This window comes from Hyaena hyaena, unplaced genomic scaffold (assembly GCF_003009895.1).
Source record: "Hyaena hyaena isolate Hyena2069 unplaced genomic scaffold, ASM300989v1 scaffold_519, whole genome shotgun sequence".
Taxonomy (NCBI): domain Eukaryota; kingdom Metazoa; phylum Chordata; class Mammalia; order Carnivora; family Hyaenidae; genus Hyaena; species Hyaena hyaena.
In genome coordinates, this window is record NW_024081154.1 from 1,045,028 (window position 1) to 1,189,206 (window position 144,179).

A 144,179-nucleotide genomic window follows, 5' to 3' on the forward strand; every position below is an offset into this window, starting at 1 on the left:
CAAAATGGATTGAAGACTTAAATCACAAAACTTTTTGAAGAAAACATAGGACAAAAAATCATTGACATTAGTCTTGGCAATGATTTTTTTTTTTTTTGGATATAACACCAAAAGCACAAGCAGCAAAAGCAAAAATAAACAAGTGAGAGTACATTCGCTTCTGCAAATCAAAAGAAACAATCCACAAAATGAAAAAGCAACCTATAAAATGTGAAACAATATTTGCAAACCATATATCTGATAAGGGGTAATAACTAATATATATAAGGAGCTTGTACAACTCAATAGCCAAAAAAAAAAAAAATCCAATTTAAAAATGGTCAGAGAATTTGAATAGCCATTTTTCCAAAGAAGACAGACAAATGTCCAAAAAGTACATGCAAAGTGCTCAACATCACTAATCGTCAAGGAAATGCAAATCAAAACCACAATGAGATATAACTTCACACCCGTTAGGGTGCACATTATCAAAAACTCAGAAAATAACAAGTATTGGTGAGGATGTGGAGGAAAGGAAGCCCTAGCGTGCTGTTGGTGGGGATGTAAATGGAATAGCCACTAAGGAAAACAGTATGGACATACCTCAAAAAATAAACAAGAGAGGTACCATATGATGTAGAAATCCCACTTCTGGATATTTATACAAATGAATTGAAATCAGGATTTTGAAGAGATACTTGCACCCCCACGTTCATTACAGCATTATTCACAATAGACAAGATTTGGAAACAACCTAAATGTCCATTGATGAATGAATGGGCAAAGAAAGTGTTTTATATACATACAACGGAATATTATTCAGACTTTAAAAAGAAAGAAATCCTGCCATTTATAACATGAGGGACTTGAAGGGCAATATGCTAAGTGAAAGAAGTCAGAGAAGAACAAGATCTCACTTTACCGTATGTGGAATCTAAACACTTATAGTATGTGGAATCTAAAATAGTCAAACTCACGATTCCTGGCTGGCTCAGTTGGAAGAATGTGAGACTCTTGATCTCGAGGTCGTCAGCTCAACCCCCATGTTGGGTGTAAAGATTACTTAAGTAAATAAAACTTAAAATAAAATAAAATAGGGGGTGCCTGGGTGGCTCAGTTGGTTGAGCCTTGATCTCAGCTCATGTCTTGATCTCACAGTTGTGAGTTCAAGCTCTGTGTTGGGCTTCGTGCTGGGCATGAAACCTACTTTTAAAAAAGCAAATAAATAAAAATGAAGAAAATAAAATAGCCAAACTCATAATAAAAGAGTCAAGCAGAAACAAGAATGGTGATTTTCAAGGTCAGAGGGTAGGGAAAATGAGGAGGTGACAGTCAAAGTGTACGTAGTTTCATTCTGTTCGGTAAATAAGTTCTGGAGATCTGCTATTCAGCATAGTTCCTTTAGCTAACGATACTGTATTGTATACTTACATTTTGCTGAAAGGGTAGATCTTATGTGAAGTGTTCTTAAAATCATCACCATTATCTGCATCATCATATCATAAAGGGAGAGTAAGGAAATTTGGGGAGGTAATGGAAATGTTTACAACCTTGATGGTGGTGATGGTTTCATGAGTGTTATTAATCCCAAAGTCGAGTATATTAAACATGTGCAGGGTTTTACATGTCAACCTCAATAAAATGGTTTAAAAGAAAAGGAAGATAAATAGCAACAATTTTAAAAAGTCTTTGACATGTGGTGTTCCTACATGAAAGGCATGATTTTACTTTTTTTCCTTAATCATATTTCAGTACAAGAATACAAAATAATTGAACTAAATTTAGCATTTAGTTAAACACAGAACTTTGTATACACTGGATGTCCTTGACTATTTACAAAAACTGATGTTACTTGACAAAAAATATTTTGAATGTTTCCAAAAGTAGAATTTAAAAAATATAGGTCATATTCTCTGATCATAATTTCCTCAAATGATGTTCATTCTAAAAATTGTTTAAACTCATTTTTACCATAACTACTAGAATTGTAATTCCTCACCCAAACTATAATTATACCTACCCATTTAGTTTATCCATAAAGGTCATCATTTTATTCATAAAGTAATTATGCTTAGGTTTCTAGGTTGTTGATGGTGATCTAGTGCCATTCACAGAGCTAGAAGATATGAGAAACATCAGTACTTCACTATCTCAGCTCTGGGTAATCAAGTATGCACAGCACAGGTAATATACAATAGGGAAAATATAGTCTTCTTTTTTATATTAAGTTTATTTATTTATTTTGAGAGATAGAACAAGTGTGGGAGGGGCAGAAAGAGAGGAAGAAAGAATCCCAAGCAGGTTCCATGCTGTCAGTGTGGAGCCTGGTGTGGGGCTGCATCTCACAAAAAAGGTGAGATCGTTACCTGAGCAGAAATCAAGAGTTGGAGGCTCAACCAACTAAGCCCCCGGGTCGCCCCTATCATTTCTTTTTTTAAAGTTTTTATTTAAATTCCAGTTAGTTAACATATAGTGGAATATTAGTTCAGGTATACAGCATACTGATTCAACACTTCCAAAAGACACCCAGTGCTCATCAAAGCAGCTGCACTCCTTAATCCACATCACATATTTTATCCATCTTCCCATCCACCTCCCCAAACCATCAGTTTGTTCTCTAGAGTTAAGAGTTTATTTCTTGGAAAATAGTCTCTTTAACAAATAGTAGAGGTTCGTATACCAGCATGCTAATAAAGGGGATTCTTTGGGTTTACAGATTTTTGGGGGGTCATTTCTGGGCTTTATGTGCATGGAAGAACATGATTTTGGCAGAGAAGACTGCTCCTACCCTTAGCAGTCAGTTAGCCACCAATACTCTGATCCCACAGTTTCTAGGTACCTGAGCAGTATCTCAACAGCAATCAGTCACTTCCAGGCTTAGACATCTTCCGGGCTTGGGAGACTTGTCTAGTCCACATTTTCCTGATAAGGAAGGTATCACAAATATTAAATATTCTTCTATAGTTTCATGTGTCTATTAACTCCAGCCCCATCCTCTTTTACTCTTTCCTCATAAATTTGTTTTTTCTACTTTCCTGATAAAATTCCTGATTGCCCTATGGGAATTCAAACCCAAATCACTAGCACATTTTCATTCCATTCAGGAAAATGTTCCCTTCCAACTTTACTCCAATTCCTACCCCCTCCCCAAAATGGGCTGAAGAACTCCCAAAGCAGGGAAGGAAAATAAGAAGCCATGCTAATTTTTTTCAGTATTAAACTTGCATACCCTGCTACAAAGAACAAAAGAAGTATGAATTAATATATAAAGAAAAGTATGAGTTCATGTTGTCCAACTTTTTTCCTTCAGCCTCTGAGATAGGCAAGACAAGTGTTATTATCCCATTTTACTGAAGAGAAAATTGAGGTGAAGGAAGACTAAAAGACTTCATCAGAGATGAGAACCTTGGTTTTGAGAATACTAACCCAGAATTTTAAATTCTCTATTTCTCCATTCTGACAGCCCATTGCTGGGTCACTATTTTTTTTAATTTTTTTTTTTTAATGTATTTGAGAGAGAGAGTGCAAGTGGAGAAGGAGCAGAGAGAGAGAGAGAGAGAGAGAGAGAGAGAGAATCCCAAGTGACCTCCATGATCAGCACAGAATCTGATGCAGGGCTTGATCTCACAACTGAGAGATCATGACCTGAGCCTAAAGAGTCTGAACCTTAACAAACTGAGCCACCTAGATGCCCCAAGGGTCACTATTTCAATATCAAGAAGAGCATTTTAGAATGACTGATTGAGCATGTAATTTGACCTTTTCTTTTTTCTAATAAAGATGAGAGGTATTAAGCCATCAACCTACATTCACTTACCTCATCTCTTTCGGCAACAGTGGCTTCCAACCGTGGGACAGGTAGCTCGTGGCTATAGAACCAGTTGCTTTCACCACAGAACTGACTGGTATAAATGAAGATGAAACTTTGACCTTATTAGTACCATAAACTAGCCATACATGAGAAACTGTTTCAGTATTATCCTGTTAATTTAATCAGTCACTGATTTGAATTTTAAGGTGAATAATTATCTCTGCTATTCTGCAAGATAGAATGAAGAGCTAAGGAAGTGCGAAAACAATAGACTCATGCCTATTAATTTCTTAAGTGTAGAACCTCTGACCGAGATTTCAACTCTCTCAGGTAACGTCATGCTGGATCTTCTTACAGCCCAGTCACCACTCGCACAAACACTCCTGTTTCCTTCGAATCAGCTCCTACTTCTCCTATAATACTTTGACTCCAAGCCAATCTTTTGCACAATTCAGTCTACTCCGGTGACAAAAGCTTAATGGGAAGATGTGGTAAGTCCAAAACGAGAGCAGCTGCTTTTGAAATTGGTAGTAGCACAGCTTGTGCTCAGTTCATTGCTCTAATTCTGGCACACCAGAGAGGAATGGTTTCTAATTAAAGGGAGTAGTAATAACAGACCACGAGAAACAGGAGATCCACACTGTAGCTCTAACATCACACATGTCTGTGCTTCAGCAATAAGAAACTTGAATTAGGTGATCTTCGATGTTAGTTCCACCCAAACTGTTTAAATTTCATAAAACCTAAACTAAATAATGCTATCTATTAAGGGAAAGAACCAGTTGTAAAAATTAGTATGAAAAGCTAATATTTTTTCATTGTTTAATCTGTTAGGTCTTTGTAAATGACCTAGGCCAGAAACCAATGAGATTTCCAGGTATTCCACCCCAAATCTACTTGTCACATAATGTATATTTCAATGCATGGTTTTCTCCAGCCTGTTTAGACTAATATTGTTCTCACATTCTGCCCCTTATTCATCCTTCCCCAACTGTATTTAAGGTTTCACAATGAAATGAAACTTCACCAAATCCAGGACTTGAGGACTCCTCTTCAGGAAAAAGAATATAAATTTACAAGTAAAAAATATCACAGCATTCGAGTGCCTGGGTAGCTCAGTCGGTTAAGCGTCTGACTTCAGCTTAGGTCATGATATCTCAGTTTGTGAGTTCAAGCCATCAGTGGGGCTCTGTGCTGACAGATGAGAGCCTGGAGCCTGTTTCAGATTCTGTGTTTCCGGCTCTCTCTCTCTGCCCATCCCCTGCTCGTGCTCTGTCTCTCTCTCTCTCTAAAATAAATAAACATTAAAAATAAAAATAAATTTAAAAAATATTAGGGCTGCAGGAAGGGCCTTGAAAGGAAGTTTAAGCTTCATTAGCTTTATGGTAAATCACTGTCTCCAACATTTAGAAGGGTTTAAATACAGCCCGTTAATTGCAAGAAAAGAATATTACTATGAGACACATATACACATTTACACACATACATACCCCCATGAATGCACAAATCCAGAAGATGGCACCAGATGCTTCTTTCTTTTTTTTTTTTTTTTTTTAAGTAAACTCTACTTCCAACGTGGGGCTGAAACGCAGGATCCCAAGATCAAGAGCAGCATATTCTACTGAGCCAGCCAGGCACCCCTGCATCTTTACTTTTCCCATTGAGTTTCACTCCTTGATTTTCTGGTCTCCTTCCCTTTTTTCTCCGTCCTCTTCACCTCTTCAGTGTTTTCCACTCCTCTTTATTTTGGCTGCCTAAAACCTTGGTGTGGCAGGGGAGGCGAGATTACAGGACCTCTTTTCTGGTATTTGTGTTAAAGATAGGTGAAATTTTAGGAAAGCATAGTAGTGTTCAAATATTAGACATTCAATAAATCAATGTCAAATTAATTCAATTTATAGGTCAACACAGAATCAAGATTCTTAAAGATACATTCAGGCTCCAGAAATGGGTTAAAACAAATATCATGACATTTAGGAAAGGTTAAATGTGATGCCCAGGATTTAGGTTAAAAAAATTAAATAATTAAACACAATAAAGAAGGTACAATTAATGTTAGTCACAAACTTTATTTTTCCCTCTTTTTAAAGTTTATTTATTTTGAGATAGAGCAAGAGCATGTGTACTTGCATTGAGGGGGTAGGGATGGAATAGGCTGAGAGAGGGAGAGAGAGGATCCCAAGAGAATCTCACATGGGAGGTGGTGGGGAGGGGAGGATCCTTGATCTCACAAACCATGAAATCATGACCTGAGCCAAAATCACGAGTCTGGACCCTTAACAGACGAAGGGTAAAGGCCTAGATTTTAGAGACAGGCTAGGTTGCTTCTACCACTTCCCATAATTGCCAATAAACAGATATGCATAAAGTCAAGTGCATAAGTGTTACCTCCGGAGAGACCTAGGGACACAAAGATGGAAGAGAGTTGTATCTTCACTGCAAACCCTTTACTGTCACTGAATTTTGTACCAAAATTATGTATTATCTACTAATAAGACAAGTAGAAGAATTTGTTTTTACTCTTAATAAGTTTGTTGCTCCTTTTCTGTTTACTTGTATGGTCTCTGAGATTACCTCTGCTTTCATTGTAATTTCTTTAGGGGAAGTGAGGAATTCATGAGATTTATGTGTCACATGTCAGCTGTCACATAGGAGTTCAATGTTCACTGATCTAATATTAAAATACAGATGTGCATAGGTAGCTCTGTTGGTTAAGCATCCAACTCTTGATCTCAGCTCACGACTTGTTCTCATGGTCATGAGTTCAAGCCTTGTTTTGGGATCCACACTGGGCATAAAGCCTACTTAAAAAAAAAAAAACACCAAAAAAACCTCAGAAACTAAATATCTCAACCAGACAGAGTTATACGATTATGTACCCATCCTTCCATTCATTGATTCACTGCATCACTATTGTCTATTATGTGCTATGCAATGTTCTAGGTGTTGGGCACAGCATTCACAGAGTCCTGGCCTTAATTAACTTATATTCTAACGAGAAGAGACCGATAAAAAGAAGGTAAACAAATGAAAAAGATAATTTAACCTAGTAATTAATACTCTACAGAAAATTAAACATAGTAATGGAATAAGTGATAAAGGGGTGATAACCAAGGCAATTAGGAAAGGCCTCTTTGATGGGGTGACCTCTGAGCTTAATTTGCAAGAAGTGGCCAGTCACACACTGATATGCAGAACACGATTTCCTGGCAGAGGGAAGAGAAAGAGAAAAAAGCCTGAAGAATGGATGAATTTGGTATGTTTCCGGAATATAAAGATGGCCAGTATGATCAGCGCATAGTGAGCAAAGAGGAGAGTATTATAACATGAAACTGAAAAGGAAGACAAATACCAGATCTTCTAGGAACTTATAAATCGTGGTAAGAAGTTTAGATGTCATTTTTAAAAAAATTTTAAGTATCTATTTCTGAGAGAGAGAGGGAGAAAGAGTGAGCACGAGCGAGTGGTGGAGGGGCAGAGAGAGGAGACACAAAATTGGAAGCAGCCTCCAGGCTTTCAGTGCAGAGCCTGACATGGGGCTTGAACTCATGAACTGTGAGATCATGACCTGAGCTGAAGTCAGTTGCCTAACTGACTGAGCTACCCAAGTGCCCCAGTTTAGGTGTCATTTTAATCTCATGGGAAGTCACTGGAAGTTTTTAAGCATGGGAAATGTAATCTGGTGATATGGTTTAACATATTTTAAAAATCCATTGGTGTTTTCTAGGGCTGCCACAACAAAAATACAAAGGTTAAATTGGCTTAAACAATAGAAATTTATTTCCCTGCAGTTCTGCAGATTAGAATTCAAGATCAAGGTGTCAGCAAGGTTGGTTTCCCCTGAGGGCCAGAACAGAAGGGTCTGTTCCAGGCCTCTCTCCTTGGCTTGAAAAGACCTTGCTGCCTCTTCATGTGTTCATTCCCCTGTGCACACACCCTTTCTCTCACACACCCTATCTCTCCCTCTTCTTATAAGAACATCAGTCATATTGGATTAAGGCCTCACCTTAATTGCCTCATTTTAACTTAAAGACCTTATCTCCAAATAGGATTACATAGTTAAGGGTTGAGACTTCAACATATGAATTTGAGAGGGACACAATTCAGTCCAGAATAGGGGGCAAAATGGACACAAAGGGGCACCTGAGTGGCTCAGATTAGGTGACCAGCTCTTGGTTTCGGCTCAGGTCATGATCTCGTGGTTTGTGCGTTTGAGCCCCATGTCGGGCTCAGTGCTGACAGTGTGGAGCCTGCTTGGAATTCTCTCTCTCTTCCTCTCTCTCTGCTCCACTCCCCCCCTCCCCCCGCTCTTCTCTCTCTCCAAATAAATAACCTCTAAGAAAAAGAATGGAACCAAAGAGACCATTTGGGATACTATTGCAATGTTTTAGCTAAAGATGCTAGTGGTTTGGGTTAGTGTTTTTAGCATAAGAAATAGTGAGAAATGGTTGGATGTTAGAAGTAGCACGAATAAGTTTGCTACCTCTAAGTGAGAGCTAGAAAGGACTCAGGTATTATTATGAAGTGTTTTGCCTGAGCAACTGGGTTGCCATTTGCCAAGATAGAGACGACCAGGGGAGGGACAAGTCTGCAGGGAAAACAAGACTCAAGAATTCTGTTTTGAACATGTTACATCTGAAATATCTATTAGACATTCAAATGGAGATGTTAAATAGAAAAGTACACATGTGTGTCTGAAGACCAGGGGAAAACAGATATATATTGATTCATTTGGGAATCATCAGTGTTTCAGGCATCATATTATTCCCCAAAACTTTTCTTGTTCCCTGTTTCAATTTCTGCAGAGTACAAACTTCCACACTCCTGTCTAGAAATTGAGAGTGCAGTCAGAGAGGACTGGTTCACTCAAATGCACAAGGATCTTTGTGTGAAGAGGAATCCAAAGGTGTACCTGATGCTTCTACCAATTCTCAACGGAATCCTACTTTCAGCCCCCACGTTATGAAGTATCTGGTACCTACTTGTCATGAACCTCTTTGAAGTTCCTCACAGTGAATTAAAATACTTCTCAGAGGTATCCTCTTCTCTAGCTTCTATCTACTATTAGCTACCATTCTTCCAGATTTTCTATCTTAAAAAACTTTGCAGAAATCTCATCTGCTAGATCTCTGCTTTTAGCCAAGATGGAGATACTAGAATTGCGTTTATCCTCTTGCCTAAAACAAGAAAATCAGACAAAATACATAAAAAAATAGTTTTCAGACAGTGGATAACAGGCAGTGTAGGACTGTGATCCCTGAGGGAAGGGGAAACGAAAGCCCTACTTTGAACCAGTTTACTGCATGGGGCAGTTTCCAGCCTGCAGCACAGGTAAGAGGAACCAAAACAAAGTCTGGATCTTTGACTGAGTTGAAGAGATAGATACAGAGTTCAGGGAGGCTAAAGTCCCTAGAATTTGCAAGACAGAGTCCTTCAGAGGACAGAGCTCTCTAGAGACAGGTTGAGACCTACAGGAATCTTTAGCTGAATTTTGAGCTGTGCATGCAGGAAAAGAATATAAATGGGTCCAAGGAAATGACCTATGGAAAGTAGTAGACAAAATAAATTCCTAAACCCTACACAGGGCTGGAAATAAATTATTTATGATCTCATAATCCACAGTGGAAACATCTGGCATTATACAGGGCAATGAGATAGAATTCTCAACAATTATTGCCATAATTATGGGATTAAAATCATCCAAGACTACTAATCTTAAAATCTCAAAAGTATCTGATTTCAAGTACTTACCTATACACTATTTAAAGCAATTCAACAAAATCCAGTAGCAAGCAATGTAAAATTCACAGTATCTGTCATTTGATTAAAAATTATGAAGCATGCAAAGAAACAAGAAAATATTCATAATCAGGAGAAAAATAGAAAAACTGATCAATAGAAACATATCTAGAAATAACAGATATAATGGATCTAGCAGATAAACTAATTAAAACAGACTTTATAGATACATGATATATATTCACAAAGACAAAGGAAAACATGACCATGATGAAGAGAGAAATAAAAGTATTTAAGAAAAGCCCAAAAAGAACTTCTTCAAATGAAAAGAGACCTGAAATAATAAAAATACATTGTCTAGGATTAAAAGCAGACCAGATATTGCAGAATAAGAGATCAGTGAATTTAAAGAAACAATAGAAGCTATCCAAAATGAAGCACAAAGAGAAAACAAAATGAATAAAGTATCAGTTACCTGTAGGATAATAGGAAATGGTCTATATGCATGTAATTGGAGTCTAGAAACAGGCAGGTGGCAAAAAACGTTTTGAAGAAATAATAGCCAAAACATTTTCCAAATTTGATGAAAACTAAACAGATCCAAGAAGTTCAAAGAACCACAAACAGAATAAAGAAAAACATTATAAGGCACATCAATAATACTTTATATAGAAAAAATAGTATTAAAACATACTTCTCATCAGAAACAATGAAAGTGAAAAAATATGGAGAGGTATTTTTAAAGAATTGAAAAATAATTTCAATATAGAGGTCCTTATCCATCAAAAACATCTTTCAAAACTGAGGTCATAATAAAGACTTTTTCAGAAAAATAAAAGCTAAGAGAATTTGTCACTAACACAAATAGGACTTTTTAAAAATATAAACCCATAAGAGAAAGGAGAAAACAAAAAGGAAATTAGAAAATATCTTGAACTTAATTAAAAAGAAAATGTGTAAAACTTTGTAAAATGCTGCTGAAGCAGTACTTAGAGGAGAATTTATGAAATTAATATTTTCACTACAAAATAAGAAAAGTCTCACACCAATGATTCAAGTTTCCACCTTAAGGAATAGAAAAAGAGGGCAAATCATACCCAAAGTAAGCAAAAGAAAAAAATAATAAAAGAGCAAAAGTTAATGAAATAGTAAACAAAAAGAAATAGAAAGAAGTCAATGAATCCAAATACCATTTTTTTGTAAAGAGCAATAAAATTGATAAAGAAAAAAAGAGAGAAAAAGAAAATACAAAAAATACCAATACTAGGCTTGAAAGAGAGAACATCACTACAGATCCTACAAACATTAAAGGATACTATGAGACTATTGTGAACAATTTTGTGCTAATAAATTTGACAACTTAGATGAAACAGAGAAATTCTTTACAAGGTACAAACTACCAAAATTTACTCAAGAAGAAACAGATAACCTGAAAAAATATATATCTATTTTTTTTCCTTATAGTCTTCATTGATTCCAGGTTTATTGAAATATAATTGACACATAACATTGTATAAAATTTAAGGTGTACAATGTGACGATTTGATGTATTACAAAATGGTATACCACTGTAAGTTTAGTTAATACATCTATCACTTCACATAGTTACCTTTATTTGTGTGCACGTGTGAGTTGTGTGTGTGTGTGTGTTAAGAACATTTAAGATCCATCATGAGAACCAGATTTAGATATGACACAGATATTGGAGCATCTGACAGTGACTTTAAATAACTATGATTAATATTTAAAGGTTCTGATGGAAAAGGTGGACAACATGCAATATCAGATGAGCAATGTTAACAAGAAAGAATCAAAAGGAAAATGTTAGAACAAAAAGCACAGTAACAGACATGAAGAATGTTTCAATATGCTCATCAGTGGACTTGACATAGCTGAGAAAAGAATTAGTGAACCTGAAGATAATCAATAGAAATTACCCAAACTAAAACACAAAGAGAAATAAGAGTAAAATATAACAGGAAAGAAAATCCAAGGGCTGCAAGATATCAAGCAGGCTAACATCAGCATAATTCAAACCCCAGAAAAAGAAGAGAATATGGCAGCAGAAGAAATATTCAAGCAAAGGATAATTAAGAATTTTCCAAAAATTAATGGTAGACACCAAACCAGAATCCATGAAACTGAAAGAACACTAATCAAGACTAATTAAAACATACATATACACACCACCACCACCACCACCCCACCTCTACCAGTGGTATATCATATCCAAATTGCTAAAAACAAAAGACAAAGATAGCATCTTGAAGGCAACCACAGGAGAGAGGGAGGAATGACATGAAGACATGAATTACAGCAAATTTCTTGTTAGAAACCAGACAAACCAGAAGACAATGGAGTAGCATCTTTAAAATGCTGGGGTAAAAACCTATCAACCTAGCAATCTATGCCCAGCAAGAATATCTTTCAAAAATGAAGCAGAAATAAAGACTTCTTTAGACAAAAACAAAAACAAACAAAAACCCCAGAGAATCCATTGTCATCAGACCTATTCTACAAGTAATGTTAAAGGAAGTTCTTCAAGAGGATAAATTACAATAATGGATTAAAACTTGGATGTACACAGGGGTGCCTGGGTGGCTCAGTCAGTTAAGTGCCTGACTTCAGCTCAGGTCATGATCTCATGGTCTATGAGTTCAAGCCCCACATCAGTTTCTGTGCTGTCAGCTCAGAGCCTGGAGCCTGTTTCGGATTCTGTCTCCCTCTCTCTCTGTTCCTCCTCCACTTGCACTCTGACTCTCAAAAATAAACACTAAAAATTTGTTTAAATATTTTTTCTTATTTTAATTGCTCTAAAAGATAACTGTTAAAGTAAAAACAGTGCAAATTGGTGTATATTTAGAGCATATGTAAAAGCAAAATGTATGACAACAATAGCACAATGAATGGAAGGGAGGAATTGGGAATATACAGTTGCAAGGACCTTACATTATATGTGAAGTGGTATATTACTAGAGGATTATATTAATCCTATGTAGACCATTCAGTGAAACAAGTAGGCATGGAAGAAAAAATGTGCAGAAATATGTGACCATGAATTCCACAATTGCATTTCAGTTCATGTATTTTATTTATTCTGGGATTTCTGGAAAATTCTCAACAATAATTTCCCCACCTTTCATTAGCTTTTTTTTTTTTCAATTGTGAGATTTTCATTAGGAAAAATATTTATACTACTACCTTCCATATAATTCCTTTTTTTCCACTCCATAATCCCTTCCTTGAACTGACCATACAGTTCATGAAATTACTCTGGAACTATATTGTTCTGCTCTTCAATCCAATCCAACTAACAAATGTTTGTGCATTATGTTTCCAAAATTCTTCCTTCTTTCTCTGAAGCTTTTTATGAAGCTTATTTTAAATGTTTATTTATTTATTTTTGAGAGAGAGAGAGGGAAAAGAGAGAGAGAATCCCAAGCTGGCTCAATGCTATTATTGCAGAGCCTGCCAGGGGACTCAAACTCATGAAACTGTGAGATCATGACCTGAGCTGAAATTAAAAGTTGGATACTTTTTTTTTTAATATTTTTATTTATTTCTAGGAGAGAGAGAGACAGAGACAGCGTGAGCAGGGGAGGGTCAGAGAGAGGACATACAGACTCTGAAATAGGCTCTAGGCTCTGAGCCGGCAGTCAGCACAGAGCCCGACGCGGGGCTCGAACCCACGAGATCATGACCTAAGCGAAAGTCGGACGCTTAACTGACTAAGCCACCCAGGCGCCTCCCCCCCTTTTTTTTTTTTTTAATATTTTTATTTATTTCTAGGAGAGAGAGAGAGAGAGATAGCGTGAGCAGGGGAGGGTCAGACAGAGAGGGAAATACAGACTCTGAAATAGAAAAGTTGGATACTTAACCTACTGAGCCACCCTGTCACCCTGAAGCTTATTTTAAATTCTTTTCCTCTTTGATCCATTCATTTGACTTTCTCTGATACAAGTAGTTTCTATAATTATTTTTCTTTAATTTAAAGTTATATTGCTCCTCATATGTTTCAGAAGCTTTCCCCTTCTGTTTATATTTACTCTTTGGGATCATCAGCTCCCTTGGCTAGTAATGCCTATCCAAGGTAAAGGAGGAAAAGCCTAGATATTGGTTCATGCTCCTCCAGGAGAGTTCAGAGCTGGGGAAATGGTACCTCTAGGGTACCATTCACTGTTTTTTCCACTTCAGGCATCAATCATCTACCTTTCAGTGTATCTGACAAATCCGTCTCCACCAATCACTGGTACTGGTGGGACATTAGAGGTGTAGGCCAGCCAATCCATACTCTTTGTGCTCTACTCCTGTTTCATAGGCCACACTTCCAAATGTCTTTGGTGGTTGTCTTTTCTATCCACTCCTTAAAAGTTGCTATTTTCTAAAGCTCCTTGCACATTCCTGTTTTCCCTATTACTGGGCAGGTTTATATTTGTATTGCCTTTAGACAGTGCCTGCACAAAGTAACATTCAGTGTTTGTTAAACAATTTTCTAATTGAGAAATCCAAAGGACATTTCCAACCACATCTTTCCTGGAGGAGCTAAGGGTTCAGTCTCAGCTTTAGAGTACTTGCTTTTATCAGTTCAGTTATTTATCTTAAAACGGAGTTAAATTGCTAAACAAAACTTAAATGCAGAATGATTCTAAAGTTCCTTCCAACTCTATACTTCTGTGGGTCCACATTTGCACTGTAGAGTTGTTTGAACCATATACTTTTACCATGTTTAGTGTCTGGTGGATGTCAGTTTAACATTGAGACGATTCATTGCTAACTTTTAGTTCTTGGTGAAAGTCACTGCGACTAGCCTTCTACACAAATATTTTGGTATTCACGTCTAGGTTTACTAGAAACATTCAGGGAGCGTTTTTCTTTTGGAACGCTTTACCTTAAACTGAATTGCTCTCCTGAACCATTCTGAAATGATTCTGATGATTCCTTTTATTAACATCCATTCTTTACTATTAACTTTCCAGAACATAACAAAAAAGACATTGGCTTCTGATTTCTTATTCACAATCTACTTAACTAGATATTAAGAAAATAAAGAAATAAAGAAAACTGACCAGTAAAAGCTGAAATTATTACCCTTGAAGAAAACATATGAAAAATATCTTTGCTCTGTAGGTGAAGATTTCTTATGTATGAAAACAAAGCCTCGATCCATAAGATAACAAATTGATAGATTGGATTTCAGTAGTTAAGAACTTCTCTTCAAAAGGCATTAGTAGGGGAATAAAGAAACAAGCTGAGAAAGGGAGAAAATACTTGCAGAATGCATATATAATAAGGACTTTTATCAGAATGTGTAAATAATTCTCAAAATTCAATAATAAAGTAAAAAAAAATTTAGTGAGGAATAATACTTCACCCAAGAAGATATAAAGAGGGAAAATAAGCACATAAAATGCTCAACTCAACTTCCTTAGACATTTGGGAAATGCAAATAAAAATAACAGTGAGATATCTCTGCATACCCATAGCATGGCTAATTGCAACATAATTAGCAATATGTATTTGGTTTCTGCCCCCGGGTTCCTGACAGAGCTCCTAAAACCTTTGTAATTTGCTGAATGATAGGGATGTTAGGATCATCTTTTGTTTTAATATTTGGTGTTTGGTCTTGGTTCCTGACATAAGTCTCCTACCTCCTTTGATCTCCTGAGTGATAGGAGCGTCTTTGTTCTAATGTTGCAACTCTTCATGGCCTCCTGGATAGCTTCAGGATGGGGGCTCATCGTCAGAAAGACCAGGCCATGATTAACTTGGAGCTTTTAGCGCCCTCCCCCCTTCTCTGGGGGTTAGAGATTGCCTATCTCATGCAGCCTTCATAAAAATCTCTAAACTAAGGGATTCTGAGGGCTCCCAGGTTAGTGAACACATCCATGTGCCCGGACAGTGGCACACCCCAATTCCAACGGACAGGAGCTTCTGTGCTTAGGATCTTTCTGGATCTGTGTATCTTTTCATCCTGTTGTTCATCTGCATCCTTCAAAATACATGTAAGTTAAAAAAAAATAAAAACCCTGACCATCTGTAGAGACTGCATGAATCTTCAAACTATTATATTCAGAAAGTTTCTTTTTATCATCTAAGTGAATGTTTCCAGATTCTGCATGCTAACAACTCAGATTCAGAAATCCCAAGTGAATCTATATGTAGTCAGTCTTAGAAATCAATGCTAAATTATAAGTTGTCATGCCTGGATGTGGGTGACCGGCTTTCCCAATTATAAAAATAGTTTCTATTACAAAAAATGTTAAATTTCATTTTGGGAAAATGACATCCACATGATGGCACTATAACCTACAAAATAAGAGGTTGTCAATTTATGAAGAACTTGGTAAATTCTAGAGTACTTGCTATTGATAAAGCATGCTTAAAAATAAGGCATTTTATATACAGATAATATGGATATCATTTCCCTTATGTTTTGCAGAGGCATACTGGCTATTACTTATTTCAAGCACATTTTTTCACATGGCTCATTTAATAACAGCATCTTAGTTCTCATCTTACTAGAAAACTGTTATAAACATTTTTAGCATATTGTACTGAACTAGATAGGTCAAACAAAAGCAAACAAAAAGGTATTCAGAAGTCTTTTGTCGGGTGCCTGGATGGCTCAGTTGGTTGAGCGTCTGACTTTGGCTCAGATAATCATTCCATGGCTTGTGGGTTTGAGCCCTGCATTGGGCTCTGTGCTGACAGCTCAGTCTGGAGCCTGTTTCAGATTCTGTGCCTCCCTGTCTCACTGCCCCTCCCCAGTTCATGCTCTGTCTCTGTCTGTCTCTCAAAAATAAATAAATATTAAAAAAAAAAAAAAGAAGCCTGTTGTGAGCCTTCAACTGTTTTGGAAGCTACTTAATGCATTCCGCATGTCATGTCTTCCTATAGGTTATTTTAAAGGCTAATCTAGGAATAGGGACAGAGCCATCATGAAGTTATATTCTGACAGGGGAGAAAAGCTTTAACTACATGTTGACATAATTACTTAATTACAATTATAGTAAACACTATAAAGGAGATGTCTAAGTAAAATGAAAACATATAAATGGTTAAAGGGCCTTAATCTAATCTGCCAAATAAAAGGAAGCTTCACTGAAGAAGAGAATGAATGAGGCAAGCTCTGAAGGATGATTAGAAATTAAAGAGGTAAAAGAAAGGGAAAAGCATTAAAATCACAGGGAATAGCATGTGCAAAAGGACTGGGGCAGAATATTTCAGTAATTGAGAACATAAAAGAAGCCATCCCATCTTGTTTGATCTATACAAATCAGGATTTAGTTCAGAATGTTTTATTATCGATTCATTAATCTCTTAATTTGAACACTGTATCCAATTTACAGATGAACTGTATTTTAAGTTTGATAGAAAATTAACTGTTTAGAAGAAAAAATACTTTTCCATAGCAAAAAGGGAATAAATAATAGTACCATGAAACCTATTTAAGCCATAATGTAATTACAATGGACTGTTCTCCTTGAATAAAGTATGTCTTCCATAAATATTTCTCAGTGCCTGAAATAAACAATAGTTCTACATTATAAATAATTAAGAATAGAAGAAAGACAAAGTAGAAGTAATTTTAGAATGTATTTTGTATGCTGAAGATGGAGAATAATTTAATAAGAAAAACCTTCAGGTGATCAAGGGAGGCTTCTATGGAAATTCTAACAGAACTTCTATGCACATTAAAGAGTTCTTTACAGACTGAGGGCATTGACTCCTTTTTAGCCTAATTTTACTTTATTTTTTTTTAATGTTTTATTTATTTCTAGGAGAGAGAGAGAGACGGCGTGAGCAGGGGAGGGTCAGAGAGAGAGGGAGTCACAGACTGAAGCAGGCTCCAGGCTCTGAGCTGGCAGTCAGCACAGAGCCCGACGCGGGGCTCGAACCCACGAACCGCGAGATCATGACCCAAGCGAAAGTCGGACGCTTAACCAACTAAGCCACCCAGGCGCCCCTAGCCTAATTTTACTTTAAAACTTGAAACTTTCTTTTTCTTTGGTATAGTTGTATTACTAACTCTACTCTTTTGCCCAAAGAGCATGATTAAATATGTGTTCTGGCTTCCTAAATGAAATAGAATTAGAAAAAGTAAGAAGAAAGGTTCTTTTTTTCCCCCTCCTTTAGCAACTGAGCAGTAGTTCAAAAGAGGAAAGGAGAGGGGCGCCTGGATGGCTTAGTCAGTTAAGCATCCGACTTTCGCTTAGGTCATGATCTCACGGTTCGTGGGTTCGAGCCCCGTGTGGGGCTCTGTGCTGACTGCCAGCTCAGAGCCTGGAGCCTGTTTCAGAGTCTGTGACTCCCTCTCTCTCTGACCCTCCCCTGCTCACGCTGTCTCTCTCTCTCTCCTAGAAATAAATAAAACATTTATTTAAAAAAAAAAAAGAGGAAAGGAGAAACTAAAGGGTGAGTGTGTGAACATGGGAGAGTGGGCACAGGTGTGGCTTGTAAGAGAAAGTCACGGCATTCCAGTGACAGAACACTACAGCCTATAGGGGATCTGAGTTATGTGTACACTTAAAGGCACAAGAAAGGGAGTGTGGCAGGTATTAAAAAAATCTCTTCAATGAAGAAAGTAATAGGAGGGTAGATCAGAAACTCCCTTCCTCTGTCACAGGTGGTGAGGTCAGCCAGGGATATTCAATAGCACCCTGTGATTTGTCAAAGCTAAAGCTGGAGGCTAGAGAAAGTGGTAACGACAGGTTTTTAATCATATCTATACTATTGCAATAGAGAAAAGAGTCCAGCATGAACTGAACTCAATCTGGATTTGTAGAGAGGTGATTGGGTGCTTTAAAGGGAGAAGGGGAGAATTGGAAGGGTCAGAAGAATGGAGCTCAACACAGTCAGGGAAGTGATCAAGTATAAAAAGTGACAAGGCGGAGTTGGTCCATTTGGATTTGTTAACTGATGCTTATCGAATCTCTTACCGTCCCACAGAGACTGGGAGACAGGGGCCCCTTCTTTAGGTGTTAGCGAGAACAAACTATAAATTCTTTTGACAAGCAATTCAAGCAGGGCTAGAGTCATTCTATGGCTGATATCTTGAACTGCTAGAAACTATGTTTCTTTGTGTTTTGTTCAAGTCTTTAGAAGTCAAGGTTGAGGCCTAGGTGAGTAAATAGCTCAGAGCAGCCTGTGTAAAGTTTGGTTAAGGAGAGACTATTTGTCAGGCTAAAGGGCAGTGTACAACTGGCTATTCCTCTGGATATGATTTTCACATGTTGTAAGTCCAAAATGTAACTACTGTACATGTATTAAGGATTAAACTTTACTAGATGATTTCTATATGTTTCTACCACCTCTTCTACTATATTGTGAATATGATATAAACTGACTATATAAATAATGATAGATAATAGTTACTAGGCACTGTACTATTATTAAAGCCTTTGTATTTATTAATTGATTCTTCACAAATAGCTTATGGGGTCAGTATCATGATTCCTCTTCTTCAGCTAAGGAAAAGTAGGCTGAGAGAGGGGCTAAAATGTTTGATACAGAGCAAAAATTGTGGCACAGAGCCCTTTTCCAATATGAGATATATTGGTAATAGCAATCCCTCTTTTCTTAATGCTTGGCTTCTCCCTTGTCCTAGTTCTTAAAGGCTTGAAGTGGTGTGTGTGTGTGTGTGTGTGTGTGTGTGTGTGTGAACAGCCTCTACCCTGTTACTATTCCTTTCTTATTCTCTCTTTCTTTTCCACCCTTAAGCATTTTTGCTGATAACCTGATTTAGGTTTCAGAACAGTGACCCCAAGTTATAGACTGACACCTTCTCCTCCTGTTAGCCTAGTCTTTTTTTCCTTCCTTTTGGTCTGATCAGTTGCCCATTTCACCCTCTGAATTGATCCTGATGCTTTTTACTCAGCTCTTGCTGATTCTTGATATCTGTTTTTAATTTGGCTTACTTGGTTTCTCCTTTTTCAGACAATCATACACACACCTGAGTTTCAGTAGCTGCCATTTCAGTCTAATTGAATTTAGTCTTCCGAATTTAGTCCTGATGAAACAGTTGTTGAAATGAGCCCTCTTTGTCATGGGAGATGCTGTTTTATTTCAACCTAGTAACCTTCAAATCCTCTCGTAACATGGGGCTCAATTCTTTTAAAGGGTTTTACTTTGGATTTAATTCTGAGACCAGTTTCAAATTTCCTTTCAATAATTAGAATAATTAATAAAGTACTCAGAAAGCAGTTCATATGCTCTATGAGCTATCATTCATGTCTTTGCCATGCCAGTGTTCTCCTGGCATCTCATTTATATACTTAAAAATAGAAAAAAGAAACACTAATTACTATCATTTTTATATCAAAAATATTTGGAGAACAGAACCAAATTTGCTACATTAATTCTATCAAATCCTGTGATTTCCAAGGTTGAACAGTGGTCAGTTTCAGACAAGCTTTTTCGTTTTCCAGTCTTTATGGTTCTCTCAGACATTAGCCATGGTGTGATCCTATGTGAAAAAAAAACAAATCTTGACAGGCAACTGAATTTGTGGTCAATAAAAACATGTAGGGGGCATCTGGGTGGTTCAGTCTGTTGGGTATCCCACTTCAGCTCAGGTGATGATCTCACATTTTCGGGTTTGAGCCCCACATCAGTCTCTGGAGCATGCTTTGGATTCTGTGTCTCTCTCTCTCTTTGCCTCTCTCTCTCTCTTTCTCTCTCTCTCCCTCCCTCTCTCTCAAAAATAAACATTAAAAACATGTAGAAAACATTTGAAAGTAGATTTTCATTATATTTTTATGATTAAACAAATAACACATGATAGTTTAATGACTGCAATCTCCTAGTTTTAAAGTATTCAGTGGCCTGAATTTATACTATAATACTCATTCTTTAACCATAGTTCTAAGTATTCTGCTGAGTTCACAGCCAGTAAATATTGATGTTTAAGTTTATAAATCTCAAAAAAAGGGGGTGTCTTGGTGGCTCAGTCTGTTAAGCATCCGACTTCAGCTCAGGTCATGCATGATCGTACAGACTGTGGGTTCGAGCCCTACATCGGGCTCTATGCTAACAGCTGGAGCCTGCTTCAGATTCTGTGTCTCCTACTCTCTCTGCCCCCTCCCTCGCTCATGCTCTGTCTCTCTCACTCTCAAAAATGAATAAATGTTAAAATAGTTTTTTTTTTTTTTTTAAAAAAGAACATATACCCACATATAAAAGAATATTTCCTATGCTGGAAGCTAGGACTGTTAACTTTCTTGTAGCATGAAACATTTCTTCCCAAACAGCAAATTCGAGACATCATAAATCAAGTACATATAACATTGACTTATTTTTCTTTTCTCAAATTTTTAAACTGGGCACACTATATTTGTTAGAGTCTCAAATCCTAAAGCTTAAATAGAAAGGGGCTGTGTAAATTACTTTCAAGTGAATCCATTTTCTAATTCTCTCTTGTGGTAAATTAATGAAATAAACAAAAAAGAAGGGTAGTCATTTAAACAATGCAAAATTCTGAGATCTTGTGGTATAGTAGGAGTAGTACAGGATTAAAAGTCATAAATCCTGGATTCTAAATCTCGACCTTATTACTAACTAGCCAAAGCAAGTATTGTAACTACTCAGCCTCCACTTCCTAATTTATTTTCCTTTAAAATTTATTTATTTATCAGGGTACCAGGGTGGCTCAGTTGGTTAAGCATCCGACTGGCTCAGGTCATGATCTCATAGTTCATGAGTATGAGCCCCGCATAGGGCTCTGTGCTGACAGCTCAGGGTGTGGAGCCTGCTTCAGATTCTGTGTTTCCCTCTCTCTCTAACCCTCACCTGCTTGCACTCTGTTGCTTTCTCTTCCCCCAAAATAAATAAACATTTAAAATTTATTTGTAAGTTTATTTGTAGAGACACAGAGAGAGTGCAAATAGGGGAAGGGCAGAGAGAAGGGGACAATCTCAAGCAAGCTTCACACGGTCAGCGTCAGTGCAGAGCCCAGCACAGGGCTGGAACTCATGAAACTGTGAGATCATGACCTGAGTGGAAATCAAAAGCTGAATGCTTAATCGACTGAGCCACCGAGGTGCCTCTCCACTTTCTACTTTATACAACAAAGCGGTGGATTTCAAGCTTAGATTCCACACAAGTCAATGAAGGAACATGCACAAGTCATAAAGTATTAATTATAACTAACATTTATTCAGTGCTTACTTTGGGCCAAGCACAAAATTCTATATACTTACATGAATTAACTTTCCAACAACCTATGAGTCAGGTACTAATACTATCTCCATTTCACAGGTGAGGAAATAGAGGCACAGAGAAGTTTAGGAACTTGCCCAACATTTGCACAGGCAGTAAATTATCAAAATTGGAATTTTAACTCAGAATTCTGGCCCCAGTTTCCTGACAACAATCATTTATCGCAAGCCAAGAGGAGACAGATTATTTCTAAAGATCAGTAAAGGAGATAGTGTATAAGCTAGGTCTTACAGGATGCAGAAGATTTTAACAGGCAGATGTAGAGAATTGGGGAGAAAAAGGAGTGAATAAAGGCCAAAAAGATTGGAAAATATAAGGTAAGTATATGGAACAGTAAGTAGTAAGGTTTGGCTAAAATGCTGCCAATAATTATTTTGCAGCTCACTAGACTCATCTGGAAATCTTAAAAGAAGTAGATTTATAAGTTCTTTCTTCGGGGATTCTGACTCAGTAAGTCAACAGGTAGGGCCTATGGGTATAACTTTGAGAATTTCCTTTCCAACAGAAATGGGATTGATAAAATAAGGAGGACAATGTAGAAGAAGATGATCAAGGGCAGAAAATTCAGAACTATCTGCATTTAGAGAAGCAAAGATGAGTGAAGCCAAGAGAGTCAATAGTCATGGAAACTCAGTGGGGAGACATTAAGAAGGTTGTATTAATTAGGAAAAGAGGTCAAGGAGGATGAAAAATGTAAAAAACGTTTCAGATTCTCTAATCAGAAAGGGGGGAGGGGAAGAAGGCACAAATTAGATAGCCAGGAAATAAGAAATGAGTTGGTGGTAAGGAAGTGAATATAGCAAGTGCTTTCTATTCTTGAGAATTCTGATAGTGAGAGGACTAGCAAGAGATGGAATGATAACTATCTGGGCAAAAAATGTTACCTGAATGTTCACCCTAGAGCTAGATACTCTGTAGCCTTCCTTCTGGGAAAAGCAGTGTCAACAGTTTTCAAGTAGAAGCAAGATATGAACACATTTGCAGGGAGCTAGGAGGGAGAAAGAGAATAAAGGTACAGTATGGGAAAGAAATGACATCTATCTTGGGGTGCATGGTGGCTCAGACAGTTGAACATCCAACTCTTGATTTCAGCTCAGGTCATGATCCCAGGGTTGTTGGATTGAGCTCTGGGCTGAGCTTGGAGCTTGCTTAAGATTCAATCTCTCCCTCGGCCCTTCTCCCCACCCCCACTCCCGCCTCTTTCTCTCTCTCTCTCTGTCTCTCTCTCTCAAAAAAAACCAAAACAACACAACAGGAAACATTAAAAAAAATGACACCTATCTTACAGCTGGATTTGGAAGGAGGTATTCCTACTGACTCACAAAGGGGGGGATAATTTAAGATATTTTCAGGTGCAGGGGGAGTATTTGGGTGTGACTGACAGCCTGTATTTTCTCAGGAAAGTAGGTGCTCTAGTTGTTTCTCCTCAACAGAGAATTAAATATTGCCTAGATGAGGAACCCAAAAATCTAGACACTAGACCAATATAAAAATGGCTAGTTTCTTTTTTATTGAGCACATACTTTCTGGTAGAAACTTTATAACAATGCTAAGAAGTAGGTACTATTCTTCCCATTTAAAAAACTTATGTCTTCATAACCTGCTCTTCTTTATCCCTGATATCCCACTTAAAAGTTTCCTATCTTTATCTTACATAAAAAAACAAAACAAAACAAAAAACTGAAAAATCAGCTAATGGCATTTCTAATCAAATGTTTCAATTATTTTAAAGGGATACCCCTGAGAGGCAAGTGATTTGTCTCAGAGCCCAAACTTCTTTTAGAATCCTTCACTGTGGGTAGGCAGAATTATGCTCCCACCCCCTAAAGACGTCTACATCTAAATCCCTGTTAACCTTTGAACATGTCAGATCACTCGGCAAAGGGAAATTAAAGTTACAGGTGGAATTAAGCTGTATTACAGATAGAATTAAGCAGCTGATCAGCCGATTTTGATATGGGAAGATTATCGTGGGTCATCAGGGTAGGGCCAGTGTAATCATAGGGGTTCTCACAAGGAGAACTGGGAGGCAAGAGAGAGAATTGGAGAGATGGCAGCGTGAGAAAGAACCAGCAGTTGCTGGCTTTGGAGATGGAGAAAAGAGGCCAAGACCCAAGGAATGTGGGTGGTCTCTAGAAGATGAAGAATGCAAGGAAATGGACTCTTCCCTGGAGCCCCCAGCCCCTTGATTTTTAGCCCACTGAGATGTTTATTGGACTTTTGGCCTATAGGACTGTTAGCTTATAGATGTGTTGTTTTAAGTGACTAAGTTTGTGGTAATTTCTTATATCAGCAATAATAAACTGCACGTGCCTTTCCTGCTGCTATGTCATGGTCTCTCTCTTCAGATCCCAGGTACTCTCCTGTTCTCGAAAGCAGGTACTCTCAAGAAGGGTTTGATATTTACATCTTAGTGTGTGTTGCTTTACCACTAATTCTTATATTTTAAGCTCTTTATTTATTTATTTTACTGAGAGAGAGAGAGAGAAAGAGAGAGACAGTGTGGGGCGGGGAGGAAGGATGAGAGGGGGAGACAGACACAGAATCCAAAGCATGCTCCAGGCTCTGAGCTGTTGGAACAGTGCTGGATGCAGGGATGAGGGGCTTGAATTTACGATCCTATGAGATCATGACCTGAGCTGAAGTCAGAGGCTTAAGGGACTAAGTCTCCCAGTCGCCCTTTAGAATATGTACATTGTTAAAGAAATTTAGAAACAAACAAGTAGGTGGGGTACAATGTTTTGGGAAAGGAGAATGATCACAATTTCCCCTCAATCACTTGTAGCTAAAGATCTATTCGTCTCGAACTGGTCAACCTTGACCACAATGAATGGTATGATTTTTGAGGATTTGGTAATCCTTTTTTATCTTCTTCCCTTCTAATGACCCTTTTTTCCCCTGAGCTAAAATGAGCTGTATTGCAGATATATAAATATTCGATGCCAGCCTTGTCTAACTACAGACTTGGTTGTTTTGCAAATCTAATTTTGTAAACGTGCTAGTGTTCCTTATTAAGAAATTACTATTTATCAGGCGGTGGAGATGGGCTTCATTTACTATATTGCAAGGAGGTACTTCAGAATTCTGCTTATGTCAAAAGGAGGAAGTGCACCACCAGGTTTTTATTCTCATCTGTTAGTATGTATCACAACTGAAAGTAACTCAGGTTAGCCAAAAATCTGGCACTAAAGAGACTTCAGAATTTTCTCCCAATCTACGGGGATTCTAATATTTCACTAAGATTCCCTCCTCTACCTGCTCTACGTTGATAGATGTTTTTATTTTTTTTCTCAGCAACTTTTCAAGTGGTGTCCTTGACATAGGCTTTGTGCATGATGCATTCCTGTGTACTATAAATTGGGTGGTAATCATGGTTTGAATTCGTTTTTACTGAATGTAAAGAGACTTATCTTCAGGCTACAAAGCCTCCATTTCTGAGGGCTTACTCAGCCTTACTTACAATTCAGTACGTTCTGAGTATTCCTAAGTGGGTTACTACTTTACAACGTTCCTCTTACTGTAAAGCCCTCCGTTTCCACTAGATGAAAACGAAACTCTCCTCTTTGAAAGGCAAGGATTTTTGCTTGTCACCAAAAGCCTTCCTTTCCTCTGTCACATCTCCAAGTGGCGACTGTCGCTGTTTCAACACGATACTGACTTACAAAGTCACTGTTGAGGCTGCAGAAGTCTGGGTACAAGCCAGCTGGACTTCCCAAAAAGCTCAAGTCCAGAACCTAAAAGCGTTTAGGTCCGGGACCTAGAAGCGTCTTTCAGGATAGCAGACGCTGCAGGAGCGTGGGAGTGGGAACGCTCCAGGTGTCTGCTCGGCACCCGCGGGGATCCGCAGGATGAGCCTCTGGCCGGGAAGGACCCACAAAGCTCGTGGACCTCAGCTTGGGATGGGACTGGAGTTGCCCTAGCCGGCAGCCCATAGAAAAAGCGAGCTGGAGGGAGAGGACACTGCACCTCCGGCAGCTCAGGTTGCAACTAACTAGGCTTCCGGCGCACGCGCGGCGGGGCAACTTCCGGCCTCCAGCTCACCCCTCAGGCCCTGACCTGGACAGGGTCTTCCTCCCGGGGCAGCCCAGTTCCTCCTCCGGCCCCGCCCCCAGGCCTAGTCCTCCTCTCCACCCTTAGGCCCCGCCTACCACTCCTCCCCACCACGTAGGCCCCGCCCCCTGGCCACTCATTCCCTTCTTCCCCTCCCCCCGTTCCATTTAATTGTTGGATTGTCAGCGCTGCACTCCCCCTTGCGGCCTGCAGGGGGCAGAGTTCGAGCTTGGATTTTTCCGCCGGGCGTCCCCGGGGAGGCAGTCGCGGAGTGGGGGAGGGGAGGGCGGGGCGCGAGGACGCGGTTCGGTCGGCAGCTGCGCTACTTTTGGTCCCGGCTCGGCGGGGAGGCCGCGGCTGCCGCATCAGAGCTGACGTGGGGGCGACGTGGGGCCGCCGCCGGCGCCGGCGCCGGGTTGCTGGGCGGCGGCGCCGCTCCTGAGCGGCGGTCGGGCTCGCCGTCTCCACCTCCTCCCGTCCGTAATCAGTGACGAGGTCCGCTACGTAAATCTCATCGCGGCGGGTAAGTGGCGCGCCGGCCCGGACCCAGAGACCTCGGAGCCGGCGACGCGGCGCAGGAGGCGGAGGCAGGAGGCGGAGCGGAGCCGGGTCGGCGGGTCGGGGGCGTCGGGGGTCGCGGGGCAGCCGGACCGCCGGAGCCGGCGGGGCAGCAGGGAGGGCGGGGGCAGCCCGGCCGCGGGCGCCGGCCCCGGAGCCTCCCGGCGGCGCGGCGGCCGCTCAGTGTCCCGCTCCGCTCGCGGACTGCCTTCGGGTTTATTCGCAGCGCTCTCCGGGCGGGCGGCGGGCTCGTCTGCTCGCTCAGCCCCCCTTGACTCCTTTTGAACTTGAACTTGGTACGAGTTGGACCAGTCTTTCGGAAAAAGCCTTATTGCCCTGATGAGTGTGGTCCTCCCTCTTTGAGAAGAAAAAGGAAGCGAGAAGTAAGGACGTTGGTTTTATTAACCACAGCCGACGATTCGTGGCACCTTTTTGTCAGTTTTATGTACTCGGGTTAGATATAAATCAGCGTTAACCCGTTTCTTCTCCGAAACATCCGTCGGGGACAGCAGTGTTGAGTCACTGGAGTCCTCACACACGATAGGTCTGATGAAATAGCGCGAAGACCTTTATAATAGCCGAGAAGGAACAAATAATTGACAGCTGACAGAAATTGCAGTTTTTGTTCGATACTTTGGATGTTTGCCTTTCTAGAACCACCCAGCAGGGTTTCCAGAACTTGCGGAGTAGGGAATAGACACATTTTCCAACTTACTGCGTAGTACACGTAAGCTAGATCCCTAACTTTGAAATCGCTGAGACGTTTCCTGCCCTGCGCTCAGCAGAGCAGCTGTCAGTTTACGATCAAATTTTCAGCAGTTTTGACTTACAGGGTCAGCCTGAAGGTGACTAAAACTGAGAGAGCCTGTTTTAACAGTACCTTTTACCCACGTAACTTCTTAAAATGTCTTCCTTTTCAGGCTTAGTTTGGCGGGCTGATGAGAGTGCAGCCGCCAGCTTCCCTTTAAATAAACACAAACCTAGGGGTCCGGTATGAAAATTGTATTAGATTACATTAATAATCCATGTTCTCTGTTTTTTTTTTGGGGGGGGGGTTTGTTTGTTTGCTTTTCCCCTTCGGGTACCGCATTTTTCTCCTGGTCTTGATCCTATTTTTGGTTAACAAGCTGTTCTCCCTTCATAGTTTTTAAATCTTTGAACTTTTTTCTCCCGAGGAAGGCAAATTGCAAATAGTATGTTTTGACCTATAAAAGCTAAGTATTTTTTTAAAAAATGGTATTTAAAGTATTTAAAGAACTGCTTTGTGATCCAGATACAACTTTTAAAAAGATATTTAAATGGAAATGGGCTTGATCCTGAATGAGTGAACACGTCAAGCATTGTCATGTTAAATGTCGATAATCACACAAACATTTTTGGTACGAAATCTGTAACTAGATCAGTGTAAGCAGATGGTTTCCCAGTGACTTGCTGGTCAACCTGGAATCATTTTGGTGAGTGTGATGTTGTAATTACCCTGATGTTTGTGTACATATCTTGTAAGAGTATATGAATAAATTTTTATTGAATGTATAAACACAGAAGAGCTCTTCAGTGTTTGTTTTTGCATTGTTCTGGAAGGTTAATAAAATTTGCTTCTACTGATGAATTTAACAAACTCCAGACTCTATGGACTACTTTAGTTTCCTACTGAGGCAAGTCATTACTTGGTCAGAATATGAAATCTTGTTTAGAATTCTGGCCATTTCATGAAAAGTAGGTTATTAACATACATAAGGAATCCTGACTGAAACTTGACTGGTATATACATATATTTCTGATCTGTTTTCCCCAACTTGATATTCTCTCCAAGTTAATAACGGGCCAGAAAATTGAGTCAGGTTTATTGTTGAAGTAGTAGTCCATTGGAAAGCACTCAAATGTCCTGTTCCATATAGATAAATTTTTAAGTAAAACTGAAGAATACTAACACTAGACAGCTAAACTTTTGATATTTTGACATGCAATTAACATTGGTCGTTAAGGAAATAAGCCTGGACTATCTTTGAATTCTGTTAAGTATTTTCTGTTGAACTAATGGATTTGATATATATATGTATTAAAAAGTCAACTTCGAGAAGAATTGTACATTGAATTCAGTTTTAGTATTGTCAATACAGATGGATTATACAAATAAAGATTTCAGGGAAAGTGTTTCTCATCCATTACCCATAGGTACAAAGAAACATTTTAAGTCATTTTGTTAATTTCCTTTTAGAGACTATGCAAGATATTGTAAGATATTTAAAATACTTTCTATTCTCAGAACTGTACAATAAAGAGTGCGCTGTTCTTAAGAGTAAATCCTTTCACTCACAGGTTTTCTTTTTCTGATGCTTTAAGATATCCAGTAGAGAATAAGGGAGAATGAAGTGGAAAACTGAAGGATAACACTAGTAGGATTTTATCTTGGTATTACTCAGGAAGACCACTTGAATCTTACTGGTGTAATTCAGTTATAGCAAAGTTTAAAAAGTAAAATATTGATCTGGCACATCTTTTGATTGACCTTTCCAGGAGTGATAGAGGAAATTGTCAGCAAGGGGAATGTAAAACAGTTTTGAGGAAAAGCATAATCTAGGAAGTTATGTGGCAATTTGCTTCAAGTCGTTTGGAATAACTCTCACTGGTAAGGGCAGATACTTGACTCCAAGAAACCTCACTAGCAGCTCTTTTGTGAGGCTCTTTTGATAGTACAGGTCTCTCAAAAGTGTGAAGCATCTTCATGCATATTTTCTGAACAGTGATACAAGTGGACAATTAAATGTCGAAATCATGTGAAATTTTTTCTTTAAATATTTTTTTAATGTTTCTTTCTTTCTTTTTTTGAGACAGAGAGACAGAGCACAAACAGGGGAGGGCCAGAGAGTGAAGGAGACACAGAATCCTGAGTAGGCTCCAGGCTCTGAGCTGTCAGCACAGAGCCCAACACGGGCCTTGAACTCACGAACCGCTAGATAATGGCCTGAGTCAGAGTCAGATACTTAAATGACTGAGCCACCCGAGTGCCCCCAAAATCATGTGAAATTCTAACAATGGAGCCCGCGTGTGTGTGATTCTGATATTTTACATTGAGAATTTCACAAAATAAACTCCATTTTTTCAGTTATCTTATTGAACCTTTTTTTTTTTTTAACACAGCAGACTTAAAATTAGACAATCCAAACTCAATGTCAAATGTCATACAGTTTTGCTCATAATATCAAACACCGTCAGTTCTTTTCATTGAGAGCAAAAAAGTGATTTTGTTTTTGCTTACAAATATTTTAAACTGGAATTTGTGTCCTACCCTTGATATGATAAAGGCTTCTAGCTCAAGTACTGGAGAAGCTGTATCGTGCATAAACACCAATACACTGTTGTGAGCAGTTGGGGTGCTTTTGCTCTTCTTTATACTGATGGAGAAGTTAAATTTAACACATTTAAGTATGTTTCAGCACTTTGAAAGGTAGCAGTTTTGTTCACATACACAAAATAGGACCAATCTAGTTAAGTATAATAACATTGAAATTCATTTCTCTAAGTTTTAACTAGTTCCAAGTGTCTTATCTACTCTTTTCCAGATTTACTAGTCACAGGAATTGTACTTCATGTAGATAAGTGTTTTGAAATGTACTTAAAGTGCAGTAATATGATATTGAACAAGAAAGCCCTGCAGTGATTCTAGTCAAGCAAATAACTCCCACAGAAGAATTTTATTTCCTTCCCTGAAGTGGTGGTGGTGGAGAGGGTGGTATTTGGAGAGCTGGAAGTAGGCGATAATTATTTGAATTTTATTTTTCATTTCCTCCCTAGCAGTTGATTTTGCTGTTCAATGACTGTCAAATAGCCAATGGCAGGTGCCAGGCAGGGAGTAAACTGAGAACGTTATACTGATATAGTTAATCTTTTGGTGATTTTATAAAGAGTTAAGATTTCTTAAACAATAGCTATCTGAAGCAGTTAAAGTGGAGTGAACTTGAATCTGTATTAAAAAGCCACCTGATGTTCTGTATGATTCATGTTTAATATATTAAAGACATATTTACAAGTGTTTCTTATTTCTAAGTACTCTATTTACAAGTGTTTCAATTATTTCTAAGTACTGTTCCTGGCTACTTCTGTTTTTACACAAAAGTGTAAAGAATGTTATTGGAAAGTTATTTTAACTTTGTGTCACAATGATTACAAAACTTTAGAAGTGGTATCTGGCCTGTTGCTGCTATCCTGCTTTGTTTCCTGGACTCTCACCTAAAATGCTTCATAAGTCTAGGCTCATCCCTGTCAACTTCAGGTATTTGGCTTTTGGAATTAGTTCTCTCTTCTAGCCAGCCCTGCTTTTCCCTAGCTTTTTTTTTTTTTTTTTTTTTTTTAATGCTTTTATTTATTTCTGACACACACACACACACACACTCTCTCTCTCTCTCTCTCTCTCTCTATGAGCAGGGGAGGGTCAGAGAGAGAGGGAGACACAGAATCTGAAACAGGCTCCAAGCTCTGAGCCAGCTGTCAGCACAGAGCCTGACGCGGGGCTCAAACCCATGAACTGTGAGATCATGACCTGAGCTGAAGTCGGATGCTTAACTGACTGAGCCACCCAGGCGCCCCTTCCCTAGCTTTTTAATTGACATGATTGAAAAGAACCAGCTTTATATGCACTTCGTATATATCTTTCATATCTTTCAAACCTTACTGTTGCTATTTAAATCATGATTAACCTGTGAAGATCTCCCACTTTCCCAAGGAACTAACACCTTGCTTCATCCCAGAACCAGAGAAACATTATATTTTTCTGTGGTCTCTCTCTCTCTGTTTCCATAAGAGGTATACTGCCTTTTATTCCATGTTCTTTTCTTTTTATTTTGACACTAGTCCAAAAGCAGGATTTTTTCTAACCTGCCTTTATTGTCTTTCCAAAGCATTCAACTTAGTTTTCATAGCAGCAGCTCTCTTTTTTACATCTTTTAAATCAATTTAATAGTTTAATCTCACATGATGTTTAACAGAATTCCAAAATTACAACAAAAAGTATGGCTAGCATAATCAAGTTTGGTGATAAGTATGACTAACCCCACAGCTATTAGGAACAGAAGTGCTTTGGAACACTAGAGAATAACTTGTGGACATTATACTGTAGATTGTATAGAAGAAATGGAGAACATTGGCTAATACAGAGGGTTGGTTGGGGAGGAGGAAGTTGGTTAGGTAAGCTTTTATATTCTAGTAAAGTTGCCCAAGAAGTTTGATTCTTACATAAACCTGATTTTTCCAGAAAGTTAAATTAAGATTAATGCAATTAACCACAGCACTGTAGATATTCAGATTTTGTAAGTGTAAATATAATGCTGTTTTTCTTTAATCAGCATATTTTAATTCCCTGTTATAGAGAGTTCTATAAGGGATACTTGATAGCAATGAAATTAATTGAATCTGCATGCCAGAAAATGAATAGAACAACAAACTGGTGAAGAGTAAGGTGAATGCCAAATGTTATTTTGGTATTCAAACCTAATATATGATAGGAAGTTTCTACCAGTATGATAAATGGCTTTTCTCCAGATACAGCACAGAAATTCACATATAGGCAAAGAGTTTTGAACTGATTTTTCTCCCTTGGCGTAAGCTCTTATTTGCCTATAAAAAACTAATCAGATATGCCTTTCTACTCTAAAAGAGAAAGTTTCCTCAGTAGATAGGACCTTAAAATTATTTCTGTAGAAAATTGGTAGTATACAGGACATTTTATCAGTATCCTTTGTGATTTTAGATGTAAGGAGATAAGCTTAAAAATTATAACCTCAGACTGTAGCATGAAATATGATGAATTCAAGGGGTATGTTTTAGGCTAAGTAGAATATTTATCATATTAAGCTTAGTATGAGAACACATTAGGATATTTGCGCTCATAACCATTCAGGTGTTTGTGTACGTGGGGCAGGGGATGCTAAGTCAATCCTTGTCTACCCAAGGATAGCATGTTCTAGGATGTTAAAACCAGATTTTGGAGGAGATCAATAGTATACAGCTAAGTTTTTCAAAGTATGTATAGTTTATGCTTTAGTAAAATGGGATCACCTACTTTACAAATCCGCACAAGGTAAATTTGGACTTGGAAAATTGATGTCGTGGAAAGGTTTGGTATACCTTAAAATCTGAATGTTTTTATAGCAAACTTTATTAAGCCTCTACCAAGTACCTCAAACTATAATGCCAGAACTTTGGCTATATATATATTTTTTTTCAATTTCATTTTTAATGTGTATTTTTAAAAATATTTTTATTTATTTCTAGGAGAGAGAGAGAGAGAGACAGCATGAGCAGGGGAGGGTCTGAGAGAGAGGGAGATACAGACTCTGAAATAGGCTCCAGGCTCTGAGCTGGCAGTCAGCACAGAGCCCGACGCAGGGCTTGAACCCACGAACTGCAAGATCATGACCCAAGCGAAAGTCGGACGCTTAACCGACTAAGCCACACAGGCGCCCCTTTTAATGTGCATTTTTGAGAGAGAGAGAGAGAGAAAGAGTGTGAGCAGGGGAGGGGCAGAGAGAGAGAGAGAGCCTTTGAAAAAGGCTCTAGGCTCTGAGCTGTGAGGACACAGCCCACTACAGGGCTCAAACTCACGAGCCATGAGATCATGACCTGATCAAGTCAGATGCTTAACCAACTGAGCCACCCAAGTGCCCTGAACTTTGGCTATTTATTAAGGCAGGGGGTGTATTAGAGAATTTTGAATAAGAAAATAAATAGCATGTTTCAATTTGCATTTTGAATAGAGTATTGTGGTCTAGTGGAGTGGATTAAGAAGGGCTGAGGAAGAGGTTTAGTGAAATTATTATAGGGAGAGACTAATTGCTTTATAGGGAGGCAGTTATTGCTTTAATTGTCAAATAATCAGTTTCAGAACTAAAGCAGTGGCAGTGAGGACAGAGAGAATAGAGCAGAGTCAAGATACAAGAGACACACTTATTGAAGCCAAGTAAGGTCATGGTCCTTGCTTATATTCCAAGCACAGTTAGACATTTTGTGTTTATTATTTACATTTTCTCCTCACAACAAACTCTCCATTTGACAGGAAAGAATGCTTAGAGAAATTTCTAATTGTCTGAGCTCATACAGGTAATAAGAGATAAAACTCAGGTTATTTGTTAATAGTGTGTTTTTATACCAAACACTTGCTACTAGATAGACCATGTTGGAGGACTCCCAGATGGTGTGGCTGGGGTGGTTGAGGCAGTGTTGATGTCAGTCACTGAGATCAGAGTACAGCATGAGGGGAGATTTAAACATCTGGGGCTTGAGGATCTGTGAACAAACCATTAAGAGATATCTAATAGAAGGATACATACATGTTGGAGCTCAGGAGAGGGAAGTGTAGGCTGGAGATGAGATCTGATATCGATCAAGTAAGGATGAAGTAGCCTAGGGAGTGTTTCCCATTTTTATGATGGGAAGCCTGGAAATACCAACTTTTACAGAGGGGGCACAGAAAACTGAGGACAAATGACTGGGTACTTTGGAAGAAAAGCATGAACACAGTGTCCTAAAGAGTTACAGGGAGACAAAATTTGGGAGTAGGAAATGGTGTAGGGATATAAAGAAGATAGGGACTAGATTGCATCCTTTTAGATTTGGCAAGCAGGCAGTCAGTCTGTGAGGACTTCTTAGAATAGTTGTGATGAAATCATTGTTTGATAAGCCTGCGTCAGAATCTGTTTTATCTGTTGGTCATTATTTTGGTACGAACTAGTTATTTTCTCTTGACATCTTGTGGCTGTGGTGGCTGAAGCTCGTACTTTTCAATGATGATTGCCCTGGGAAGAGCAAGTGGGCGGCTCTTCTGGACTTCAGTGAATACCTTTTGCTGCTTTTTGAATTCTAAACCATAAGAATGTATTACTAAGTCAAAAACTAAACAAAGAAAATAGCATTTCCAAGAGAAATGTAGAAATTCATTTACTTCTCTCTTTTAATGTGGTACCATGATCATTATTATTCAAATAACGTCTTTAGTATTTTTTGTTTCAGTGTCTGTCTCCCTCCTTAAAATGTAATTTCCTGGGGAGTGAGGGACATTTTATCATCTATATCTTACAGTGCCTAGCACAAAGGCCTGGCATATCATGGGTGCCAATCACCGTTTAATAAATAAATGGTCCCTGCCTTTAAGTTACATAATTTTTATGAAAGGTAAGATTTCCCCATGTAAAACGACAGTAGACTATAACAGAATAAGGTTTAATCCAAAGGACAGCACCATCCTTGCTTTTTGTTCATGTTGTAAGTGGCCCGGTTCAAATGTCTACCATCTCTTGTCCCTACGCTGGGAGATGGGGGACAGATGGTAGCCATAACCATTGTCCTAGTGTCCTTAAGCCAACCTGCTGAGTCAGTTTTAAAAGGACACCGTTTTAGAGGGGGCCACTTAGGGAGGGAACACTGAAAGCAGTATTTCTGTAGCTAATTACCACTGTTGCTTGTGAAGATGCCTAGAAGATACTTAGGGCTGTGGACATTTGTCTTTTCCACCTCTGAAATAAGTGCTCCCAGTTCCTTTGTCTTTTCCTTTGCCAGTTTTACTTCATTTGGCTTGTCAAATGTAGATTTTTAAAACATAGCAGTAAAAAAATGGGTTTTAATTGGTAGTGTCTAAAATAGCTTTTTAAATGGATTGAAGGTTACTGGAGGAAATTTTAAAGGAACTGTTAATATTTTACTTGGAGTTAAAATTCTTTGACAAAAGCCAGTTTTGAGGGGCACCTGGGTGGCTCAGTTGGTTGTGTCTGACTCTTGATTTCCACTCAGGTCATAATCTCATGGTACATGAACCCTCATTGGGCTCTGTGCTGACAGCATAGAGCCTGCTTGGGACTCTCTCTCTGCCGCTACCCTGCTCATGTGCACACACATGCGCTCTCTGTCTCTCTCTATCTCAAAATAAATAAACTTTTAAAAAGCCAGTTTTAAGTTTAAGGTAAATAAAAAATGGTTAACAAATTGTTGCAGTGGAATGAAATTTAAGTAAATGATAAATTCACTCCATTTATTAAGTGATTATTATTTTAAAATATAGTTGATTCCATGAACTATATGTAGTGTGTATTAAACGATTCAGACAATACTACTTTCTCTTTAGTAGGAAATAACCTGATAAACAGCACATGATTTATGTTTTAAATTTTTTACTAGAAGAAGATTGCATAGAAGTGAGATTGGAAAAAAAAGTTGTTTTCAGCTTTCTATTCTCTTTTTTCAGTTCTATAGAAATTAGAGTATTCTCAGGTATTCTGGTATCATTTTGAGAGACTTTTTTAAAAAATAAAATATTGTGATCTACCAATTCAACATTATAATTTTACTGCAGGATAAATAAAGAAGAAAACGGGGAAGGAGCAAGTGCATTGATTACAAATGTCTTAATAATGAGCAAATGTGGCAGGAAAAAATATATTAAGACAAATCTAAGGTAGGTGGATATATGTTTTTCTGTTCTTTTGAAACTTCTGCTTAGAGAAGTAAAAGTTAAAGTAATGGATAAGTGAATAATGTATATATGTTAGCATAAATGTATACATATGTGTATATGATACTAATAGAGAATGATAGTTTGTACCCTAAGTGGACAGCCATTTAATTAAGGCATTCATCTTCTACTCTGTACTGTGCTAGGCAATGTGGGGAGCAGTGGACATATACATTCAGCTTCTTTTACATGCTGGCCTTTTCAGTTAGAAAGGAGATCATATATAAGGATGTGAGCAGAGTTTTAGTCTTCTTCCTTGCCTTTAAGCTATGCTTATACCTAACGTTGTAAAACAAAACAATGTCTCTACCAATTTTTTACAGGAATTTTTCGGGTTTTCTTTTGGCTGCCTTCTGGTTCATTTATTGGATGTAGCTTTAAAAACAAAATAAATTTTCTATGACATTTTGTGTAAAACTCTTCATAAATAAAGAATAGAAAGAACTAATAATTTTTCCTATTGCAGCTGGATTCTATTTTTAAAATTTTACAAGAGCAAATATAGTTGCTCTAAGTATAGTTTGTCTTTGCAAATGGGAATCAACTAAAGATTTTAGAAGTTTGTTAATAGAACATTTTAATATATTTAGGTAACTGCCTTTGTCTCATTTTTCATAGATATACTTGACCTGTATTTCCCTTTCTCTTCTTTGTTTTCTATCTTTTAAAAACACTTTCATAGGTACCATGATAACATCCCTTTAAAATGTTTGTCCTTTTTCTTCTCATTTTTCTTTCTACTAAATATTTTATATGTTCTTGATACAAAGGGATGCCCAAATAATTGGTCATTAATTGCCTTGGTATTTCTATAATTGTAAATATAATTTTTATGAATATATTCCTTCATATTCATTTCTTGAAGTTATATAATAGGATGTCTACCTATTATGTTATACTATACAAAAAGTACTGTACTGCTCTACTTCAGAAGTTATTGCAGTGTGATACAGGTCTATTAAAGTTCTAGAAAATAACAGAGTAAGCAAACAAACACAGTTCTAACCCTATGAAAGTAGTTCAACCTAGAAGTCTTTGAAAATGGTGCTAATGGATGGATCTTATTATTTTAAAATACATATATTATTTTAAAATATATTAATATTATATTAAACCAAATCCTAATATATTCAGAACATATTGGGATAACATTTATTTTTCTATCAAAGAAGAAAATGGTTTGCTAAATAATATAAAGATTTCAGAATAAACTTAACTTTCATTAAAAAAAGAATATTGTTACTGCTATTAATCATTTATAAGTTTAAATATGTCCATTTTAGTAATCCCTATCTGTTTTTTAGAATTGTGGGACCAAATACTTGCCAGTATTTTGCTTGCTATTAGTTTATAGTTCTTAATGGACTTTTGTTTGTTTGTTTTAGTTTCTTTTTTTTTTTAATAGTTTATTGTCAAGTTGATTTCCATATAACACCCAGTGCTCATCCCCACAAGTGCCCTCCTCCAAGCCCATCACCCCCCTTCCCTTCCCCCCCACCCCCATCAGCCCTCAGTTTGTCCTCAGCATTCAAGAGTCTCTCATGGTTTGCCTCCTTCCCTCTCCCCCACTATTTTTCCCCTTCTTCTCCCCCACGGCCCTCCATTAAGTTCCTCCTAATCCTCCTATACTTGCAAACATATGGTATATGTCCTTTGTTTTCGTTTCTTATTGTTTTATCTTCTGTGTCTTATTTTAAAATATTGTATAATTTATAATTACTAATTGGTCTTTCCCTCTAATAAGAATTATTATTTAAGATTAAAATATTGCTTAATTTATAGATTATTAACTTCAGTAAACTATGTTTAATATTTGATAGAAAGTGACATTTGGGGGAAAATATCCTACGATATCTCTCTTCAATTTTAACTATGAAATACATAGTGAACAATGAAGGATTATAATGGATTTTTAAAATTTTTGTTCAATTTTTTAATGTTTTTATTTATTTTTGAGAGAGAGAGAGAGAGCATGAGTGGGGGAGGAGCACAGAGAGAGGGAAGCACAGAATCTGAAGCTGGCTTCAGGCTCTGAACTGTCAGCATAGAGCCCTATGCAGGCCTCGAACCCATGAACCGTGAGATCATGACCTGAGCCAAAGTAAGACCCTTAACTGACTGAGCCACCCAGGTGCCCCTGTACTGGGTTTTTCTCTTACACATTATAAATGAACTATGTCTGGACTAGTGAGGCTCATTTACAGGTGTTAGGGTTTTATGTCATCATTTACACTGAGTTCTGATACTGTTTAAAAATGCCTAGTATATTGCTTGACCCGTGTTGAACATTTAATTCTTAGTTGACTCTTCTACCCTGAGTCCTGGGGTTGGTGTTTAGTGGGTTTAAGAGAAGAGTTGTACTAGAGAACAGTTGGATATTGATCAGTAGTATAAACTTGCTTGAAAATGATAGAGTATGTATTTTAAATGGATTGTGCTGGCTTTACTCTTGTGTAGATGACTTTTACCTTCAAATAAATAGATTTTATTTTATTTATTATTTTTTAAAATTACTTTTTTTTAAAAGTAATCTCTGCACCCAATGTGAGCATCAAACTCATGACCCTGAGATCAAGAGTTACATGCTTTATTGACTGAGCCAGCCAGGTCCCCCTCAAATAAATTGATTTTAGTATCAAACTTCTACTGAATGATCTGTACTGAGCACTATATGAGGCACTCCCAAAGAATACAAATGGTATATAATTAAAGTCCCTATATCCCAGTGTGAAGACAGTGCATATCTGGATGAAGATTATAGCAACAGTTGCCGCATATTCAGAAGCACATCTTCATTATTATAAAATGTTGTCTAAACTGGACTATCCAGGACACTGGCTGTGGAAGGAACCCTGGAGTCATAGTCATAAGACCTTGTTCACTCTCGGTCATGCTATCTATTATGTGCCCTGCAGAAAGTCACTTGATCTCTCTAAAGCTTATTTTTATCATTTTAGTGACATCTGACAGTTGCATAGTCTTCCCAAATAGTTGATTAGTTGGTTTATTTAACAATTATGGTAGATTTTGTAGTAGGCACTAGAAATACATTGAAGTATAAAATGTAATCCCTGTCCCTGTGCTTCTTCCACTAGTGTTAGTACTTTGTGAACAAGTGTATTACATGCTAGACAAGTACTATAATGGAAGTTTTGCATAAAATGCTTTCTAAACTCAGAAAAGAATAATTCTGCCCAAGGCTATTAGAATAGGCCTTTGAAAGATGGTGTCCTTCAGCCAGGCCTTGAGAAATTAGTAGAAATTTGCCTGTTGGACAAAGAAGGGGGGTGAAGGGCATTTCAGAAAGAAGGAAGAACAGATATCAAAGATTAGAACTGGGGGAATAGGATGTTTAATTGAAAGAAATGGCATATGAAGAAGCTGGAGTGAAGAATGTGGGAAAAAATGGAGTGACTGGAAATGAGGCCATAAAAGTAAAATGGAGTCACATTGTGAAAGAGATTGAATGGCAGTTTGGTTTGGTTTGCTAATTGAAAATATGGAATTTGGAAAAAGACCTTAGTTCAGAACCTGGCTATGCCACCCAATACTTTGATGGTAAGATCAGATTCTTATCCTCTTTATATCTGCTTTTTATCTCTAAAAGAAAAACTAACTATGCTGGTCTTATAAAGTTGTTAAGGATTAAAAGTAGTGGGATTTAACAACATGTTAGGCACCAACCAACAGTTGTGGTTATGATTATCATAAGAACTTTGAATTTTATCCTACAGCCAATAGGGAGCTACTGAAGACTTTTAAGCAGAGAAGTATTTTAAGCAAAAGTGTATGCTTGAGAAAGGGAGCTGTTAGCAGGGATTGGAGTAGGGAGATTGAGCGGTGGTAGAGGTGACTAACTTGTTCATTAGTAGGTAGACTCATCACACTTGGTAATGACGCTGTAGGAAATGAAAGGGAGAGAGTCTCAGAGATGACACCCAGGTTTTCACTTGAGCAACAGGATGGATGGTGGGGCCCCATTCTCTGAGGTAAGAAACTCAGAAAAGGAACATATTTGTGGAGGAAGAAGAGGAAATTAGTTTTGGATCCAGTGAGTTTGAGGTGCCTGTAGGGCATCTATTTGAAGATGTTAGGCATTTGAATATATGATTTTGGAATTCAAGAGAGACCTCTGGTCTAGAGATCTAGATTTAAGAGTGATAAGCTTGAAGCTTGGTGTTTGAATCTAGAGAAATGGATGACAATACCCAGAGGGAGATTTGAGAGTAAGGTGAGAAAGCTAAGCAAACCCCTGAAGACATGCAGTGTGAAGGTTAACATTGAGTAAGGGAAGGAATTAATTAGCAAAAGAGCTTGTGGAATTATCAGAGAATTGGATGAGAGCAGAAAATGCAGTATGATGACTTCAAGATAGAGTTTAAGAAGGAAGATATCAACAGTTTGGAATACTTGCTAGAGTATCAAACCACATAGGACTTAAAATGAACATTAAACTTAGTGACAGAGAGTGGTTACCTTTACTAGAGAAGCTTAGTAAAGCAGAAACCAGTTTAAGGTTGTGTAGGAATAGGTGGGAGGTAAAGAAATGGAGATAGTGTTGGGGAGCCTGGGTAGCTCCATCAAACATTCAACTCTTGGTTTTGGCTCAGGCCATGATCTCACAGTTCTATGTGTTACAGCCTCAGGGCCAGGCTCTGTGCTGACAGTGTGGAGCCTGCTTGGGATTTACTCTCTCTCCCTCTCTCTCTGCCCCTTCCCTGCTCATGCTGTCTCTGTCTCTTTCAAAAATAAACTAAAAAAAAAAAGAAAGAAATGGAGATAGTGTTGGTAATTCTTTAATGTAGTTTAGCAGTGAGAGGAAAAAGAGACGTTCAAGGGAATAGTTAGAAAAGAACTTCTGGTTTAGTGGAGAGGTGTGTGTGTGTGTGTGTGTGTGTGTGTGTGTGTGTGTGTGTTTGAGATTGACGAGATCTGAACATGTTTAAATCTTGAAAGGAGGAAACCATTGAAGAGAGGAGAGGATAATTGATACTATAGTGCCTAGACATCCAAAGGACAGATGAAAGAATTTAAGAGTGGGAAGGTAGGAGGCAAGGTAAAATGGTGGGTGTACATATAAGTAGTTTTTGATACGGTACTAGGAAATTGAGGTAGTACTCATCTGAAACAGGAGTTTAACACTGAGTGTAGGAACTCAGGGACTTGAGAAGAAGGAGGAAAATTTGAAAGAGATATGTACAGAATGGGAAAGTAAATTCACTAGTAAGATTGCTGCCCCTTTGAGGTTGAAAACCATGAATTCAATAGCCTTAATAGTATTGTTTTATAATTTTATTCAGTACTGTTTGTCAGCCTTGGAGAAGGCATAGAGGAGATTGAATTGGTTTTATCTGAAGTTGGTATTTACTAAGCAGATATAACAAAAAGAAAAGGGACAAGCGAATTTAGAGTATTGGGAGACAGAATTGAAATGAGAAACCATGGATTCTAAGCTAAGTAGGATGGGATATGAAGAAAGGGCGAGGCTGATGGAAAGGGAGAAAGTGGTCTGGAGATCTCAGTGTGGTGGAACAGATGGTGTGATGAGAGTAATCAAGGGTGGGTGTAACCTGGGAGGGTAGGATGTTGTAGTTAGAGTGGGATGTCAGAATTATTTCACAGGTGGAATAGTTTGGGACATGGACTAGGTCCACTGTAAGAGCAGCTAAGTAGATGGCTGAAGTGGAGTAGAGAAAATCTTGGACTGAAGCATCAGGGTGAGGCAGGGGTCCTTCCTTTGAGTGTTGAACATAGAATAGTGGAGAGGAAAGCTTTTAAGTCAAGTGCCAAAGTCTTCAGTTTACATCCTTGATGTGAGAAGATGATTATCACAGGGATGAACATAGGATGGTACACCTAATAATCTTGGGCCTCGATAGAACAGGGGTTTCTACAAAGCGGAGGAATAGCTGAGAAATAGCGTGGAACAAAGAGGATACCAGATCAACATCCTGATCCTCGTTAGATGTGGGAAGACACGCCGGTCCCTCTTGAGAGGGCTGTAAGGGGTGTTGGGAGTTCCAGACAGCACATTGCAAGGGCTTGGAAGGAGAATAGGAGTAAGCAACTGAATTATGGGGGGAAAGGAAGCTCTCGTTTGGAGAGGTACAGTGGAGCTTACATCTTTGATGATGACTAGGGAAATAGGAATGTGAGGTATTAATGGATGTGATTCTGGCATGGATGACGGGGCATCATGGTTTGGTCATGACTTACATGGAAGCCAAGTGTGATGTGTCATCTTTAGATTGGACGGGAGCAGTTGTGAGGAGCAACGGCTTAGCAGTGTGGTCCAGTGTTGGCACAGGAGGTTACAGTGGATGACGCCAAATGTGGTGGGGAGGATAAACACGGATGGCTGCTGGCCTTCCGTTTCTGCCTTTCTTTACTAGGAGGCTCAGGGCATCAGGGCATCCCGATTTGGCTGATATTTAGCTCTGTGGGTTTTTGTAGCTGATCTGGTACTGACTCACATGTAGACACACACTTGTAACCTGTAGCTTTGGCGTTTGAATGCTCTTGACTAAATGAAGGATTATTAGGGAAGGGATGGGTATGTGAAAACTCCAGACCGAGGTGTGTCGTAGGAGGGAAGTGTGCACAATACACACTCAGGAGTCATCTGCATATAGGACTGAAGAAGCATAGTATGTAGATTGAAAAAAGGAAAATGGCGAAGGATTGAACTGTGGGAAATACCTAGAAGGAAAAGGGACCAAATAAGGTGATTGAGATAATGTATATAAAAACACTTTCATGTGTAAAACATTTTGAAATGTTTAATAACGTATGAAGTCTTTTATTATATCTCAAAAAATGAGTCCTAGTTTCAGGTGACCTTTTAAGCATTAGAGGCTTTTTTTTTCTTAAATGTTTATTTTTTGAAAGTGACAGAGAGAGAGAGAGAGAGAGAGAGCATGTGAGCAGGCAGAGAGAAATAGAGAGAATCCCAAGCAAGCTCTGTGGGGTCAGGACAGAATCCAACACGGAGCTCAGTCTTAGGAACCATTAGATCATGACCTGAGCCGAAATCAAGAGACAGATGCTTAACCAACTGAGCCACCCAGGCGCCCCCATTAGAGCTTTTGTGATTAGTCTTCCCGCATTCTATTATGTGTATCCCTCTTTCCTTAAAGTAGACTGAGCATATTAACGTTTAGTTGATGACTCAGGATAGTTATGATAAATATTATTGAATCTTCTACATTTTTCAATTTCTTAAATGTAAAAAACTTGGCAACTTTACCCTGTATGGACCCAAATTGCCACACACTTGGAATTCTAGATCTGCTTATTATAATTCTGTATCATTCCCCCTCTATCCCTGCCATTGTCCGTTGTCACTTCTTTTATCTAGTATATTTAGAAACTAGATGATTGAGAATTATTTTGAAATAAAAATTAATGAGCTTAAAGTATGAACCCCTGAGAGGTTCTCTTTGTTTGAAAAGTTTAGTGTATAGACTTCAGGCCATTTGTTTTACTGATTAACAGGTAACTTTGACTTATTGTTCACTTGTTGACTGAATTCTATGTAGATATCAAACAGTTGAAATGGTATACAATATAGATGGACAAAATACACGCTGAAGGACCTAGAGTAGAGGAGGCACATGAGTGAGGGGGACATTTTTTTTCCTCTCTAGAACATTAAAAGCTGTTCTGGTTCCATCCAATGTTTTCTAGCCCTACTTCTGCCAGTCCTCCTTTGCCTCTTCCTCACTGAATCTTAGTAGGTTCCCTTAGCAGCCGTATTCTCTACCACAGCCAGCTGTTGTGTTTTCTAACCATCTCCGTACTTTCCTTCCTCCCATAGTTCTCCTTCCTCTTCTATCTGATGAAATTCTTCTTTCTTATTGTTCAATATACAACTCATATGGCCCCATCCTCAGGCAGATGTAATCCTTACTTCCTATATTTCCCAAAGCATTTTATGCATAACATCCTTCACACAATTTAAGAAGTTACTTTGGGGCACTTGGGTGGCTGTCGGTTAAGTGCCTGACTTTGGCTCAGGTCATGATCTTGTGGTTTATGAATTTGAGCCACACGTCAGGCTCTGTGCTGGAGCCTGGAGCCTGCTTCAGATTCTTTGTCTCCCTCTCTCTCTGCTCCTTCCCTCCCCTCCTCCTCCCTCTCTCTCTCTTTATCTCTCAAAAATATTAAAACATTTAAGAAAAAAAGTTACTTTACCTGTGTTCCCCACTTGTGGGTCTACCTGATAGAATTGACCAATAAGCTAAATTTTTCCTAAATTTTAATATACGTCAGAATCTCTTAGATATAAAAAAAAATTAGATGCCCCAGAAAGTTTGATTCAGTAGATTTGGGATTGAGCTTGGAAATCTGCTTCTCACCCCCCACCCCAAAACAAGTACATTGGTTACTTCTTTGATAAGGGTTGTCCAGGAACCCACTGATGAATGAATTCCTTCAGGGCAAGGGCTGTGATCTACCCACTTTTGTATTTTCAGGGCCTGTCATGTAGATAGTGCTAACTGAATGTTTCTAACATGAATAGTTTACTGGGGAAGGCTTTCCAGCCTATAGGGTTTGAGTAGAGACTCAAGTTCTTGGCGGAGCCTTAGAGCATAAAAAAGTGTAAGAAATAGCATAAGACAACATTTCTCAGGTTGTTTTCAAAACACCACTTCTGGGACATGCCAGGTGGAAAAAGTCTTTGGTGGTCAGATACTTTTGGAAAATGCTGCCTATTGCACCCTTCACCTTCTGAAAGCACACTAGCATATTTAGGCTTCTGAGAAGTTCAGCAAAGAAAACCTTTTAACCCTGGATTTTTACAACTTTTTCACTAAGTGTTCTATTACCCTCTCTCTCTCTCTCTTTTAAGTTTATTCATTTATTTTGAGAGTGAGAGCACACAAGAGCAAGATGGGGGAGGGGCAGAGAGAGAATCCCAAGCTGGCTCCATGCTGTCAACACAGAGCCCAACATGGGGCACACGGGCTCATTCTCATGACCACGAGATCACGACCTGAGTTGATATCAAGAGTTGGGTGCTTAACTGATTGAACCACCTAGGCATCCCATCCCTTACCCTCTTTTAAAGATAATACCTTTTCATAGCCTGCGGAATTAATGTTCTGAGGTATTCTCTTTGGGGACTGTTCACATAAGTAAAGCCGTAGGAATTGTCAGTTTATACAGGGTGATGATCTATACTTACCTACGCTATCCTGGAAAATAATAAGAAGAGAGATCAGGGGAGTTGAGGAATGTTGAGGGAAAGACCTTTTATCATAGTAGACAATACATTTTTATCTTTTATAATTGCTCTAAATTGTCATGATCAGTTATAAGTGCTGAAATGCTTTTCAGTAGTGAGGAGTAACTCATAGACAGGTTTGAGAATGGAAGGCTTGGATTCAAGTAATGATAATTGAAATATAAAAGAAGATACTAAGTGCAAGACATAGATGAAAGATATGTAGGATTTGTAACTAAATCTGGAAGAAAGGTCTGGACATTTTAATTCAAAGTTCTAAGTGGCTTGCATACTTTTGGGCTATGTATTTAGGCTACTAAAGTGAGGAAAACACATTGTATCATTGACAGTTGAAAAGATGTGTAACAGTAAGCAGCATAGTTCTGTAAGTTTGTGAAATTTGATTTTGTTTAATTCTGTTGTATTTTGTATTTTCTTCTGGCAGGATAAAATATAGAAATACAGAAACCATTAACTTATACTGAAATCAGAGGTAAAATTATGTCAAAGGTTTTTCCTGAAAAAAATTAGATTCTCCTCTTTAAGGAACTGGGGAGCTGCGGAACGTGTAGTCAACCCTGTGTGATTCAGTTTGAGAGGCTTGTGTATCAGAAACTGATTAGTGCTGGCAAAGCTAGACACATCTTATATTATAATGCATTTAATTTAGACAGTGGGGAAATTCTTTGATAGATCAAGCAGGTATTTAAGCCTTGAGAGTCCTAGAATATTTATACTTGCTGTAAAATAGAAAACCTACTTTTTTCACTCATTTATGTTAGAGGGCTTAATGAGACATTCTTATAAGGTTAAAATTTTTTTTAATAAATGAATTCCCATTTTGCAGTGCTCTTTTGGTAATGTTTATATCTGGTGACCAGAGTTTGGAGAGTTAAGACTCTGACACTGAACCTATTTCTTGAAAAATAAGATAGAACAGTTGAATGACAGAAATGAATATCAGAAAGTGAGGTAAAAGCAGAGAAATCTTTCAGAAAGGGCCTTAATACGTCTTCCTTTTTATTGTCTTTTCAGACAAATGACCATGGAAACAGTTGAATCTCAGCAGGATGGAGGTGTAGCAGATTCTGTGGCAGAGAGTGAATCTGCTGATATGCAGATCCAGACCGGCCAAAACTCAATCCCTGCTTTAGCTCAGGTAAATTTAATGTAGGCAGTAGGAAGGCATTGAGGAAAGTGAAACAGTATGGGAATAAGAAGTATGTGCAGATTGTGTTTTCTTGAAGTTGACCTTAAGTTTCCCCTGTTCCCTGGTTATCAGCCATTCTTACTGATTTGATTTCAAAGAGAAGATACGTTATTTTAATTACTTTTGCCTTGTAACAGACACTTTGCGATGCTCCCTCCACCACCGCCATTATGCACAAGGAAAAACAAAAACCTGTTCACAATATGTAATCCTCAAATTACTGTTTGAGAAGGTTGGTAATTCCAAGTTGGTATAGTCTTAAATTCTTAGGTAGAAACACAGCAGAAGTCTTACCATTTGCCCAGTATATATCTGGTTTGATTTTTAATTTCTTTTTAGTTAGGTCTTTGAATTGGTTTCATTTAGAGCCTACCAGTATGAGTTAGTGCCTGGTTCTCAGCTCCTAAAATTTATTTCTGAGATATGTATAAAAATATGTAGTAAAAACAAACACATTTGTTTGTTTGGCTTATCAAGTATTTATTGAGTACCTTCAGTGGCTAGGTATTATGCTAGGTGCATAGACGTATAGTTTCGGGGCTTAAATATCTCATGGTTTAGTGGAGAAGACAGGTATTTGAATGATAATTCTAATAGTGTAAGAAGTGCCATAAAACATTATGTACAAAATGACTAAGGCTGACAGGAGGGAGCAGCTGCTGGCTGGGAGTACTTTGCCGAGGATTTTACTTTTGAGCTAGATGTAATGGGTTTGATGTAGGAGTTTGCCATGTGGACAAGAATAGGGTAGCATATTCTAGGCCAGGGAAGAGTGTGTGCAGAGGCACAAAGTCAGAGAGTACATGGTGTCAAGGAACTATAGCGTAGCATCAAGGCTGGGATTTTGAACTGGTAAAGGTATGTAGAGGTCATGTACATTTGAGAGTGTAGCGTATCCGGGATTCTAAATATACTTGAAATGTTTTCCATATTCACTGTGGTTAGAACACTAGTAGCTGTGTGGATTGTGTGGAGGTTGGATTGGAAGTCAACCAACTGGTAGAGACACCATTTATGTGGAGTCATGGTAGTATGGGATATGGTGCAGTGGTGAGATTTTCATAGGATCTTGAAGGGAGATTAGAAAGGACCAGATGGCTGACTGGAGGTCCAGGTAGACCACCAGGTACTTCCTGGGTTGTCTTAGGCCAGACTGGTTCCTGTGAGGTTTCTTCTTTCCTAAGACGGGGCCCCAAGCACCCAGCCTACTTTCCTTCCTCCTTCAAACTCCTAACACCCACTCACTCCCTGGGGGTTTTCTCACAAGTGTTCTGTGGAATTGCGTCTCCCTGGCAACACCCCATCTATGTTACCCTGGCACCAGCAAGCAGACCTTTTGCTATTTAACAGGAGGCGGGAACAGCCTTTTTGTTATTAACAAAATATATGTTCATTGTGGAGAAGTAACAAAATATATATTATAATAAAGAAGAAAATAAAAACTGTCCATAATCTTAACATCCAGAAATTTAATCATTGTTAATATTTTGGTATATATCTTTTAGTCTTATGATCTTTGTGAATAGAATATGGTACACATGTGTTTTTTCATAAATTTGTGATCCTCTAGAGCTTTTATCACTATGATTCCTGATTTGTAATCTGTAATTAATTAATTAATTAGTCTGTAATTAATCTGTAATGAGAACAGGGGTTTGAGAAAATTAGAGCAGGGGTATGGGAAGGCTGAGTGTTTTGAGGAAAGAAAGAGAGAGACACACTTGTGAGAAGGCTGAATCAGATCTAGGAAAAGCTTGTGGTTTACATTTATAATGCTTACTTTTTTAACAGTCTCAACTAATCAAATGTTGATATTTATTAAATCTGGATAGCAAGTTCATAGACTTGCTGTAGTATTTTATTTTCTACATATCTTAAAAGATTGGATCAAAAAATAAACTATGATTTTTATCTTACACATATTAAGCATGTTGAGATTAAGAAGTAATCTTTGTGCTTGCTGATTCATTGATTATTTGGTTAACTAAGAGTTATTTTCTATGCCATGCATGGATCATGATTTTTCGAAGAATTAGGACACAGTTCTTAGTAGTCAAAATTTTTGAAATTACCAATTTACATTCTTGTGATGCCTGAAGCTGTTCATTTATGAGTATTCGTTATTATTATGCAGTATTATATAAATATTAGGAAATCAGGTTGAACTCTTTATTAAACCTATAATGCATGCTAAAGTGACTGACTCTTCTGAATAATTCCTGATGTCAATGTATACTTGCCACTTGTTTCATTTTTTTCAGACTAGAGGACTGTTTTGCATAGAGAGGAATCTGTTAACATTTAATTTCCTTTTTACATGGTCAAATTATCATTAACTAGTGTAGGAACAAAGGTGTGACCAAAAGATTCAATCAGTTTGATTGCATCTGGTCATTTGATAGTAGTAGTTTTGAGTACCCTGGCCTTTCCAAAGCTTCTGCTAATCAAGGGTGCTCCAAAACTGTCCCATTCATGAAGATCTGACAACTTGAGCTTGCTCTTTGCCCTCAGGCCTCAGTGTGTACCAAGAGAAGCTAGAGTTTTAAGTTTCCAGTTTTTCTGTTTTATAACTTCCCAGATATAAGTGGAGTCTTTCCCTTCTGTATGTCTTCAAAAGTATATAGAAGTCATAGTGGTAATAATGTCAGAAAGTGAGAAAGCAGGAGTTTCCATAAACAGACCCTGGGGTGACAAACACTTGAGGTTAAATTGTGAGTTGGCTTCCTTCTTGCCTGAATTATTTTTCATGTTGATTTATTTTTAATTGAAGCTGCTTTCTTCTTTGTTAAGTGTGTGTGTTGCCGCGTAAGACTATGTTTCATTCCCTTCTCCCCTTGGAAAAACTCTTGGTAATAAATTGGAGAGTTTATTTTACTTTACTTTCTTATTTTTAAAGTTTTTATTTATTTGTTTTGAGAGAGAGAGTATACACATGTACAGGGGAGGGGCAAAGGAAGAGAGGATCCTAAGCAGGCTCTGCTTTGACAGCTCAGAGCCCTACTCAGCTTGAACTCACAATCATGACCTGAGCCAGTGTCAGACGCCTAACCCATCTGGGCCACGCAGGCACCCCTGGAGAGTTTATTTTAAATAATCAAGCTAGGAGGAAACCCTGTCCAAAAGCCAAAAAGGTGAAAAGCAAAATTACTATAGATAGATAGATATAATTCTATATACAAGTAGTTTTTAAATAGTCACACGTCCTCTGGAAATAATATAATCTTTAAATGGATGATGAGAAGTTAAAATTTATTTTATAATGTAAGATTTCAAATATATACAAGAGAATAATGCTACTATGTATATAAATTCATATATATATAAACTTACTAAGATTTTATAGTCTCCTCTGTCTTTTTTTTCTTTCTGTATTTTAAGTATTTTAAGCAGCTCTGCAGATTTCAGACATCATGTCATTTTACTCCTACTTCTGAGTATACGACTTGTAAAAGATTATAGACTTTTTAAAATGTAACAAATGTCACAGTCATACCTAATGAAATCAAGCATAATTCCGTGACATAACATGCACTTCTTATTCACATTTTCCCATTTAACTCTCAAATGTGTAATCTACTCTGAAAGCAAGAGTGAGTACACCGTGAACTTTTTGTAAATCTCCTGGGGATTGTTAATGCCACCATGAAGATGTGGGTAGGTGAGGTAATAATCCATGTGGAGCCATTAGAAAGGACGTGTTTTAAAATTTTTTTTTATGTTTTATTTATTTCTGGGAGAGAGAGAGAGAGAGAGAGAGAGACAGTATGAGCAGGGTAGGGTCAGAGAGACAGGGAGATACAGAATCGGAAATGGGCACCAGGCTCTGAGCTAGCCGTCAGCACGGAGCCCGATGTGGGGCTCAAACCCACAAACCGTGAGATCATGCATGACCTGAGCCGAAGTCGGACGCTCAACTGACTGAGCCACCCAGGCGTCCCAGAAAGGACGTGTTTTTAAACTAGCTTTCTGGAGCCTCATTCCTTAGAGCAGCTGATGAAGTCTGTGGGCCTGAGTTTGGCACCTCTACTCTGAAAGCTAAATAACTCTTCTTTATAAATGACCAGTTCTCAAGCTTTCAGCAAAGATGAAGGAGCAGAATCACAGGAGTCATGGAGCTCAAAGCTCTGGAGATCATCAGGGTCATCATCGTGCCTCAAGAGAATTTGCTCTAATATAAAATTTAGCCTTTCCATTGGACCAGTGTATTTTCGGAAACAAGGGAGCAGAGAAAACCACTATGAATGTTGCTCAAGGAGTATATGCTCTGCTGATCTCCTTTCTTATTCTGTCTGTTCTAAATGCAAACAGTATGTAGTGAAGCGCCTCAGAATAAAGCAGTCCCAGAGGCGCCTGGGTGGCTCAGTCAGTTAAGCAGTTAAGTGTCCACTTTGGTTCAGGTCTTGATCTTGCAGTTCATGAGTGCTGAGCTCGGAGTGAGGAGCCTGTTTCAGATTCTGTGTCTCCCTCTTTCTCTGCCCTTCTTGCTTGTGCTCTGTCTGTCTGTCTCTCAAAAATAGATAAACATTAAAAAAAAAGTTAAAAAAAAAAAAAGAATAAAGCAGGCCTGGCATGCAGGGAGGGGTTGAAGCAGAAATGATTTGACAAAGGATACATTTTAATGTATGAGTTTCATGTTTTCTGTTTCAATCTGGTGGACAATTAGGATGATATTTCTCATTGCTTTGTCTAGGTGTGCCAAAAATCCACCTCTTGTTCCTAAGTAGGCTATCAGAAAAGAAAACAAAACAAAAAGTTTGAGCTTAGTGTTCAGTTGAATCTTGGTTTTCCAACTTCAACTTGCTAATTCCCTTACTTTCAGGAAGACCTGAAAGAGAAAAATATTCCTCTCGAGATTTTGAGGTAAAAATTTTCATTTCAGTATTGATATTTCTATTGCTCCTTATTTTTATGTATTCTTTCTCCTGGCTCTTTTTCATTGCCTTAATTCAGTTGTTTATGTAATGTTTTATTCACATGGAATGATCTCTAAAAATGAACAAAAGTTGGAAGAAAAAGTAAAACTGATTTTTTTTCTTCAGTAAATGTGAAATCTACATTATATGATGTTCTTTAGTCAACTAATTCAAGAAAATATAGTTTTGAAATGTAACTCATTCCTGAAGGTAATTCAAGGTTTAAGGGACATAAGTAAGGGTAATTTGTGAACTGCTAAGTTTTGTTCAGTTTGAACGAGAATGTTATATTTCTACATCTGTACTCATATTTTGTAATTTTGTATATAGTAGCTAGTACATTTCTTTAAAGGTTAGTTTTTAGTTATGGGATGCACTCTACATTTTCATCTTAGTGATAAAAGTTTGAATAAAATTTGATGTTTCAAAGGTAATTTAAGTAGGTTTAAAACAGTCAAATTTCAGAAAAAGATTTGGTTTTTATACTTATTATAATCAAAAAGAAATGCATGCAAATTAGTTTTAGTGCTGGAGAGATTGTTAAAGATTTTCTGTCATTTGTAATGATTTTCTATGAGGTTATCCGAACGTCCTAGAAACCTTTTGTTTCAAACATTTTGTTTGATGTTCCAAGTTCTCAGTTTTAGTAAAACATGTGGTTTGTCCCTAGCAGTAATGGGAAAATAACTGAGTATAAATATAGTTATTCTTTTCACCCTTTTCTATGTGCTTGTTTTCTAGTAAAAGAGTAGGCTCAGGGAAAGATTTAGAAGTAAGCTGGCGTTTAAGGGGTACAGACTTTCAGATTTGCAAAATGAAAATGTTCTGAATTTCTGTTTCACAACAGTGTCAACATACTTACTGCTGAATTATAAACTTAAGATGGTTAAGATGGTAAAATTTATTCTACATTTTATTTATGACAATAATGAAAAAAACAACAAAAAGAGGAGACATTGAAATATGATAAAAAAAAGAAATGTTAATTTTGTAGTTTCTTCTTTGAATAAGATTCAAGGATTATTTACTTTGCCTGATTTTAATTTTTAAAGTTACTACAACCTTTGTAAATCCCAAGCTGTTCAAGGAATTACATTTGTTAAAAGAATTACAAAACACAGAAGTTTTTGGAAATTTTCAGTTCATTGATTATTTGTGATGACATCTTAATAGTGCTCTTCAGAAATGTGAGTTTTCTGAGCCCTGACAGAGATAAATCTCTCGTGGTTCTCCAAAAGGGCATTGGAAAGAAAAGCCTGCTTATGGTACTGAATGTATTAAGTAGAAACAATATCAGATGAGGATGAAGCAAACAGAAATAGTTCAGGGAAAAAAAAAAAAAACCCTTACTTTTAAATGGGTATGATCTATACAGCAGTAGACGTCTACTTTGGCAGATAATACCTTTTTTTAAAAATATTGGATAATGGGCCTGTATTTGATATCAGATATGTTAGTACACTGATAGGTATTGCTAGTGTAAGTTGGTCTCCCAGGTCCTTAGAACTTTCTAGTGTTACCTTTTTTAAGGACATGTTTACTACTTTGTACTTGGTATAAGGAGAAAGAACTCTAATGAATACATATATGCACAGTTTGAATTAAATGTAGTTGTTTACCTAAAAGTAGTGGTGTGAAGTATTTTTCATACTACACTTTAACACTAAAGACACAAAATTATTTTCTTAATGTTTACATATAGTTTTAAGTTAATACTTAAGACTGAATTCTTTGATCTTCATTTCTTAAAAAGATAAAATAATTTCATAGATTAAGGTAAATGAGATGCCATGTGTGAAGTGCAAGTACAGTGCTTGGCACGTGTTTGCTTTTATCACTACACTAACCTGCCTCAAATGGTTAGAGTGGTAGCACTTTGGCCAGTGGTTGCAATTAAGCTTTAAGATGAAGTGACTTATACTGGTCTGAAAATACACGTTGTATTAGGAATTCATTCAAAAGTAATATAAATCCGGGGCGCCTGGGTGGCTTAGTCGGTTAAGCGTCCAACTTTCGCTTAGGTCATGATCTCGCAGTTCGTGGGTTCGAGCCCCGCGTTGGGCTCAGTGCTGACTGCCAGCTCAGAGCCTGGAGCCTGTTTCAGTCTGTGACTCCCTCTCTCTCTTACCCTCCCCTGCTCACGCTGTCTCTCTCTCTCTCTCTCCCCTAGAAATAAATAAAACATTAAAAAAAAGTAACATAAATCCACGGACTGTGCTCAAATAGGCCTCCAGTGGGTATTGAAAAGGAAAGATAATTTATAGTTGTTTTATAAGCAACATTCTGCTATGATGCCAAGAACTTACTTGAATTGGTATATTTTATGCTCCTAAGTTTTTATACTTTGTTTTTCTTTTAGGGATATTAAAACCTTGCAAAAATTTTTTTATGCCATTTTGTTTGGCTCTGAAAATCTAAAATACAATTTATTGCTAGATTTTAGAGTTCATGTTAAGACCAAGTTTCATTATAATGCTTTTTTTAGGAGTAAAATGCTTAGATTACCTGTGTATGAACTCTGACTTTTGGACTGAAATTGAAAAAACTTAAGGATGCAGTTTGGTCTAGCCATATTGTGTCACTGATTCGGATTTTGAATTTTTTTAATTTCCCACCTAAATTTTGAGGAAGACTTTAAAAAGTATTTTAACCTTTGCAAATCAAAGGATTAATACATGTAAATTAGTTAACCTCTACATTCTTCACCAGATTATTTAAATGAAATGCAACAATCATAAAAATAACAGAAGTGAATATATATTGGATGCTTAGTATATGCCAGGCACTTGGGCTCTGTGCTCATAACAACTCTGTAGAAAGGTACTTAGCAGTTGAGGAAAGTAAGGTCTAGAGAGACTGAATAACTTGTCCTAGGTCATGCAGCTAGTTGGGAGACAGAGCCAAAATTAGAACCCAGGCAATCTGGTTTTAGATTTCATTAAGCATTCTACTCTTTATTAGAGTACATAGGGTACTCTGTGTTGAACCAGACCATATTAGAGGACAATGCCTTAGAGACTAATAATAAATACATGTATATGTAGTTGCTGTATAGAACTGTATATGTGTGTGTATATACTGTGTGTGTGTGTGTGTATAGTACACGCAGTACTATGCAGTATCTATTATATATATACTGTATACTGTATACTGTTATTCCTTCATTATTCAGTGGCCAAATAAGATCTTTATTTTTAAAGTTTATGTATTTATTTGAGAGAGAGAGAGAGAGAGAGAGAGAGTGTGTGTGTGTGTGTGTGTGTGTGTGTGTTTGAGATCAGGGGAGGGGCAGAGAGAGAATCCCAAGCAGGTTCTACGCTTTCAGCACAGAGCCTGATGTGGTGCTTGATCTCAGGAACCATGAGACCATTACCTGAGCCTGAGCCAAGAATCAGACCTTAAACGACTGAGCCATCCAGACACCCCAAGATAGTTACATATTTAGATCCCAACTCAGCTTTTGATCTGGGGTGTGTGAAGAGCATAGAAAATTTTAATTTTATTCATTTTGATGTATTGTTAACTATTTCCATGTTATTCCTAGCGCTAGCGCCAGTACCCATTTTCAGTGCTGAACCATAACTCTGGGCCAAGAGTATGAGAGCAGTGTGAGCTTTAGAACTATATTTTATAAGATGATGAAGAAATGAGTCCCATTGCCTTTGGTAAAATCAATTTATTGAATGTTTTCCTGGCAAGAAGCTAGTTAGTTATTATACCCACCAATTATGGGGCCGTATTATTTTTTGTGTTTGGTAAGAAAAAATACATGACCTCTGCAGTCTTAACAAGCTTAAGTATAGTTCAGTAGTGTTAAGAATATTCACATTGTTGTGAAACAGATCTTCAGAATATTTTCATCTTGCAAATGTAAAGGTCTATACCCATTAAACAAAAACTTTCTTTTTACCCACGGTAAAAATACTTCATGTAAGTGGATTTGTCTTTTGGTGAGTGTCTTATTTCAAGTAGCATTATGTCCTCAAGGTTCATCCACATCATAGTATGTGATAGGATTTTTTTTCTTTTAAAGGCTGAATAATATTCCTTTGTGTGTGTATATATATATATATATGTACATATATATATATACCACATTGTTTATTATTACTAGTTTTTAAAGATGCTTATTTTTTTTAAGTAATCTCTACACCTAATGTGAGCCTCGAACTTATAGCAAAAGTCGCACATTCTTTCTTTCAACCCAGCCAGCGAGGTACCCCTGTTATTTCTATTTTTAAGGGTTTTTTTGTTTGTTTGTTTGGGTTTTTTTTTTTTCCCAGTTCAGTACTCTTTAGGACTTATACCAAGTTATTGGTTAAAGAAATAAAATAATTCAAATGAATTGCAGTTTGCTTCATAGACATTCTTAAAAAGAGTTTTTTGCACAGAATAAAGATTATCATGAAGTTTGGCTAATAAGTGGTTTTAGGCATTCATTTTATGATTTATGGATTTTGGCATATACATTTTTCATTCATTATTAGAAATGATCTGTATTATTGTTAAGAATAGTTTTAATATTTATGATTCTTATATCTGCTAGGTAAATGCCATTTTGGGCTCATTTTGGGCAGCTCTCACTGCAGCTTCATTAAGTATGCTTACTATTTGCATCTGGCTAGTAATTATGATCAGTTTTAGTTTCAGTCTTACTGAAACCAAATATAAGATTGATTTTTAAAAGTTCTCAAGTTTAAAGAATTATGGCTTCTTTAAGATAATATTCATTTTCATAGAGCTTTTAAAATATGTTATGATTAATGAAGCACATCTCATATTGGTTAGCATATAAACTGTTGTTCCAACTGTTACAAATAGGAAATTCAAGGTACTATAAGGATTAGGTAGAAAAAGCAAATCAGCTAGAACATTGTTTTTCAAAGGCTAAAGGACCCTTAATTTTAATTTGTCCTCAAAGGATCACCACTGCTTATTCGACGTATGTATAATCAAAATAGACTGTATAATTGAGAATGACTTGATTCCAATATTTGCTTTGCTTTTAAGAAGAGAATTTTACCATCTTTTTAGTTATTTTTATTTCATTTTTTAAGTTTAGTTGAGAGAGCTCAAGTGAGCTGCAGAGGGGCAGAGAGAGAGAGTCCCAAACTGGCACAGAGCCAGACATGGGGTTTGATCCCACAAACTCCTGAAATCATGACCTGAGCCATGAAACCAAGAGTCAGATGCTTAACCGACTGAGCCCCCCAGGTGCCCCAAGAGGACATTTTTTTTTAAAGATACTTAATATTTGGCCACTTTTATTTACAGTACCAGAAACGGTAACCCACCTACCCTTCTCATTGTATTCACATTATAGACTTCAGATAGTGTCTATTTATGCTCTCCATAAACAAAAAGCATGTGAGACAACACCATTCCCGTGTAGTTCTCTTTAGAATTGTAACATAGTAGATATAAAAATTTGAGTCTTGTGTGCTAACTCTGTTATCAGTAAGTATTTTCAATTGAAATTCCTAAGGTAAAATTAAGTAAAATTTAACTGTATTGAATTTTGCAGTCTGTTAGCCACACTTAAAAACAAACAAACAAACAAAAAAGCTCAGTGGGAAAGACACTAAAAATGAGACGAAGTCTATCTTTTTCATTTTGTGTTATCTTCATTTAGTGCAATTAACAACAACTTTAAAATTTTTAGTGTTTTTATTTATTTTTGAGAGAACTGGGGAGGGGCAGAGAGAGAGAGAGAGAGAGAGAGAAACACACAGGATCTGAAGTAGGCTTCAGCACAGAGCCTGATGCAGGGCTCAGACTCACGAGCCGTGAGATCATGACCTGAGCTGAAGTCGGACTCTCAACGACAGCCCCAAGAATTTAAAAAAAATTTTAAATTTACTTTTAAAAAAATAAAATGAAATATTTCGCATCTTTATTCAAGTGTTCACTTTTCTAATATTATTTCCCTGATTCCAAACTTAAAATATTTGAAATATTCTGTAAACACTTTTTTTTCTCATAGAAGAAACCCTCTTTTCAGAATCTTGTTTTAATACACAGAAATCAAAATAGTTCCGGGGCCCCTGAGTGGCTTAGTCGATTAAGCGTCCGACTTTCGCTTAGGTCATGATCTCGCGGTTTGTGGGTTCGAGCCCCACGTCGGGCTCTGTGCTGACTGCCAGCTCAGAGCCTGGAGCCTGTTTCGGTCTGTGACTCCCTCTCTCTCTGACCCTTCCCTGCTCACGCTGTCTCTCTCTCTCCTAGAAATAAATAAAACATTAAAAAAAAAATAGTTCCCCAACTTCTTGCTTAGAGTATTAGTGGATTTTAATTGTAGTCCTTAAAATTAAAATAGGTGATGTATAGATTTGATTTTTTCAGGAGCAGAATTGACAGTGAGATCTGCTATATTGTGAATTCACATTTTTTTTTCACCCTTTATTAACTGTCTTGAATGCAGGCCCAGTAGCTCTGTGACATTTGCAGCTGTACTGTGACATCATAAGCCCCATCATAAGGGAACTTGGCTACGGATTGGAGGTAGTCCAGTAGGTGCTAATCAAGTGCTGTGTTACAACATTGTGAGGTTTTCCCAGTTTTCAAGTGTCATTATAAGGATTTTTTATTATTATTATTGCAAAGCCAAGTAAGGCTGTCGGTTACATCATCTTAACTTCAGATTAACTACTGTCTATATTGGGGTTGGTGGTGGATGTGGTGGCATCAGCATAATCTATGTTTCAGGCATCCAATAGAAGAGAATTTTTCAGGGGATCTGGAAGAAAAGGTAAATTATATCTTCTATGAGTTCATTCTGCATACTTTTGAGCTTCATAAGAAGAGGTATACATATGAAATATAAAATATACTCATTTTATGGTTTTGTTTTTTTGAGGAACTGCCTACATGATTGTTGGAATGTGATGAATATACTCAGATCTTCCTATGGCCTTCTCCCTTTCTTCATTTAGGCTTTTTATGCAAATATTGCATCCTCTGAGAAGCTTTCCACAATGTGTATATTTTGATTAGCCTCCTTTCACACTAGTGTGGGCTGTCACTCTCTGATCCCTTACTCTATTTCATTTTTCTTTGAAGAATTTAACACCACCAAAAATGATAACATTTGTCTCTTCATCTGTTTTCTGTCTCCTTCTGATCTAGAAAAGCAGAAACTTTTCTTGTTTACTATCCCCACTGTCTAGACTGGTCCACATGGCAGGCTCCCAATAAGTATTTGTTGAGAGAATAAAAGAATGAGTTAATTAATAAGGATGGCTTGTTTCTTTTTTTTTTTTTTTAATTTTTTTTAAATGTTTTATTTCTAGGAGAGAGAGAGAGATAGCGTGAGCAGGGGAGGGTTAGAGAGAGAGGGAGTCACAGATTGAAACAGGCTCCAGGCTCTGAGCCGGCAGTCAGCACAGAGCCCGACGCGGGGCTCGAACCCACGAACCGCGAGATCATGACCTAAGTGAAAGTCGGACGCTTAACCCACTAAGCCACCCAGGCGCCCCAAGGATGACTTGTTTCTGTGAGACTTTTTTGTGTATTAAGCCTTGGAATGAATAATTGACATTTATAAGAAATATTTCTCTATTTCTACCTGCAGTATGCATATTTTAGTTCAAATGAACTAAAGTTTATGTCCCTATACCAGTCTCTTTTTTGGAAAGACTATACTTCTCTTCTTTTTCCAGAGCTGCTTTATATTCTATTTGCACATTATGAATAAAGTAATTATAATACTTTTGATAGATTTCTCTTTCTTAGTACTTCTCAGATCTTTATTTTTTTGGCTCTAAAGCATCAGTCACACAATTCTCCTTCTTACTAGCATTTCCACTTCATTACCCTTCATTACACTTCATTACCATTGCTGTCAACCTAGCCTACTTAAAATTGAATCTACCACCTGACACAAAACAAAAAGGTGCTTCTTTATTTACCCACCTTTGGCTTTGGAGCCTCCATGCATGTTCTTAAATCATTGGCAGCGTTCATTCTATGCCGTCTGTGTCTGTGTACAGTACACCACTTCTGGATGCGGTATATTCCAGTTGTGGCCCATGTGATTAGTATAATATATTGATAATACTAAAGTGTAAAGATAGGGAGCCACATGAATTTTTAAAAAAATGAATAATGGTGAAGTGTAGCCAGTTAACTCTACTAGTGCTGTGATAGGATTAATAGTAGTCACATCAATTTTGGCAAAACCTGTGAGAATAGAATGTCTGAATATAGAATGTCTCTAGATCTAAGAGGTTTTTCTGTTCCTTTTTTTTCTCCCAAAGATACATCTTACTTCTAACTCTAGGGTGTGTCATTTCTGCTGGTTCTCAGCCTGTATTTCTGCAGTTTAACAAAAGAGCTGCCTCATGAGCTTTTGTACTGCCCAGAGTTTGGACATAGAGAGGCTTCACTGTAGTTATAGAATTCCTATAACTCATCTCCAGAATTCTAGGAGTACAGTTTTGTTTTAGCTCCCTTTCCACAGCAGGCATTCTTGACAGTAAGCCATTTTGATAGAGTGATTATTTAATAATTTAAAATCTTGAAAGTTGTACTTGAAAGGCAATTAAAGCAACTTATAGCATGATTTCTATTTATTGAAACCTCATGAATCTTTCTTGAGTTGCTCATTCTTCAAAATATTTACTGTCTTTGAAGCTGGATTTCCAATACTTAAAACTCCTGCTTAAAAGCTTGAATTTTATCATTGACAATAAACACTGTCAATTGTTTTTCTTGAAGTGACAAGCTCACTTCATTTGCTTTTAAGAAAATGTTTTCTGAATGCTCAAGTTTGAATAGCCGTAGTTTGTTTGACTATTGGCCATTCTTTTGAGAAAGCTGATCTGCCTTCTCAACCCACAGGTCCAGCCTGTAATACTTGTAGTACCCTTGGGTACAATTCATATTCTCTTTTACTCAGTCTGACATATGAATTATCAGGGTTATTGGATATGCTGGTTTTGGCTGTGCTGCTGTGCTGTAGTTGAAATCACAGCCTGCTGCAGTGCTCAGTTCTTTACACTGTGAGCCAAGGCCTGAGGGCTGTATTGGGATACAGCAGCAGTTTCCAAAGTGTGGGAGACTCTAGGAGACTTTCAGGAGGTTTATGAGGACTAAAGTATTTTCATAATAATGCTAAGGCTTATTTTCCTTTTTCTCTATATTGATAATTGCACTGATGGTGTAAACACAAGAGAATAGGGGTAAAGTTGTTGGCGTCTTAGCATGTGGCATCAAACTATACTAAGTAGTCATTGTGTTCTTCACTAACATTCATTTGCAGTTAAAAAAAAAGTTTCACTTAAAAATACCCTGATGAAGCAATAAATATTACCCATTGTATCAAACCTTGACCCTTGAGTACATGTTGTTTTATATTCTGTGTTATGAAATCAGTATGTTACTGAAAGCATTTCTACTGCGTAGTAAAGACTGATGGTGTTCTTAAAGAAAAACACTTGAGTAATTGAGTGGTGAGATGAACTAGCTGGGTTTTTTCCCACAGGAAATCAGTTTTCTACCAAAAAAAAAAAGGCCAATAGCCAAACAAACTATGCTGTTGAAACTTGAGCATTTAGAAAACATTTTCTTAAAAGCAAATGAAATGAGCTTGTCACTTCAAGGAAAATAAATGACAATGTTTATTGTCAATGATAAAATTCAAGCTTTTAAGCAGAAGTTTTGAATTTTGAAAATCCTGCATCTGCCATTGTGAGCTTGATAGTTTTTCAGTATTTAAAGTATTCTGATGAGATTGATATTGATTTTAATGAATGAGATTTTCTGATAAAGTATCATGAAATATGTCCACATTTGGGAGATCTGCTTAACTGAGTGAGCCAGTCTTCCAAATAACTACTGCATGGTGATACAGATTCATGCATGGGATCCATTCAAAGTGCAAGACTGATATGGTTCCAGATTCCACATTGCAACTAATCTTTATGTGAAACAACCACCTGTCGAGTTTTGGTGTAGTAACAAAGAATGCTATCCACATATTTTGAAAAAGCTTTCATAATACTCTCTTTTCCAATGATATATCTGTGTGAGGTCCAAATTTTCTTCACGTATTGACTAAAATAACATATTGCAGTAGATTCAGTGCAGAAGTAAGTATGAGAATTTATCTGATTTAAATTAAACCAGACATTAAAAGAGATTATAAAAATGTAAAACATTGATATTCTTGTCACTAATTTTTTTGCTTTAGAAATGTAGTTATTTTTAATAAAATGCTATTTATGTTAGCATGTAATGGAATCGTTATTTTTAAGATGTAAACATTTTTAAGTTTTCATTTCTAATATGGTAAATATCAGTGCACATAACCAATGGTGTGCATTGTGACAGCCAATTATGTGCATCTTTTTCCAACTGTGTGTTCAGTGTTATCCAGTGGTAACTTGAAATCTGCCACAGTAGGGGTTTTACATTATGGAAATAAGCAAACCTTTCAAATCAAGGTTCTCCCTTCCCAAAAACTGATTGACAAATGTTTACAGCACCCTACTGGATATAAATCACATAAACAAAAGCTTTTTGAATCACCAGTAATTTTTAAGAGTGTAAAGGTGTCCTGAGAGACTAAAAAGTTTGAGTTATTTGTGTAGTGAAAGGAGTACCTTTTGGTAATTGGTCCACAAAGAGGCGGATGCCTTTTTATTATTCATACAGATTGTCTTTTGTGCTGGTTTGTCATTTGTAGAACAAATCCTCCCATTGTTTGTTTTTTTTTAACTTCTAGTTATTAAGTTTATTGATTCTATTATGATATGATCCTTTTTTTCCCCCCGAAAATCTAATATAGGCAATAATACTGCGGGGGCAGGTGGGCTGCATTTGCTCTGTGGGCTACATTTTGGTGTCTCTGTCCTTTTCTGTTGGTATCAGGGCCTGGCTCAAGCTGTGGCTTCTACACAAAGCCTCTACTTATTGTTCAGGCCCATTCTGATCTTTCTGTTCTGTACCCCATGACTTTCATGATCTGTACAGTGGAGCAATTAGTTCTTTACTGTTTAGTGTGCTATTATTGTTTCTTAGGTGTTAGTTTTGTCAATTCTACTTTATACCCTAGTGCACCTAGTACAATGCTCATCACATAGCTTCTCTTGCATGGATGAAGGATTTTTATTTTTAGGTTACGAAAAGAAGTTTGCTTTCTAAGGAAATGATCTTGTAAAGAAATCTTACAATTATTTGTTATAAACCCAGTTTTTAGTAAATTGCTTTAAAGTATAAGTAGATTGGAAATTATTGGTGTTTCTTAATGTGAGGCCCTACACAGAGGCTTCCTTCAAAGTTTGTTTTAGATCTTGTGGTTCTACTATCATTCATGATAGAAGCTGGTAGCTTTTTGCACTTATTTCATTTCCAACGTCTTTGGCTCTTTTGAGTAAGTCATAATGAGTGGTGAAACTTAGTATGAGGAGGCAAAGTTTCTAAGATTATACTGGCCTATAGGATTGGGTTGTTTACTCAGTAGAAAACTTATCAGGTCTTAAATCCAGAGGAGTGGAAGTTTTGTGTTTTGTTGGTACGGATCTCTGTTGAAAGCACTCAGGGGTGCTGGGAGATGGCTGTACTCTTGTGCAAGCTGACTGATGGTTCTGGCCCTGTAGATGCTTGAGCTAGCAGGGAGGGAATCCATAAGAGGGACATACCAGCTCTAAGGCATGCACTTTCTCTGGATCAGACCCACTAAGGGCATGAGAGGTCCTGAATTCCTCTGGCCTGTGCCTTTTTTGTGATGATGGGGTCATAAAATAACTGTGATTTTCATTAGCATAGAGACAAGGCATTAACTTGCATCTGGAGTAATACTAGAATATCATATATCAAATGTTTCATTTATTAAAAAATAATTCATATAAGTTCTGTCTCCAATTTCTCTTAGGAAGTTAGGTAATTTATACTCTGACCAAAATAAGGACTCACTGTTAGTAGTCCTGAGGTCGTAGTGAGGTAGTTTAACTGCCTTAGAACTTTGTGCTTGGAACATTCTTAGCCACCGAAGCATGGGAACTGAAAGTGAGGAGCATGGGTTCTTTAATATCTATCACATCAGAGAATGACTGTTCCAGGACAGTAACCACCTCCTAATGGTAAGTACCCCAGCAAGCTGATCATTTCTTAGAAGCAGGAGAAAGAAAGGAAAAATTGGCCAGTCCGAATAGTGATTTGTAGTTCTTTTAAAAAAACAAAAAGAACAGAAAATGGTCCAGCCTTAATCCTCAATAATGATCGTTTTTGCAGGTTTCTGTAGCTGGATCAGGCACCGGAAGAGGCTCCCCAGCTGTAACTCTAGTACAGTTACCTTCGGGCCAAACTGTGCATGTCCAGGGAGTGATTCAGACACCACAGCCATCGGTTATTCAGTCACCACAAATACAAACTGTTCAGGTTAGCTTCCTTCCCAGATGATTGGTCTTTGACTTTCTTCAGGTTTTTTTTTTTTTGCTTTTACTAATTCATTTACCATCTTTTTTTCTTTGTGTAGCTTTTATGCTCAAATATTTTAATTAGAAATTTGGAGGAATTTCTCTTTCCTATGTGGAGTGTGTTGTGCCCTGTGGGATACATAGATTTGACCAAAGATTTGCATATTGGTTGTTAGCTCTTAATTTACAGAATGAGTAATTGTCAGATGAGTAACTACTTCTTTGAGTTGTTGCTCTGTACTGAAACACAGATTTATTTAGCAAAGCTCTCCAGTGGTGCATAAAAATATTTTTAGGATTCCTTGGCGAAGATGTCTGATAAACACAGTAAATATTATAGTATTGGCTGTTTTTATAATCACTTTAGTAGGTAGGTGGAAATGTAAGTTTATTTTTAATATGTAATTTGTAGGAAACATAGGATATTATTGTCACCTTGGTGTTGGATTTCTACATCACAAACCCCTCTCAGGTGAAATCTTGGTTTTTGCAAACAGGATTATTGTGGTTATGATCTGGAGATCTGTTTTATTATTTATTATTATTAAAGTTGGTCACAAATCCTTAACATTTCTTCAAGCTAAAACATTTTTTGCATCAATAGATGTAAATTAAGTGCGCATTTTTTAAAGTTTTTATTTAAAAAAATTTTTTTAATGTTTATTTTTTAGAGAGAGTGTGAGCAGGGAAGGGGGAGAGAGAGAGGGAGACACAGAATCTAAAGCAGGCTTCAGGCTCTGAGCTGTCAGCACAGAGCCCGATGTGGGGCTCAAACTCCACAAACCGTGAGGTCTTGACCTGAGCCAAAGTCGGACACTCAGAATGACTGAGCAACCCAGGTGTTGCAAGTTTTTATTTTAATTCCAATTAACCTACAGTGCAATACTAGTTTCAGGTATACAATATAGTGATTCGACACCTTCATACATCACCTGGTGCTCATCATAAGCACACTTCTTAATCCCCACCAGCTATTTCACCCATCCCCCCACTCCTCCTCCCCTCTGGTAAACAACATCAGTGTGTTCTCTGAGTCTGTTTCTTAGTTTCTCTCTCTCTTTTTTTACCCTTTGCTTGCTTGTTTTGTTTATTAAATTCTGCATATGAATGAAATTCTATAGTCTTTCAAATCAATCGTTTGTCTTTCTCTGAGTCACTTATTGCTTACCATTATATTCTCGAGTTTTATCTGTGTTGTTGTAAATGGTAAGATTTCATTCTTTTTATGGCTAAGTAATATTCCATTATCTATATACATCCATTCATCAGTTGATAGACACCTAGGCTGCTTCCATAAATTTGGGTATTGTAAATAATGCTACATAGAGGTACATGTATCCTTTTGATACATGATCCCTTAGTGTTTCTGTATTCTTTGGGTAAATATCCAATAGCGCTGTTGCTGAGTTGTAGGGTTTTTAACTTTTTGAGGAACCTCCATACTGTGTCTTCATAGTGTCTGTGCGAGTTTGTATACTTACCAACAGTGCATGAGGGTTTCTTTTTCTCCACATCCTCACCAAGGAGGACGTTGATCTTTCTTGTGTTGTCGATTACAGCCATTCTGATACGTGCGAGTAAGTGTGCATTTTTTATTTTGTTTTTTAATTTTTTTTAATGTTTATTTTTGAGAGAGCGAGAGAGAGAGACAGGGCATGAGTCGGGGAGGGGCAGAGAGCGGGAGACACAGAATCCTAAACAGGCTCCAGGCTCTGAGCTGTCAGCACAGAGCGTGACGCTGGGCCTGTACTCATGAACAGTGAGATAATGACCTGAGCTGAAATTGGGAGCCCCCGAGGCCCCCCAACTATGCATTTTTTAAAGTATATTTCTTGGTTATTGAATGTATTTCTTTTCCTTTTTTACATCAATTATTATCCTTTAAATGTTGAAATTTATTTGAACATACTTGATGACAAGAAAATCTGTGAGGAAAACAGATGTGCACACTTAGTCTTGTTCCTTGCATATTTGAGTACAGTTTATTGCAGAGTAAGGAGACATGTTGGAACATATTTGAGGTAATAAATCCAACATGCATTAAAAACTTAGCTATCTTTGCTACACAGGCATCTTTTCAGAAGAGTAAGAGTCATTCTTCGCAGTGTCTTTTTTTCTTTCCCATGATGACCCTTGATTCCAAGAGTTTTTGACTCTTTCTGACTGTAATTAAAAAAATGTTTTTATTATTTTTACATTTATTTCTGAGTGACAGTCAGAGCGCAAGTGGGGGAGGGGCAGAGAGAGAGGGAGACACAGAATCTGAAGCTGGCTCCAGGCTCTGAGCTGTCAGCACAGAGCCTGACGTGGGGCTCAAACTCACAAACCATGAGGTCATGACCTGAGCTAAAGTCGGATGCTTAACCGACTGAGCCACTCGGGCAGCCCTTTCTGACTGTAATTTTAAAACAAGAATGTCTTTCCACTGTCCTTTTTGAATTATGACTTCTGTTGGGGTTCAGATACTTCCACTCTAGTTTTAACTTGGCTGCTGTTGGAAGAAAGTGTTATATTCAGTAGCCTTTCTTGGATTTTGTTACGTGGATGATTTAATTATCTTTGTAGAAGTAAATTAGTGGATCTTGTCTTAGAATTCCTACTTGTTGGACAGTGGTCAGGTCACAGCTTTCACCTTTCTAAAGTGGTTAAAATAGTATCCTGATAAGGGGTTAGTTATGATTATATGAGAGATGTATGAAAGCCCAGTATAAAGTGGTAGATGTTTGGTGGTGATACATGGTTGTTGATTGCAACATTTTTTCTAAGTTCTGTTGGTATGTGTGCTTTTATGTGGGGTGCCTGTGACCAGAGATGCATGGTTACATGTATAGGTGAACATAGATGTACATCAGTGTGCCTTGGGAAGTATATATTCCTGCTTGCATTGTTGACTTCTTTTAATAAGCTCTTTTGATTTTGCCCAAATCAAATTTTCATTTAATTATATTAAGGAAAGTGAGTTTTATAAACTCAGAACTACCCTAGGCCCTGAATTATAATGGCTAAATATATTGAGAGCTGTCATGTTGTAGAGATTCATTATTTTAGTTTTCAGACTTTCCCTAAAATCATGTTATCATTATGTGACTTGAAAAATGAAATCTTGCTTAAAACACTGACCTTTCTTTTAAGGAGAAATTCCTTATTTGGCTTTCAGGAGTTACCACTATCAAGCCCCAACCTTCTTGATGTATAAATCCTAACTTTAATCAGGCTTCATTACTTTTTTTTTATATTTCTTTTTTTAAATGTTTATTTATTTTGAGAGAGAGAGTGAGTGAGCAGGGGAGGTGCAGAGAGACAGAGAATTCCACACAGGCTCCACGCTGTCAGTACAGAGCTCACTGCAGGGCTCCAACCCACAAATGTGAGATCATGACCTGAGCTGAAACCAAGAGTTGGACACTCAACCTACTGAGTCACCCAGGTGCCCTTTTACTTTTTTATTTGCTTCTTTGAACCTCTCCATTGTCTAGTTTGAAGACCTAGCTCAAGTCAGCTGTGGTATTGTGAAGAGGGGAGTGAGGCTGAGATGCTTTATTCTGCCTCTGTCACTACCTCACTCAATCTCCGCTGGATTTGTAAGAGGGTGTTCTGGGTTGAGATCTTAGGTCTTACGTATCTTATATTTAGTCCTTTCCTGTAAAGCCTCACCTGTCATCATTTGCATTTCTGTACTATTTATTATCTGTCCCATCCCTTTCCACACATACCTGCTCTACAACTGAAATGTGTGTGTCTGTGCTGCCTTTACTCATACCAGGTGTGAGCTGCTTTAGTGCAGGTTCAGGGTGTTCTCTTGCTGGATGCTTTGCCAGCACCTGGCTTAGTCCTGCACACACAGACCCTTAAGCACCATGTTTTGACTGAAGGAGATCATATATTTTATGATGCATTTCAGAAACTTTTGTATTATAGGTAGCAACAATTGCAGAGACAGATGAGTCTGCAGATTCAGAAGGTGTAATTGATTCTCATAAACGTAGAGAAATCCTTTCACGAAGACCCTCTTACAGGTAAGTCTCCTACTGTAATGATACTTTTTCCAAAACGGGAGCATAATTCTATATCAAACCAGATCTTCTGTTATAACTTTTTTTTTCTTTTTGTTCTGAATCTCATTCGTATATCTTAATTATTTCTGTTGTTAAATTATGTTTTAGAAAAATACTGAATGAACTTTCCTCTGATGTGCCTGGTGTTCCCAAGATTGAAGAAGAAAAATCAGAGGAAGAAGGAACGCCGCCTAACATCGCTACCATGGCAGTACCGACTAGCATATATCAGACTAGCACGGGGCAATACAGTATGTATGCTGCATTCGATATGGTACAGTGCTAGCTTTAAGTCTTCTCTAGTTACATTGAAGCAACTTGGGCTTGACATTAAATTGTTCCATTTTAAAATGCATCATAATATCCAAACTATGTATCATAGAATGAAAAGTAAATGTTAAAGAAGTGAGAAATTTGTACTGACAGCTGTCATATACTTTTGAAAAGTAAAAATTTTTTTGATTGAATATAGAAGAAAATTTGGGGGTACAAATAAAGGGAAGGTTTGCCTATTTATATGTTTATATTCATGTCTAGTAAAAGTTTAAACTTTAACTGTTTTTTATTGTCTTTATAAGATGCATGCGAACATAAGCTATAAATGTCTGTATTTCATTCTTGTTGGCTTTTGTTACCAACAATTACGTTTTATGCTTCCTAATCTAAAAGAGGTACACAATGTTTTCTAAATTATGTTTTAAATGTAATTATGTTTTCACTACTCTTTGTTAATTTGTGCTGCAGTTTTTTCTAGAAAAGAATGGAAAAATGATTTATTTTTAAAACCTACAGCAATTGGACAGATCATTTTATTTGAAATTTTAAACATCAAAAGCTGTAAATAAACAGATACATTCACATTTAGTCTTGTGCATTTTAATGGGCTGTTAATTCTGTGCTTTTTGCTCTAATTAAAGCACTAATTTTTTTTCCCAAATCCAGTACATTTGATATACATAAAAATGCTTTAGTGAAAAAACAAGAGCTAGGAAGAAAGGAAAAAAGGGGGAAGAAAAGCTAGAAAAAGGGCAGGAAAAAAACCCATCTTTAAAAACCACTTAGGTAATAGAATATGTGTGGTAAAAAATACTGTGTTGGTTTAAATATGGTAAAATTTTAGTTATGTTTTCTGTTTTCGCTTTTAAAGTAATACCTAGAAAAATTCTCAAGTCTTAATCTAACATATGGCTGTCAAGCAAACTATAATCCTTAATATCTGAGTAGATCTTATGTAGTCCCTAGTTTTTTTTTAGAGGTTTTTCTTTTGGGGGTGGTAGATTTGCAATATTAAACTAATTCTCCCATGGTAATTCTGGTTCTTCAGGTAGCTCCTACCATGATACCTAGCATAATTGGGGTATAATGTCCACAGCCTCTATAGGATGCTGAATGGACATGTCCAAAGTCAACGTTAGGAAAAGGAAACTCCCCACTGTCTCTGTAAAGAGTTAGACCTTAAGGTTTTAACTGTTATTTTTCTTTTATTACTTCTCTGATTTAAGTACCTTTTTGTCTGGCCCAGTGGGAATGTATGGTGTGAGTTTTAGAACTGTAAATCAGAATTTGCCAGCTGATATGCCTCTGCAATGTAGCACACAGGTATGGGAATGTAGCGCCTTGTGCCCTCAGTCCCCAAGAGTGGCTGGCCAGGGCGTGGAGCTGCTGGAGACTCCTGGCTATTCAGGTCTGGCCTTGAGCAGTGGGCTGTATACATACTATCAGTTTCTGTTTGTGATGTGTTAGGGAAAAGGTTGGAAATTACTGATAAAATAATGCTAAGACATCTGAAAGTTTGGGGGGCAGTCTAAGATGCTGTCATCTTAAACCTTTCTCTGGCATAGCCCAGTGCTGCTTTGGAGCTTATAGAAGTGATGATCTCTTTACAAGTGATATAGAAAGGGGTGCTGTCATTTATTTTGCCTAGTTTATTAGCTGAAAATTTGAAGTTGTGAAAATATTGGGTTGAGAGAATGTTGGGGCTACAGATGATGTAGAGGAGGCACTAACTGGATCAGAGAGAGAAGCTTTATTTTCCCATCTCAGGTTCTTTGAAGTGAGAATAATACAAAATTGCCACACTCTGGGGTTAGTGTGAGGGCAAAAGGAAATAACAGGTAAAAATGGGAGAAAGCAGACATGCTACTTTTGATACAAAACAGCTGTAAGTTAGCTATGGCAATGTTTCCTTCATGGTCATTAAACTTTTCCCTCTGGCGAACAACAGAGCCTTTATTTCTTGTGCTCTGAGTGCATGCGTTTGCGGCAGGAGCTTGGCATGAAACGTCCTTGTGGGTGCCGGGTGGTGGGAGTCGAGTCAGGAGAAGAGCAAGTCAAAAGTTGAGAAGTTAGATGTTTATCTATTTGCCACATTAGAGGTCATGGACTGTCTTTTATTTAGGTTTCTTAATTTGGGCCCATACAACAGATCCTGGCAGTTATTTTAATTAAAAGCTGTGGTTGTTGTCTATGTGCCTTTGGCAGGTAAAAATTACCAGTTTTATTGGTTCATGAAAAGTGATACTACCTTTGTTAAAAATGCATCTCTTAGACATTTAGCGACACTTGCTTAGGTTGATAATTCTTCTGAAAGATGAATACTAACATTTAAAGTTTTTAGAAGACATTTACTTTCATTGGAAGGTAAATGTATATTTACACATAGATAAGATCTATTTTCAGTAATCCTATTTCTTAGTAGGAATAACTTAACAGATATTAATGCTTTCTTGTTGTTCCTGGATATCTAGAAATAGAAACAATTACTGGTTTTTAGACGAGAGGAGTTTATTTTACTAGAATTTTTGGAGACTCATCTGGGTATCTGTTTTCGAGACCCTTTCATAAGCTTTTACTGTAGTGTTTTTTAGGTTTAATTCTTTCTTCAACTTTTACTCATGGATGACTTTCCCCCAAACTTTGCTTTGGTTTTTCTTTCAAAGATTATTATTATTACTTTTTTAATGCTTATTTATTTTGAGAGAGTGTGAGAGAGTGGGCGTATGAGCAGGGGAGAGGCAGAGAGAAAATCTTAAGCAGGTTTCACACCCAGTGTGAAGCTCAACCTGGGGCTTTATCCCACGACCCTGGGATCATGACCTGAGCTGAAATCAAGAGCTGGTCACTTACCCAGCTGAGCCACCCAGGGTCCCCTCAGAGATTATTATTTTAGAGTGCTTATTTTTAATGTGGTGTAATGAGTTAGTTGGGGTTAAAAACAAAAAGAAATAAACTGAAGGGCTTCATGTGTCAAAGTTGAAGAAATAAAATACAAATTAATGTTCTTTGGCTTTCCCATATGCAATCAGTTATATTTTTAATAATCGAAAGTTAGCTATTTGACAGAAGTTGGCCTTACTGTTTCAACTTATTTTTTTAATCACAGAAACTAAGAAGTGAAAGTTAGAGTAGGCTACTCCTAGGGAGTAGTAAAAATAACTCTAAATAGGCAAGGATTCATTATTGCAACACCAGGCAAGAGCTACAATTGCAAAATCTTTACTGGAAGTACAGATCTTAGTGATAGGTTTGTTGTATGCCGGTTAAAGTCATTCTAGCGAAAGAAAGTCTCATATGTCTCAAGAGAATATTTCTGGAAGATAGTATTCAGATAATCTAAGAATTAGCAAAGAATATTACTTGTGCCTAAGACATTAAAGATCGCCATTAAATGGGAGTCATAACCATATATCAAGTAAAAGCAACTAAAGACATTTAAATGTTTGTAGTTTCTTAATTCATTAAATTTTCTCTAAAGACAAAGTTTTCCCCCTTAATCCCTTACTCTGCTATACCTGACCTCTTCCCTTACCAATTAAAGATCCAAGATTTTTTTTTTCTAAATGTCCCTTGTCTCTGCTTGCTCCTACTCTATTTTATGACAAACCTTATTAGAATGAGTCTCTGTTAACTCATCTTTACTGGAATTCTTACACATTACAGGTAAGTGGCTCAGTCCAAAATCCATTATAAAAAGAGATCTATGTAAACTTTTTGGGCTGCTTAAAAGAATTCAGAATTCTCAGGAGACCTCTCCTGTGAATAAACACCAATTCCATTCTTCAGAAAAGGAATTCGCATGATAGGTGCATATTCTAAAGGTAATGCAGTTGCATTTATAATTCTTAGTAGTGACTCTGCTTAAATGCTCCCAAGGTAGCTTTCAGAGCAGACATAGAAGGTATCTGCTTAATGTAAATCAGGCTGCTTCACCTTGGTGTTGCTCTTCTTGCTATGGCATGAGGCTGTTCAGCCGTGTGCATCTCTTGGCTTTCAGGACACAGGTCCTGTTCTGTGCTCCCTTTTTAAATTTAAATCTGAGAACTCACTGGCTATGGTCTGCTGTTCTTTTTTAAAATTAATTCAGTGAAATTTATTTACAGGTTTTTTTTTTTTTTTTTGCAATTTGGAATAAAGATGGCTTTAAATTATAATTAAACATTTACATGTTTACATGTTTGAATTAGCTCCTACATACAAGTTTAGTATTATAAAGATGTTAGTATCAAGTGGAAAGGAGTCAGATGAAATCTTAATTTAACTGAATTCTACTCCTTCCTCTTTTGGTCATGAACTCTTTTTTTTTTTTTTTTAATTTTCCACCCTTATTTATCTTTCTCATCTTCCTTTATTGATCATAAAGACTTTAAAATATTACTTAAAATTTTTTTTTAATGTTTATATTTATTTTTGAGACAGAGAGAGACAGAGCGTGAGCAGGGAAGGGGCAAAAAAAGAGGGAGATACAGAATCTGAAGCAGGTTCAAGGCTCTGAGCTGTCAGCATAGAACCTGACATGGGGCTCGAACTTGTCAACCACGAGATCATGACCTGAGCCAAAGTCAGAAGTTCAACCAACTGAGCCACCCAGCCGCCCCTAACATATTACTTTTTTAAATTACTATTTTTTTACCAAAATTCTCAAATCTTCATCCCACACATACTATTTTCCTTCCTTCTATGATATTAATAACTCTAGGGGAGGAGTGCTCAATGGCAATGAGTAGAAGTCACAGATTTTTAAATATAGGAATCATTAAAGAACTTCATGCCTAGACTAGTTGATATATCATACTGGTTACTGTTGTGTATGGTCAGTTGGGGATGGGGAAACCATACTTGTGTTAATATGGATTTGAAACCAGATACCATGACTGTATAAGGATGAACACAGAGACATTTGTATAACCACTAAAACCACTTTAGTAGAACAATACATAGTAAGTTAATGAATTACACTCTGTCTAGACAAACTCTTAATATAAGGTCAATGTGCTCAACATTCAACTGCATATAGAGTGACCTACTTAATTTTGGGGTATAGCTTACCTGAGACTTTAGGAGGAAAAAAAAAGCTAACTATGACAACAGAGCCTAACCTCTGCCCCCCAATACTACTAGCAATAATACGCTAGCAGGCTTGCATCAGTTAGTAATGGACATTGAAGTAGAATTTAATTGATTATATAATATAGCTGTTCGATTTTAATTCAGTTTGGACAGTTTTATCAAACTAAGGTTTGATGATTTAAAAGAGGAATATCAGTATGCATATAATCTAAAATAAAAACACTTTTAATTCTGCTTGAGCCCCAATCAGTCTTCATGGACCACCATGAACTCTTCACTGTGATCAGCAGTGTAGACACTGATAGAAGCTTTTGTGCCCCACATGCATGTGTCATTCTAAGAAAACATGAATAAAGCCTAGACCCCCAAAGTAAAACTAGTAAGAAATACAAAGGTATTTTAACTTCACTGGTTACTCGTGGCCTTCATAGGGGCCTATCATTTTATTAAAAAATGGTTAGCCAGACATATCTGGGATTTGCTTTGAAATACTCTGGACCCAAAAAAAAAAAAAAAAAAGGTTGGGAATGAGTGGGCAGGGAAAATAGAAAACACAAAATTCTTTGTACTTTTATTTGCTAGAAAATTTACATAAGTTAATATGTAGGGGCTCTTGGGTGGCTCAGTCAGTCAAGCATCTGACTTCGGCTCAGGTCATGATCTTGCAATTTGTGGGTTCGAGCCTCACTTCAGGCTCTGTGCTGACAGCTAGCACCAAACCTGGAGCCTGCTTCGGATTCTGAGTCTCCCTCTCTCTCTGCTCCCCTCCTCGTGCTCTGTCTCTGTCTCTCTCTCAAAAATAAATAGTAAAAAAAAATTTTTAAAGATAATTAGGTAAAATGAAAGACGTAACTAAACTCAGTTAATTTCATCTTAAATTTTCCTGGTATTTAATTTATCTTGATATGTGTTTACTGAAAGCACATATTTTGCTATCCTTGAATATTTATTTTGTAGCCTAAAAGTTTCTTCTTTTAGAAGAAACTAATTCTAAAACACCCTAATTCTAGTATCCTGAAGCACTGGGAAATCTTTTTAATTGTCAAAATGAGAGGTAACATTTTGAATGTGAAGATCCTCTGCCATTTGATAATGCCAAAATCAAGAGAGCCTTTGGTATAAAAACTAAAAGCCAGGTTAAAGTACAAGACTTATCAGTAGAAATGTTTTCCCCTGGAGCTAGGGGTGTGTGTGTGTGTGTGTGTGTGTGTGTGTGTAGCTTTGTTTTCCACATCTAATTCTATAATGACTTGACCAGAAAATAAAATGCTGAGAGGAACAGATTCTTGATATATCAACTTTTCACAATATGAATGCAAAGAAGTTTTGGTTTGAATTATGAGGAAACATTGAAAAAAATGAGAAAAATATGAAAAGAAAAAAGGGTCTTTGTTATCTATTTCATGTTCTTACCGTCAGCAGCAACTATCTCGCCTTAGATTTTTTTTTACAGAAAGCTAGTCCCAAAGCTTGCTCATTGTATTGGCATTGAAAACTAAGTTCTGTAATTAGAATTTGAAGCCATACTTTACTGAACTCTTCTAGATTCACAAGTGGCTTAGTTGTTAATGATCTAGTCTGTCACAAGGAAACTATAGCCATCATTCAGCCTTAGTGCCTGCTGTCCGCTTGGCTTTGTGCTTCTCCCACACTGTGCTTACGTCGCCTGTGCCTCTTCTTTCTAAAGCACTAAACTACCTTTCAACTGAATACACCCAGTCAGATATATGATAACGTATGAAATTCATTCACGTCCTGTCATGAAGATCTGAGGAAGCAACATCCCTTCTTTTTCATACTTCTCCTTTAAGTAGGCATAGTTAGGTTTCTTCCAAACCCTTTTATTTATTATAAGGGTGAACCCTGAGACCCTTGAAATCTTATTTTTAAAATGTGTATGAAGAGGTGACTGGGTGACTCAGCTGGTTAAGTGTCCGACTCTTGCTTTCGGCTCAGGTCATGATTTCACAGTTTTTTTGGATTGAGCCCCATGTTGGGCTTTGCACTGACAGTGTGGAGCCTGCTTGGGATTCTCTCTCCCTTTCTCTCTACTCCTTTCCCCCGCTTTTTCTTTCTGTCAAAGATAAATAAATAAACTTTAAATAAATAAATAAAATAAAATGTGAACAGAACATAATGCTCTACATGAGCCAGATAAAGGGTTATTACGTGAGTTTCTCAGCCTCAGCACTGTTGACATTCTATAACTGATTCTTCACTGTCTGTCAATCATATTGACAGTGGCCTGTCAAAGAACAAAAACACAGAGAATGCATCTTGCTGAAACCTTTTGAAAAATGTTAACCCATCTTTCTCTTTTAGTCCCTAGAACTTCATGTCAAGGACGTAAAGACTTGTTACTCTTTCCAGTAATTCTGACAGGTTTATACAATCAGATCTTCATCTAAATGGGCCTTTGCTTAGATACTGTAGAAAACAGTAGAAAATAAGTTGGAAATATTGACATACACTTACCCACTACTGTAACATTCCTTTAGGGCATTTGCATTGATTTATAGGCCTTGTGTTATTCTGACGTGCTGTTACCTTCATTGTAAATCTAGTGAGCAGATTTATATGTGATTTTTTTTTTTGTAGGGTTCTACTTAACCTCTGGTACTTAAACTAAAACATAGGGTCATACTGTTTATGTTAAAGTATACAGAAGTCTCGGATATTTTAACAGTAATTGAAATTGACTTAGAATTGAATTAGCGTGAAATTAAAAAAAAACCCTTGATCAGTTCTTTGGAAACTTCTGGTTAATATGTTAACTTTTAAACATGGCTGGCAGGTCTCGGTGTTTAGAGCAAATCTCCTGTGAGCTGCAGTTATTCAGGACACTTGTATGTCCTGAGGATGATAGACATAAATATTACAGCACAAATTCTTTCAGTAGTTAGTTTTTAAGATCCTTCCCAATGTAACATTTTATATTTCACTAATCTCCTCACGTAGTCAAAATGGTGAAGGTGACAGTTTTGTAGACCTAAGCTTTAAAACCAAAATATATAGTTTTATATAGGTTCCATTAAAAACCACTTTCTTTTGATAAGTTAGAAAAGTAGTTAGCTGAATGAAAGTATAAATTCATCATAATCGTGATGCTCGATGGAATATCACTGACCATTTTTTAAATATTAGAAGAATGCTATTTATCTACAACTAAAAACATCTGGAAGAATGGAGAAAATCAAAAAGCTGAACTTTCTCCTTGTCTGCATCTCCACTCTTCCTCTTAAATAATTTAGTTGAATGGATGCCATGGAGGAGGGGAAACTCCATGAGTTCTATGTATTTCAAATAATTCTGAATATAAGATATTTTCAAGTGTTCCTGAGCTTTTTGAGAGTGTTTTCCCATGAATAAGGATCTCCCTATCAATTCAGCATAGGGAAATGAGGGTAACTTGAGAATGAGAAGCATTGGTAATTAATAGACCCACAGCATATTCTTCCAATACGGGATTATTAAAAATGAATCTTGAAATTCTCTAATATTTCTTTTCTTTTTCTGTCAAGTTGCTATAGCCCAAGGTGGAACAATCCAGATTTCTAACCCAGGATCTGATGGTGTTCAGGGACTACAGGCATTAACAATGACAAATTCAGGAGCTCCTCCTCCAGGTGCTACAATTGTACAGTATGCAGCACAATCAGCTGATGGCACACAGCAGTTCTTTGTCCCAGGCAGCCAGGTTGTTGTGCAAGGTATATTTTATTAATCTAATACATTTAGAATACACTGTATCACATCATTTAGTGGTGATTTTATAGTTTTCTGAAATATACAGGAGGCAGATTTGGGGGGGGGAGGCACTTTAAAAGGCTTAAAGAAGGAATATCTCAGTACATTAAAAAGTTAAATTATATGATTTCCTACTTTTTAGCAGGCTTTCAGGGTAGCATGATGGGGAAAAAAGACTTGGACACATGAGAGGATTTTTTAATTAATTAAATACCCTTCATCTGGGGGTTATAAATGTTGTACCTAATATATACTTTTATTACCTGGTCTCTGCAGATTTACGTATCGGGTGCGTGGTGCACTGAATTGGGGGTTTTCCCCAGATGTTACGCTCAAGTCTGAGTTCTAGACATCTCATTTCCAAACAAATGCTGATATTTGTTTTCTCTAGACTGTTGCATCCATTCTATTTCATGTGGAAGTAGTGAAATAAACCAGTTGGGATGTAGTCCTAAGCTTTTAGGGTAACCTAAGATTTCAGTTAAATTCAAGTTACACGTTATTTTAATATCATCCAATTGTGCTCATAATAACTATAATATATTTAATACAACTTGCAAAAATCCTATATTTTAATTTAACAACTCTATTCCTCTTGGCATTTGCTTAGGATATTTGATGTAGCACTGATTTTAAGGGGAATAGTATTCATTCTTTTGGTTTGAAAGTCTTACAAGTATGGAAAAAAAAGCAGATTCTGACTGACAAGTCTCTTGATAATTAACTTTACTCTTAGGTGTTGTGGAGGGTAATGTGGACTATAATAAAAGTAGATGAAGAACTGAAGGAGTTCATTTATGGAGTAAAAAAATTCATAGTACTTCCTTGGTACTTTGTTTACTTTATAAAATCAAAGCCATCTGTTTTATTTCCCACTATTCCCATGAACCCTCTATGTCTAAACAAATAATCATAAAGAATCATCATGTCTTCTAATTTATCATTTTTATATGGAAAACCCACTGTAAACCTGATATTTTAACATAAGAAGAGCTTTAAAAATGTCTTGTGTTTTGCCTAGATAATACAATAATGAGTTTTGTGCTTTTGAGGTTTTATTTAAGAAATCTCCTTCTGTAAGTCAAAGACATTTTTCTACATTAGTTATAGTTTTATATATAGCTTTACTTTTCATATTTATGTCCTTAGTCCACCCCAGGTCCACTTCTGTATATAGTATTAGGTGGGAATTCACTGTCATTTTTCTCCACGTAGGGAGCCAGTTTTCCCCTACTAATGGTTTATCCTTTCCCTGTTAACTTAGGGGCAATGTTAATTCTATAGTAAATTCTCATGTATTCTTGGATCTGTTTCAGAACTGTCTGTTCTGTACTATTGGTCTCCTTTCTATATGCCAGTACCATACTGGTTTGTTATCTCACAGAACAAGTTTCCCTTTTTTATATTAAAAAAAAATTCTATTAGTGCTGATTTAACTTATGTGACCCAGTATTCTTCCATATGCATTTAGAACAAATTTGAGTTTCTAAATAATAATATAATAACAAAACCAACAATGAGCCTGCATTTAACTTATAGATTAATTTAGGGGAAACTGAAGTCTTTTTTTTAATTCAAATATAATTGACATATAACATTTGTACACCATAATGGTTTGACATTTGTATAAAACACAGTAAGTGATCACAAGTAAGTCTAGTTAGCATCCGTCACCACACAGTTACAAATTGCTTTTTTCTTGTGATGAGAACTTAATATTTAGTCTCTTAGCAATTTTCAGATAGACAACATAATACTATTAACCATAGTCACCTGTACTATTATATATACTGTACATTATATCTAGAAGTTTGTACCTTTTGACCCCCTTCACCCATTTTACACCCTCCCTGCCAGCACCCTCCTTCCCATTTCTGGTAGCCACTAGTCTGTTCTCTGTATCTATGAGTTCTGGGTTTTTTGTTGTTGTTGTTGAAAATTCCACTTGTAAGTTCTATCATATGGTATTTGTCTTTCCTTTGTCCGACTTCATTTAACATACTGCGCTTAAGTTTCATCCATGTTGTCACAAGTATCAGGATTTCATTTTTTTATGTATAATAATCCACTGTGTGTGTGTGTGTGTGTGTGTGTGTATGTACACCCTACATTTTCTTTATCCACTCATCTATCAATGGATAGCTAGGTTGCTTCCATATCTTTCCTATTGTAAATAATGCTACAGTGAACATGGGGGTGAATATATCTTTTCCAGTGAGTGTTTTTGTTTTCTTTGGGTAAATACCCAGTAGTGCAATTGCTGAATCATAGGGTAGTTCTATTTTTAATTTATTGAGGAACTTCCGTACTGTTTTCCATAGTGCTACACCGATTTACATTCCTTCCAACAGCATATAAGGGTGAGGGAGAACTGAGGTCTTCATAATGTTAAATTGATCTGTTCCAAAACACGGAGTGTCTCATTTATGTAGACCATATTTTAACTTCTTTTAACAGTTTAAAATTTTCTGCATGGATGTCTTTCATATTCTTCGTTAAGTTAGTTCCTAAATGCTTTATGGTTTTTGTTGCTATTATGAATGATTCATTCTCTAGTAGTTGCTAGTATAGAGAAATATTACGAAATTTTTAAAAAGTTTTTTTTATTAATCTTGACAACCTGAAAATTAATTCTAGTAATGTGCATATTCTTCGTGAATCTATCTTTGATAGCATGTTAATGTTTATATCAAATACTAGTAAGATGTTTCTTTCTTTCCTTTCAGTCTTTATTCCTTTTGTTTTCTTTTTGTCTTTTCCTTCTTTACCTTTTCCTTTCCCTTTTTTCCCTTTTCCTTAAAATACTGGTGGGTAGGAGTTCTGCTTCTATGTTTAATACAGGATCACTGGGCATTCTCATGTTCCTCTCTATCGCCTTCCATTCTGTCATTCCTTTGAAAGGTCACAGCGATTTGTGCGTTCTCAGACCTTTTCTTGATTGAGCCCTCAGCAGTATTTAACACAGTCGACTTCTGCTTCCTTCACTTCCCTGATCCTGTTTTCTTACTGTTTTTTCTTCTTTCTCCTACATCTCTTTCAGTCTCTTGGTTGGTCCAGTCTTCCTCTGCTCATCTCTTTAGTGTTAATGGTGTTAGTCAAGATTGTGTCCTGGGCCCTCTTCCATCTGACTTGAGCACTCTGCCTGACCATGGCTTCACTTCACGGTGACCATGCCCCTGACTCCTGCTGACTACGTAGAGGTTCCACACACACCTTTTGACTTTTTAAGACCAAAACCACATCCATTTTCCCCACCCCGGTTCTCCCTTGGTTTACCTCATTTCAGTAATGGACTACTGTCCAGCCTGTTGCTTCAGACTAGAAACCTACATGCCATCCCTTCTTCCTCCTAGCCAAACCACACATGTCGCCACCCCTCTCCACTTGGGCTGCCCTCATTCTGCTTCCTGCCGCTGTCCCCTCTGCCTTGTCATCCCCTCTGCCAGGTGGCTGCCCTGAAGCTGGTAGTTGTGGAGCAGCTTCCTGATTTTCCTAATCATGCCAGACGTGGCAGATCCCTTCTTGGCCCAGTTCTTCTGAGAATTGCTCCTGAAAGTTCAGTCTCCCTTTCTTCATCTCTCAGTAATTCTGGGAGCTGCTAATAATCCTTAAAAACAAAAGTCTCTGCCTCCAACATTTTCTTTTTTCCATGACACTCTCAATTCTGCAGTTCAGAGTGGTATTTCTAAAATTCAGATCTAATCATGTCAGGCTCCTGTTCAGCATTCCTTAGCGAATGTTACTTGTTAGACAAAGTCCAAAATCCTGAATGCCCAAATTGCTGCTTGATCTAGGCCTTGCTTCCTTTACTAGACTTCTCCCTCTTTTGTAAGGATTTCTTTCATTTCCCGTGCTGTGCCACGCTCTCTTGCCTTCCCAGGGCTTCACACTTAGTCATTTGCCCTGACAGGAACACTTAGGCCCGTCATTTGCATTATTCGGCCTTCATCTTAGATAGTATGTCCTCCAGGAAGCCTTTCCTGATCCTGCAGATCTGGTTCAGATAACATGCAGTCAGTTCCTACTGTACCTTCTTAGGCCATGTGTGACAAGCTTAGACAAACTCCTGTTTGGATAGGGATCCTTAGTACCTAGCATAGTCCCTGGCATTTGAGAAATGTTTAATAACCATTTATTGAATGAAAGTGAAATGTTCCTCTTCTGTGAAAATGTTATTAGTTCTGTGTGCTGGTTAACTGAGTTTAAAAGGTCCATGGAATGTATTAAAACTTCACTAATAGCAGTAGTCAACCAAACAGCCAATTTCCTTCTTTCCTTTCTTTCCTCCACCCTTTTTAATACCAATATCTATTGAATACCTAACTGCCAATTAGAGAAATTAGATTAAAATCAACTTGAACTTTCTGAAATTGGTAATAAAATTGACTACTACCCTTGGACCCAAACCCTTAGGTAGGGCTGGGATGGAAAAGATTCTGTCATGGAGCCTCTGATTGGGATCAATGTCTGCGTTAATCTCCAGACCTTAATCAGATATCTTCAGTTCATGTGCTCTGGAGAATTACTAGAATCATGAATAATCCCTGAAGTTCCACTTCCTAAATATCTGAGTTTAAAGTCCCCATCTTTATTACAAAGTGCTTAATTGAATAAGCAAAAATATGGTGGAATGCCCTTTCATTGGCATAAGGTTAGGTTGAATTCTAATCATGTAATTGAATGGGTTTTATTCAGCCCACTGGTAAAGACAAAAGGTCTCAGTGCCATTCACTTATTTTTGTGCAGTAGTCATGCAAATCATTTCTTTTCCCAGACTATGGTCTGTTATACGGAACAAGACCTAACTTTTTGTCTAACCTTGCCATTGTTAAATCCCCTGTAATGATCTAGCTTTTCATGTACTGAACATTCATTAACTGATCCAAATAACATTTGACATTAAAAGAAAAATTATGAGTGGTAATTGTGATTTATTTATGAATTTTTTTAAATCCCCAAATTCTTTTCAGGGGATTTTAATTTCATAAAATAATTGAGCCTCATGAAACTACTGTTTTTGTAGATCAAAAAGATCAAATAGCAAATTCCTGTGATTCAAACTCTATGGAAGAATGCTATGTAATAGTTGCTACATTTGGCACAGTGAATTTTTTAAATGTCAGTATTTATTCCCTTTAAGTGAAATTAGCAAATTATGTGTCACCTTAGGAACAGCTGGATTTTATCATGCTGTAGCAAATAACACAGCAAGTAAAACTGTGTTAGGTGAACAAAGGTGGCTGGGTATTTCTTTCTTGATGAATTTAGAAGTGTCTCAGAAATACATTTCTCTGTATTTCACAATGTTTTTCTGGGCTGATTGTCAGGTTTCTGTTGTTTTTTTAATCTCCATGGTTTTTTTTTTTCTCCTATGAATTACGAAAAATGTAGAGCTTATGCCCTCTTTGTTTATCTAGAAACCTGGGATAGAACAATAATAAAGAAGTTAGTAGCTCCATAGGAAAAAATCTTGAAACTTAATTCTAATGAGACATTTTTTTTTGCCAGAGCCCACCCATCTCAACAAATTTCTCTGTAAAAATAAGAAACAAGAACATTAATATGGTTTATTACAGGAAGGGTTTTTATAGGGCTTTGGTTTCATTGAGCACCTCTGTGACAAAGCAAATTGATGGCAGTGATAGGCTAGTGATGTCATTGTGATGTCAGTTACTCCTACTTATCCTGCACATGCTTGCTAGTTTGGAACAGTGTATGTGGGCCTGTGATAGGGAGGCAAGACAGTTCTGTATGCAGAAGAAGCCCATCATGGCTGTAACTGGAGATGAAACAGGTAAGGATTTTAAAGAGAGATGTAAATTAGTTCTGATTTTTTTTTGAAGTTTAGAAAAATTAGGAACCTCGGTGTATCAGAAAGTGCTAATTTTCTAGGAGCTGAGGAGTAAGAAATTTCCTTTAATATGTATCTGTATGTACTCGACACATTCTGTTAAGGCATCTCAGTGTAAGGGCTTCTCTGCTCAGCATATCGCTTGTTTGATCAAGGCAGTAATCCTGTCTCTGGTCTCCATATACTGCTTTGCTAAAATAAGCTGTTACTTCGTCTGCAACCTGTTGCAAATCCAAGGCAGCTACAAGTCAAACATATGTACTGTTCAACTTGTAAAAAATTAAGCTTCCGATTTCATTGTTGTGTACAAACGTTGCTCCAAAACAGAATAGGAAAACCCAGCGTGTTAGGGGTGTTTGCGTGCCTACTGGTTTCTTTCCTCCTGTATTTAAAATGGTCTGTACCTCAAGCTAATCGAGTTCAAAGGGCTGACGTCACTACATTTCCTGGAATCGTGTTCGGCAGGGAAGTGGAAAAGTTAAACTACAAGCGAGCTGCACATTGACGTCAGCCCCGAGTCATGCTGTGATTTAGTCAGTTCCTTTCTGCTTTGTCAAGTGCTGCTGACAGATTGAGAGCTGTTAACTGGCTCTCCGCTGCCTCTATCTCCAAGATCGCTCTTAGACTGAATAGCTTTTCTCGTAAGCCTTCCTTTAGCATTTCTATTGAGGTAAGTATCTGCTTGATGAGGAGGAACGCTTTGTGAAACCTGTAATGCTTGGCTGAGGAGAACTCCGCAGCCGTCTGTCCCGTCTGTCCCGCCTACTCGGACGGACGTGGGAAGCTTGAGCCTCCTTGCTGAGGCCGCCCTGCACGTGCCCGGGAGAGGTGGGCTCTTGTACCCCCTGATCGCTCCTGGCTCTTGCTGGTCAGAGCGCCCTCTAGCGCTCGATCAGGGAAGTGCTGGACTTAAATTGTTTGGCTCTGGGTCTTTAAAAGTTGTGATCCGAAATCCTTACGTGGTTTGCTTTTCTTAAGTACAGGTAATGGTTCTGACTTAGTTACTAATATCCTGTATGTTGTTGCATCGTTCTTTATAAAGGGATGTCTCATTTCTAACCCCGTTCTGAATTTGCACTCGAATTCCTGTAGAAGTGATGATTGTGAACAGCTTCAGCACGTTTTAGTTTTTCAGAGTTAGTGGCTCTCGGTTCTCTTCCTAGATGAGAACATTACATTTTTTGAGCAACGAAAACCGGTATTAAAGCGTTTTTGAAAATTATCTTGAGGCACTATTGTTTTTCTCAGGAGTTTTTGTGAAATTTTAGAGAAGCTATAGATTACAGAAGCTCTCAGATGACGAATTTATTGTAAGATCTAGATGGGCTTAATCTCAAACTGCATGTCCTCTGCTAGACACAAAAGGAATTTTGTGCATATGTTTATTTGCTTTAAAAGTTTTCATTGGTTTACATCTTTCTTTACTAAGCCTTTAATTCCAATTCTCATGTCTAACCATGAAAGAAAAGTAAAATATAAGATTTGAAAGTACACAGAATATATTTAAAGAGGAAAGTTAAAGGTAAAAATTTGCATATATTTGTAACCATTGCTTGTAAATAAGTGAACATTTTTATACATTTATGTGACAAAACGAGCATACACTATCCTTGAATGGAATTTTTTCACAATTTCCATAATGGCTAAACATGAGTTAGTTTTTCCAATTTAAAATTTTCCAAATGCTAAAACTAAAAAATATCAAACTTTTTTCACAAGACCTCATTGTGCTTTGGAAATCATTATTTTTAGGATCCAATTAGTTTTCACAAAACCAATTTTATTTTGAGGTTTAAAAATGAAAACACATTTTTGTTTTTGAGGAGCCCAAATAGCACAGGGTTTAAGAGACTTTTTTGAAGGAATAGTAGAGCAGCTTTAAGACCTATCTTTGGATTATATCATTTTGGGCTACTTGTGTGAATTGGTGAACCAAGTGGACTGATCTAGATCTTTGGCTTACACAATTTTTTGACCATGGCCCACATTATACATCATGATGCAGTAGACCTGTGTGTGTGTGTGTGTGTGTGTGTGTACATAAAACAAGTTTTAAAAACAATGCTTATCTTTACATATAGTAAGGATGTGATGTACTTATACTTTTTTTTTAATGCTATTCTTGGCTCATGAAATTGATTTTACAACCCACTAATGGTCTACAACTTGTAGTTTGAAAAACTGATCGAGACCAAAATCAGGCTCCTAACAATGACTGGTCTGGGAAGAGTTTTTACTAGTATATATATATTTTTTAATGTTTAAAATTGAGAGAGAAAGAGCACAAGCGGGGGAGGGGCAGAGAAAGAAAGGGAGACACAGAATCTGAAGCAGGCTCCAGGCTCTGAGCTAGCTGTCAGCGCAGAGCCTGGTGCTGGACTCGAACTCATGGACTGTGAGATCCTGATCTGAACTGAAGTTGGACATTTAACCAACTGAGCCACCCAGGAACCTCTAGAAGTATTTACTTATAGGATCATGGAATCAAATGCAAAAAGTGAATATCTAAGGTTTATAGAATTATATTCTTATTTTGGGTATAGTTTAAATTTTTGTTAGAAACAGTTTTTGGCTTTTTTCATAAGCTGATTATGTTAAGAGCCTAATTCCATATGTTTTAGTTTCTGAGTCTAAAAAATTCTAATATGTTGTAATCAGCCTGGATTTCTAAACTGTTAGAAACAAATGTTCCAGCTTATTCAAATTTAGAAAATAATATTTTGGCTAATATTTGATGCATGAGAATAAGGATAAATTTCACCTTGTGAAAGGAAGGTATTTGAAAAGGTTTTTTGTTTGGGAATTTTCACATAAAAGAATGGTTTGGATTAGGTGTAACAGCTTAAAGTTATAATTTAACAAAGCAAGTTATAATTATGTTGTAAGTAAAAAAAACAAGTCATTTATCTACCTTAAATTTTATTTTTTATTTTATTTTTTATGTTTTATTTATTTCTGAGAGAGAGAGAGAGACAGCGTGAGCAGGGGAGGGTCAGAGAGAGAGGGAGACACAGAATCCAAAACAGACTCCAGGCTCTGAGCTAGCTGTCCGCACAGAGCCCGACGCGGGGCTCGAACCCAAGAACCATGAGATCATGACCTGAGCCGAAGTCGGATGCTTAACTGACTGAGCCACCCAGGTGCCCCTATCCACCTTAAGTTTTAGTGAAACTCCAAATCTGTATGGAAGGTTTACTGAAATTTCCATTGTGCTATTTTCCCACTATTTAAAAAAAAATTTCAGCGAAGTATAATTTGGGTTGATTATAAAACTCTGCCTGGTTTTATTTGCCTATATGAATATATCACCTAATAGAATAATTACACTTTGCATTTATGTAAGCATTCAAATTTTAAAAATTGCAATGCTACAGTATACATACAAATACAAATTGCAGTGAGGTAGGCCTCACTGAAGAAACTATATTTAAATAGCCCAGAGAGAAGCACTTTCCATGTATTCTTACTCATGCACTCAGAGCAGATAATATTATGTTCATTTTTCATAAAACAACATAGAGTGGTAAATAACTCCCCCAAGCTTACAAAGCTAACAAGTGGTGAACCAGTTTGGATCTTAAGACTTCATGAACAGACCTTGTCTGGTTCTCTTTCCATAGAACATTCACACAGAACATTGTTCCTCAAAAGTCACCTGAGAAATTAGTGCTAATGTTAGATGAGTTACCACAGCATACTACATGCTAGTTATAAAACATACAAAATGAGGTTACCATCATTTTGAGTAGTCAAAATGGATTTTTGTCTAGAGTATTTATTATTACTCTCATAGGACAATAGAGTGTGTATTTGCTATGATATAGAACCTTTAATTTCAATGGTTATAATTTCTCATCTTTTACATAGACTTTTTTTGACTCGAGATTTTCACTTAAACAATTCAGGAAGTTCCCTCCATGTATCTTCAAGTAAAAATATTTAATGACTTAATTCTTTGTGGTCTATGTGTCATAGTCATTGTAACAAATTTGAAAATGTTCAGTATTTAAATAGTCATGTTTACGTAGGGTTTAATTTTCCTGGGAAAAGCAGAGCAGTGGAGAAGGGACAGTCTCTTGACAGTGTGAGACACCAGGCGAGGGCAAGGCTGATTTGCACATTGGGAACACTGGTGTGGTGCTAGGGAAGGAGCGAACCAAGTGAGGAAAGTGAAGACATCGGTAGCTTCTTGGAGTTACGGAAAGAAGTCCCCTGCTTTATAAGTATGACTTCAAACTTACCTCTAATGCTTGTTCTTTAGGTGTATTTGGGATTAGGGACCTCTAGCAAAATGACACAAGAAGGTAGGAAGCTCCATTTATAAGAATGTCAATATTCAGTTAATGTGCTCAGCACTACAGAGATCTCAATAAGATAAATAAGCAAGATCACCATCATTTGGGATGTGGAGAAGTTGTTCCACTTTGAAAGCTATCAGGATAGGCATTTGGCTGAGCTTCTTATTTCTGTCTTTGTTAGGAAGAAACAAACACCTCTTTGACTTGTGAGGCTTTTCAGTTGTCTTACTACCAGTCTGATGAGCTGGCACCATCTGGTTATTTGTGTCTCTCCACCTTTGAGGTTCCATTCTAAATGATTATAAACATTGAAAAGGACATTTTATATTATCTTTTAATAATGTATTTTCTAAAAGAATATAATATAGCATAAAAATTTTTAATATGCATATTTTTGAACAAAATAAGGAATAAGAGCCATACATTTCAATCATTCTATTACCCAGGTATGTTAGAAGGGAAACTCCAGGGGAAAATATATTTATGGATGTTATATGCCTTTTAACCAATATACGGTATAAGCATAATTTGGAACATTGTCTTTCAGAACTTAAGGAAGGGAAGAGGAAGGGAACTAACATTTGCTGAATGCCTACCATGTGCCAGGCACTGTGCTAGACACTTTGACATACATTACAGGGGTTATTGTGAGTATTAAATGAGATAATGTATCCCCATTTTACAGATGAGGAAACTGAACTTGCCCCAAGTCACATGGCTGGTAAGTGGCAGAGCTGGACTAGAATCCAGACTCCAAATCCCGTGCTTTTTCTCCTATACCATGTTTATAGCTTGCAAAGAGAGGTAAGAAGTTAATGACCAGAATTGAGAGTTCTAGGAATTTTCTTTTCCCACGAAATATTTGATACTAAACCTAAAAAAAAAATGTCATGTCAGGAGTTAGATAGGTGGAAATATACCATACTTAGAACTCATCTGCTTCTCAGATGCCAGATGACTAGTAGCTAAGGGAAGAGTAGGAAATAATGCCAGTTTGAACAAATATAGAGCATCTTGTAAGGGCTTCCCTTGTCTCAGTGTTAAAGACTTAAAGACTTAGCTATAATAACAGCTAATAATAGTCTTATACTAATTAGACTGCTTATTTTAAACATTCAAATGACAATGGGCTTGTGCAAAACCCTGGGAAGTTGAAAATTTACTTTGTAGTGTACATGTAAACACACCAAGCGCCCATTATATGCCAAAGAGCATGCTAGATTATAGGGAGTACCAAAGTAAAAAGGACATCCCTGACTTGTCTTTAAAGTTTTTATTGCCTTAGAATAAATTAGTATATAAATATCTTTTTCTTATTATCTTCAGTCGTAACTGTAAAGCCTCCACTGATGACTCATTTATTTTCAGAAATAATGTATACAGTGAAATACTAGAACAGAAAATAATGTGGACACTTTTAGTAGTTAGCTGGAACAGGAATTGGCCTTTAGAGGAGTACACAGATAAGACTGTCATCAAAGAATGTAAGATGGTTCTTTGAACTGTGATTCTAGGTATCTAATCTACTTTAAATTACCACTGAATTCATAATATTGGAAACTGAAGTTAACTAAGATAAAAACTTTTTTTGGTGACTTGTTTCAACAACATTTTTTGACATTTCTCTTTGCCCATATCTTTTTAATGTATTTACTACTAAGATCATAGTTGAATGTATGGAATTTATCCATTGACATTTACTCTGTGACCACTAAAAGTCTACCATCATATAGATTCTTTGGGATATTACAGAGATTTATACTAATTCCTACTAATTAATACGAATTCATATTTCTGTCATGAACTAATGACCTGCAATCTGATTTTTATTAAAGGAGATAAATATAGAGTATGTCTCAAACATTGTAATAAAACCCAGTATATTAGCTAACATTCCAGAACTAATACATCCAAATATATATCATCCCCTTCCAAGTTATCATTGTGAGACAGTATTTTCTTTCCTGAGCTGTTGCTCAAAATCTTTTAAGAATACTTGTTTTGAATTGCTTTTATCCTTCATGGTACCCAATTTGGTCCTTTGAGGGTGTTTTCAGCTTTTGGAAACACAAAAGTTTAGAACTATTTCTGGTGTTAAGACCAATGAATGAAGTTTATTTTTCATCTGTGAAGTATACATGTCCCCCTTTTCTTCCTTTTTTTTTTTTTTTTTTTTTGTTTTAAAGAAATGTATATCCTTAAACGAACTTTTATGGATCATTTAAGCATTCTGCTCTAGCTTTATGGTACAGAAATAGCAGATGTATACAAAAGGAGAGAACCCTCTGTAGCTTCCTATTAATTTTGTTGCACTTCTCTGTGACTAGTGTGTGCAAAAGAACAACCCAGACCCAGCTCTGCATCCATGCTGCCTGCAAATGTCAACAAGATGACACGTAAACTTCTCATTCGTCACTGGCTATTGTTCCAGTTTTAGAAAGTCTGTGTAGCCTCTAGCTGTTCCATTGTTTCAACCTTTATTATCCTATAACCTTCTTCCCTGGATGTGGGTAAAGAGAAAAGAGGACAGAACAATGGGATTCTATGCTCCATTCTATCTCCTCTGACAATGAGATTAAAATATAAAAAATCTTTTGTCAGCAGTTTATAACCATTTATAAAATTATCTTCTTAAATATTTCCAGGCTTATAAGATAATATCGCATAGAATGAGATATCTGTGTATATAGTATTTTAAAGTCACAAAAAACAATTTAGGATTTTCCCCAAGTTTATTAATAGAGATTTTGCTGTGATCATTATATTTATCACAGTTACTATTGATCACCATTGTTTTTCAAATTATATTTAGAAGGAAGGAGCAGTGCTACCTTATGAATGGTATTTTTGCTAATCTTATGAAGACCGTTAAGTGATCTTCCCCCAAAGCCATGTTTTAAATTTTTTTCTTTATTTTTCACCTAATTCTTAAGCTCTAGGGGGAAAAAAAAACCTGGCATTTACCCAAAAGGAGCACACAGATTCATTTTTGACTAACCTTTTAAATTGGTTGGCTATTTTCAGTGATAATACTCCATTTAAGTGGAAAAATCTGTGTCCCTTTTGGGGTAAAATTTCAGTTCTTACCCAATGGTTATAATACATTTTAATGAAGTATAGAAATGATGTGTTTTATATTTTGATTGGCATTGGTTCAGACGAATTTTTGTAGGATTTGATAACTTTTCTTAAAAACTTTTTCTTTAGCTTTGAGACAGCATGAATTTTGTAATATGTTAGAGTGTCAAATTAACTCTGGACCATACCTTCTCAAAGTTGAAACAGTGGTGGTAGAAACATATTTCATCACTTAAATCCATCTGTCTTTTCTAGGAAGCTATGTTTATTGTAGCAGAAAGGCAAATTTTGAGTATAAATTAGGAAACTTGGAGGACTTTTAGTATTCAATTTGAATACTAAGTAAATATTAAGTCTGTCATTTGACCATAATTGTACTATAATTAGAAAACCTTTTAACTGAATACTTAGAAATATATTATTATCTCAAGAAACCTACAAAAGACAAAAATTATCATTCTCCAGAGAAACTAGATTTAAGTAGAGCTTTGCTGTTTTGTTTTTTATTTTGTTTTGGTTTTTAAACTGAAAATAGAGTAAGCTAGTATTTTCCTTCTAGTACCTCAGTCATCTGGTAGTAGAACTTGTATTTAAAGACATTCAGTAACTGTTTCAGCCCTGATATAGGGTACAGGAAGACCTCTTATCTGGAATATTCAGAGAATGAAGATGTTTTGCTTAGCTAAATTTTTTGCAGTGGTATGCAAGAACCAGCCCCCACTGGTATGTACAGTGATTATGAAATTTTCAGGGTTTTTGTGAGCTGGTTGTAAAAAGAGCCATTATTAAAAATTATGTATAAAGAAATACACTTAACAAATAAGTTACACTAAAACATTAATAAATACTCAAAACTCACCACTTCTCATAATTTTATCTCTGCTCCTGAGGTTATTTACATCTCTCTGATCTGTATGTGCTACTTACTGTGTATGTGTTCCCATCTCCACATTCCGGGAGGTCACCCTGTTAGCCTGAAATTGGCCATGGTGAAAGTATTTCCGTCATATGAATTGATAAGCAGGTCAGGACTCTTTTCCCCCAGAGAGCTAGTTATTAAACATTTATCAGCATACCACTGAGTTTAGGCTAAATGCACTATCAGTTGAAAAGGCTCTCTACTTTGAAAAGGCCTTTGATAAATGCATCGGGGGCATTTTTCTACGTTAAATGTATAGAGCATGCTGAAGATTATTGTTCCAAATTGTTCCAGGTATCTTTGATACCTAAGACTTCTTTAATGCTCAGAATAATCATCTTACACATTAGCAAGTTCACTTCTTACTACATGTAAAAAGAAGTATGTTATTTCCAGGTCAATTTTGTATAAAATATCAGGTTGTAAATTGTTTATATACACTTGGAATATTTTGTTTCATTGCAGCAGCCACTGGTGACATGCCAACTTACCAGATCCGAGCCCCTACTACTGCTTTGCCACAGGGAGTAGTGATGGCTGCCTCACCGGGAAGTTTGCACAGTCCCCAGCAACTAGCAGAAGAAGCAACTCGCAAACGGGAGCTGAGGCTAATGAAAAACAGGTAGGATGTTTCACTGGGAATCAGGAACCGCTTACTGGACACATAACATAATTTATTGCTGTGGGGCTTTTAAAGAAATTGCTTTTCCCAAGCCATTTCTCCCAAGTTAAGTGCTATGTGGCATTTTGGGGTTTGTGCTCTGCATGTGATGGTAATTAGATTGTCTTCTCATCAGAGTGCCTAGCAGTGAAACCATGGTACGTCCTTATGTGTTGTAAGGGTAATGTTTGAAAGATACATTAATGTTTTTAATTGTGATGGAAGTACTTTATTACAAATATTTATTTATTTTTATTTGGTATTTACTTTGTGAAGTAGGTGATAAGTATAATTTTTTAGTTTCTTTATGAGCAAAATAAATGTGTGAGTTAAGAATTTCTGAGCCTTTTAGGAGCACCTGGCTGATTTAGTCAGTAGAGCCTGTGGTTCTTGATCTTGGGGTTATGAGTTCAAGCCCCATATTGGGGGTAGAGTTTACTCAAAAAAATTAATTAATTAAAAATTTTTTCTAAGCCTTTTATATGCAGTTTCCTTTTACCTAGTTTGTAACTTTGTTGTTTCTCTGTTATACTGAAATACATACTAATTCTGATAAATTTTAGTCAAGCGCAAATCCAAAGCAACAGAAAGAAATAAAATTACTCCTAGCCCCCCTTCATTTAGAGATGCCTACTAATATTATAATATATGTGTACTTTCAGTTTATGCTCTCTCCTTTTCTCACTTATTCTTGTACATGTCTCTGTATTTTAATTTTTTCAACAGGAGTATGTCATAAAAATGCTGTTTTCCAAAATTCTTTCATTTGACTTGTATTATATTTATTGGTTAGGTTTTTGTGATAGAAAATGGTGCAAATTAATCTGATTTTCAAAATGAATGGAATAATCTTAAGAGTTCTCTCAGTTGTCTTGTCGCCTTATTCCTAATAATGTCCTCACTTTAAGAACACAAAACATTTCAGAAGAGATCATGTGTTCGCTTATGACCAGGACCACAAAGGTGATAGTTTGTTTAGTAGGCTTTAGTAAGCTAGTTAACCTAGAAATTGTGGCCTCAGAGCCATTATGATTCAGAAATAAGTGCTGACTTCCTAACTCTCCTTTGTAACTGAATGTGAATTAGTAGCAGCTATGTTCAGTTTACTTATGGCCCTTAAAATTTTGATATAGCAGAAGTTGGCTTCAGTTCCCAAGCACATTAGTTACCACAGACCACTAGGTGGAGTTTTGTATAGATTACCAGAAATACGATCTTTGTGTAAAATATTTGTGTAAAATATACACATCTTTACCAGTGCTTGTTCCAGATTAACTAAATCATCCTGGATTCATATTTTCCATTGTCAGTGTTTTGCTCAGAAATCCTGAAGGGGCTGAATGGATGGGGCTCACATAGTATCATACATAGTTGTTTTATGGATGTCTTGCTACCAAAGATCTCTAACTCAGATGTGATAGAGGAATATGGGTATTATAAAACTGTACTTTCAGAGGTCTCAGGAACTATGAAGATAATTGCTTCTGTGGTCAGAGTGTACATTGTGAAGTTCAGTTAAGAAATATAAAGTGTGATCATAATGCAGACTGTAAAATTGTTCATTGGTGTCTTCTTTAAAGAAAATAAAAAAACCTAGAAAGTAGCATTTTTCTTTCCCTTTTGTCATTATTCTATACCTTTATTTTGAGATTAAAAATTGTGTCAATAGAACTATCAAAATGAAATAGATGAACTATTAGGCAGTGGGTTCCTGTAAACGTGCCCCACAAGTATCTACACATGCATAAGAAATTTCCCTGGTGAGAAATTGTAGGTTTTAAAAATATAATCAGCAAATAACGCTGTTGGATAGCATTTGTGTTTGGGCTGTGAATAACCAAGGGAAATGGAGCCTAACCTTATAGGTGTTATTTTGATCTTCCGTGGCTGGTCCAGAGAGATGTACAGCCGGAACAAAGACTGAGCACTATCATCAAGGATCCAGGCTTCTCCTCCCTCCTCTGTCATCTTCAGTACTGACATTTGTTCTTATGATCACAACATGGCTGCCACACATCTAGGCATTTCGTCAGGCGGGAAGAGGGAAAAGGGCTAGAGCCAAAAACTGGGGCTGGCTGAGTCTTTGGAAAACTTCTGGAAGATCCTCCCAGCATCTTTCTTTCCTTTTTTTTTTTTTTTTTTTTTAATGTTTTTTTTTTTTTTTTTGAGACAGAGAGAAGCAGAGCATGAACAGGGATGGGGCAGAGAGAGAGAGGGGGACACAGAATCTGAAGCAGGCTCCAGGCTCTGAGCTGTCAGCACAGAGCCTGATGTGGGGCTCAGTGCACGAACAGCAAGATGACCTGAGCCAAAGTTGGACATTTAACTGACTGAACCACCCAGGCACACCTCCACACACAACCCCTCCACCCCCAGCATCTTTCACCCACCATTCCCTTGGTTAGAAATAGCTAATAGAATTCTTAGCTTCAAGAGAGTCTGAGAAGGGTCTATTCTAACTTTCCAGATCTCAATTTCAGAGCAAGACAAGGGAAAAAGCAGATGATAAATGGCTAATAGGTTGCTCACTTGAGCAAGTACCATAGGTAGGTTTTAAGTGCTTTATTTCTACTGCTTCTTTAACTCTCATATAGTTTTTATGTGAGAAAGGATGTGGTTATTATCCTGACTTTACAGATGAGGAACTCAGGTTCAGAGAGGTTAAGTAGTAAGCTGTAGCAGCCCACTCTGGACAGAACCTGGTTATGCAATCAGGCAGTCTTTATTCCAGACCCACCCGCTGTACTACACCAGAGTCATCTCAGAAAGACCTCAGAGTGAGCTTCAAATTTAACTTCATGGAAAGTATGTTTTTTAATAAGTAGGTTTTATTTATTACCCTGAAAAACCTCTTATACATTTCCTTTTTATTCTTTGGCTGGCATTTATGATATATATCCCAGTCCAGTGACAGTTTATATTTCTTTACAGCCTTGTCAACATTTCCTCTTTGCTATGTATTTCCTCTTCATGCTGAGGATATATCCAAACAAATGCAAGGCCTGAAAACTGACCTAACTATTAATAGAAGAAACAGGTGTTTTCCATAGCTGGGAAATACTTAGGAATGTACCATCTACTGGTGTGATCATTTAAAGCTTTGTGTTTGGAACATTTTCACTGGTAACATGTACCTGCATCCACATGAGATACGAATTATGATATTTATGACAAACAATACACTTTGGTAAAAAAAAATGAAAACATGTATCTCACAACACTGCTATTAGATATTTAAAATTTCATTCAATGTAACTTGTTTTGTAAAATGACTATCCTCCTTCCAAATCTAGAATTTAACATAATGATTCAATCATGAAAACCTTGGTATTAATAAATGTATTTTAGTTCCTTCGTAGAAAAGTTGAATTATGTTCTCAAACTGGCAAATTTATGAGTGTGCTTGGGTTTATTCTCAATTTTTCCTGATGCATCATTTAGATTAAATTAATCTGTATTCATCAGATTCAGTTCACTTTTTACATTTATTTTTTTGTTAACTAGTTGAGAAGTCTGAGAGCTTTGTGAGTTCACAGGGTTCTCCAGAGCATTGTTCTTGGTTAGGAAGTAGCGGTTGATCTTTTCCTGCAGTTCACTGGGATTTCAAGGTCTTTTTTCTGCTGATAGTTGGTCCCACAGAAAAAACACAGATAACAAGTTGTTAGTGACAGTCAACCATCCTACAAATACAGCAGAATTGGCCAAATCTGTCGTGCATATCACTCCTGGTTCAGAATTGCAGCACTGCCAGTCGGCATTATAGTAACTGGTGTTCAGCCATTCAACACGGCTTTTGTTAATATACGTGAGTTATCTGTTTCAGCGTAGGCTTTTTTGATATGAAGCTCACCTCAGAGGCAGTTATTTAGTTGACTACTCCAAAATAACACTGTTATGTTATATAGAGGGCGCATTCTACAGAGGAGTTAAATAATGTGGTTGCCACACCCTCCCACCCTGAAAATCAGGAGAAAGAGAAAAATGTTGGCTGTAGTTATTCTTTTTTTGTGGGACTAAACATGAAAATGACTAGCTCATCTGTTTATTTGTTTGTTGCTTCAGCTGGTCTGTTCTGTCCTTTGGGCATGCCTACAGCACTTTAACAGTATATTGGGTAGTAAATGCACTTGATTAGAAAACAGTCTGGAAGTACACTTTTGGGCGATATAGTAGCTTCCTTTCCAAAATTTTAATTGTGGTGCTCTCACTTTGTGGGTTTAAATGATCTGAATTACTGAGTGTTGTATTATGTATCTCCCTTCTTCCCTTCCTTAATTTTCAGAAGCAGAGCCCATTTCATTTTGGCTCATGAAAATGTACGTGATTTGCCTCCTGTTGTCTTTATCCAGGGTGTTTTCCAGACAATAAACTGCCTCTTGCAGTCGTGGTTGAGTTTATTTGTTTTACTGAGATTTAGTCTTGAAGAAACAAAATCTCCAATATTGACATTTCAGGTTTCTGAGGATTAATTTTTTTTCAGTACTTTTGATCAAATAAAGTTAATTCATTGTGATGGAATATGTGGCTTTTGGTGGACAAAAATAACGAAGAGACTTGAAAGAATCTGTAAATGTTTTTGTAGAACTTCCACTCGGGCATGTGGTCCTCTTGTTTTAGGTTACTGAAAACCATTCTGGTCACTGTGATCATGGAACGTGTGCCCTGAGAAAACAGCACGTACAGGGAATGATGAGCAAATTGTGCTCTCCCATTGTTTTCAAGCAATCTTACAAAAGGCATGTGCTTGGTTACATTTTGTTGTGTGGCTTTGTACAAACCTTACCTAGGATCGATTGGCTGTTGAATTCGGGGGGCAGAAGTTCATCTGAGCCGGTCTGGATTGTGCTGGGAAGTTGTTCCTGTAGTTATTTGCCTTGTGTTGGTTCCAGGGAAGCTGCCCGGGAGTGTCGCAGGAAGAAGAAAGAATATGTCAAATGTCTTGAAAACCGTGTGGCTGTGCTTGAAAACCAAAACAAGACTCTCATTGAGGAACTCAAGGCCCTCAAAGATCTTTATTGCCATAAAGCAGAGTAACTGTCTTTGACTTGGACCTTGTTTACTATGAACTCTAATCAAGGCAGGAGATGCAGCAATTCTACTAATTGCCATGTGGACTTGTGGAAGGGACACTTGTGACCCTTAAGAATCTAGTGTGGCTTAGTGTTTGACATTGAATTGGGAACACTGTTCCAAGATTTGGAATGCAGCCATGATCACATTTACCAAGCTTACTTCAGTCTGCTTTTCAATAGCATGCAAAAAAGTGTTTTGTTTGCCCTTTTTGCTTCTACTTTTTTTCAGGGAAGCTGCTAAAGAATGTCGACGTCGAAAGAAAGAATATGTAAAATGTCTGGAGAGTCGAGTTGCAGTGCTGGAGGTTCAGAACAAGAAGCTCATAGAGGAACTTGAAACTTTGAAAGACATTTGCTCTCCCAAAACAGATTAGTAGAAATATTTAACTATGAACTGATTACAACATGTACAGTTGCTTTTGAAGGCAATACAATATATAGCCAGCAAGAATTATGGCTTTTTTCCTTTGTATCATTCATCATACTCTCTAATCTCTGACATTCCTAAAATGCCTCACTGTACGTAGTTAACTATTAGCTGTAACTTCAGGTTTTTTTTAAAGCGACAAGCTGTAAAAAATGTATGTAACAAATTCTTAAAATGCAATATTTGTAAGACTTGTTCCAATGCCACATATTTCCAGTTCCTAACCTCTGTGTCATGAGTAGCGTCCTATGCAATAAAATTTTTTTGCAGGTCTTTAAAAATCATTTTAGGAAAGGATGATCAAGATAATGCATCCAGCAGTACAGTAAAAGCAAACCACAAAAAAAAAAAAAATACCTCAGGAAAGAATTGAAAGGAAGAAAGAATCGAAAGGATCTAATGATATGCCTATTTGAAAATAATAGCCTATAAATGAATTTATGGCATTTGCAGATTTTTATATTAGTTGCTTTGTAAAGAAAATATTGTATTGCTGTCCTTGAATGCCATAGTTGAAGAGAGTTTTTAATAGAACCATGTTGGTTACACTTTGTAGTGTTTGGTGCTCATTTAACTATCTGAACATTTACTACAGTTTTTACTCTATTGTGTAATATAAAAGATCTTGCAGAAGGTTTTAGTGTCGGTTTGAATGAATGAGTCTAATGAAAGGTATGACAAATATTTAATATCTGGAATATGTTCAAAGTTAATGTTAAAATTGTATCCACTTACCTTCAAGTGTGTGGGAGCCAGTTTCTACACTGGGTCATGCTCTTTGCAGATGCCCTTTGTGCCATCTCGTCAGTGAGATGGCCCCAGAGCTGCTACGCAGAGAAGGGGCTGCTAGAGATTCAGGTTGCAGGCTGCAGTAAGCCTTTCTGCAAATGGTCTGGAAGTCTATTGATGGCCCCCAATTGTGAGTTTGATCTCACAGCCATAGGAGTTTTAAAGTAAAAACAAAAACAACCTAGATTCCCTTTCAGAACAGCTTGAAGTCTACACCAGATCAAAGAATTTTTGTCAGCACATTCAGATGAAGTTCATTACCAGTGTTATTACTGATATTTACATTTTGTTCTGTTTTTATAATGAAAAAACCTTCAAGGTCTAAGGCCGAAGCCCTACTTGTAAGATGTTGTGTCATCTCTCATCCACTCCTGAGACATTTGTTGAATGCCTGCTATGTGCTAGACTCTGCTATATGTTCTCTCATAATTTCTGATTTGTTCATGATGCCCCCCAAGCCCTACTTTCAATGTGGAAACTGGTCAGTGTCAGGGAGGCTCGGAAACAAGAGGCCATTTGTATCATGTCTAACTGCTGTCCTCCCAGCCGCCACCGGCCATGATTCTTTCCCTGATCTGTCACTCCCAGAAGGTAGGGCACACCATTGGGGGCTTTCTTTAGGAAGTCTTACCTACCTTCAAAGTCTCCGAATCTCTTTTATCTCAATTTTGGTCTTTCCTTCTACAGAGAAGTAAGATGAGGAAAGAAGACAAGGGAGAAAAGAGGAAAGGAAAATATCAAGTTTCAGGTGAAGGGAAATGGGGCTTTATATTCAGTCAGTTGCTGTAAATCAAATGTGTGCTCAGTGTGGAGCATGGTGAGAGGGAGAGACAGGGATCAGCAGACAAGATGGAAAAAAGTTAGAGGCGGTGAAGGCCATATGTTAGAAAGAGAGGCAGATGTAGGCAAGGATTAAATAAGACACTATCCGTGGAGGAGGCAGATTTTGAACTGGGCCTGGAAGTACGTGATAGAGGGGAGGAGGGTATGCGGGATGGGGCACGCAGCGCATGCGCCATACTCCCAAGGAGCTTGAATTTAGAATGCTGGTCCTCGCACGAGAGTATAGTTTGTAAGAGAAGGAGAGCTTGTGCGTGCGTTGCCGTGTGTTTTCTGCTCTATTTAATAGCTTGTGTTATATCAGAGGAAGGAGATTGCATCTGATTACTTGGGGCCACAAAAAGCAAATGTCTCCCCACTCCCTAGTAGTTTAAACAAGGAGGAGATGTTCCCTCACCAAACAAGAAGTCCAGAGGTAGGAAATCCCATGCTTACTTAATTTAGTGACTTAACAATGGCCTCACGACCAGATCCTTGCTCCGTGTCTTGGCGGTCTTCCCCAATCCTGATATTGCTGCTACAGAAGCAGGCAACCCCATTCTTCTGTCCTGTTTTAAGAGCAAGGAAGATTTGCACACGAGACCATCAGCAGCAGATTCCCTCTGAGTCTCACCAGCTAGAACCTCCCTCTGTAACCAATCGCCGGCAAGGAGATTGGAAGTAAAAGCTCTGGATTGCTAGTGAAGATTCTACCCCTGGGGCTGAGAGGTTTTCAGGCTTCTGTGAAGCATATGGCCATCAGTGTTGGATCAAACTGGGGCTCTGGGAGAATGGTGTGTGGGCAGCTGACAGCTTGTGCCTTAAGGAAGGTACAGGAATGCTTCAACCGTCCCGGAAGTTAAGCGGAGGTTGTAAAGAGGGGACTTGAGCCAAGCTCTCAGAGGTGTGTGGGAACTTTTGATTCTTACTCCTCCAGCTTGTCCCTGCAGCAAAAACTTGTGCTACTAAACATAGCACAGTTTGATAGCTCTCCATTTGGCCTTCAACAGATACTGACTACAACCTCTCGCTAAACAGAGAGCGGTGAATTGGAAGCTGCATGGACATCGTACACCTTGTAGAACAGTGTTGCTTAGAATCCACAGCTGTCACTGCATTTGTGTTTCTTTTTATTTGCTCCTATAATTTTCAGAATCTGGACTTCTGCATGTAGAAATTACCGATCGTGAATCCTGGGATCACACCACCACCTCAGATTTAACTAGGTAGTTCACGATGTGAAATCATTTGAAGCGGGGAAATAAAGGAAATGAACTTCTGCCGTGTATTTAAATATGTCTGAGTGCTAGGCTTACCTGAAGCAGGATGTTTCGCATCAGCAACCACACTTGTAGGTTTTCTTCATTATATTCTTCTTAATGTCCAGTACAGTCTATTTCCTAAGTGCTGAAAGTACACTTTTAAAAAAACGAGGACTTGTGAAACCAACACAGTTTTTCTAGTCCACAACCAAAAAGAATGAAGCAATTTGGAGCCGTGTGAGGTAAACAGAGCTGCAGCCAGCCGGCTAGCTGAGATGTCCTGAGTTTCTTCTGTTTTATTGTATGTGCCAAGGTTTTCAAGAACTTAAAGGTGGCTCATCTTTTCTAAGGTCATCGCAAAGACACAGGCCTGATTCTGAACTACTTGAGCATGGTATATTTCGATATTCTATATAAATCCATTTTATCATAGCTACATTTCATATTTATGCATTTTAGAATTCCAGATGTATGTTAGTGCAAAGCATTTTTAACACGTTTGTTCTTCAAAGATCCATTTTGCCATGGGGTGCTGTGTGGTAGCTTACAATGAGATTTAAGATACTTACTTTCAAGGCCATCTTTACACATTCACACATAATTCCATCAGGGATAGAAAATGATGAGTAAGAGGAGAAAGCTAACCTTGTTATCACTTTGTTATACTAGATTGTACTTGCTCAAATAAAATGCAGCCCTTGTTATTTCCAAGCCAGTCTTAATTTTCAAGAGGATGCTGAGTTTTTTTCAGATATCTTTATCAGAAAAATATTTGGGGAAACAGCATTGCAAAGCTGAGCCGGCATGGATTATTTGGAGTACACACACACACACACACACACACACACACACACACACACACTTCATTCACTGTCTGTTCTTTCTTTTAATTCAGGTCTTTGCCTTCCCTGGGCAGTAGAATAGAACTGGACATAAAGCCCTGCTCTAAATCTATAGTAGGTATTCCTTTGATTCCTCTGTGCAGAATCCAGTCAAAACCTGAAATAATTCTGAACTAAAAAGATTTTTCCTTCTCTTTGTCCCACCTCCCATGGCGTCGGCCCCTCCCTTTTCAGTCTTGGGGGTGCATGGGCAGGGTAGCAACCATGGACACTCAGATGCTCTGAAGGGCATGTGAGGCTGGACTTTCAGCTCCCCAACTCTCATGAGAGGAAGGCATACACTCTTTTAAGTTATGAATTGATTTTTTACTTTTTAGAAATTAGCATGTTAAAAAACATTTTTTAATATAAGTAACACATATTTGAGGTTCAGAATTTAAGAGCTATAAAAGCATATGGTGAAACCTCAGTCTCCTGTCCCTGACTTGAAGCCTCCTCCCAGGAGGGCAACCACTATTAACAGTTTCTTTTGTTTTTAAAGAGATACCTTTAATTCATTGATCATGCCACCTGCTTCCTTAAATTACTATCCCATCAGCAGAGCTGTGTGATCTGGAGTTTCTGGAAAGAAAGATAGAGAGTCAGCATGTTCATTCATTCCTTCAAGTTAACAAATGAGGTTGCATTAGTAAGAATAAGTCCAGAAGGATAGAGGACCCGGGGCTGTGGCAGCCATGTGACTTCATGGACTTTCTTCAGTCATGTGCTGAGTTATATGGATGCTATAACCATGCGGCTGTCATCAGAAATAATTGCTGCCACTTAAAGTGTGTGTACTGTGTACCAGGCACCAAACAATGTGCCATAGAGGGCTTATCACATTTAATTCTCATAACCCAACAAGTGTTGGTGCTTTCATTGTCATCCCCAGCTGGCAGGTGAAGAAACAGGCTTGAAGACAAGGTCAAGTAACTCGCCCAAGGTCCCACTGCTGCCAGAGCTCAGGACCAAGAGCAGAACCAGGCAAGGGGAGGGGTGCTTGGGTGACTCGGTTGGTTGACTTCAGCTCAGGTCATGATCTCGTGGTTCACGGGTTCGAGCCCCACATTGGGCTCTGTGCTGACACAGAGCTTTGAGCGTGGAGCCTCCTTCAGATTCTGTGTCTCTGTCTGTCTCTTCCCCAACCCCACTTGCCTTCTGTCTCTGTCTCTCACTTTCAAAAATAAACCAGGCGAGGGGCACAACGCCTTTGCCCCAGGGCTCTGACCTAGGCTGGACCAAAAGTAGGAGAAGGACCAAGAGAAACACATGCTGGCCACGCAGGTGACGGTTGCTGACAGATAGTGCTGTGGTTCCATGTGGTTAGATCTAGCAATCTCCAGGCCTTCTATTTTCTTTTAATTTTTTTAATGTTTTATGTATTTCTGAGAGAGAGAGAGAGAGACAGCGTGAGCAGGGGAGGGCCAGAGAGAGAGGGAGACACAGAATCCAAAGACAGGCTCCAGGCTCTGAGCTGGCTATCAGCACAGAGCCCTACGCGGGGCTCGAACCCACAAACCGTGAGATCATTTCCTGAGCCGAAGTCAGACTGAGCCACCGAGACGCCCCAAGCCTTCTATTTTCTAATGTGCAAAAGCATGTATTAGTTTCTCTGGTTTCTAAAATCCCTGATGCTGATCAGGAGAAAATGACTCTGTGGTTTAAGGACTAGCTATTGGCACATCAAATCTACAGTTGTACTCATTGAAGTCAAATCTTCAAGGTAAAAGACGTCCCAAAAGTGTACAGTTGACCTTTAAACAACATGATTTGTAGTGCATGGTTCCATTTATACACGGTTATTTTATGGCACGATACTGTAAATGTGTTTTATGATTTTCTTAACATTTTCTTCCTCTAGCTTAGTTTATTGTAAGAATACAGTATACAATATATAAAATGTGTTCATTGTTATCATTAAGTCTTTTGGTCAACAATAGCCTATTAAATTTGGGGGGGGGTCAAAAAGGTTGGATTTTTGATAGCAGGGAAGAGAATGTTGGCACCCCAACCTGTGCATTGTTCAAGGATTAACTGTAGTTTACCCCTTTTATTTTCTAGCCAAGGAAGCCAAGTTTCAGGTTGATTTCCTTAAATACTGATAGCTCTTGACCATGGACAGACCACAATACTCAGACCTTTTAACTAGGATAGTAATCTATATTTCCATGATGCCTTGATTTTTTTTTTTGCCATTGTGGTCTGAAGAGAGGGAAGCTTGTGAAGGAAAGCCCTGTCACTCACTGTAGGGAAGTCCCGCTGGCCTTCGGACAGAGGACGAAGGGACCCTGTCAGGTCTGTCATTGGCTACTACTTTATGAGAACCTTTGACATATGGTGTAAGGGTCTCTAGAACAAATAGCTCTCAACAAGCCTTAACACCAAACCAATGTTTGATGAGCTCTGGAAAACACTGACTTATGGCAGACCAGTATCAGGGTTTAATTTAGGAATAGATTTTAAAATCCTTACCTTTTAGTGGCACCTGGGTGCCTCAGTCAGTTGGGTATCTCTAACTTCAACTCAGGTCATGATCTCACAGTTTGTGGGTTCAAGTCCCTGAAGCCTGCTTTGGATTATTCTGTGTCTCCCTCTGTCTCTCTGCCCCTCCCCTGCTCATGCTCTGTCTGTCTTCTCTCTCTCAAAAATAAACATACCTTTAAAAAATGTAAAATTCTTAACTTTTAAAACACCTTAACTATTGAACACTTTGGAGGAAGTAAGTAGCCTAATAGGGAAGACATAAAAAAAATGGGCTTTTTAGATAAAGGATAACATGACTGTACCCATATGTTTATTCTGTTTGTCATTCCATATATCTAGAATTTTGATTTAGTAGATCTGAGTATTTCTATTTTTACCCAGTTGCACTCCTGTTTCTGAAGCACATTAATGTTGGAAAACACGGTCTGGGGCAGGACTCACCCAGTTTTCCCCTAAGTCATGGATGGTTGCGCGAGTCCAATATTTACCGAGCATACAAGACTGTTTAATGTCATAGGCACAGCCCAACATGATGTATGTGCCATTTCTGTAACTCCTTATTCTCTCTTAAACATCCTTAGTCTATGAAGACTTCAAAACTGATGGGTATACAAGAGATTTTAAAATGAATCATTTTGTAGCAAAATTGCTGATTTTGTTTGAATTGCTTATAATTAGTTACTTTAGGTGGTTAAAACATAATGGAAACTGAGACCAATGGTAACGAGTCTTGCCCCCCCCCCATACTACCTGTGGGTGTCACTCACTTGTGGCCATGGATAGTATTTTAATTCTTATCTTAACCTTTATCAGACTGTGGGGCTCCAAAGGATTGGAGGGGCACGATCCTATCACTAGAAGTTATTGACAATACTGGGAAAATAGGTCTTTTATTCACTGTGGGAGAGCAGTGATATTTTCAAGCTTAAAAAATGTAGTATATCTTGTTGCTTAGTAGATCAGCATTTGTTTTGTTAGCTTGAAAGATAAAAAAAAAATGTGATTGGAGATTAAGGCATTGATGACATTTGGCAATTGCTTAGAGGTTAGATTAGCGACAGAGTAATGCTATGCCTTTGAACAATTTAAATTCAAGGACTTTTGAAGTGATACATGAAATTATGAATAATAGCAGAATGTTAGCAATTCCAAATTTTAAAACATTCATCCATTTCAATGTGAATTAAAAAAAAATACAGATACAGATTTTTTTCACATACAAGAATGTTTGAAAATATGCAGGCATGCATGCTACTTTAGTCAGCCAGATTCTTACTGTCCTTTTCCTCACTTACCTAGTAGTGTTAAAATAAAAACACATTTGATGCCACTAAGATTGCAGCTTTTAGGGGCGCCTGGGTGGCTTAGTCGGTTAAGCGTCCGACTTTCGCTTAGGTCATGATCTCGCAGTTCGTGGGTTCGAGCCCCGCGTCGGGCTCTGTGCCTGGAGCCTGTTTCAGTCTGTGACTCCCTCTCTCTCTGACCCTCCCCTGTTCACGCTGTCTCTCTCTCTCTCCTAGAAATGAATAAAACATTAAAAAAAAAAAAAGATTGCAGCTTTTAGACAATGCAAAAAATATATATATATTTTTTTTGGGCGCATAGTATCAGCCTGTATTATTTGCATGGTTTCATTTATCCTTTTCTTGAGATGTCTGAATTGATACTACCCACCTGGATTTTGGTTGGGATTTAGACCCTGAAGGGTGGAACATGAATCTCTTTTATCAAGGGTACGTAACATGCCTGACCCAATAATCTTTCTAGTCAAGAGGCATGACTTACATCATTAAATGCCTGGTTGCTCTCGCTCCAGAAATACCTATAGGATCATGCAGTTTGGGGCAGGGCAAGAGAAGTTGGCGGACCAATGCTTAGTAACTGGAGCTCTCCGCATAATGGTAGAGAGTGAAAAAGACTGGGTTGCCGTGGATTGCAGAACATCTAGGGGCTCCTTCCATGGCTGGTGTAGACTTCATTCCCCATATTAGGATTCCATGTGTAACTTTGCAGTCATAAGGCATTTTCATCATAACTAATTACTTGAATATTTCTTCCACAGCATTTAGCATCCCAAGCATCATTGTCTCAGGACTCACTTTATGGTTCTTGAATCAGACAGTGGTTATCTTTTTTTCAAATCCATCCTGGATAAAAAGAACTACAAAAACAAGAACAAAAAAGCCCCAATGTTACATATCATATAAAGTGCAGAATGAATAATGGATGTATGTTTTTTTTTTTTAATCTATATTTTTGAGTGGGAGAGAGAGAGACAGATACAGAACGTGAGAAGGGGAGGGGCAGAGAGATAGAGGAGAGACTACTCCTCCTGAAGCAGGCTCCAGGCTCCTAGCTGTCCTCATAGATCCTGATGCGAGGCTCGAACCCACAAACTGTGAGATCATGACCTGAGCCAGAGTCATATACCCAGCTGACTAAGCGACCCAGGCGCCCCTGGTTGTGTTGTTTTAATCGAGGGCCTATGGCTGAGAGCCCAAAAGACCTGGTTCTAATCCTAACAGTTCAATGAACTACCTTTGTCACTTTGGCCAGGTCACTTAACCTGTCACTTAACCTCTGTCTTCTCTACTTTGACCTTGACATTTGGTGATACTGTGAAGAAACAGTTGACTCTCAAATCTCTGAGAAAAATTAATATAAGTATCATTTTATTAGATCCTATTTTTTTCTTATCCCTGTGAGCAGTTTCTGGATTCCTGGTACTCAAATCATTAATCCAAGAAAATGTCATTCATGTTGCTTTTAGTATTAACCGTAATTCAAAACCAAAAAGTCCTTAGATTGAAACTGGCCTCACGATGAAGGCAGGACATCTATTTTGATTTGGGAAACGTAGGTTAAGACTTTGACACATGAAAACTTTTTTTGGACAAACCTTATTTCCCTTGTAAATATGCTCAAAATGTGACTGAGAGAAAATTTTCCAGCTCACAAGTCTCCTCCGCCCTTAATCATAACAGGGCTGCACTGAGCAAGAGGAAGGCTCACCCTAGAAATGGTTGTGGTTTTCAATGTGTATTAAATTTACCTTCCTATAATCCAACATATTTTATGTTTTCAAAAGATCTAAAGAGGTAATGAGAGAAACTGTACTCCTTTTAAAAGGTTTCTTCATACTACCTCATTACTTGAAAAGTTCACTGGTTAATGTTTGTCTAACTTAAAGGGAACTAGATCAACATTTTAAAAATTGTCCTTTAAAATGTACAGTTTTTTAAAAAGATAAAATAGTCATAAAAATCAAAGTGTATATGTTTACTACAATGTGTAAGTAGTCCAAAACTAGTTTTAAATGATTTTAATATTTTCAGTAAGAATGAATTAGCTTATTCAAAACTATTGTGGCTTGAAGTTAGTTTTACTTATTGTATACACCGTGGATAAAATGATTTGATAGCTTCAATCACTGTAGATCTGTATAAGACAATATTTGAAAATGTTTCCGGGGCACCTGCATAGCTCAGTTGGTTAAGCGTCTGACTTCAGTTCCGGTCATAATCTTGTAGTTCATAAGTTTGAACCCCGCGTCAGGCTGTGTGCTAACAGCTCAGAGCCTGTGTCTTCCTCTTTCTTTGCCGCCCCCTTGCTTGCACTCTATCTCTCTCTCAAAGATAAATAAGCATTAAAAATTTTTAAGAAAATGTTTCCTTATTCCTGACGCCTAACTCTTTGATAACTTCAAGCACATGAGAGCCAGAACAAAGGCATTTCTGTAGTGAAAGACACCTACATCTAGTGGTTGCTGGCTTCTTCTTGGAAAATTAGGTTTATGGAAAAATCCTTCATGGCTGACTTTGCTGACATTCTGTGGTCATAAGAAGCATTGCAACTAATTCTTTGTGTGTAACTTTCTTGCAGTATAATTTACATGCCATAAAACTCACCCATTTTAAGTATACAATTCAATGATACTGAGCAAATTTGCTAAATTGTGCTATCATTGGGAGTGGGGGAGAGGGGAAAGTGGGTGATGGGAATTGAAGAGGGCACTTGTTGGGATGAGCACTGGGTGTTGTATGGAAACCAATTTGACAATAAGTATATTTTTTAAAAAAGATCCAAAATAGAAAAATAATTGTGCAATCACCACCACAATCCAGATTTGGAACACTTTTACACTCCAATAAGATTGTTTCACACCCCAATAAGAGTGTTTCACACTCCAGTAGTTCAACTAATTTGTTTTTATTTTGTTTGTTGTGATTCAGAAATGGTTAAGTAGGTTCTGTAATTTGAAGTGCCTGGACATTTCAAAATAACTAGAAAAGAATTCTATTTTTTTAAAAAATTTTTTATGTCTTTATTTTGAGAGACAGAGAGAGAGAGTGAGTGGGGGAGGGGCAGAGAAAGAGGGAGACACAGAATCCAAAGCAGGCTCCAGGCTCTGAGCTGTCAGCACAGAGCCCAATGCAGGACTTGAACCCACGGACTGTGAGATCATGACCTGAGCTGAAGTCAGACACTTAACCGACTAAGCTACCCAGGTGCCTGAAAAGATTTCTATTCTTGAAGTCTTTGTTTTTTGTACTTCTTCAGATAGCATCTAGGCTTTGTGAGCCACACTTAGGAAAAAATCAGAATTATTACATCTTTTGTTGAGTACATTTCACACAGTCAAGTGAAGACTATACTCAGAAATTAAAAGATTGTTGTTTTTAAGCCTATTAAGGGATTAAACATGCATTTAAAAAAGTGTTATGATTTTACTGATATCATATTTGCCACTCAAGGATTTGTTTATAATTGAAGGCTTATATAAATCAAAGGACCTTACACTCTGTATGAGCTGTTGGGGATCAGACGCGTAAAACAGTGCCTCTGTTTTTGCAAAGCTTATTTGTCACGTCTGTTCATCTGGTCCTGAGAGGCTGTGTTTCTATCAATAGACCATTAAACTAAAAATCCCTCAACAACCTTTGCTCCCTCTCTCCCTCACCCTTCAATGGACTCTGAAGTACCTCAACACGTAAGGTTAAAAAAGGGGAGAAAAAATGGAATTGGTATTGGGACTTACGGCAAAACTTCACTGGTGAAATTATATATTTTTATGGAGGTGTTTCATACCCTGTTTGAATAATTGCGAATCCTGGTGCTTGCTTCTTATTTTTGATGATGACACTTTAGAATAACAGAAAAGAGTATAATTCAGTATATGGTTGTGTTGAGTTTCATGATAAAGACTGGAATTGTTGATTGTACACATTAAGCTCTTCATCCTATTCTGTACATTCCATTCTCCACCAGAAATGTGTGCGTTAATAGTAGGAATACCCTGTAAACTGGAGACTCAGAACTGGTACTGACTCCTCTGTGCCTAGAGAGGTTCCTGTGTCATTTATGCCTAGATGTAGCAGTCTAAGAAGAAACCTTCAAATTCATCTGACAGGGCAGTAACTGAGACACACTGTGCGTTCACCAACCAAGACACTGTGTCCTTGGGCTTTGTGTCTTATCAGTAGATAGATACAAAGAGAATCACCGTGTTCCTGCTACAACACTGACAGGTCATTGTGCGAGCCTCAAGTCATATCTATAGGTGGCCTGATTAACTATCTGTGGATAGTTTATGTACTTCTCATGTCCTGAAAAGGGTGTAGAATGGGCAGCATAGCTCTTTGTGCCCCTGGAAACCCCTCTAGACGACCAGGATGGTTTCCATCCATCTCCGGTTGTTCTGCCCTGGACTCCAAAAGGAAAACTGTGTGTGTGTGTGTGTGTGTGTGTGTAACACTATGGTAGTATACATGTATACATTCAGGGCATGAACATCCAACCAGCATGAACAGTTGCAGAAGCAAGGGAACGCAGCTGAGGTCCTGCTCACATTTTGGAGTTCTTCCTGGTATTCTCTGACAGGGGGTTCAGCTGGAAATAAACTACTCTAGAATGTAGTCAGAAGTTCCTTATCATGGTGGCTGTCAAAGCAAAGTGCCTTGGTGCCAGAGATCAGGAAAGAATTACAGACCAATTTAAGTTTTTAATATGGAAGCCAAAATCCTGAATAAACGGTTTGCATGTAGTTTAACAGTACTTTTAAAGAATAATATAGACCAGCTAAGTGGAGTTCGTCTCAGGAATGCAAAAATGATTCAACATTAAGAATTCTATAAATATAATTAACATATTTATTAAAAAGGAAAAAACATCTCTATGGATGCCAAAAATGTTTACTACTTTGAGCACTTGTTTCTGATTTAAAAAGCTATAGTAGAAAGGTTTGTATGATTTTAAGCATATGCATGTCAAAGCACCAGTTAGCATCATATTTGATGCTGAGGGCAACAGATCAATAAAGGAAAACAAGAGATGAAACTGACCACTCACTCTGATTCTTCCTTTGACCCCTCTTCCCTCATAAAATATTATTTTCCTTTTGTCTTCTATTTTCCCCAATCCTCATTTATTGCTGTAATTGCTACTGGTTGACTTCTATTGCTCTGCCTTCTTCTCTAGCCAAGAGCAACAAGATGGTAAATGGAGGGCAGCGTCTTCTGTTCTTGAGGAAAACTTAGGCCTGGGCTCCTATGTATCTTTTTGACTTGCCTATTTTTTGTTGGGAGTATTAGATGATTTTTGTGGGATGTTCCCCCTCACTCACCTACCTTCCTTTTATACTACTCCTGGGGGTGGGAACTGGGATGAATTAGAAGCATCTAGAACCCTGCTCAGTCAAGAGGATCATGGAAATCTGCTGTTTTTCTCTTTTGTTGAGTTTTTAAAGATTATGATAGAAGTGTGACAACTCCCCCCCACATACACACATCTTTTTTATTGCTACTGCATCATTTTGCTTTTAATCCCCCCATTTTTGTGAGCATTAATTTGGGAAGAGATTATCTTTTCTGAACTCTTTCCATTTTACACCCAAGGTCTAGAATAGACACATAATTTAAAAAGAGAAATTGGCAACTTTCATGGGAGAGTGAAGGATCTGTGGCAACCATGTTTGGATTAAGACACTATTCTATTTTTATCTATAAAATGGGAATCCCGGAGCCTGCACTATCAGGTTGGCTATGATCCTGGCTACCAGCAAGTGGGGAAACTCATCTGAGGGGAGAAGATACCAGAAACCAGAATCCAGGCATGTTACTAGAGAATGCAGGTCAGGAACTAAATAGGTTTCTTTTTTTTCCCCGTCTTCGGAACTTGCCACAAAATGTTGCAGCAATGGGAGCCTCAGAGCCAGAGAAGCAAAAGCGATTTAAGACACAATTTATGGAGTCACACCTTCAGTGGTGGATTGGGTGGATTTAGTGCTGTCAACCCACTGGTTCCGGTGGCAGAATGCCTGGAAACATTCAGAGCGAGGCTCGGCAGTAAAATGTGTTGTCAGGAATCATATGTCAGATTTCTAAACACACACTGACAGAAGGAGAAAAGACCTCTGCATATGTGCTAAACCAGAAAGACTTGTGCCACAAGCACAGGGCACATGTGGAGCTATTGGAAGCATTCTGTGAAATCCGGCTCTATTGGAGCAAGTTACCGGGAAAGCAGAGCACTACCGAGGAAACAGAGGCCCTGATTCTAGGTGGTAAGGAAGCTAAGTTCAAGAGGAGGAGAGGGAAGAAACCACATTGAGAGCCTTCTGGGACCAATAGAGTGGTGACAGCTCAGAGCCTGGAGTCTGTCTTCCGATTCTGTGTCTCCCTTTCTCTCTGACCCTCCCCTGCTCATGCTGTCTCTATCTCTCAAAAATAAAGAAAACATTAAACAAATGGTCAAATCTTGACAATTTCAAATTCACCTTTTGTCTCAGATGCTATGAATTTTGTTTTGGGCATAAGATTTAATCCATTTTGGGGCACCTGGGTGACTCAGTTGGTTAAGCGTCCTACTTTGGCTTAGGTCATGATCTCCGGTTCATGAGTTCTAGCCCCACATCCATCTCTATGCTGACAGCTCAGAGCCTGGAGTTTGCTTCACATTCTGTATCTCTGTCTCTCTCCCTGCCTCTCCCTGCTCACTCTCTCTCTAAAAAAATATTTTTTAAAAGATATAATATTTAGGAGAAAAAAATGTCACTGCTTGAAGGAAAAGTTATGACAATAGTAAGTATTAGGAAAAAAACCAAAAATCCCAAGCAGTTGTCTCCATTTTCCCGTCACACACTTCCCCTGGATGCAGCACAGGAGAAAACACTTAGTGAGGTGCCATCAGGATTTCAATAGCTATCACACTTATTTGTCCCACCGCAAGGAATGAGCACAGATGTAATTCCAAAGAAAAATCCAAGGATATGCTCCTGATGAATTGTCACCAAAGGTAAGTGGATTTCTTTCTATAGTTATTGTGCCTAGATTTGTGCCCAACTAGGAGGAAAATGCTTAATGAACTATCTGATTAAAGAGTAATTTCATTAAGATAATCACTAGTTTTATGCCAATGCATAGGTACAATGTAATGTTACTAATTTACTTTTTAAAAGAGCTCCTAGGGGCGCCTGGGTGGCTCAGTCGGTTGAGTGTCTGACTTGGGCTCAAGTCATGATCTCATGGTTCATGGGTTTGAGCCCCGTGTCAGGCTTTGTGCTGACAGCCAGCTCAGAGCCTGGAGCCTGTTTCAGATTATGTGTCTCCCTCTCTCTCTGACCCTCCCCTGCTCACTCTCTCTCTCTCTCAGAAATAAATAAAATGTTTTTTAAAAAAATAAAAGAGCTCCTGAAGAATATAAGCCAATTACTTTAGTAAAAGCCCTATATTGCACCATGGAAAGATGAAACATTAGACTTGATTAATTACAACATCTGTTGTATGAATTCATCTACCATGAAGAATTAATGGGAATGTCCTTCAAGAGGAACATCAAGGACAGAAATGATGAATAACATGATTTACAAAAACAGGCAGTGGGCAGGATTTGAACTACAGGCTCACTTTGCCAACCCCTACTCTAGAGCTAAGAATGGTGTTTACATTTAAATGATTGGGAAAATTCAAAGGAATAATAAATCACAAAATGTAAAAATTATTTGAAATTCAAATTTCAGTGCCCATAAACGAAGTTTATTGGAGCTTGGCCATCTATGTCTCTTCATTGGTGTGTTGCCCACGGCCACGTTTGCCTTACAACAGCAGCATTGAGTGGTTGTGACAGAGACTGCGAGGCCTGAAAAGCTTGGAACATCTACTATCTTGTTCTGGCCGACTATGTGAATTAAATCTCAGCTCCCTACTGAGTAGTGTCACCTTGGACTCCAAGCCTTAATTCCTTACCTGTAGATACACCGGTCAACATGAGGGTCCAAATGGAACCCAGCAAACAGAAATAGTTCCTACATTCACTGAATCCTGATTCAGTGAGAGGTAAAGATCTCCTGGGGGTTGTGCATAGACCAGTACTTATTGAATCATTTCCCTTCATCATGTTAAAATAAAGATATCCCAGGATCCTTGAAGCTTAAAATCAAGTGTCCTCTGATCAGACCTCTGACCTGAATTCTTTGGGAACTTACAAGGAAAACTAAGAATGAAAAAGCAAGAACAAGTCATGGGAAGTTGAGAAAAATAGAGTTTGGAATTGAAAATTTTGATCCTCAGAATTCTCATTTGTTAAATGAGATGTAAAATACTATGCAAATATATACCGTTGCCCGGTTAATGCATTTGGAGCATATTTATACTAAAAAATTACTGATTTTTTATCTGAAATCTAAATTTTACTGAGTATGCTGTAGTTTTATTTGCTACATCTGTCAACCGTATATATAAACCTTAGTAATTTTTCATAAAAAGGCTAAATATGATCTTTGCTAAAAAAATATATCAAGTAATCATTTCCCCCAAAACCTTCCTATGAAAAAATTGTGCTGTAAAAAGAGGGCCTAGAATGTGTAATTTTAGGACCTACTAAAATTTGCAAACTGACGCTAGAGGGAGCCAAGTTGATAAAGAAACAGAAACGACACCCCATATCCTGGGCTGATTAGTCTTCCTGCAGATTCAAAACAAGCTTTATGTGTGAATTAATCACTTTTCTAAAAGGTATATATTGTTTACTTTCTTGAAATAACATAATTAACATATTCACTGTATTAAAAAGGCAACAAACAATAAATGGGTTTCAACAAAAAGATCCCTTGTGCAATACCTTTTCCATTTGCAGAGACAGTGGGGGTGGAGCAGGGAATAGAGCACAGACTCATGTGAAATCCCTGAACACCGAGTTCTAAGACTCATTACACAATGCATTTAACTTAACATTATAAACAAGTATCTAGTCTGAGCATGATTTAGTGAGCCTGAAAAAGCACAAGAAAGCTCCAGAATCTTTCCTCCTAGCCCAGGAGATGTCGTCCTCTCCAGTAATTCTCTCATTAGAGGGGAAATCTTAGCATTTGTCTTGCTGTTGCTCCCCAGACCTGAAAGAGAAGGGATTTTTTAATTTTCCTTTTCCTTTTCCTTCTTTTTTTCTTTTTCTTTCTTTCTTTTTCTTTTCTTCTTCTTCTTCTTTTTTTTTTTTTTACAAATAGTTTATTGTCAAGTTGGTTTCCATATGACACCAAGTGCTCATCCCCACGAGTGCCCTCCTCCATGCCCATCTCCCCCCTTCCCCTTCTCCCCGAAACCCATCAGTCTTCAGTTTGTTCTCAGCATTCAAGAGTCTCTCATGGTTTTCCTCTCTCCCTCTCTCCCACTATTTACCCCCATCTTCTCCCCCACGGTAATCTGTTAAATTCCTCCTAATCCTCCTATACGTGCAAACATATGGTATCTGTCCTTCTCTGCCTGACTTATTTCACTCAGCGTAACACCCTCAAGGTCCATCCATGTTGCTACACATGGCCAGATTTTATTTTATCTCATTGCCATGTAGTATTCCATGGTATAGATAAACCACATCTTCTTGATCCATTCGTCTGTTGATGGACACTTAGGCTCTTTCCATGTTTTAGCTATTGTTGAGAGTGCTGCTATGAACATTGGGGTACCTGTGCTCCTATGCATCAGCACTCCTATATCCCTTGGGTAAATTCCTAACAGTGCTATTGCTGGGTCATAGGGGATTCCTTTTCTTTTTCAAAGAATTCCCTTACACTCTGGTTTAAAGACAGATTGTATGGGGCTCTTGGGTGGCTCAGTCATTTGAGTATTTTACTCTTGGTTTCAGCTCAGTTCATGATCTCACAGATCTCTTCCCCTCTCTCTGCTCCTACCCCACTCATGTTCTCTCAAAAATAAATAAACATTTAAAAAAAGTAAAGCAAAATTGTCCCACTTAAAAATTTTTCAAATGACCACCTATTGTTAAGAATGATATGTTCACAATAATCTATGAGCCAGCCAGATTTGCCTCTCGGAACATAATGAGAGAGTATTTGGAATTTAGGGAGTCTTTTCTCTTTGAAAACCTGTTTTGCAAGCCTGTGATCTTCAAAATTCTCAAAAGCAAAGACTAGACTGCAAAATATATGTCATATTTTCTCTTCGCCTTCCTGCCATAAGAATGATAATCCTGCCTGAGGCAAATGGACGCTGCTGACAGAATAGAGGGAGGTCATATGCTGGAGGCACAGAGAGAAAAGGACATCAAGTATTTTAAAGATAATATCCATTACAGTGATTGTTCAGCAACCAAATCAATCCAGCTTTATCTAGTATTTTCTTACACCTGATGTTTACCTAGTAGTAATTCAGATACAAGCAAATGGAAATAGTTCCTAAGGTCTTGTACATATATTCTCAAGTAGGATGTAGAAATGTTCCTGTTGTTTGGAGGTCATCCAACTCCCCACAAACCTTAGAACAAACAAATGGAAAGTATTTCTCAATGCCTGAAGTAAGTACAGTAGAAGATTAACTAGGAATTTAAGTGGAAAAATAATTTCTCTAAAAGAATTTTTTCAAATGATCATTCATTGTTAAAAATTATGCCACTGTAATAATGAAAAGAACTGTTGATCTGGGGCAGGTGCATGGCAATCATGCCATTTGCTGGGCAACCTGGTGTGAAAGCTGGGATCCAGGTAGAGGGTAATGGGCAAGACAGAGATTTTGCTAGTAACCCAGGAGCTGGAATAGTTATGTGTTGGTAGTTATTAACTATTTTAAAAGATTGAATAACAATTTGCAAGTACATAGAAAATATCTGTGGAAATAAACAATGGCCACCAAAATGAGAAAAGCCCTTTAGCTTTTTATTGTGAGCTTGCTATATAGTAAGGGAGACAGCCACAGTCCCTTTCATACTGATGGGGACTCAAAGGCAGGAAGAGGAGTGGGAAAGCTTTATAAAGTGCACAAAGTGCGGGGGGGGCTTCAGGAATGCCTGATTGGAGGCTGTTGGCATGGGGAAGCTGTAGGCAGTCTAAGTAGAAGCAGAGCATCCTAGGTGATTGGTCAGGGGTGCATATTTGGCTTTCTCTGGTTGGTCTCAAGTTGGAAGCAGGGACAAAAATTAGGGAAGCTGTCAGTTATTAATCAAGTCCTGGTCATTTTAGGCTGATTGTTACAATAGTTATTGTTTAGCTTCCTGCACTGTCACTGGAGTTAGTGCTCTTGTTCCCCCTAAGTCTGATTTATAGCGGGCTGGCTTCCTGTGTTGTTTATTGTAGATAAGAGGTTGGTTTCCTGGGCAGGTTGCTGAAGGTTGTGGGTCAAAGTTTTATTTTCATACAATGGTCTGGCCATTGTCCATTTGTATATTTCAGTCTGTCATATCCCATTCCATAATCTATATAACAGAAAGAAAAACTAAGCAAACATACCCAAAAGGTGTTGGTGATAGGTCAGTTTTAAACATGTTGATCATTATGCTCTTCTAGAACTAAGATATTTAAACTTCAGACATATTCTATATCCAAATAGGTCAGGCTGCAGATCTTATAGACAAATCATTTATGTTCTAAAAACCAACGTCCTAAAATTGTGTACTTTAGGTAGATCGCTAAAGTATATATCCTGTTATATACTATACAGTAGAATGTAACCTCCATAGAGGACAAAATTTTGTATCGTTTAGCACTTTTCCCCTGAAACCAACAGGGAACAGGACCTGACACAGGGTCTGATACATAGTAGGCACAAAAGAAATATTAACTGAATCAATTAATGCCTGTTTCTATCTTTTTTATACATTTTAGTTTTAATTGTAAAATACATATAACATAACATTTACCATTTCAAATGATTTTATTTATTTATTTTTAAATTTTTTAAATGTTTTATTTATTTTTGAGCGAAGAAGAGAGCAAAAGTGGGGGAAGGACAGAGAGAGCGACAGGAGATCTGAAGAGGGCTATGCACTGAGAGCAGCAAGTCCAATGCGGGGCTTGAACTCAAGAACTGCAAGATCAAGACATAAGCCAAAGTTGGACACTCAACCAACTGAGCTGCCCAGGTGTCCCTATCATTTCAACCCTTTTTAAATATACAGTGCATTCACGTTGCTATGCAATCAATCTCTAGAACTCTTTTCTTTTTTCTTTTTTAAAAATATCTATTTATTTGGAGAGAGAGAGCATTCACACATGTGGGTGGGTGAGCAGGGGGAGGGGCAGATTGAGAGAGAGAGAGAGAGAGAGAGAGAGAGAGAGAGAATCCCAAGCAGGCTCCACACTGTCAACACAGAGCCCACATGAGGCTCAATCCCACAAACTGTGAGACCATGACCTGAACCGAAATCAAGAGTAGGACAACTAATCAACTGAGCCACCAAGGCGCTCCACTAGAACTCTTTTCATCTTGCGAAACTGAAACTCTGAACTGTTAAGCAACCCCCTGTTTTCCCTTCTCCCCAGCCCCCCAACCTATCTCTATAAATTTGACCACACTACATACCTCATGTAAGTGGAGTCACACAGTGTTATTTTTCTGTGTCTAGCTTATTTCACTTAACATAATGTCTTCAGGTTCATCCATGTTGTATCATGTGACAGAATTTCTTTCCTTTTTTAAAACCTCTTCCTCTCCCCCCACCCCAAAGTAGGAATGATACAATCTGAAAATAATGAACTCACAACAGGGTACTTATTTCTCTTATTTCATTCATTTTGAGCATTAGGAAAGGGGTACTCACCCTGAGCCTCATTTTCCTCATCTGTAAAATGGAGTAATAACATACACACACACACATGCACACTATCTACCCCTCAGGCCTGATGCAAAGCAGGGGCTGAGGGGCTACTAGTCCTCTCTCCTGGACCTCCTCTTGAGCTGGTGTTGTCCTCACTCCATCAGCCCCTACTCAATTCCTTTCTCTCCCTTTTTGACCCTCCTGGAACTTAAGAGAGGAGGGGAGCAGAAAAAGCCACTACATGAGATTTCAAAGCACTTTACTGGAGGGGAGGGTAGAGGGTGGGGTGAGGGTTGGGTCTTGACATGCACAAGTTAAGGCCAAAATGGGAATGATCACTCTGCCCAGGACAATGTAGGACTCTGGGGGGGGGGGGGGGGGAAATGTTTGTTTTTTTAAGGCTTAATAACATTCCATCATATGGACATACCACATTTTGTTTATCCATTCATTTGTCAATGGACCCTTAGGTTGCTTCCACTTTTGGGCTATCCTGAATAGGTCTACTATAAACGTGGGTGTATGAATATCTCTTTGAGAGCCTACTTTCAATTCTTTTGAGTATATATTGAGAAGTGGAATTGCTGAATTATATGGATATTCTATTTCTATTTGAGGGGGAACCACAATACTATTTTCTATCTCAACTGCAGTACCTTACATTCCTACCAATAGTGCATGAGCAAGTGTGGTTACCTGGTTTGGTGGTCTGGAGTAGATTAGAAGTGGTGCATTAGAAGGGGTCAACGAGCAAAATAATAGCATGAAGTATCATTTGGCAATCTACTATTGAGTGACAAGAATTCAAAGAAACAAAATTAGTACTGGATTATTACAATATTGAATAATGGATGTTCTTAACAATGCTCTGGAGGTGAAATGAAAAAGGAAAATTATATTTGATTTCCATTATATAAGGAGGCAGATGTCTATATATATTTTACAAATATACCCATTGACAATCTAATTATGTAGATATCGAGGTGTTTTTTTTTCTTTTAAGTAGGGTTCACTCCCAGCACAGAGCCCACCTTGGGGCTTGAACTAAAACCCCTCAGATCAAGAGTCAGATGGTTAACTGAATGAGTCACCCAGGTGCCCTTGAAGTGTTTTATTATTATTTCAAAAACTAAGAGTTTCATCAAAAATGGTGAAATTTTTCAAAAGATTGGTCCTTAAGGAGGCAATTTTCATTCATCCAGAAATTTAACTTGTGTGGAATGGAAGTCTTCCTTGTAATGCCACATTAGTGGGATGTTACTATTTCCTATATAATAATCATACAGATGCCTTTTCAAATATAAAGCATGATGTAATAAGTACAAACACTACACTAAAACAATATTTTCAGTTAATGGTGTCTAAGTGATTGCAAAACGTTTATTGATTAAGGAAAGGGGGAATCCATTTAGTTGCAAATAATCTTGGGGAGTTGAATATTAAGCTTTAGGATACTTGAGGGCAGATATTAGAGTTTTCAGATTACTATAGGCTTGCTGGTGTTGTATCCTTTTTCCTCTCCTCTCATCTTTCTTTAAGACAAATTTACAAACCAAACCATTGAAAAATGACAAGTCTAATAATTAATTACCATCTGGGGGGCATATTGAACAACCTCCTGTACAGAATGCCAGGAATCTGAAAGAAGTTAGCAGGTGACATATGCCCTAAGAGGGGGTCATGACATAGTTATGACACATAAGAGGTATTATTACAGTGTGTGGGGGGCTGCACATGGGAGGAATGGGTAAGAGTCAGGGAGGGATGTGCGCTTCATCCCATGCAAGAGCCACTGTCGCCACCCCATTGATAGTTGGCTGGCTGACAAGTGTGTCCAGAGGCAGCAGGCAGAGGCATGGCGGTGAGCACGGTGTGTGAAGCATGAGGGGACCCAGGCCAGAGGTCACTAGGAAGGATGGGAGATCTGGGAGTCAAGAGTAACGTTTGTCAGAAAGGTTGGTGAGGGGTTCACCAGCAGAGACTAAAACTAGGGAGATACACAAGGTTGAGGAAAGCAAAGGGATCTGAATAGAAGGTATTGAAATGGAGAATAAACAAGTAATGAATAGTTAAAATGTCAGGGAGTTGTTGAAGTATGTGTAAGGAATATCACAATGAGGCTATAGTTTCATCTCTTGAGTTGGGGAAAAGCTGTCTTCACTTTTTTTGTTACACAACATGGTTCCTTTGTGAAGGAGGGTGTGTTGTTATTCCAGGTTCACGGGTGAGGAAACTGGGCAGTGAACCCAAGCCTCTTCAGTCATATTAAAATCAGAAGCTGAGTTAGGACTGGAATTCACTGCCCTGCAGCTTTTTGCTAACAGGTGAGCCTTGATCGGTAATTTTCCAGTGCTAAAAATCTCTTCTTTCCTAGAAAAAGCTTTTGTTGGGGTGACTGGGTGGCTCAGTCGGTTGAGCGTCCGACTTCAGCTCAGGTCATGATCTCACAGTTTGTGGATTCAAGCCCCGTGTCTAGTTCTGTGCTGACAGCTCAGAGCCTGGAGCCTGCTTCTGATTCTGTGTCTCCCTCTCTCTCTGTCCCTCCCACGCTCACACTCTGTAGCTCAGAAATAAATAAATGTTAAAACAATTTTTAAAAAAAAAAAGAAAAAGTTTTTGTTTCTAATAAATGTATCATGTTTTAATAGGCAGTGGGGTTTTGGGGACAGGGGAGCTTGTACAAACATATCCAGTAAAAGTCCACAGCAATATTAGCTTAAGAAGTGGCCCGAATTTAGGTGATTTTGCTTGTTTAGAGAACTAGGTTTTTGATGCCTTTACATTGAGACATCAATTCAGTAGTACTGATTCTATATTAACCATTAGGTATGTGCTGGACTAATGATTTTTATCTAAATGAATATCTATTCGTCTATTTTTTTAGGCAATGAAGCAAGGGCTTTTTCATGTATCTTTGAACCTTCAGTGGAAATTGCAGAAAAACACTAAAATGTAAGATTATTGAGATTGTTGTTTAAAGCTTTTCGAAAAAATAACTTGATTAATAGAAAATGTGTCCCTGTAACATATTATTTTTTACCTGAAAGTTTGTTTATTTGGTAGTTGAATTTTAAAACCCTAGTTACTTCTAGTTAGTTACAAACAAAACAGTTCAAGGCACTTGCAGTATTCTAGAATGTTCTGCAAACAAGTAGAGTTTAGGATTTGTACTAACAACTAGATACCAAGGTGAAATGGGCTAATCCCTTCTTCCTATCTCACCTCCTACGGTAAGGAGTTCTTGTAGAAAAAATCACCTGGATGCTTCATGAAGGATCCTATTCGTTCTCAAGTAAAGGGCAGAATGAAACCATGAAAATCAGGACTCTGAAGGAATGTTTCTCAATATATGGTGACCCATGTGTCATCAATCAGGGTGTTCTGAGATGTGTGACTGAAGTGAGTACTCCTGGGCCTTGGGAGAAAAGTTTGGGACCGTGCAAGTTAAACAAGCTCACCAGGTGATTCTGTGCATGTTAGGTTTCAGAATCACTACACCTGAAGAGGAAACACCTGACTTTTGTTGAGGTCAATTCTTTCGGACATAGTCTTTTCTAGACGCTTTATCGTGTATGCAATATCTCTTTTTTTAAATTCCTTTTTAACATTTTTCATTTTTGAGAAAGACAGAGAGGGAGCAGAGGAAAAGCAGAGAGAGAGAGGGAGACGCAGAATCAGAGGCAGGCTCCAGGCTCTGAGCTGTCAGCACAGAACTAGACACGGGGCTCACTTGCAAACCGCGAGATCATGACCTGAGCCGAAGTCAGATACTCAAACGAGTGAGCCACCGAGGCTCCCTGTATCCATATTCTTTGAGTGAGAAATGGTTCACTGAATTTTTTTAACACTTCCTGAAAAACAGATTCATGTGCATTCATAGAGTTCCTTTTCAAGAAATGAAAATACATTCCGGGCTGGGTACAGCGACCAGAGCAGCAGAGGTGGCGAGGGGCCGTTCCACTGGGATATATGTCTGCGGGAGAGCGGCTCAGTGGAGAAAGTGCTGCAAGTCGAGTTTCATGTGAATTTTAAACCTTTTTACATTGGATAAGTTAGAAATCACCACATTCATTTTATTAGGACACCTGAGGGCACATGACCTAGGAATGTGCATCCCAAGATAATACTACCTCCAGAGAACTCTACCTGTAGGAGAAATTTAAGATTTCATCAACCACTTTGGCTAGGATATTCTGATCCATCTCATCTTAGCCAGAGGATGGCTTATAAATCATCTATGAGGAGCAGAAGATGTGTGCAAACTCCCTCAAGAACAAGAAGGGCTACCTCAAGAAACAAGCCAAAGTACACATGGTGGAGAGTCCCAAATACCACTATGAGTAGGGAAATAAAATAGCCAAAGTCTCAACAAGAGAGACCAAGAGACACCATTCAAGAACGCTTCCTGAGCAGACAGGCCCTGGACAGTCAAAGACCCTTCTTTAATACAGCAGAACTCACAGGTGCAGAGTGCATAACAAGTTTTTAAAACTAAGAAGAGACAGAAAGCTAGCCAAAATGATGAAACAGAAGAAAACTCCTCTAAAGAAAATCCAGGAGGAAACGACATCTAAAGAACTGCTCAAAACAGATAAAAGCAACATAACTGAACAAGAATTTACAACAATAGTCATAAAATTAATCGTTGGGCTTGAAAAAGGCATGGAAGACATCAGAGAAACTATTGCTACAAAGACTATGAGCTTAAAAATAGTTGTGATTAATTTAAAAATGCTAAAAATGAGATGCATAATAAAATGGAGGAGTCAAGTGCACGGATTGAAGAGGCAGAGAGGAGAATAGGTAAATTAGAAGACACAATTATAGAAAAAGAGGAAGCCAAGAAAAGGAGAGCTAAACTGATCCAGGAACACAAAACAAGAGTTCGAGGATGAGTGATACAATGAAATGGAACAATATCCATATCATAGGAATTCCAGAAGAGGAAGAGAGAGGGAAAGGCGCTGAAGGAGTCCTTGAACAAATTATAGCTGAGAAGTTCCCCAATCGGGGGAAGGAAACAGACATTGAAATCCAAGAGGCACAGAGAACTCCCTTCAGACTTAACTTGAATCGATCTTCTGCACGACATATCATAGTGAAACTGGCATAATATAAGGACAAAGAGAGAATTCTGAAAGCAGCTAGGGATAAAAGGGCCCTAACATACAAAAGGAGACCTATTAGAGTAGTTACAGGCCTATCTACTGAAACTTGGCAGGCCAGAAAGAAATGGCAGGAAATCTTCAATGTGATGAACAGAAAAAATACACAGCCAAGAATCCTCTCTCCAGCAAGCCTGTCATTCAGAATAGAAGGAGAGATAAAAGTCTTACCAAATAAACAAAAATTGAAAGAATTAATCAACACTAAACCAGCCCTACAAGAAATCCTGAGGGGGACTCTCTGAGGGAAATGTTGCAAGGAACTCAAGGTACCAGAGACACCACCACAAGCATGAATCCTACAAAGAACAAAATGACTTTAAACCCATATTTTTCAATAATAACACTGAATGTAAATGACTAAATGCTCAAATCAAAAGACATAGGGTAGCAGAATAGATAAAAAGCCAAAATCTATTTGCTGTCTACAAGAGACTCATTTTAGAACTGAGGACACCTTCAGATTGAAAGTAAGGGAATGGAGAAATATATATCATGTTATGTGAAGTCAAAAGAAAGCTGGAGTAGCTATACTTATATCTGACAAACTGGACTTTAAAGTAAAGGCAGTAACAAGGGATAAAAAAAAAGGCATTATATAATAATTACAGCGTCTATCCATCTGGAAGAGCTAACAATTATAAATGTCTACGAACTGAATATGGGAGCACCCAAATACATAAAACAATCACAAACAGAAAAATCTTATGGATAAGAATGTGCTAATAGTAGGGGACTTTACTATTCCACTTACAGCAATGGAGAGATCAGCTACACAGAAAATCACTGAAGAAACAAAGGACTTGAATGACACATTGGATCAGATGGATTTGACAGATATATTTAGAACTCTACATCCTGAAGCCATGGAATTCACTTTCTTCTCAAGTTCCCATGGCACATTCTCCAAGATAGATCACATACTGGGTCATAAAGCAGCCCTCAATAAATATAAAAGAATTGAGATCATACCATACACACTTTCAGAGCACAATGCTATGAAACTTGAAATCAGCCACAGGAAGAAGTCTGGAAAACCTTTAAAAACATGGAGGTTAAAGAACACCCTACTAAAGAAAAAATGGGCCAATCAGGCAATTAGAGAAGACATTTAAAAATATATGGAAACAAATGAAAATACAACAACCCAAACTCTATGGGATGCAGCAAAGACAGTCCTAAGAGGAAAGTACATTGCACTCCAGGCCTATTTCATGAAATTAGAAAAAGCACAGCTACAAAATCTAACAGCACACCTAAAGGAACAGAAGGAGAGCAACAAGAGCACCAGAAACCCAGGAGGAGAAGAGAAATAATAAAAATCAGAGCAGAAATAAACAATATAGAAGCCATAAGAATAGTTGAAAACATCAATGAAACCAAGAGTTGGTTTTTTGAAAAAATGAACAAAATTCAAAAACCTCTAACCAGGCTTCTCAAAAAGAAAAGAGAGAGTACCCAGATAGACAAAATCATGAATGAAAATGGATTTATTACAACCAGACCCTCATAAATACAAGCAAATATCAAGGAATACTCTGAAAAATTATATGCCAACAAACTGGACAAGTTATAAGAAGTGGACAAATTCCTAAACACACACTCACTACCAAAATTCACACGAGAGGAGACAGAACATCTGAACAGACCCATAACTAGTGAAGAAATTGAATCACTTATCAAAAATCTCCCAACAAATAAGAGCCCTGGGCCAGATGAATTCCCTGGGGAATTCTACCAGACATTTAAAAACAGAGTTAATACCCATTCTTTCAAGCTATTCCAAAAAATAGAAATCAAAGGAAAACTTCTGGACTCATTCTATGAAGCCAGCATCACTTTGATTCCCAAGCCAGAAAGAGAACCAGCAAAAAAAGAGAACTATAGACCAATATCCTTGAGGAATACTGATGCAAAAATCCTCAACCAGATATTGCAAATTTAATCCAACAGCACATAAAAAGAATTATCCACCAAGATCAAGTGGGATTCATTCCTGGGTTACAGGGCTGGTTCAATATTCACAAATCAATCGATGTGATGCATCACATTAACAAAAGAGAAGATAAAAACCATGTGTTCCTGTCGATAGATGCAGAAAAATCATTTGACAAAATACAGCACTGCTTCTTAATAAAGACCCTCGAGAAAGTCAAGATAGAAGGAAATTACTGAAACACCATAAAAGCCATCTATGAGAAGCCCTCAGCTAACATCATCCTCAACGGGGAAAAACTGAGAGCTTTCCCCCTGAGATCAGGAACACGACAGGGATGTCCACTCTCACCACTGTGGTTTAACATAGTGCTGGAAGTCCTAGCATCAGCCATCAGACAACAAAAGGAAATAAAACATCAGAATTGGCAAAGAATTCAAACTTTTACTTTCCACAGACGACATGATACTCTGCATAGAAAACCCGACAGACTCTGCCAGAAGCCTACTAGAACTGATCCACAAATTCAGTAAAGTTGCAGGATACAAAATCTGCATACCGAATTCAGTTGCATTTTTATACACCAATAATAAAGCAACAGAAAGAGAAATTAAGAAACTGATCCCATTCACAATTAGACAAAAAACCATAAAACACCTAGGAATAAGCCTAACCAAAGATATGAGAGATCTGTATGATGAAAACTATAGAAAACTTATGAAGGAAATTGAAGAAGACACAAAGAAATGGAAAAACATTCCATGCTCATGGATCGGAAGAATAAATATTGTTAAAATATCATTGCTACCTAAAGCAATCTACACAATCAATGCAATCCCAATCAAAATTGCACCAGCATTCTTCTCAAAGCTAGAGCAAACTATCCTAAAATTTGTATGGAACCACAAAAGATCCCGAGTAGCCAAAGTAATATTGAAGAAGAAAAGCAAAACAGAAGGCATTACAATCCCAGACTTTAGTCTCTACTACAAAGCTGTAATCATCAAGACACTATGGTATTGGCACAAAAACAGACACATAAACCAATGGACTAGAATAGAGAACTCAGAATTGGACCCACAAATGTATGGCCAACTAATCTTTGACAGAGCGGGAAAGAGTATCCAATGGAAAAAAAGACAGCCTCTTTAACAGAGAACTGGACAGCAACATGCAGAAGAATGAAACTAGATCACTGTCTCACACCATACACAAAAATAAACTCAAAATGGATAAAGGACCTGAATGTGAGACAGGAAACCATCAAAACCCTAGAGGAGAAAGCAGGAAACAGCCTCCTTGACCTCCACCGCAGCAATTTCTTACTTGACACATCCCCAAAGGCAAGGGAATCAAGAGCAAAAATGAACTATTGGGGCCTCAGCAAGATTAAAACCTTCTGCACGGCAAAGGAAACAATCAATAAAACTAATAGGCAACCAACAGAATGGGAAAAGATAGTTGCAAATGACATATCAGATAAAGGGCTAGTATCCAAAATCTATAAGAAACTCACCAAACTCCACACCCAAAAAACAAATAATCCAGTGAAGAAATGGGCAGAAGACATGAACAGACACTTCTCCAAAGAGGACATCCAGATGGCCAACAGACACATGAAATGATGCTCAGTGTCCCTCATCATCCAGGAAATGCAGATCAAAACCACACTGAGATACCACCTCACGCCGGTCAGAGTGGCTAAAATGAACAAATCAGGAGACTCTAGATGCTGGCGAGGATGTGGAGAAATGGGCACCCTCCTACACTGTTGCTGGGAATGTAAACTGGTGCAGCCACTTTGGAAAACAGTGTGGAGTTCCTCAAAAAATTAACAATAGAACTCCCCTATGACCCAGCAATAGCACTGCTAGGAATTTACCCAAGGGATGGATACAAGAATGCTGATGCATAGGAGCACATGTACCCCAATGTTCATAGCAGCACTCTCAACAATAGCCAAATCATACAAAGAGCCTAAGTGTCCATCAACGGATGAATGGATCCAGAAGATGTGGTTTATCTATGCAATGGAATGCCACATGGCAATGAGAAAGAATGAAATCTGGCCATGTGTAGCAACATGGATGGACCTTGAGGGTGTTACGCTGAGCGAAATAAGTCAGGCAGAGAAGGACAGATACCATATGTTTGCACGTATAGGTGGAACTTAATGAAGGACCATGGGGGAGGAGAAGGGGAAGAATTGTTAGAGAGAGGGAGGGAGGCAAACCATGAGAGACTCGTGAATACTGAGAACAAACTGAGGGCTGATGGGGTGTGGGGAGAGGTAGGGGGGTGATGGGCATGGAGGAGGGCACTTGTTGGGATGAGTACTGGGCGTTATATGGAAACCAACTTGACAATAAACTAGTTAAGGAAGAAAAAGAAAATACATCTGGGAGGATAAGGGGTTCTCACCTATGTTCACATAGAGGGTAAATCCTACTGATCTGAAACCAAAGCAAGATATACAAATGGAATACAAAAAAAGCTATAAAACTAATAAAAATTCAAATTGGCAACGTTGATGTGAGACAGCTGGTGCTGTTTGCTGAAACTAAATCTTACATGTTAGGTTTATAGCAGAAAGATATAGCTTCGGGTCCAGCTCTATTTTTGCTTAAAGTAATATGACTGTAGACAAGGCTTCATTTGCCAAATCAGAATAATTAGAATTCATACTTAGCCTAACTTTTTAGCAAGCAGTCCATCTTTCAGACACCCACAGTCCTCTAGATCAGGGACTTTTCTTTTTCTTGTAAAAGGCCAGATAGTATATCCTATAGGTTTAATAAGGCTCAGAGACAAAATTGAGATACACACTTATATAATAAGAAAATGTCTTGCCACACAAATAGTGATACTAATCATAAGCATGTGATTTTAATAGGAAATATTAATTACTTGAGTCATTTATAGAATTCTATTATATTCTTTCCTTGATATATGCCTTTTAGCATGTTACTGTAGATTAATCGGTTCAATTGAAAGTTCAGTTTAAGTTAGATGGATTTTGCACAATTAGATGGATTTTGAAATATGAGACTACTTTTGCATGTGAAGTGCGGTCCAAAAAATACTTCTGGTACTGTAGGGTGAGCTTGGAAAATATATTCTCTGCGAATTCATGTGGGATGGAGATTTAACTTCTTGTTTTAATTTTCGACAACATAGGAAGTAAAAACAGCATCTTGATATTACTTGTGATTCAAACAACATTAGTTGTCATCAAAATGACTTTACTGCAGTGTAAATTTTGCATATAAGCTCAGATTTGCCTTATAGTTTTAGGTTCAATACATTAAGAAACATCAACTCTGCAGCAAAAGCTAACTTCCAAAGTCACTCACTGTTAACTAACAGTGATTGAAGAAAGTCCTCATTCAGAGAAATTTCAATCTTGATCCTGGGCTGAAAATAATCTCAATATAATTTCATCAATGCTAAAACATCATACTGCCCTGTGGTAGGGCAATTAAGGATTTGCTTCTATCCATGACAAAATTTTTGGTGCTGAATATACTAAGTCCATGAGAGTAGAAGTTCACTATTGACACTACCAATTCAGTAACACAGAATATCAAGTATGTTTCTCAGAAGTACCTGCTCATACGAGTGCCTGGGTGGCTCAGTCAGCTAAGTGGCCGAACTTGATTTGGGCTCAGGTCATGATATCATGGTTTGTAAGACTGAGCCCTACATCAGGCTCTGCACAAAGACTGCTTGGGGTTCTCTCTCCCTCTCTCTCTGCCGCTCCCCCACTTGCACATGTGCTCTCTCTCTCTCAAAATAAATAAATATTAAAAATAAGTACCTGCTGATAAATAATACAATGAATCTTAAAATTCATTAAATTCATAAAATTAAAACACCTTAAAATTTCAAAATCTGTAAATTCATCCAACTAAGCACTTTTCTTCTCCACATACATTTTTGTCACCATCAGTTATAGCACGTCTTAGCAGATTCCACTTCAGGTTGTACTAGATAAGTGTTTTCTCATTGTTTTTGAAAATATTCTCAATTGTTTCATACAGACCATTCATAGAGGTGACGCTCAGTGACTTTAGATCTGGCATTGACTCTTTGGAAGAACAACAACTGAACATTATGTTGATTTACCAAAAGCTAAGGAAAAACCCTTGAAGTCACTTGGTTTCTTTTTAAATGGACTATTGATATTGCCTCCAATGTCCTAAACTCTTTGAGTCACTTTTTTCCCCCAAAGTTAATAGTCTTAAGTCAGTTTATTTTCTCTGGACACGTTTCTTTGGCTTGGAATCAAATAGGACTTAATTAACGCCACTGGTCAATGACTCATTTTATCTAACAAATGAACTATTTGGAAACTTACTTTGGTTGCAGCTTCATTTCAAAAACTTTTGTGAAAAAAATTATACCTTAATGAAGTATTCCTTCTCCTACGTTACACTGAAAAGTGACAAGTGTTTTCCCATAAGTTGGGAATATTGTTATGGTTGCTTAGTCCTAAGTAATACTGACAGATACTATAGTTTTAGCACAGTGACAACGTCACTTCATAATAAAAAACACAGTTCTTTATCATCCAATTGATGACAGAATAATCCATACTCCATTATGTTTTACAAGTATAATATTTGAAGTTTACTTTTCTCCCATTTTTGTCTGGACATGATGCGTATGTACTGGTCATAAAATATTTATAGGCCCCTCTCCCCTGGTGCTCCAGCCTGACTTCCCTCCTGGACCCAACCCGCAGAAAGGCTGCTCAGAGAAGGCAGAGAGGGGTGGGTGTGCAGATCTGCGTGGGCACAGATGAGAACTTCCATGCTTCCCCCAGCTCCACGAGGAAGCTGGATCTGGCCTTCTTCAGGTTCCCAAGGGGTCCTGCCAGATGGCAGAAGCGGGTGGAGAATTGTAGGGAGCAGACTTTGAAGATCAAATACCTGATCAACTAAATAAACATTATCCATTATGAGCCAAACACTTTGAGACCTCTATTAACTGTGGAACTAGTCCTTAGGGGACAGTTATTGGAGATAATGTAATACCAACAATATTTGTTTGATCCTACCAGTCATTTGACCAATCCACATAGTAGACACAAAAAACTAATAAAAGAAATGAGTGAAGATGAAATCAGGAAACTGAAACAGAAAAAAAATTTTCTGATAAAAATTCTGAAGAGGAACAAAAATAAAGAAATAAATGAAAGCAAAGCTCAGGATCCCAGTGTAGAAGGAGGTGAAGAACAGGATGAAGATATTTTTCATTAGATATTTTCGTTCAGCCCTTGAAAAGAAAGAAAGCAAAGGACTCTTAAAATCTTTATTTGAAATTTTGATTCTTCAAAAAAATCTTTTAGTTTATTTATTTTGAGAGAGAGAGAGAACAAGCAGGTGAGGGGCAGAGAGAGAGAGAGGGAGAGAGAGAGAATCTTAAGCAGGCTCTGCACTCAAACTCAAACTGATATGGGGCTCAAACTCAGGAACCGTGAGATCATGACCTGAGCTGAAGCAAGACTCGGATGCTTAACCTATTGAGCCACTCAGGTGCTCCTGAAATTTTGATTCTTATAGGAAGACAAGGCATGCCTCTGGATGGGCATGAAACTGATGAACTCCCAGAGGGTCTCTTTGTTCAAGCACTGCTGGAGTGCGGTATCGGTTCTGGTGAAGAGATTGAGAAAACACTGAGACAACAGCAGTTAATATATTGTTCTGCTCAAGAGAACAGCAGAGGCAGATGCTATAGATCTGTGAGAACTGCATTCTGGAGGAAACCCTCACGGAAGTGAGAGGCTCCCACTTCTTTTCTATCATCACTGATGCCATAATGGCCATAGCAGGGGAAGAATATTTACCTGTGTTGATGAATCTCATAACCTGAGAGAGGAATTTGTAGGCTTCTTGCCTTATGAAGTTGATGCAGGAATTTTGAAATTTCAAACTGTGATAACGGAGAAGTAGGGATTAAACTGGAGTATTGTCGTGGCCAGGCTTACATTGTGTCCAGTGCAGTTGCTTCCAAAATGAAAACTGTTCCTTCTAGACTTTCAGAGAAATATCTCCAAGCTGTCTATACACTTTGGTCCTCCTGTGCCTTAAATACATGGTTGGCAAAATCAGTGCCTGTTGTTGGAGTGTCTGCTGCATTAGGAACAATGGAGGAAGTTTGTTCTTTCTTTCATCGATCTCCACAACTGCTTTTAGAGCTTGAACTGAAGGAAATTTGTCATTCCCAGCGGAAAGGCAGGCATGATGCTTGCAAAATTTTAATGGACCTCCTACAAACAGTTGTTTTATGTTTAGATGGTATAGTGATACAAACATTAGATTTGTATCACTATATAGCTGGTAAATATATAATTGGTAACAGGTTTTAATTTCCTCATTACCATTATTGTTCCAAAAAATGGTCTTTTACAAGAGCTTTTGGGAAATATCTCCAGGGACAAACCTCTGATGTCTTCTTTGCAGCCAGTAGTTTGATTGCAGTGCTACATTCATTGAATGAAATGATAGAAAATATTGAAGTTTATCATGAATTTTGGCTCAAAAAGCCATAAATTTGGCAACCAAGCTTGAAATTCAGCTGAAACTCCCTGGAGAATTCCTCAGAGCCCAGCAAGGTAACCTGGAATCTCAGCAAACCTCCAAGAGTCACTATAAAGAAACTCCAGTGTTCCAACAGTGGAACACATTATTCAGGAACTGAAAGATACATTCTCAGAACAGCACCTCAGAGCTTTTAAATGCTTACCCCTGGTACTCTTTGTCATGGAGCAGCCCAAATTTAATACACTGGAGGGGCACCATGCTGACATGTTCAGAAGTGACTTGCCTAATTATTACACACTCTCTCCTGAGCGGCATTGTTGGAGAATCAAGTGGAAACAAAGAGGGAAAGACATAGAGCTTCCATTCACCATTTATGAAACCCTGCACCTGTAAGTCATCAAGTTTTTCCTAATATTTATGCATTGCTGTAAGTACTGTGTATTCTTCCTGTGATGAAGGTTGAGAATGAAAGCTATGAACATGGATAAAAGTGCCTCAAAGCATACCTGAAGAACACTTTGACAGACCAAAAGTCAAGTAATTTGGATTTATGCAATGTAAATTTTGATATAAAACATGATCTGGATGTAATGGTGGACACATATATCAAACTCTATAACTAAGAGCTTCCTACAAGTAACTCAGAAACCACTGAAAATATCTAATATGCCTTTATTTAGTTTTTTTAATGTTTTATTTATTTCTAGGAGAGAGAGACAGCGTGAGCAAAGGAGGGTCAGAGAGAGAGGGAGTCACAGGCTGAAACAGGCTCCAGGCTCTGAGCTGGCAGTCAGCACAGAGCCCGACGCGGGGCTCGAACCCACGAACCGCGAGATCATGACCTAAGTGAAAGTCGGACGCTTAACCGACTAAGCCACCCAGGCGCCCCTAATATGCCTTTAAAGTAAGCTTTCTCTGGGGCATCTAGGGGGGTTAGTCAGTTAAGTATCTGACTTTGGCTCAGGTCATGTACTCACAGTTTGTGGGTCCCAGCCCCGCATCAGGCTTGTGCTGACAGCTCAGAGCCTGGAACCTGCTTCCGACTCTGTGTCTCCTTCTCTCTTTGCCCTTCCCCCATTCATGCTCCATCATTCTCCATCTCAAAAATGAATAAACATTAAAAAAGAAAGTTAAAAAAATAAAGTAAGTTTTCTTTTAGGTTTGTTATTTGGAAAAATCTGTAAGAAATGTGAAAACATCTTATGGAAAAGCTGTCAGGTATATATGGCCACTTAATCACTGAATATCTTTTCTTAAAATATTTTTTAATGTTTACTTATTTTCAGAGAGAGAGAATGTGAAAAGAAGAGGGGCAGAGAGAGGGAGAGACAGAGAGAACCTCAAGCAGAGTCTGCACTGTCAGTGTAGAGCCAATGCAGGGTTTGAACCCACAAACCGTGTGAGATTGTGACCTGAGCCACAGGTGCCCCAATCACTGAATATCTTGACCTATCAACTTCTCATTGAGTACATTAGCCATTGATAATCTGCCTATTTAAATGGCCATTGATTGAACTCTTGTGCTTTGGGATATAGCTGTTATTCCAAAAGATAGCATTGAAAGTGCCACATTACACTTCTATGGGATCTGTGCTAATGGCACTTTGGAATTATTTTAGTTAAGTCATTTTAGACATAACATTTTTTTATCATTGGATCCAATTGTTGGTTATTGAGGTATCACTTCTTAGAAGAAATAGATATTGAAGAGCTGTGGGAGGAAGGAATATATTTTATAAAATGTTACAATGAAGTTCATGAGTGACCTTTGAATAGTAGGATGTTAAGTATGTTAAGAATCTGTGAGGCACCTATGTGGCTCAGTTGGTTGGGTGTCTGTCCTGATTCTTGATTTTGGCTCAGGTCATGATCTCACAATTCATGGAATCAAATCCTGAGTCAGGCTCTGTGCTATCAGCTTGGGATTCTCTCTCCCTCTCTCTCTCTGCGCCCCCCACCCCCCGCCCATTTTTTCTCTTTCTCTCAATATGAAGAAATAAGCATCACCAAAAAAATCTGTAATGGACTGTTAAGGGCTTTACCAGACAGTGAGAGAGAAACATGTGAGTTTGCCAAAGAAAGATTTCAGTATAGGTTTTGTCGTTATCAAATGAACTTAAAGAACCAAATTACAGTTGTAACGGACAAGCCTGCTATTTTTGTTTGCATCAGTTTGTTGCTGTTTACATTCCTCTGTTGAGCCTCAATCTTCATAAGCTTTTTAGCTGGTATATGTCGAACATCTCTGTTTCATGGTCAAGACAGGATCAGAGGTCATGGACACTAACAACTGATTTGTCTGTTTTCCTCTGTCTTTTTTCATGGCTTGTATGGACTGCCTCATCTCGACTTATAAACAAAATCAGAAAACTTGCAAAAATAAGTGCTTTGTGGTTTATCTAGGAATAATACAGAAAATATGCTGTTCTTTTTTGGTGAAGAAAATCGATTTTGTATAGTTTATTTCAACCTAAATAAAATGTGAATTGTTTTTTAAAAATTATAAAATGTCATGCTATGCCAATATGTACAACACTCAAAATGCTGTTGAATTAAATATTGTGTCACCATGATTTGAGGTGGGCTGAGCAGTTCTGCACAGCAATAGAGGACTTCATGCAGTCCCTGTCATAACTACTCAACTGTCATTGAAGTACACAGTATGTAAACAAATGAGGATGGCCATGTTTCAGTAAAGCTTTATTTATGGACACTGAAAGTCAGCTAATTTCTGAAAGTTAGATAAATGGAGGTTAGGGTTTCTACAATACTTTTGGTTGCGGATCTCTGGGTTATTTCTATTATCGCTTATCGAACTTAGGTTTGCAGTTTTTGCACTTAAATAATTGATTTTCTTGGGGGCATTTTGCCTGTAGTGACTCCCATGTGTACTGGATCTTCACCTTGTACAGCCAGAGTTGAGAATCATTGGAATAGAGTATTGAAAGGACAATGGCAAAGCACTCAAGGTATTCCTCCCAAACCTGACTTTAAATGATGATTTCAGGATGTACAAAGGTATCATGTCATTAAAGGCCTATGATTGCCTTGAGTTAGCTAATTTTCTTTAGTGGTTAAGGAGAAAGTGGAGCTCTTCAGGGTATGGTGCTCTAAAGCGTACAGCTTATAAGAATCAGCAACACAGAATAAGTCGTGGTGGGTTGGTCAAGGCAAGGGTTGACATGCAGCCTCAGTAGCATGTCATTGACATGCCTGCTTCTTCCCTTCACTATGAGGGATACACCTGCAAGGTACTGTCAGGAAAGGCCATCATTAATCACATTGCAGAAGGCAGCCTTATTCTTCCTGTTTTACAAGTGTAATTATTTTTTACAATCTAAATGACATAAGCCATCCTTGGGTAACTTATGGAGCAGAAAAGATGACAGAAGAGGCTTTACATTACCTTCAGATAATTTCTTAAATGAGAAATTTAGCATGCTTCTCTTGATTACCCTGTAGGAAGACTCTACTCTATGTATTAAGTTGATTTAAAACTCTCTCATGTATGGACACAAGCACACATATTTCTTGTTCTATTTGTAAGCCATATAGAGAGGATTCTCTTGTGTAGAACTAACAATATTTCTCAGTGACAGTGAATGAATAGAACAGAATGGAACAAGAGCCCTAATGGAGATGCAATCACAAAGATTCTCCCTCCAGGCAATGGAGGGTGGGAAATCCTTGGCAGCACTATAGGTCTTAGTCAGGATTCTTGTTTCCTACTTGAGGTTTAGCAAGTATTTGTTGATTTGATTTGAATGGATTTATTTACTTTTAAGGCTTACCTTAGAGGATGACATACTGTGAGTAACAATAGCATATAGAACAGGCCTTTCCAGAAAAGGATCATTTCAGCCTCACCCTAGGACTTTTGGAAAGTGATTTCCTGTGTGGGTTCTGCTTACATATTCAAAATCTCCTGGTTTGGCTAGTTCTACAACTGCCAAATGAGGAATGGACCAAATGGCCAGTTGTGGGAGTCAGCTCATAGCCTTCCATAGCAGAGAACACTCATTTCTGCTGGGATAAACAGCCTGTGTCCAGTGTCCCCAGGCAGTGGAAGATGGGAGTGGATTTGGCCTGAATTCAGTGGGAGCCAGGGGAGAGGCTCCTTTGAAGACACAGGTGTGAAAGGAAGATGATGGGGCTCCAGCTCTTATTTGTGACAGAAAAAGATGCCAAATATTGATTCTCAGAATTAAGGCCAAAGCAACTAAAAAACAAACAAACAAAAAACAAACAAACCCACAACAGTTCAGGCATGACAAAGTAGACTTTGTAAGTTCCTGATTGAGTTGAGCAATGTCAGGTAAATAGTGGGGAGGCAGAATAAAGTAATTGGTTTACAAAGTTGAGAAGGTGATAGGTTAACACCTAGCTGAAGAAGTGAGAGAACCTGAGACTGTAACTGAATCACAATATTTGGTATGCTTATATGAGGTCAGGCCCGTGGTCCTTAACAGGGTAACTCATTACATTTGATGCAGTCAAGTCTGGAAGGATGTGAGGTGGGGCTGAACCCTCTATTTGACATCCAGAAGGGGATATTAAGGACAAAAACACAGTCTAAAGAGACTGAACAAGCATCAGAACCAGGATCAGATATGGCAGAAATGTTGGAAATATCACACCAAGAATTCTTTTAAACTTTGATTAATATGTTAAAGGCCTAACTAGGCAGACAACATGCAAGAACAGATAGCAAATGTAAGCAGAGATGTGGAAATTATTTTTTTAAGATTTTATTTTTAAGTAATCTCTATACCCAACATGGGGCTTGAGCTCAGCACCACAAGATCAAGAGTTGCACTCCATCCACTAAGCCAGCCAGGCACCCTGAGAGACAGAAATTTCAAGAAAGGATAAAAGAATGGTACACATGAAAAATATTGTAAAGAAATGAAAGAAGAAAGAAAGAAAGAAAGAAAGAAAGAAAAATGTCTTTGATGGGCTTATTAGTAGACTGGACATGGCTAAGGAAACAATTTCTGAAGACATGGCAGTAGAAACTCCCAAAACTGAAAAGTAAAGAGAAAAAAGACTGGGGGGGAAAACCCAGAGCAGAGTATCCAAGAACTGTGGAAAAAAGGTATAACATACTTGTAACGGGAACACCAGAAGGAAAAGAAAGAGTCAAAGGAATAGCAGCAATATCTGAAACAATATTGACTGAAAATTTCCCCCAAATTAATGCCAAACACACACCACAAACCCAGAAGCTCAAAGAACCAAGCAAGATAAATGTTTAAAAAACAAAACAAACAAAAACAAAACAAAACTATACATAGGCATATCATGTACAAAGTACAGGAAAATAAAGATAAACAATCTTGAAAAGAGACACAGGAAAAATACACCTTACTTAAAAGGGAGTCTGGGTGGCTCAGTGGAATAAGTGTCTGACTTTGGCTCAGGTCATGATCTTGTGGTTCATGAGTTTGAGCCCTGTGTGGTGCTCTGTGCTGACACCTTAGAGTCTGGAGCCTGCTTCAGATTCTGAGTCTCCCTTTCTCTCTGCCATTACTCCGATTATACTCTGTTTCTCTGCCTCTCTCCTTCTCTTTCAAAAATAAATGAATACATTTTTTAAAAAGTTTTAAAAAGGAGCAAAAATGATGGGGCACCTGGGTGGCTCAGTTGGTTAAGCATCCAGCTCAGTGCTGACAGGTCAGACCTTCAGATTCTGTGTTTCCTTCTCTCTCTCCACCCCGCCCCCTTGCTCACACTCTGTCTCTCTCTCTTTCTCTCGAAAATAAAATAAGCATTAAAAAATGGGTAAAAAAAGGAGCAAAGATGAGGATTATATCTGACTTCTGCTCAGAAACCATGCAAACAAGATGAGAGTGGAATGAGCTATGTATAGTGTAGAAAGGAAAAAAAATCACCAACCAAGAATTCTATACCCTGTGGAAATAGCCTTTAAAAGTGAAAGAGAAATAATAACTTTCTCAGAAAATGAACAAAAATTGAAGACATTTGTTTTTGGTAGAACTTAATTGCTAGAAATGTTAAAAGAAGTTTTTCAGAAAGGAAATGATATAGGGCATAATCTTATATCTGCATAAAGGAGCATTGGGAAGTAATTGAGTGAAGGTAAAATAAAAATAATAATAGTAACTGTATTATGTGTGTATGTGTGTGTGTACACACTTATGTATGCTCATGGATAAGTGAAATGAATGACAGCATTAATGTGAGCAATGAGAGGGAAGAATTAGAAATACTTTTTTTTATTAGGTATTTGTTCTACCTGTGAGTTGGCAAAATGTTATTTGAAAGTAAATTTGGATTAGTTGCAAATGTATATTGCAAAGCCTATGACAGTCACTTTAAAAAGTTTAAAAAGTATAACTGGCTACATCAAAATAAAGAGCTTTTGCATAGCAAAGGAACCATCAACAAAATTAAAAGGCAACCTACTGAATGGGATAAGATATTTGCAAATGGCATATCTGAAAAGGGGCTAATATTCAAAATATATAAAGAACTTACATAATTTAACACACACAAAATAATCCATTTAAAAAATGGGCAGAGGACCAAAATAGACATTTTTCCAAAGAAGAAATACAGATAGCTCACAGACATATGAAAAGATATCCAATATTACTAATCATCAGGGAAATGCAAATAGAAGCCACAATGAGATATCACCTCACACTAGTCAGTATGGGTAGCATCAAAAAAGAAAAGAAATAATAAGTGTTGGGGAAGATGTGGAGTAAAGGAGACCCATCTGCTGTATTAATGGGAATGTAAATTAGTGCAAACACTGTGGAAGACAGTATGAAGATTCCTCAAGAAAATTAAAAGAGAGAACTACCATGCAATCTATTAATTCTACTACTGGGTATTTACACAAAGAAAATGAAAACACTAATTTGAAAAGACATGTGCATCTCTATGTTTATTGCAGCATTATTTACAATAGTCAAAATATGGAAGCAACCTAAGTGTCCATCAATAGATGAATAGATAAAGAAGATGTGGTATATATATATATATATATATATATGCAATGGAATATTACTCAGTGATTTAAAAAATTATATCATGCCAAATCTACAGGGTATTATGAGAAATGAAGCTGGAAAGAGAAAGATAAATATCATATGATTTTACTTATATGTGGTGTCCAAAAGCACAAAACAAATAAACATACAGAGCAGGAACAGACTCATAAATATAGAGAACAAACAGGTGTTTTTCAGAAGGAAGAGGTGTAGGGGATGGGCAAAATGGGTGAAGGAGAGTGAGAGTTACAGGCTTCCAGTTATGGAATGAAAAAGTCATGAGGATGAAAGCTACAGCATAGGGAATATAGTCAACAGTATTTTAATAGCATTGCACGGTAGCAGATGGTAGCTATATTTATGGTGAGCATAGCATAAGGTATAGAGTTCGGAAATCACTATGTTTTATACCTGAAACTAATGTAACATTGTGTTTCAATGAAGCTTCAATTAAAAAAAAAGAAGTATAAAAAATAAGATAAAAACAGAGAGGGAGACAAACCATAAGAAACAGGGTTGATGTGGGTGAGGAAATGGGTGATGACCATTAAGGAGGGTACTTATTGGGATGAGCACTTGGTGTTTTATGTGAGTGATGAATCACTGGCTTTTACTCCTGAAGCCAAGACTACACTGTATGTTATCTAAAGTGAGAATAATAAATAAATAAATAAACAAACAATGTAAAAATAAAAAAGAAGTATAATTGATATGTTAAGAGAAAATGAAATCATACAAAGTGTTCAGTTAAGACCATAAAAGGCATAAAAAGTGTGGAAAACAGAAATAAGCAAACAAGAGCAACAAATTAAAAAAAAGTAACAAATATGATAGATATTAATGTAACTATATTAGGAGTTACTTTAAACATCAATGGTTTAAATAGACTGATTAAAACCAGATTATCAGAGTGGATCAAAAGCAAGAAAAGAGAAGTGGACATACCCAGCAGGCAGAAAATAAGTAAGGAAATAGTTGAATTCAGTACCATCACTTAACTGGATATACTTGATATCTATAGACTCCTTCATTCAACAACAGCAGATTACACATTCTTCTCAAGATCATGGAACATTGATCAAGATAGACGACATTCTGGGCTATAAGTGACACCTTAACAGGCTTAAGAGAATAGAAATCACACAATGTCTGCTCTCAGACCACAAGTGAATTAAACCAAAAATCCATAAAAGAAAAATAGCTGGAAAATCCCAAAATTCTTGGTGATTAAGCAACACATTTCTAAGTACATGGGTCCCGAAGAAATCTCAAGAAAAATTACAAACTAATTTGAGCTAAATAAAAATGAATGTACATATTACTAAAATGTGCCATGCAGCAAAAGCAGTTCGGAGGGAAATTTTAGCATTGGAAGTGTGTATTACAAGAGAAGAAAGATCTAAAATCAATAATCTAAGCTACCATCTTAAGAAGCTAGGAAAAGAATTAAATCCAAACTATGAATAAGAAATAAAAATTATTTTAAAAAATAACAAATATTAGAGCAGAAATCAATGAAATTAAAAAGCGAATATTAATAGAGAAAAATCAACAAATCCAAAAAACCAGTTCTTTCAAAAGACTGATAAAGATAATAAGCCACTAGCCAGGGAATTAAGAAAAAATGAGGGGGGTCTGGTGACTCAGTTAAGTGTCCAACTATTGATTTTGGTTCTGACAGCATGGAGCCTGCTTGGGATTCTCTCTCCCTCTTTCTCTCCTCTTCCCCTGCTCACATTTTCTCTCTCTCTCTCTCAAAATAAATATATAAACTTAAAAAAAGAAAGAAGCACAAATTACTAGTATCAGAAACAAAATAAGGGCATCGCTGCAGAGTCCAAGGACATTAAAGGATAATAAAGGAATACTATGAACCCACAAACCTGATAACCTAGATGAAATGGACCAATTCTTTTAAAAAACATTTTGTTTAGGTTTATTTATTTATTTTGAGAGAGACAGAGAGCAAGCAGTTTAGGGGCAGAGAGAGAGGGAGAGAGAAAATCCCAAGCAGGCTCCACCCTGTCAGCACAGAGCTCAATGTGGGGCTTGAACTCACAAACCACAAATTCATGACCCGAGCAGAAACCAAGAATCAGACACTTAATTGACTGAGCCACCCAGGTGCCTTTGGACCAATTCTTTAAAAGACACAGCTGCCCAAACTTAAGAAATAGACAATGAATAGGCCTGTATCAAATAAATCTAATCAATAAGTAATAGCACCAGGCTCAGATGGGCTCACAGGAGGATTCTACCAAATATTTATGGAAGAAATCACACCAATACACTACAATATCTTTCAGAGGACAGAAGCAAGAGGAATTATTTCTAACTCACTCTTTGAGGCCAGGATTGCCCTAATACCAAAACCAGACAAAGACATTGCAAGAAAAAGAAAACTACAGACCAATATCTGTTGTGAACATAGATGCAAAATCTTCAACGAAGAGTAGTAAATAGACTCCAACAATGATTAATAAGAATTATACACCATGACCAAGTGGGATTTGTCCCAGGTGTGCAAGGCCAATTCAATATTTGAAAAGCATTAAGTAATCCATCACACTAACAGGCTGCAGAAGAAAAATCATGATTGCATCAACAGAGATGCCAAAACACACTGACAAAATCCAACCCCTATTCATGATAAAAATTCTCACCAAAGTAGGAATTAGAGGAACTTCCTCAACTTGATATCGTACATCTACAAAAACCTGCAACTAACATCATACTTAATATTGAGAAATTTGAAACTTTCTCACAAAGATCAGGAAACAGGCAAGGATGTCTTCTCTCACCATTGCCTTTAAGCATCATACTTTAAGCTAATGCAATAAAACAGGAAAAGGAAATAAATGGTTTACAGGTTGAGAAGGAAGAAATAACTATCTTTGTTCATAGAAGACATGATCACTATGTAGAAAATTCAAAAGAATTAACCAAAAAAAAAAATCTCTTGGTACTAATAAGTAATTATAGCAAAGTGTCACTATAAAAGATTAATATGCAAAAGTCAATTGCTTTAATATATACCAGCAATGTAACAAGTGAAAGTTGAAGAACACATTGCCAATTACATTAGCACCCCAAGCCAGTGAAATACTTAGGTACAAATCTATCAAAATATGTACAAGATTTATTCGAGAAAAACTACAAAACTCTGATGAAAGATATCAAAGAACTAAATAAATGTAAATATATTCCATATTCATGGATACAAAGACTTAAAATGTCAATTCTTCTCAACTTGATCTATAGATTCAACATAATTCCAACAAAAATCCAAGCAAGTTATTTGTGGATATCCAACAAACTGATACTAAATTGTGGATGGAGAGGCAAAAAACCAAAAATAGCCACCTCAATATTGAAGGAAAAGAACAAAATTAGAGGGTTGACACTACTCTATTTCAAGAATTAATATATTACATCAAGACAGTGTAGCATTACAAAAAACCTTAAAATACCTACGAATAAACCTAACCAAACATATAAGAGATCTGTATGATGAAAACTATAGAAAACTTATGAAGGAAATTGAAGAAGACACAAAGAAATGGAAAAACATTCCATGCTCATGGATCAGAAGAATAAATATTGTTAAAATGTCATTACTACCCAAAGCAATCTACACATTCAATGCAATCACAATCAAAATTGCACCAGCATTCTTCTCAAAGCTGGAACAAACTATCCTAAAATTTATATGGAACCACAAAAGATCCCAAATAGCCAAAGTAATATTGAAGAAGAAAACCAACACGAGAGGCATCACGAACCCAGACTTTAGCCTCTATTACAAAGCTGTAATCATCAAGACACTATGGTATTGGCACAAAAACAGACATATAGACCAAAGGACTAGAATGGAGAACTCAGAATTGGACCCACAAATGCATGGTCAACTAATCTTTGACAGAGCGGGAAAGAGTATCCAATGGAAAAAAAGACAGCCTCTTTAACAGAGGGTGCTGGGAGAACTGGACAGCAACATGCAGAAGAATGAAACTAGATCACTGTCTCACACCATACACAAAAATAAACTCAAAATGGATAAAGGACCTGAACGTGAGACAGGAAACCATCAAAACTCTAGAGGAGAAAGCAAGAAACAGCCTCCTTGACCTCCACCGCAGCAATTTCTTACTTGACACATCCCCAAAGGCAAGGGAATCAAGAGCAGAAATGAACTATTGGGACCTCATGAAGATAAAAACCTTCTGCACGGCAAAGGAAACAATCAACAAAACTAATCGGCAACCAACGGAATGGGAAAAGATAGTTGCAAATGACATAACAGATAAAGGGCTAGTATCCAAAATCTATAAGAAACTCACCAAACTCCACACCCAAAAGACAAATAATCCAGTGAAGAAATGGGCTGAAGACATGAACAGACACTTCTCCAAAGAGGACATCTAGATGGCCAACAGACACATGAAACGATGCTCAGCGTCCCTCATCATCAGGGAAATGCAGATCAAAACCACTCTGAGATACCTCCTCACGCCGGTCAAAGTGGCTAAAATGAACAAATCAGGAGACTCTAGATGCTGGCGAGGATGTGGAGAAACGGGCACCCTCCTACACTGTTGGTGGGAATGTAAACTGGTGCAGCCCCTCTGGTGAACAATATGGAGGTTCCTCAAAAATTAACAATAGAACTGCCGTATGACCCAGCAATTGCACTGCTAGGAATTTACCCAAGGGATGGATACAGGAGTGCTGATGCATAGGGGCACATGTACCCCAGTGTTCATAGCAGCAATCTCAACAATAGCCAAATCATACAAAGAGCCTAAGTGTCCATCAACTGATGAATGGATCCAGGAGATATGGTTAATCTATACAATGGAATACTACATGGCAATGAGAAAGAATGAAATCTGGCCATTTAGCAACGTGGATGGAACTTGAGGGTGTTACGCTGAGCGAAATAAGTCAGGCAGAGAAGGACAGATACCAAATGTTTGCACGTATAGGTGGATTAGGAGGAACTTAATTAAGGACCATGGGGGAGGAGAAGGGGAAAAATAGTAGGGGAGAGGGAGGGAGGCAAACCATGAGAGACTCTTGAATGCTGAGAACAAACTGAGAGCTGAAAGGGGTGGGGAGAGGGGCAGGGGGTGATGGGCATGGAGGAGGGCACTTGTAGGGATGAGCACTGGGTGTTATATGTAAACCAACTTGACAATAAACTATGAAAGAAAAAATAATAAAATCTAGTTTTCTGATAAAAGTATGGCTATTCCAGCTTTTCATGACCATTAGCACAATAAATGTTCTCTATCCCCTCCCTTTCAATCTGGAGATGACTTTGAGTCTAAAATAATTCTCTTATAAGCAGCATATTGATGTGTCTTGTTTTATTTTTAATTCATTCTGATACCCTATGTCTTTTGATTGAGGCATTTAGTCCATTTACATTCAGAGTGAGAATTGATAGATATGAATTTAGTGCCATTGTGAAGTTGCTATTCCTGCTATTCCTGTATATTGGCTCTCTTCCTTTCTAGTTTTTGTCACTTTTGGTCTCCCTTTCCCACTCAAAGTGTCCCTTTTAATATTTCCTGCAGAGCTGGTTTAGTGTCATAAACACCTTTAGCTTTTGCTTGTTTTGGAAACTCTTTATCTCTCCTTCTATTCTGAATAACAGCCTGACTGGATAAAGTATTCTTGGCTGCATATTTTTCCCATTTATCACTTTGAATATATCATGCCACTCTCTTCTGGCCTGCCAAGTTTCTGTGGACAAGTCTGCTGCTAATCTTATGTGTCTACCCTTGTAGGTTTGTCCCTAGCTGCTTTCATAATTCTATATCTTTGTATTTATTATGTTTCACTATAAGTTGACCTGTTTTTGTTGATTCTGAGGAGAGTTCTCTGAACCTCTTGGCCTTGAATAACTGTTTCCTTCCCCAGATTAGGGAAGTTCTAAGCTATAATTTGTTCAAATAAAATTTCTGCCCCTTTTCCCCACTCCTCACCTGTGACTACTATAATCTGAATATTATTGCACTTTATGGAACCACTGAGTTCCTTAAGTCTATATTTGTGATCTAATAGTTTTCTAGTAGTTTTCTTTCCCTCTTCTTTTGAGCTTCATTATTTTGACAATTTTATCTTCTATATCATCCATCCATCATCCTCACTGTGATTATACCA

General features: G+C 37.7%; 1 protein-coding gene and 1 pseudogene across 29 annotated transcripts; both read left to right on the forward strand.

The window, feature by feature from the left end:
- Positions 1-26,117: 26,117 nt before the first annotated feature.
- CREM (cAMP responsive element modulator) lies at positions 26,118-97,619 on the forward strand. 29 transcript variants are annotated; one of them, XM_039255322.1, is made up of 10 exons: positions 26,118-26,318; positions 35,694-35,795; positions 46,114-46,237; positions 63,433-63,579; positions 67,536-67,633; positions 67,781-67,923; positions 76,540-76,728; positions 87,600-87,635; positions 91,377-91,533; positions 96,462-96,780. In XM_039255322.1, exons 2-10 carry the CDS (start codon positions 35,752-35,754, stop codon positions 96,604-96,606), a joined length of 1,083 nt encoding a protein of 360 aa, XP_039111253.1. In that variant the 5' UTR covers positions 26,118-26,318; positions 35,694-35,751; the 3' UTR covers positions 96,607-96,780. The 29 variants fall into 29 exon arrangements, with proteins under 29 accessions (XP_039111253.1, XP_039111261.1, XP_039111259.1 ...); XM_039255325.1 differs by lacking the exon at positions 96,462-96,780 and adding an exon at positions 96,874-97,619 and having other exon boundaries at positions 26,119-26,318; XM_039255324.1 differs by lacking the exon at positions 26,118-26,318 and adding an exon at positions 26,532-26,736.
- A 21,582-nt stretch (positions 97,620-119,201) lies between these two features.
- Positions 119,202-131,714, forward strand: LOC120247428 (annotated as a pseudogene).
- Positions 131,715-144,179: the final 12,465 nt, after the last annotated feature.

What these genes read in the sequence shown, in the direction of transcription:
- CREM (XM_039255322.1), top strand. Translation starts at nt 35,752, where the DNA reads ATGAGCAAATGTGGCAGGAAAAAATATATTAAGACAAATCTAAG. An exon ending in TCACGAAGACCCTCTTACAG is followed by an intron (nt 67,634 to 67,780) that starts GTAAGTCTCCTA and finishes ATTATGTTTTAG; the next exon opens with AAAAATACTGAATGAACTTT. An exon ending in CAGCCAGGTTGTTGTGCAAG is followed by an intron (nt 76,729 to 87,599) that starts GTATATTTTATT and finishes CCCATTTTACAG; the next exon opens with ATGAGGAAACTGAACTTGCC.